At 32.8% G+C, this 137,755-nt stretch overlaps 13 protein-coding genes, 2 non-coding genes and 2 pseudogenes across 30 annotated transcripts; 11 read left to right on the top strand and 6 right to left on the bottom strand.

The window, feature by feature from the left end:
- Positions 1–880: 880 nt before the first annotated feature.
- On the bottom strand, positions 881–8,382 carry GAUT7 (galacturonosyltransferase 7). 4 transcript variants are annotated; one of them, XM_085728073.1, is made up of 10 exons: positions 8,185–8,382; positions 7,050–7,081; positions 6,868–6,927; positions 6,450–6,509; positions 5,538–5,607; positions 5,385–5,446; positions 4,656–4,972; positions 3,621–3,975; positions 2,982–3,524; positions 881–1,717 (listed from the first exon to the last, which is right to left on the bottom strand). In XM_085728073.1, exons 1-10 carry the CDS (start codon positions 8,342–8,344, stop codon positions 1,439–1,441), a joined length of 1,938 nt encoding a protein of 645 aa, XP_085584199.1. In that variant the 5' UTR covers positions 8,345–8,382; the 3' UTR covers positions 881–1,438. The 4 variants fall into 4 exon arrangements, with proteins under 4 accessions (XP_085584199.1, XP_085584201.1, XP_085584200.1 ...); XM_085728075.1 differs by lacking the exon at positions 6,868–6,927; XM_085728074.1 differs by lacking the exon at positions 6,450–6,509.
- Positions 8,383–20,202: 11,820 nt separating this feature from the next.
- On the top strand, positions 20,203–23,052 carry LOC146908448 (vestitone reductase). Its single transcript, XM_085725896.1, has 3 exons — positions 20,203–20,381; positions 21,653–22,177; positions 22,558–23,052. Exons 1-3 carry the CDS (start codon positions 20,261–20,263, stop codon positions 22,890–22,892), a joined length of 981 nt encoding a protein of 326 aa, XP_085582022.1. The 5' UTR covers positions 20,203–20,260; the 3' UTR covers positions 22,893–23,052.
- Positions 23,053–41,433: 18,381 nt separating this feature from the next.
- On the top strand, positions 41,434–45,894 carry LOC146908449 (vestitone reductase-like). 4 transcript variants are annotated; one of them, XM_085725898.1, is made up of 4 exons: positions 41,434–42,510; positions 43,444–43,971; positions 45,217–45,415; positions 45,530–45,894. In XM_085725898.1, the coding sequence occupies exons 1-4, from the start codon at positions 42,390–42,392 to the stop codon at positions 45,669–45,671; spliced, it is 990 nt and encodes a 329-aa protein (XP_085582024.1). In that variant the 5' UTR covers positions 41,434–42,389; the 3' UTR covers positions 45,672–45,894. The 4 variants fall into 4 exon arrangements, with proteins under 4 accessions (XP_085582024.1, XP_085582026.1, XP_085582023.1 ...); XM_085725900.1 differs by having other exon boundaries at positions 43,447–43,971; XM_085725897.1 differs by having other exon boundaries at positions 41,434–41,613.
- Positions 45,895–49,201: 3,307 nt separating this feature from the next.
- Positions 49,202–52,022, top strand: LOC146908450 (vestitone reductase-like). 2 transcript variants are annotated; one of them, XM_085725902.1, is made up of 4 exons: positions 49,202–49,396; positions 50,845–51,378; positions 51,501–51,690; positions 51,780–52,022. In XM_085725902.1, the coding sequence occupies exons 3-4, from the start codon at positions 51,533–51,535 to the stop codon at positions 51,919–51,921; spliced, it is 300 nt and encodes a 99-aa protein (XP_085582028.1). In that variant the 5' UTR covers positions 49,202–49,396; positions 50,845–51,378; positions 51,501–51,532; the 3' UTR covers positions 51,922–52,022. The 2 variants fall into 2 exon arrangements, with proteins under 2 accessions (XP_085582028.1, XP_085582027.1); XM_085725901.1 differs by having other exon boundaries at positions 50,845–51,369; positions 51,487–51,690.
- Positions 49,276–51,377, top strand: LOC146908451 (vestitone reductase pseudogene; annotated as a pseudogene).
- A 1,490-nt stretch (positions 52,023–53,512) lies between the features above and the next one.
- Positions 53,513–61,589, top strand: LOC146908452 (vestitone reductase-like). 5 transcript variants are annotated; one of them, XM_085725904.1, is made up of 5 exons: positions 53,513–53,772; positions 54,345–54,522; positions 60,165–60,692; positions 60,795–60,996; positions 61,109–61,589. In XM_085725904.1, the coding sequence occupies exons 2-5, from the start codon at positions 54,402–54,404 to the stop codon at positions 61,242–61,244; spliced, it is 987 nt and encodes a 328-aa protein (XP_085582030.1). In that variant the 5' UTR covers positions 53,513–53,772; positions 54,345–54,401; the 3' UTR covers positions 61,245–61,589. The 5 variants fall into 5 exon arrangements, with proteins under 5 accessions (XP_085582030.1, XP_085582032.1, XP_085582029.1 ...); XM_085725906.1 differs by having other exon boundaries at positions 60,168–60,692; XM_085725903.1 differs by lacking the exon at positions 53,513–53,772 and having other exon boundaries at positions 54,339–54,522.
- A 1,926-nt stretch (positions 61,590–63,515) lies between these two features.
- Positions 63,516–70,191, top strand: LOC146908453 (vestitone reductase-like). The gene is made up of 4 exons (XM_085725908.1): positions 63,516–63,744; positions 67,554–68,078; positions 69,758–69,950; positions 70,048–70,191. The coding sequence occupies exons 1-4, from the start codon at positions 63,624–63,626 to the stop codon at positions 70,187–70,189; spliced, it is 981 nt and encodes a 326-aa protein (XP_085582034.1). The 5' UTR covers positions 63,516–63,623; the 3' UTR covers positions 70,190–70,191.
- Positions 70,192–73,032: 2,841 nt separating this feature from the next.
- LOC146908454 (putative UPF0481 protein At3g02645) lies at positions 73,033–75,557 on the top strand. Its single transcript, XM_085725909.1, has one exon. It carries the CDS (start codon positions 73,181–73,183, stop codon positions 74,360–74,362), a length of 1,182 nt encoding a protein of 393 aa, XP_085582035.1. The 5' UTR covers positions 73,033–73,180; the 3' UTR covers positions 74,363–75,557.
- Positions 74,410–75,557, top strand: LOC146908455 (putative UPF0481 protein At3g02645). Its single transcript, XM_085729271.1, has 2 exons — positions 74,410–74,420; positions 74,458–75,557. Exons 1-2 carry the CDS (start codon positions 74,410–74,412, stop codon positions 75,341–75,343), a joined length of 897 nt encoding a protein of 298 aa, XP_085585397.1. The 3' UTR covers positions 75,344–75,557.
- Positions 75,558–79,534: 3,977 nt separating this feature from the next.
- LOC146908456 (Transducin/WD40 repeat-like superfamily protein) lies at positions 79,535–86,666 on the top strand. The gene is made up of 8 exons (XM_085725910.1): positions 79,535–80,390; positions 80,489–80,781; positions 81,440–81,579; positions 83,192–83,266; positions 84,989–85,079; positions 85,470–85,673; positions 85,783–85,827; positions 86,202–86,666. Exons 2-8 carry the CDS (start codon positions 80,601–80,603, stop codon positions 86,273–86,275), a joined length of 810 nt encoding a protein of 269 aa, XP_085582036.1. The 5' UTR covers positions 79,535–80,390; positions 80,489–80,600; the 3' UTR covers positions 86,276–86,666.
- Positions 86,667–87,231: 565 nt separating this feature from the next.
- On the bottom strand, positions 87,232–87,304 carry TRNAK-CUU (transfer RNA lysine (anticodon CUU)). The gene has a single exon. It is a non-coding gene; the product is annotated as a tRNA-Lys (tRNA).
- Positions 87,305–89,108: 1,804 nt separating this feature from the next.
- Positions 89,109–91,647, bottom strand: LOC146908458 (methylsterol monooxygenase 1-1 pseudogene; annotated as a pseudogene).
- A 2,049-nt stretch (positions 91,648–93,696) lies between these two features.
- Positions 93,697–93,768, bottom strand: TRNAD-GUC (transfer RNA aspartic acid (anticodon GUC)). The gene has a single exon. It is a non-coding gene; the product is annotated as a tRNA-Asp (tRNA).
- Positions 93,769–99,344: 5,576 nt separating this feature from the next.
- On the top strand, positions 99,345–109,313 carry LOC146908460 (uncharacterized). The gene is made up of 8 exons (XM_085725911.1): positions 99,345–99,447; positions 105,971–106,121; positions 106,215–106,271; positions 106,589–106,714; positions 108,233–108,302; positions 108,506–108,601; positions 108,817–108,930; positions 109,145–109,313. Exons 2-8 carry the CDS (start codon positions 105,988–105,990, stop codon positions 109,202–109,204), a joined length of 657 nt encoding a protein of 218 aa, XP_085582037.1. The 5' UTR covers positions 99,345–99,447; positions 105,971–105,987; the 3' UTR covers positions 109,205–109,313.
- A 2,323-nt stretch (positions 109,314–111,636) lies between these two features.
- On the top strand, positions 111,637–114,763 carry LOC146908461 (protein cornichon homolog 3-like). Of its 2 annotated transcripts, none has more exons than XM_085724850.1 (5): positions 111,637–111,804; positions 112,461–112,642; positions 113,978–114,100; positions 114,194–114,253; positions 114,345–114,763. In XM_085724850.1, the coding sequence occupies exons 1-4, from the start codon at positions 111,733–111,735 to the stop codon at positions 114,225–114,227; spliced, it is 411 nt and encodes a 136-aa protein (XP_085580976.1). In that variant the 5' UTR covers positions 111,637–111,732; the 3' UTR covers positions 114,228–114,253; positions 114,345–114,763. The 2 variants fall into 2 exon arrangements, with proteins under 2 accessions (XP_085580976.1, XP_085580977.1); XM_085724851.1 differs by having other exon boundaries at positions 114,354–114,763.
- Positions 114,764–117,152: 2,389 nt separating this feature from the next.
- On the bottom strand, positions 117,153–120,553 carry LOC146908462 (AT-hook motif nuclear-localized protein 1-like). 4 transcript variants are annotated; one of them, XM_085725912.1, is made up of 7 exons: positions 120,525–120,553; positions 120,328–120,427; positions 119,124–119,524; positions 118,841–118,896; positions 118,594–118,725; positions 118,142–118,303; positions 117,153–117,664 (listed from the first exon to the last, which is right to left on the bottom strand). In XM_085725912.1, the coding sequence occupies exons 3-7, from the start codon at positions 119,479–119,481 to the stop codon at positions 117,368–117,370; spliced, it is 1,005 nt and encodes a 334-aa protein (XP_085582038.1). In that variant the 5' UTR covers positions 119,482–119,524; positions 120,328–120,427; positions 120,525–120,553; the 3' UTR covers positions 117,153–117,367. The 4 variants fall into 4 exon arrangements, with proteins under 4 accessions (XP_085582038.1, XP_085582040.1, XP_085582039.1 ...); XM_085725914.1 differs by lacking the exon at positions 120,328–120,427; XM_085725913.1 differs by having other exon boundaries at positions 120,328–120,553.
- A 9,288-nt stretch (positions 120,554–129,841) lies between these two features.
- On the bottom strand, positions 129,842–131,038 carry LOC146908463 (uncharacterized). Its single transcript, XM_085729272.1, has one exon. It carries the CDS (start codon positions 131,036–131,038, stop codon positions 129,842–129,844), a length of 1,197 nt encoding a protein of 398 aa, XP_085585398.1.
- Positions 131,039–137,755: the final 6,717 nt, after the last annotated feature.

Below are 137,755 nucleotides of genomic sequence, written 5' to 3' on the forward strand. Positions count from 1 at the left end.
CTTGGATAAAAAGCCTTTGTCGAACACTTTATAAATTAAAAGTTCCGTTTTAGAGTTTAACGTCAAAAAAATATTAACATAAATAACTTATCGAACACTTTTTTGGATGTTTAGAGTTCACTTTATGTATGTGATCTATATGGTCTTTATTAGAGCTCACTTTATGTATGTCGAACACTTTCTTGATTTTTAGAGTTCACTTTATGTATGTTATCTATATGGTATTTATTATAAGTCATATACATCATTTAATGAATTAATCTAACTAAAATGTTAATTTTTTTACTTATAATAGTGACCGAATGGTATATTTCTTAATTATGCAAAATACATCAATCAAAAGTTATTTCACAAACTCGTGATTTGTTATATTATATTTTTAGGGGAATTAGTCACTTTAGTCCCTGAAGAGGAAAGGAATCGTCATTTTAGTCCCTGAATGCAGATAAATTGCAAAATAGTCCCTGAATGTAGACTATGTTGGTCAATTTAGTCCCTGAATGCAAACTCCGTTAGTCAATTTAGTCCCTGAATGTAGACTCCGTTGGTCACTTTAGTCCCTGAAATTGCTCAACAAAGTCTACATTCCGGACTTTTTGTAATTTCTCTGCATTCAGGGACAAAAATGACTACTTCTTTCCTATTCAGGGACTAAAGTGAATAATTCCCCTATATTTTTATTATCTACTTTTTAACTACTCATTAGTCGTTGTTTACTTTAGAAGAGTCAGATAATATTATACCAAATCTTGATTCTTAATAATACATTCAAATTTTGACTTGTATTATAAAATATAAATAGTATTACATGACTCAAGTGAATACATTGGAATTCTTGTAAACTAAGACCACCTCTAGGGTGGATAACAGAGGTCAAATATTAGTACAACAAATAATGAACGCATATACATTAGGTTAATGTAAAGCATTGCAAGAGGACAAAATTGTTTTCGTTTTGTTTTGTTTATATAGCTGTTGGATAACAATTTGTCATCAAACAAGAACAAACTTTGCTCAAATTTATAAATCCAAAGAACTAGAAGGAATCATTCTACTTGTTTCTCAGCTATGAATAATTTACACCATGAAGCATAATTAAATCTTGAAACAAACAATTTCACTGTTTTTATATATGAGTCATACTGCCTTTGCTCATGTATAACTCTTCGTACTGCCCACCAATTACACAGTGGGAAAAACCTCAATCAACATCAATTATCTATCTTGAAAAGTGTGAGGCTACTCAATTTCGCTTTAGCCGGAAATGCAGTGAAGTTTCCAGGTTCCTTATTGACTGATTAATTTTATAACAGATGTGTTCATCTCATCAACCCTATCGCTTCTTCCACAAAACCGCATCAAAAAATTATATCGAAAAATTGAGCACCCGTAGCACAGGCATCTTCTTGTTGCTTCTTAAAAGCTCTCCAATAATTTTCTATGAATTTACATTGCACTCACTCAAGAGCTGATCCTCTTTGTTCAGATACTTCTTCCAATAGCTCTTGTAATTTGGAATTCCCAGATCAAGCCAAGGTTTCATTTTCCCATTGTAGTGTAGTACTGGAGCTGATTTAATGGAGTTGGAATCAATTTTGTAATCATGACCCAATCCAGACCGCACCCACGACTCATTGAGTGGATATATTTTATTCTCAAACGCGAGCAAGCTCGCAGGCCATGCTGCAGCAGTAGTGGATCCTTTTTGTACGCTCAACTACATATGGACATAAATAAAACCATAACAGGTAAATAACACAGAATAGCCAACAAACTACATCATGCAATCATTAAAGACAACATAATTCTTTAGGTAATTTCATATTTGCTATGCTAATCAAGCAGAATATGACCCAGCTGAATGTCAAGACTACTTCTGACCCTTCACAAAAAAATCCCTAATAAGTAAAGGAAAAACAACATAAAGAAACCGACAAAAAATTCCTATACAAAAATAAACTATCTCTGTTGCTACTATTTCTAACTAGTGTTAAATCAGGCTGGCCTTGTGCATTTGGACCAGAATTTAATTCAGATCAATAAATTGTTAGTCAAGCTCTCAATCCTATCTGGGCTGTGTTCCTTTTTTTATTCTTAAAACTGGAGTTTAATATAATTTCCAAACAATTTATTCAACTAATTTGTATTTAAAGATTTAAAGGTAAAAGACATAGATGCTTGTTTTAAAATGACATTTCATTTCATTTCACTTCAAAACAAGAGACTATGACTCCATTGGATTTGCAAATTAATTTCAAATTTTCATCTTTAATTTAAAAAATACCACCTTTTTTATCTTCAAAGTGATGCAAGAAACAGTGAAAACAACATAAAAAATGTTTTCACAGTTTTCTATACATACATGACATGAAAACAGAAAACAAAATGAAAACAAGTTTGTCCTTTTTAATTACGAATGAAAACATAAATAGTTTTAAAACAAGCAGTCCCTTGATAATTCTAGTAAATTTAACTATTCTCTGAAGACCAGGCTATGTGGGGCCATCCCATATTGGGCCGGGGCAATTTTTTAGGAGGATTGCTCCTTAGGCACACCTAGCAATTGCTCACAGGCACCCAGTCACCTACCGAACAGCAATTAAACACCGTTCGCTGCAAAACGGTAGTTAATTGCCATTCGGCACCCTTTAAATCGGTTAAATCACTTTTTAAATCGGTTTAACCGAATTAAAAACCTCCCCGAATGGTAGTTAATTGCCGTTGGGGGGTATTTTGGGTAATTTGAGGTGCTGGTGAGCAATTGCTACGTGCCTAAAGAGAAAATTTCAGTTTTTAATTCTGTTAGCCTAGTACATTCATTTTGTTGGGTTTTTCAGATCAATGCATTGAGCTCAGCCCAATTTGACTCCTCTACTACTACCGCAGCTATATTTAACAATATTACTTCCAGTACTGCTATATCCAATAATAGTATTTTCCAAAATTATCATAACGCAGATCTAGGGATTGTAGCCACTAACCTCTTTTATTAAACTTTTATAAGTTTGAGTAAGACCAAACTCTCTCCACCTCACTAGGTCAATTATGTTCAACCCCGACATCCAAGCACAGGAATTATGGCTGAAACCTTTCTCACCTAAATAACCTTTCAATTGACCTAGCCTTACGGAGCAGAATTGCACAGCACCATTGACTTTTTCTCCCATGTCTAGGTTCCAAAGGGATGACAAGTCTCGCTGAATAACAACATCATCGTCCAGAACAACAACTTTCTTCAATTTGCTGAATATATCAGGAAGTAAATAGTGTGAATGAGAAAAAATTGAAATGTATTCCGTTCTAAACTGGCCCATGGATGGATTATCATAACTGCGAAATGAAACACGAAACTCTTCAGGCAAGGACAGTTGTAATGAATTGTCTTTTAGGCTATCCATTTCAAGATGCTCAACATTTAACACTTGAACAGCAGCTTCCCCATAATTGTTCCTCTTGAACCAAAGCTTCATTGCATAATAATTTTGACCATCAGACAACACATGAAAAACCTGATTCCGACTTACCTGAAATATTGAGCAGCAACAAGTGAAATTATTAAAATAGTGGCTAAAATTCAACCTCTATGAATTCACTGGTGCATGATTAGAAGCAAGGCATACTTTTGCATGAGTTACAGTTGAGTTAATAACCACTGATGCTGCAAGCACATTATTAGAGAAAATAACATAATGGTGCAATGAAGAATCTTCAAATTTTTCTGAATCGGCCTCTTCTTCATAATGTGATGATTTGAAATATTCAACAGTTAGTTTCAGTGCCAGGCAGTGAAAACTCTTTGGCATTGTCAGAACATTAAGTTTATATAGGAATGCACTCTGTTTCCTGTGGAAATCAGCTTCATCCTCAGTCAGATCATATAATTGTCTAAATTTCTTATCAACATTGTCGCAAACCACGGGGACTGATTTAGCTCTGGCTATTGCAACATCCATCCTCTCTGATTTGGTCTCAACCCTATAAAGTGATTTTGAATACCTTGTAAATTTTTTTGTAAACTTAAGCAACTCAAATGAGAAAAGTGCTTTCGCACGGGGGACATGCTAAGAGATGTAATAAAAACATTCATGGGCTAACATCTAATAAATCCTGAGCTTTTGATAGTTGGTTCATGAATCACGACATGCCTGAAAGTCAAGGTTCACAGAACAACGGCATTGGGTTTGAGGTTAATCAACAGAAAGGACATTGTATACCCCGAGATAGAACAAAGTTGAGATGAGAAAGAAAGGTAACGCCATGCTTTGCAGTATAACCTATTAGCCCAAAAAATTGTCTATGGAACCATAAATGGTTCTAAAATAATATACCCAAGTAAATAGAAGTTAAATACAAATATATAGAAGCTAATAAAAATAATACAGGTCACTTTAGTTGTTTTAGGAAGTAAACTAATTAAACTACATTAAGGACTCAACTGTCTGAAAGCACAACAAACATTTGAATACAAGAAAATTTACAAGCCAGATCTGCAAGCTAATAAGGAAACTGATAATCAACATTTTTTACAAGACTATTTGATTGAAGATGAACTTAAGTTGACGAAAAAATTATCAGATACCAATAACTTCTCAAGTAGAAAGCAACTGAAACATCTAAGCTGGGGGGAAAAGAAAAATCAAATTATATCAGCTTACAGTGGTGGAAGATCAGCATCTGTAGAAGATTCACTAAGCACATGCTCCAGCTCTTGTATACTCTGTTTTAGTTGGCGAGACAGTTTGTCTTGTGCTGGGAGTTTTGCAATGCTAGGATAATAAGCTCTAGCCACAAATAGTTGGTCTTTCAACTTCTTAACCATGGCGTCTTTCATAACTTCTCTATGTTCTTGTTGCCACAAACAGTAACTACCGTATGTGAGCTCGCACGACTTTCCAGTTTCATCAGCAGAACTTGTCTTAGGGTGGGTGACTTGTTCAGTGCGACCATGTTTAGGATTATGAACTTTAGGAGTCTGTTACAGAACTTAAATTAGTTTAAATAGCTACATGAACAATAATATATAAAATAACCTTTAAAGTCTGCTGGATAGTACAAAGCTATATAACTTGTATTATAACACTGAGAGACTGTGAGTTTGATTTGGTTGTTTATACACCTCTGATTTCCTACGACCCGATTAACTATTTGAATGGAGCGTTAGAGTTTCCTTTTTATGTTAGTACTTATTCTGCTGTGAATGTTATAGGAGATTATACTGGTTATACAAGATTCTGCCTACTAAATTTTTATCCCACCAAAAAAAATAAAAAAATCTGCCCTCTAAGATTAATGGTATATATGAGTCTCTCAGTCTCAGTCAATGGCTTAAACTGAACTATTCTGAGCAATTATGTGTTCAATAAAGGACAATAATATATTCGTACATTAGAAGTTGGAGGTGATTGCAGGGCAGCATTAGGTGGCGGTGGCGGCGGCGCCTTGACACCTGAAAATTAATTAAAATTTAAAGCAGAAAAAAAGGAAATGATTTTCAAGAAGGTATTAGGGCATACGATATTGAATCAGTAGAAGCACACCTCTATGTTTTTCTTCATTGGTATTGATGATGCCATTCTTATCTCCTTTAGAATAATTCTTCAGAACATCCTGACATGCAAAATTATTATTGATAAATGATAATCAGTAGTTAGCCACAACACAACCCATAGAAGATGCATTTACACCCCAATCCCACAACTTGTTAATCTGGAACAAGGAATTTGTAAGATTTAAAACCTGGTGCAGACAAGTGCGCCAATTTTTGCAATATAAAGAGGCCACTTTGACGTGGAACAATTTATTTGAGGATTTTCATCAATAATGGATGTGTCTTTGAAATAATTTCTACGGGTTAGGAACAAAGGCTTTACCAAAAACAAAGAGATAGATATTTTGCGCCATTGGCAATGTGCAGTTTATGCAGTCCTTGGGAGCGTTTGGTTAGTTAAGATAGGATTACCTTGATACCTCTCAAGTCTCAACTAGGGGATGGGAATGGGTACATGGCATTATTCTAATGTTTGTTTAAAAATAGCTTCCATTTCGAACAAACTTTGAGAATTGACATTTGGGAAGGTTTTGATGTATTGTTTATTTATATTTATATTCCACTGTTCTCTTATGTTTCTTTCTTTTTCTGTTCTGGAGGAATCTGTGTGTCCAGTTATCTTTATTTTGCCCAAATTTTTCAAAGATATTTTTGTTGTAATAAAAACCAAAAAACTATGCAATTTACAAAGCTGGGATCTTAAGGTTGACATGAAACCCAAAAACCTTACAATGATGACAATTACAGAATCATGATCTACATCAAGTTTTCCCTTCGATTATGTTAGGCAAGAATTAAAAGACAAGATAATCGATTATCCGTTATTTATATAAATATTTTCTCATACAAACTTCTAAATAAAGAAGTATAAAATTAACCACCAGAGTATTATGCAGAGAACCTTGGGAAGAGTTGGTTCAAACTTAGTGATCAGTTCCTTCACATGACTTGATTTATCTCCCTGTGGAAGAAATTTACAAAAAATAAGACATTATTTAAGGCTTTGGTAGGGGTAAGATTTCCGTTTTTGAATGTTTCATACACCAACCATGTGTTTTGTTTGAACTTTATACTGATAACCTAGTAAAAGGATTAATTGTTTGCCCATTTTCTATGCTTTAAGAATACCCATCAATGTTTGTGCATGCTAATTGAAAATTAGAAATGTATTCACACTTTTGACGATTTAAAAATTGACATTTTACGTGACTCTTGACTACAACTAAAACAGTGAGGCTACCATGACACAGTATTCCGCAGAAGAATGCTAGAAGAAAAGGAAGGCTTATTTAAAATAGCTTGGGACTAAACCACCGTACCTCAGACACATCCTCTTTATGGCGAACATCATGTCTATTGTATGGAATAACATTTTGACTCTGATTTGGAAAATGACACAAGAGAAAGTGAGGGACAAAAATGACAAACTCAACATGATAATTCTACATTAAGCTAGAAAGTTTGTCACAAGTTCACATATACATTTGAATTGAATGCTTACCGGAGGAGTATTTCTCTGTTCATATATATATCCTGCATAAACATAACAACAAATGGCAACAAACTGTAAGAAGAAAAAAAAAAACTTACAAAAAACACATAAATAAAGTGCAATGCTATTTAGCGCGAACACTATCATCACAACAAAAATACATCACCAAACAATGCCTAAATCCATGCAAGTTTCGTGCAAAATTCCATCGTTACAAATAGTACTTTTCCTAAATAAATAAAGTTAGCAGAGTATATTTTGTGACTGAAAGAAATTCAACTCAGAGATGGCATTTCATTACTACTACTACTACTACTGCTACTGCAACTACTTATAAATACGTGTATAGATACATAACCAAGCAATTGTGCCCAAGTGGATTATGAGCTCCACCAAAGAACATTTGTTCAGGAGAACTTGAGTTCGATTCATAGGTGGAACATTCTTGGTCAGACTTACTTACATCTTGGCCAAACTGGATTACCAGGGCCCCTTTCCCCGGAAACCCAAAGGTTAACACAAAAAAAAATACATAAATACATACAAAGCAAGAGAGACAAAAGTTTTGTAGCATGAACACTTCGGATCGCAGGCGTGTCTGATGTCCAACATGTGTCCATGTCTGACACCGACACATGTGATTACATTCAATTGTGTCTTTCCTTAAATCACTATTGTTGTCGACGTGTTAATGTCATGTCCGGTGTCCGTATACGTGTCAATGCTTCTACAAAAGTATTGAATTCTACTATTCTACATTTCTACTATATATACTAGAAACTCAATTATAAATAAATTTATTTACATTAATAAATAAACAAACAAATAAAACAGAAAAAAGACATTTATCACATAATTAATCCATAATTGAACAAACGTACAAATGTGCATTGAACTATCCTGAATTAAATTAAAAAGAGAAACGTTTCGTAATTCACATTGATAACACAGATCTTCTAGAAGCATCAAAATTAAACGAATCAAACTCAAACTACAATCAGCTTAAAACAAAAAAAAACTCAATTAACATTGGATCTAAACGCTAAAATGAAAATTTATATGGATCTGAATAGTTTCGAGAATGTGATGAAAATGAAGAATTGGAATGATATAGATCTCAGTGAAAAAGAGCGAGATCAAGTACCAGAAGTGTGAAAACTGTTGTGGAGACCGAGAAGGAAGACGAGAGGAACGAGCATGGAGAGAATGACGAGACCGAGAACTGCAATGATGAGACCTCTCCACCGTCGTTTCGCCGGGACGCCGTACGATGATTGAACCGCGCCCAAACCACCGCTCTTCATCGTCGTTTTCTTCAATCTCTTTCTTTCTCTTTCTCTTTATTATCACTCGCTTTTTCTACTTGTTTGTGTTTTGTGCTTTTTCTGTTTTTTGTTTTAATTTTTTGTTTGATTGGTGATAATAATAATAATAATAATAATTAATAACTGGTTTTTGAAAATAATAAAAAAATGTGTATGTATAAATCAATCAACCGCTGAGTGAGGAAGTTAGTTTGGGTTGATCTGCCAACAATGAAATAATATTGGATCTGGTCCGCAGGTCCGGTGGCACAAATGCATTATTTTTTAAACTAGGAAACTTACCTGTAAAAACCAACCATATGATTAAATTCAAATTAATATTATTCTATTATAAATTCTAAAATGGAGATATACATTTATTATTATAGAAAAAAATAGGGATATACACATTTTCTCTTCAGTTCGAACTAATTTATTTAGAGATTTTGTATGTACTGTCATGTTATTTTTTTTTGGGTTAATTAAGTTTTTGGTCCCTATAAATATATGCAGTTTTGTTTTTAGTCCCTATAAAAATAAATCACACTTTTTAGTCCCTATAAAATTTTCTGTTATAGCTTTTAGTCCCTGCTGTTAAGTGAGCTTTAACGGTGCTGACGTGGCACTGACATGTCATTATTATATATTTTTTTATTTAAAAAAAAAACTTCAGAATTTTTGTTTAATGGATTTTTCCAAAAAATTAATGGGAAGTTATGAAATTACTAAAGTACCCTTATTTAATTAAAAGACAATCATTTCTCTCTTCTCTTCTTCACCTACGATGCCTTCTTCTTCCATTCCAGATTTCTTCTTCATCGTCAACTTCTTCTCCCCCCACCTTCTTCTTCTTTCCATCAAAACAAAACCTCAAATTCCATTTATCATGTTCTTCTTCTTCTTCTTCTCTAGAATTAATTACTCTTGGTTCCATTGGTAAACAGAATTACACGACAAAATTAATTACTCTTGGTGATGTTGAAATGATATCAACATGTTTTGTTGTTAATGAAAATAGCCATGAATACGAACTCAGCCGCAAAGTACTACTTCGTCCTCTTCGATTTGTTCTTTCTGATTCTGCTTCGTCGTCTTCGTTCGTGTTCATATTGATTCGTTCCTCTTCGTTTTCGATTTCCCACCATAACCGTTTCAGATTTCGATTTCATCTTCTACTTCGATTTCAGATTCAGACTTTGTTTGATTTCAGATTCAGACTTCGTTCGATTTCGGCGTTCCTGCGTTTTGACTTGTTCGATTCCCCCAAATCTGGATTTTTAGTGTTTCTGTTTTAAGTTTTAATTTTATGTTATTTTATTTCTTATAATTTAACTTTATCTCTTAATTTAATTACTGTAATTTAAATGTTTAATAATCAAACAATTCCAACGTTTTTTAAACAGAAATGCAGAATTTTTTTTCCCTAAAAAAATAAAAAAATCCTGATTTTTTTTTTAAAAAAATTAAAAAAATATAATAATAATGACATGTCAGTGCCACGTCAGCACCGTTAAAACTCACTTAACAGCAGGGACTAAAAGCTATAACAGAAAATTTTATAGGGACTAAAAAGTGTGATTTATTTTTATAGGGACTAAAAACAAAACTGCAGATATTTATAGGGACCAAAAACTTAATTAACCCTTTTTTTTTAACGTGTTAAATAATCACAATTCATTCTTGTATGTCTTTTAATATAATTATGATTAAATTTAAATATTCTAAGTGATTTGAACCCTTAAACAAAAATGATTTGATGATTATGATTGACTCAGTGTAATTTTTTTTACAAATATTATTGATCTATATCCGTTAAATACATTTGGATAAGAAGCTTCGTTTATACACCATCAACCTTGTTAGATGACTAGAAAAATGAATATGGATGACAATGCCGGCAAAAAAACCCACTAGATCAACATGAATCATGTCTTTCATTCTTCAATTTCTTTTCGTGACATGATGAGTTAACAACAAGATCTAACTGTTGACGATCTTGCTAACATTCAATACCAGTGAGGCAATCCAGCTAAGCGTGTGTTTGATTTTCTGTTTGCAACACACAAAAGCACGTTTACACGCTTCCCGATATATTTTTGCTGTGATTTTCAGAAGCTCTAAATACTAGCTTCTACGCTAACGTGATTTTTTGCTGTGATTTTTATCAAACTCCGTTTTACAAAAGTTGTACCAAACAAACACTAAGTCGTTGAAAATATGTGCTTGTTGTCAAATGTTTTGATATAAGAGGCTTGGCTTCCACACCATGAAAGCTTATCGGTTATTTGGTCTTCAGTAATTTTAATTATTTGGGTTTTGTTCACTAATGTACTCTGTTGGGATATTAAAATATTAAAGTTAAATTAACTTAGTTCTATTTTTGTTTAGTTTGTTGATCTTCTTCTAAGCTCTATATAAAGAGTAAACTGTAATCATTTTCATTATCTTTTTTTTCTTTTGAAGTACACATTTTCATTATCTTTTGTTAATGAATCAATATAAAATCTGCTAAATTATTCGCTCTATCATATTTGATCTACGAGATGAATCTTCGTCTCTTTGATTACTAGTATTTCTAATAAGAATTTTGAAACATTAAGGTGAATATATAATCTATAAATATATATTGGAATATTATTGAATTGAAATTGAAGTCCAATCTTAGCATCACAGTTGAAAAACTCTGCCTACATTCTATGAAGGGTTGCAAAGGATCCACCAAATCATATCCTCAAAAGTTGGACTATGAAAAAATTACACCTTCCAACATACAATGTCCCTGCGATGGCACTATACTGATAGTACAAACCCCTAAGATGAAAAACACAACAATACTGCTACTATCGGACCCTTCATTTGTTCTATGCTCCCTAGCTCTATCTATGATTCTATGTTGGTGTATTTCCTTTTTTGTGTGAACACAACTATAATTTTGTTTGGGATTAGTGGCATAGCACTAAACGTGAATGGATACTCTCCTCTCATGTATCATGAGGTTCCATTGAAATCTCAATCAACCATTGAAAGTTAAAGAGAAAAATAGTTTAACAAAAAAGTAGATTTTATTGGTTGAAATCAAAACACGTGAGAAAAGAAAACATGAGGGGAAAAAATTGAGAGAATCCTCTCATGCGATAAATGCTCCTCATCTATCTCACACGATATTTTTAATGTTGTCGTATTGTATGTTAATCTTATCTGACTAATATAAAAAAATTTCAAAAAATATGAATTGTGATATATATTTTAATATGGCTTGCCATAATTTCATTTTTTTAAAAGATATCTTAACATTCAGGCATTCCCTCTAAAAAACATTTACACATTTGCATTTATAATTACAAAATCCTAAAATAAAATAAAATAAAAAGTGAAAAAGGAAAAGAAAAAAGAGAATACACCCACTTACTTTGCTATTTTTTGGTGCAAGTAAAAAAAACATTTGGGTATCTTTTTGGTTTTGCAATTTTTGGACCACATAATGTACTCGGTATTATTGCCCACACACCATATTCCGCCTATCTGCTAACATTTTATTGTTGTTATTTTAATTTTGATGCAAAGCTATATAAAATAAATAAATAAATAATATTTATGTTAAATATCAAGAGCACAAGTCAAAAGCTCTTTCTATGTGGTCCCTTTTTCATCTGCCGTATTTATGCAATGCAAACAAACACACCCTTGCATCAACTTTTCTCATATAATGAAAACAAATTTCAGCGCAAAAACACAACAGGCCAAGTCCTCCCCTCTTTTCAACTTCTTTGCTGTTCAACTTTTGCCTAATATAGCTTTAATTTTCATCAAGTTCACATGGTATAAAAAATTAAACCTTTTTATTTCTTTTTTCATATCTACACCACATGATTTCAGTAAAAATCAAACAAAAATCCATAAATCAGTCTTGTTTCATGCTCACGATGATACATCAGTGGAGGGAATTAGAGCCTATAAATGGAGAGCAAGAGATCAAAGAAAGGAAGGGACACAACCAAAGAAACACATAGGAAACATATAAACACCCCAAAAACCCACCATAGTTCAACCCATCATAATTTCAACTCCAAAAATCTTTCTATTACCTCAATAGAAAATGACCACTACCCTCAACAAAAAATGACTACTCCTTATGCATTTAAGGACTAAAATGACTATTACCCTCAACAGAAAAACATATAAACTAGAGAAAGAGTGTTGTAGAGAGAGAAGAGAGAGAGAGAGAGAGAGAGAGAGAGAGAGAGAGAGAGAGGCACGGCCTCCCCAATCACCGCACGAAACCTCGCTCCCCCTCATAGCTATCTGGTTCTGTCTCCCCTTCAGTTCTTCTATTTGTTTCTTCCCTTTTATCTTTACTCATTTCTAATTAATTAATACTGTTGGGATCAAATCTATTACTTTTTATTGTTTTTCATATAGGTTCTATCCAACAAAGATAATCATATTCAAGACGTGTTGTAAACTATATTTTTTTTTTTTGTTTTTAGTCCTTATTTTGTTTTAGCTCTTACAAAATTTATTTATATTGAAATTGGCTCTCTAGCTTTAGCTCTCTCCACAAAAGTGTATTGTTTTTCATCTTTACTTCTAATTACTTAAACATTTTTCTAATCAATAATAAATTCTATTTAGCACAGTAATGCTTAGATGAGATGATAAGTCTTTTCAAATCTAATTAGAGGTCTTAAGTTCGATTTTATTATTAGAATGTAACTATGTTCAAGAGAGAACTTTCCCTACCTAACTCGAGATATTAGTCTCTAGTTGTGTGCATAGTGGTTATTGCAGGACAAAGGTTTAACAAACTCTCAAGACGTGGTTGAGAAGAAACTATGGAAGTAAGGCCTTTAATCCATTTTGTTGTTGTGAATCGTGGGTTACATATGTGAAGTGTTTTTTATGTTCTTCATAAAGCAAATTAACTCCATATTCAAATTTTGTTGTTTACATGCACATAAAATTCTTAAACTTTGGGACACAAGTAGTAGCTAGCATTGTTTTTGAAGTTCATAACAAGAATATAGATGATATCATATTTAACATCAATACAAAAAAATGGATTAATGATCCCACATTTAATTTTAAATATTTGAATAGTATCCACTCTTTTTCAGCTAACACTAGCTTCAGACTTTGTAAATGTAGAACAGTTTGATTTAATCCTGAGAATTTTAAAAAAATAAATATATAATAGTAATAAAATTTACTAATAATTAGTATTAGGTTTACAAATTTATCTTATGGCGTAGTAAACTAATTTTCTTTTAAGTCATAGTATTTTTTTTTTTTGGTGATCAAGTCACAGTATTTATTGTGATTAAAAAACAAAGGAAATTTGCTACTCTTTCTCCTTACCACTTAATGGTGGACCATGAGCTTGATTGGTTAGGTCACTTTGACAAAATAGTTAATGATCATGATGGCTAAGAAAGGCTAAATGCCCACACCATGTAAGGTATTGATGCTTAATATTGTTGTTTTGGTATTTATGTACATTAGTAGTGAAACCACCTGCGGTCCCCATAGGAAGTTGTCATGGTTTGTAGGGGTTGGCCAGAACCAGAAGGAATGAATTTCTTTCTTCTTTTCAAATTTTCCAGGTGGTATGATTGAGTCTGGCTTGATGAGGATTTTCTTTAGGTACGACCTAGTTGGTTGGAGATGTTTTTATTCCGGCTAAGAGTGACAAACTTGGGAACCAATTTGGCTTTGTTAGGTTTAGGGGTGTGAGAGATGTTGCTGAACTCCTTAGAATGTCATATGAGATTTGGATTTTGGATTTTAAATTGAGATTCAATATGCCTAGCCCCTCTTCAGGTGGTCCTTTTTGTTCTCTGGTTTCAACCAATCATCTCCCATTTAGTAAACATATTTAACGATTGGTTTTTAGTTTACTATTATTGGATTCATTGAATCTTTCATAGACGATTTGATTACAAAATTATAGATAAATTTTGTGTAGATTTGAGACCCATTTAAAAACCTTTTTACTTTATTCCCATTGTGAATGCTACTAGAGCAACTACATTGGTAATAAACAAAAAAGAATCCATAAATGTGTCTCACATGTACATGCCATTTATTTATAATTTTTAAGTAAAAGTGCATTTTAAGATGTCAATGACTTCAATTGTACTAAACTAAAGTCCTTAAATAGACTCATTAAAAAGTCCTAAACTAAAAAAAGTACTTTTACATGTGCAATTACAAAATAAATAAAAAGAAATTGAAAAAAAAAGTAGTAAGAATCACTTGAACTTGAGATGGTGTGCCCAATTTTTTCTTTCCTCCTATTTTAATCGTGGGACTCGTTAGTTGCTGAAGAGAAATAATCCTTATAGAGTTGACGATAAGACTTAATTACATAAATAGTCTCTTAACTAATAATGAGATTTCATGTCGGTCCCCTTATTAATTTTCGTTCCAATATGATCCCATAAATTCCCTCGGTCAGTCAAATAAATACATTTTGTTAACTTTTGTTCAAAAACGTTAACATTCATCTTCCTCATTTATCAACTTCATCCTCAAACCCAGAAAATTCATAATCTTCATATTCAAACCCAGAAAAATTAATAAAATTCATCACAAAACTATTTTTTTTTTTAGTTTTGTGATGAAGTTTGTTAATTTTTCTGGGTTTGGTTATGAAGATGATGAATTTTCTGGATTTGAGGATGAAGTTGATGAAGGAGGAAGATGAATGTTAACGTATTGAACAAAAGTTAACATAATGGATTTATTTGACTATCCGAGAAATTTATGGGACCGTATTGGAACAAAAATTAATAAGGAGACCAACATGAAATTTCATAATTAGTTAAGGGACCATTTATGTAATTAAGCCTGCCGATAACTAACAGGTATCCACTTTTTTCTTCCTCATATGAGGGTCCTTAATAGATCGAAGTCCTTGTCAAGTAAATGACTTGCCATCATATATGCTCTTGGGAAATAATATATTTGTTCTTCATGTTCAAGAGGTAGGCATATGACAACATTATCAAATTTGACGGGTCTATTTTGATGAACAACTTATTTGCAAATTATAGCACAAACTCTTACATCGATAAACACTTATATATAAACTTATATAAACCATTTTTATATAAAAAAGTAAAGTTAAATTATTTTTCTATATGATGTAAGCTGTTTTTATAAACTATATTACAGAACTTATGAAAATAGGCCGAAAAAATCTTGTAAAAATTATCTTAAGTGTCACAAGTCCTCTCTCTTTATTAAAAAATAAAAATATAATTAAGAGAGAGCGAGATTACGAGAGATATATTGCCCAAGTCATCTCTCTTTATTAAAAATAAAATAAAAATATAATTAAGAGAGAGAGTGAGATTAGGAGAGATATAGAGAGTTAGGAGAGGGAAAGAGAGAAAAATGAAGGAGAAGATATAATTTGACGAATTTCACAATAAGTGGCACTTCGCAATGTCACATCACATTTTTTTTTGACAAAAATAAACGATATTCATTCATTCAAATTGATAGAGTACATCAATACAATACAAATCCAAATTCGCTAAAAACAAAAAGGATGAATCTATGAACAAACTCACAACATCCATGTTAATAACATAAAACGGCAAAGTACATATGCCTACAAATATGACTAATATGACTATATTCAAGTCTCCGGAATACTCATGTCTCCGGATCTGCAACGTTGACGACGCCAAAATCATTGTCATTGATCGGATCTGCACTTGTTCAAAGCTAATCTTTCAACCTGAATCAAATAAACACCGCACTAAGATGGAAAATCAAAAACTCACCGCACAAAGACGGGAAATCAAAACAAACAGAGTCGTGCAGAGACGACGAAATCACAAAAACAAACGAAAGAAAACAGAAAATATGTGAAATCACTTATTCAATTACGTTAGAAGGAAAAACAAATCGGAGGGGGTGATTTTTGGGTCAAAATTGACCCTATATTACCCCTCTGACAAGAAGAAGAAGAAGAAGAAGAAGAAGAAGAAGAAAGGTGACGGCTAGGGTTTGAGAAAGAGAGGAGAGAGAGAAAGAAAATGTCACATCACATTATTTGTTCTCTTTTTATAAGCGTAGATCCGAAATTATTAATTATGTGTTGGAAGTCCTCCTGAAAATTATTAAAAATTGATATTTTAAAAATATTCATTGAGGCAAATTTAATGAGATATTATATACTACCATTTGTCTTTATACATTAATAGAAAAATATGATCATAATATGTCATATTTGTCTTTATACATTAGTAGAAAAATATGATCATAATATGTCATATGAATCAGTGCACATAATCAAATTGATATTTTTGAAGAAATATATTTCTAGTTAAATGCAATAAAAGGGTTAATACTGTTTTTGGTACTTGTAATGTTGAGCAATTTCGGTTTTGGTCATTATTAAAAAAAAAACGTTTAGAGTATGTCCTTGTAATATCTAATTCTTCCACTTTTAGTCATTTAAACACGTCGACATAATATACACAAATGTCATGTTGACTGTGTAATTCTTTTAAGTTTTTCATTTTTTCTTTATCCACTCACTTGACATGTGACTTATATATGAATTAAAATTTAAAAAAACCAGAAACATTAAAATAATTTTAAAACAAACTAAATTAACTTTAAAAATAAATAAAAAATAATAAAGAAAACATTATTAATAAACGATAAACAACCAAACTCATTACTTCCCTTTTTTATGATCAATAATTATTTGAATAAAATAAATCATTATTAAAAATAGATTAAATCTCCAACACTTAATTCTTCAACCCTGATTTTTTTTTCCTTCCAAATCTTAATCTTTCCCTTCCTCCATATTCCATTTCTCCTGTCCATCTCTGTCGAGATTTAAATGAAATGTCTGAAAATTTCACACAGTTAAAAAACACACCACATTCAATCAAAACCATCAAAAAATATTCTTCAACCTAGGATTTTTATTTCATAAATCTTCACATCTTTATTCTAAACCAAACAAGCTTTAAACTCATAAAAACTCTTAATTTAATTTATGAAAAACCATACTTCTGAAAAACCAAACCCTATTCCCTTTCAGAAAAAGGAAAAAAAAAAAAAGACAGAATTCGGGATGAAGCTAAAAAACGCAGAGAACGAAACTAAAACCCAAATCATAACTTGAATCCGAATCCAATTGAAGGTTGAAGGGAAGTTGGAGAACATCGTACCTCAGGACAACAACAAAACAAAACGCAGAAACGTGAAATAATGAAAATACAAAACCATAAGAAATGGAGAAGTGCAGAACGTGAACTAAACCGCTGACACAAAATGGTGATTATCTGAGACTGAGCGAACAGACCCAAAAACTAATCAGTAGAACACGGTTCTTAGCCGAGCAAAAGATTGCGACGCCGACGACGACCAAAACAAAATGTTACAATTGAAAGTCTCGTAAATATCACTCTTGAAATAACATTGATATGTTGGGTGCTAGTTCAAACTCGCAACTTCGTACTCCTTTTTTTCATTTTTTTATTGTCCTTTGACATTTTTTTTATGCTCAAAATAATTGTCACTTTAAAATATGTAATATAATATTTGTTATTTTTTTTCTACTGATATATCATTATTTATTGACTTTTATTTCTTGAAGTCAACCCAATTAAATTTTTTTGAGGGAGGGATCAACCCAATTAATTATTTTCTTAAGAATTGCATATAACTCTAAAGAGACAACTATTTTTGAAGACCCTAAAGAGACAATTATTCCACTGTCTGTTTTTACACTGCACTTAATTGTATATATTATTATGATTACATATTTTTCATAAATAAATAAGATTAAAATAAACTTTTGTAATATTGTCGTATTTCTATTATAGTGGTGTTGTTCGTATTTTTATGGACTTTAGCTAACTTTTAATTCAAAATAAATAAATAAATAAATAAATACTTTAAATTTTTATTTTATTGATGTTGTTCTTATTTTAATAGGATATGATGTCTTTTTAATTAATAAGTTAAATAATAAAGTAAAAGGAAATAAAAGATATAAATGAAAGAAAAAAATTGTAACCAAAAAAAAGATATAAATGAAAGTGAAAAAGTCACCCTAAAATTATACGTTGAAATTGTTTTTTTTTTTTTTTGAAGGATATACGTTGAAATTGTTGGAGAGTGTTACTGTTAAGAACAACAAAAATGAACTCAGCATTATGATAATTAATTTTAACAAAGGAAAAAATTAGTTGAGTAGAACCGACTGAGTGTATAATTCATGAACCCTTTACACTGATACTCTAAAACTTATTTTTTTTTAATTTACTTTAGAAGTTAGATCTACTTCAATGGATTTTTTTAGTACAAATGAAGAATGGATCTCGACATATATGAAATAAAATGGATTATAAGGCCAACCAAAGTTGAAGCCGCCAACCACAACTAGGGACTTTCCCTTTCAAAAGAAAATCGATAAATAAAAAATGGGCAACATGGACTTTTATGACTTAAATTAAAGTCAGGACAATATGCTCCTCTAAAAAAAAGTCCGGATAATATGCTAACGATTTATTTAATGATTTGTATCTTTTTTAAAAAGTTGTCAGAAAACTCACAATAAATACTCCTCATTCCGACTCATTTTAGGCTCACTTCGGTAAAAATAGCGGATAGCTGATAAGTTAGCTGATAGCTTTTAGCTGATAAGCTAACTAATGACTGATGACTGATAAGCTAGTTGAAGTGTTTGGTAAAATTAACGGTTTAACTAGCTGATAAATGTAAAATGACATAAAAGGGTATTATTAATTCAAAATATAAAGTTTATATAACTTGATATTTAAATATTCAGGAATTCTTAATTCAATTTTGTTTTTTAAAAAGTAATTGAAATTTATAAATTTAATATATCTTTTATATTGTAAATTAAATTTTATTCACTAAAAATTTTATTTAAGTATAACAAGGTATATATATTTTTTTTGTCAACGGAGGTATATATATTTTTTGTCAATAACATAAGGCAAGAGAGATAAATGGAGGTATTTTGTAAAAAAAAAAAAGAAAAGAAGATAAATGGAGGTATATATTGTCAGCAACATAAGACAAAAGATAAATGGAGGTATATATATTGTCAGCAACATAAGGCAAGTGAGATAAATAATAACGAGGGATGTATTTGTCAAAAAAAATAAATAATAATAACGAGGGATGTATATTTATTAGGGAAAAAAACGAGGGACGTATATTAGGGAATTGTAGGTTTGAATTAAATTATAATAAAAGGGTAAAAATGGATTTTAGATAAAACAATAGGGGTAAAAGTGGAAGAAAATTTGAGAAGCTATAAGCTATAAGCTTAAACGCTACTTGGAATAGCTTCTGAAAAATAGCTTATAAGCTCGTGAAATAAGCTATAAGCTCATGGTCAAAAAGTGTTACCAAACAGAACTTTTTTTGTCAAATGAGCTTATAAGCTAGAAGCTAAGAGTTAAAAGCTCTTTTTTGGTATTTACCAAACAGACCCATATGGTCAAGCCAACGCAAATAATAGTACCATTATTCAACATGTGATACTTGGTCAAGTACGGCGTTTTCAGTTTATTAATTTTCAATGATTAAGATGTTAGCATAATGTCAAGAGCTAAAAGCATAGAGAAAATAAAAGTACTTATTTTCTTGGATGTAACCTACCAACCTAACTCAAGTTAAAACTCTTATGAATTAATTAACCGAATTAACATTGGTGACGTTTATTCAGCAAAAATGTTTGACTCTAAAGAGTCCAATAATGTGATGGCCAAAGCAACCAACCAATATTATATGTGAGTATATCTATATGTATATGCATAAATATATCAAGCAGAACAACGTTAATAGTAGAAGTTAAGGACAACACTAAGAAAAGGAAACAAACACTATCAATCACAGAAAAAGAGTGTCCAAATGGCTGAAGGAAAAGGAAGAGTGTGTGTAACTGGAGGTACAGGTTTTCTTGGTTCATGGATTATCAAGAGTCTTCTTGAAAATGGATACTCTGTCAATACCACTATTAGAGCTGATCCAGGTGAATTACCCTTTTTTATTTTAATAGTTTCACAAAAGAAATGTGTATTTGATTAACTATATTGTGTGTTTGGTTTGTGGAATATGGGAAGAATCAAAATTATTTTTTATTTAACATTTTTGTTTAACTTGACCAGGTTTTACTCTATTTGTGAATGGTTATTAGTCTTGATTTGGGTTCTTACTCCTTTATAGTTGTTTCTATATAGACTTAATAGCAGTTTTGGCCCCCTATATTTCAAGAAGTTGTGATTTTGGCCCCCTATGTTTTGCCCCCTTTGCACTTTTGGCCCCTTGGTTAATTTTGACCAAGTCAATGCTGACGTGGCGTCACGTGTGTAATTTTTTTATTTTTTATTTTTTAAATTATTAAAAAATAAAAAAAATACTTTTTTAAATGTTTTTAATTAAAAAAAGTTAAAAAATTCTTTTTTTTATTTTTTAATAAAAAATAAAAAATTTAATTAAAAAAAATAAATAAAAAAAATAAAAAAATTACACATGTGACACCACGTCAGCATTGACTTGATCAAAATTGGTCTAGGGGGTCAAAAGTGCAAAGGGGGCAAAACACAGGGGGGCAAAATCAAATTATTTTAGTTATGAGGCCAAAATCGCAACTTCTTGAAACATAAGGGGCCAAAACTGCTATTAAGCCTTCTATATACTCTGTCGAGTGACTCGTATATATCTGAGTTCAAGGTAAATTTAACTAAAATCACCACTTGTCACCGTAATTGTGTTAAAAACTTCTTTGGAATATCAAAGAAGTTACACTGCCATTATAATCTTGTCAAATTCACCGTAATTCTAAACATGTTCTTGGAAACAACTTGTGTTACAGTTTTTGGCATAACTTTTTAATAATGGATTCATTTCACATATAAAGGAAAAGTGATCAAATATGTAACTTTGGTGTTAGGCCAAAAAGTTTATCGACTTGGAACATTTTCTGCCTCTCAAGCTAACTCTAAGTCGTTGAATTAATCTAACATCAGAGAGCATTATATCTCTTTGTTAGATGAATCCATCGACCGATTTTAGGCTAGAGAAACTGCAAAGGATTTGGTACTAAGTTTGTATCATATTTTCTTTTTTTGAAGAAATGTTTGTATCATATTTTCTAAAAACATTTAAACATAGTTCACTTCATTTCAAACTCAATTTTTTAAAAAATCAACTTCTCAAAACCATCAATTTAATTCAGAAACATTTTATATACACTAGTCCAAACAAATGCTTATAATTTCCCTATGTTTTTGACATTAACAGAACGTAAGAGGGATGTTAGCTTCCTCACAAATCTACCCGGTGCATCCGAAAAGCTACATTTTTTCAACGCCGATCTAAGCAACCCTGACAGTTTCGCTGCAGCAATCGAAGGCTGTGTCGGGATATTCCACACCGCTTCACCAATTGACTTCGCCGTGAGTGAACCAGAAGAAATAGTGACAAAAAGAACCGTCGATGGCGCATTAGGCATTTTAAAAGCATGTGTGAATTCAAAGACAGTGAAGAGGTTTATATACACTTCAAGTGGTTCTGCTGTTTCATTCAATGGAAAAGACAAAGATGTGTTGGATGAGAGTGATTGGAGTGATGTTGATTTGCTTAGAAGTGTTAAGCCATTTGGTTGGAATTATGCTGTTTCTAAGACTTTGGCTGAGAAAGCTGTTCTTGAATTTGGTGAACAAAATGGGATTGATGTTGTTACTTTGATTCTTCCTTTTATTGTTGGTCGTTTTGTTTGTCCTAAGCTTCCTGATTCTATTGAGAAAGCCCTTGTTTTGGTATTAGGTATGAATTTTGCACCTTATTCTACTCATGTTTCTTTCACTTTTTTACTTGTTCGTAAATTATGACCTATGAAGCACGGATACGGACACTGGACACGACACGGACACTGACACACCGACACTGTTAATAATTTGAGAAAATTACATAATTCAGTGTAATTACATGTGTCGGTATCGTGTCACGCCTAACCCGAGGAGTGTCCGTGCTTCATAGATTATGATTGATTTGAGTTTACCCAAGTCAGAATATGATACCGCCATTTCAATCATGAGATCGTTGATAAAGATTGGACGAGTCACATTTCAACTTCGATAAGTCAATTTAAAACCTAAACTCGGTATATGACCGTTCGATCTTTACCCATTGACTTTGATGTGCAGGCAAAAAAGAACAAATTGGTGTGACACGTTTCCACATGGTACATGTTGATGATGTAGCTAGGGCACATATATATCTACTTGAGAATTCTGTTCCGGGAGGTAGATACAATTGCTCACCATTCATTGTACCTATTGAAGAGATGTCTCAACTTCTTTCAGCCAAATATCCAGAATATCAAATACTAACAGTAGATGAGTTGAAGGAAATTAAAGGTGCAAGGTTACCAGATTTAAACACGAAGAAACTCGTGGATGCTGGTTTCGAATTTAAGTACACTATCGAAGATATGTTCGACGATGCAATTCAATGTTGCAAGGAGAAAGGCTATCTCTAAGCATGTGTTTGAAAATTTCATGTTGAAATCTATTTTAGTCATAAAGTTGAGAAAACAATAATGTGCCTAAGATCAATGATGGCTAATGAGATGTACAAGTTTATGCATTAAGTTGTTTGTGATGAATCAACTAATGAAATAATCAGTTTATTTTTCTGAATACTAAGCCCTTTAATATACAGAAGTTCAAGTTATTACTCGTGAAAATCAAATTGAAGTTAGTTTTGCAATTGAATTGCCACGATGCATAAATCTAGAAGCCTTAAAATTCATACAACAAAAATTATATAGATTAACAGGGCGAAGGACGAGCCATAGCGAAAATAAAACAAATTCTCTAACATATGACACTTAGTAAGTCAATTATGGCATTTTATGTTGGTAGTTCCAAATGGTACATAAGTACTTATCTTGCAGATAATTTTTTTAGATTATAACTTGTTCTTAAAAGCACTTATGTTTCAAATGTCAATAATTTGGAACAGACCAACTCTTGCAGATTTATTGAAAAAAGGCATTAAGTTGATCGGTTAAACATCAAACTACACCCTCCGGTCACTATTATTAGCAAAATTTTACTTTTTAGGTTCATTGAATAAATGATGTATGTGGTCTATTTAATGGACCACATACATCATGTATTGAATGAACCTAAAAAGTAGATTTTTGCTTATAATAGTGACCGGAGGGTGTATGTATTTATATATGGGAGGGTAGAAATAACAATTATGTATTTTTAGATCGATGGAGTAGGTCTCTTTTATGTCTTCAAAGTGTTGAATTCTGCTCTTTACCCAAAAGTTTTTGCTCATTCCCAAGTGAAATTTCCCAAATATCCCTACACATGTAAAATCTGCATGACTTAACACACACTGCGTGAGTTAACTCACGCTAATGTTGATCTCTGCGTGAGTTAAGTCACGCTGCAGGAGTTAACACTTGCGTGAGTTAACTCATGCTAGTTTCCAAATTCCAAAAGTGAAAGATGGTTCCATCTAGTTAATTAATTTGTGGCTACCAGCAAAGATGCATTAAATTTAAGAGCATAATCTACTACTAACATTTGCATGCTTAATTCTATCAAGTTTTTCAACACGTAACAAAGATGCATTAAATTATTATTATCATTCCAACACTTTGTCGAGATTTACATGAAATGTCTCAGAATTTTGCAGAGCTAGAAAACACACCACATACAATGAAAACCATCAAATTTTTATTCCATAAATCTTCACATCTTTATTCTAAACCAAACAAGATTTAAGCTCTTAATTCAAGTAATGAAAAATCATACTTCTGAAAAACCGAACCCTATTCCCTTTCAGAAGAAAAAAACCGAATTCGGGATGAAGCTAAAAAACGCAGAGAACGAAACTAAAACCCAAATCATAACTTGAATCTGAATCTAATCGAAGGTTGAAGGGAAGTCGGAGTGTAACACCCCGTTTTCCCAACGTAAAAATTTCTTAATAAAAATCTGAGTTTAACAACTTAAACGGAATGCTACACTTCTTAAAATCATAAAATGGAATAAATAAGTATTTATCCTTCAAAATTCAGCAACATAATTAATTAGAATTTCGCAGCGGAAATTATTTCAACAACTTAAAAATAGTCTTGGCAAACAGGCCTCATCATAAAAATCTCATAACATCTTGGTTCATCAAAATTCATGGAAATTCATAAAACAATACGTAAGGAACAGAAACAATAACAAAACTCCCATCTCGTTACGTATCAGAGCACCTAAGGACACACACTTGTGAGGAGTCCACTCACGACCGCAACTAATTTTGGTTACCTGCAAGTAACCCATACGAAGAGCAACATTTTCAAGCAGAAGGGGTGAGATTTCATAAACAATAATATTAAGCATATAATTCATCAATTATATTTAACAACTTAAGCATTATCAATAAATCATAATAACAATTATGTAAAATTATAGCATCATAATCATTTACCAACTTAAACTTAAAGCATCATATCATCATCATAAACAACTTCTTAATCGACTTCAACATCAACTTCATGAGACAATTTAACACTTGACTCGATAAATGCAACTCGACTCTACTACGCAACTCTTATCTTCTTATATCATCTTGAATATGCAAATGCATATGGTACCAATCAGGGCATCAAGCCCCCAACATATATGAGCGTAAAAAGGCTCCAGGACATCAAGCCCCCAACTTAATTGAGCAAAAGCTCCAGGGCATCAAGCCCCCAACGTGGTTGAGCAATGGCTCCAGGGCATCAAGCCCTCAACTTTAATGAGTATGAAAATGGACTCAACATCTTACAACTTAGAAACATCGTGTACACCTCTTAAGACTCCATAAATATGGACAACTTCTTACATCTTTGCAACTTGGACCGACACTTACAACTTATGACATTAATTGTAAACAGCAACATAACATCAAATCATTAATCATGGGATATAACAATATCAATGAAAACATCATTCAAACATCACATATATTTCACATACATTTCACATATTGCACATATGGTTCATAAACAACATTTAAACATCTTATAACAACATACTCATCATTCATATCATTCATATCAAACCAAGTTAGATTCATCCCCACCCAGATTAAATACTCATAAACACCTCAACTAAACCCCTGATACTTAAGTTTGAAGTTTGGGAACCAACCATAAGTTTTGGACTAACTCAGAATTAGTTATGCTAAGTTTCTCTTAAGGTTTTCTCAAGACCCACTTGGACTATTTCCACCATAACTCAAAATATACAAATCATCTTCAAGTCAAACCAATGCCTTTAGAAAGCTAACTCAATTATCTACAACTTTCATGTTTACATCAAAAGCCAATTCAAAACAGAAACACAAGAAAAATATGCAAGAACGCAAAATAGGGAATGGTTTTTCCGAGACCTACTTGGACTATTTTTATCATAACTTAAGATTCACAAAACATTTTCGAGTCACTCCAAAGCCATTAGAAATCTAACTCAATTATCTACAACTTCTATGTTTACACCAAAAGCTAGTTCTAAATAGAAATGTATGAAAAAGACGCAAGAACGCGAAATAGAAAATGCTGTCATTAGGCAATTTCGCTGATAGCGAAAATTCTAGCTAATAGCGAAAATGTTCCAAGAGAGTTTCGCTGATAGCGAATTTCTGGCGAGTTTTTCATCTACTGTTACGATTTTAACACCATTTTCACCCCAAAAACCCAATTTCTGATCCCCCAACACCCATAAACAATAGGGAACTCAATATATGTCTATTCTACCACCTAAACATCAATTAAACACAACAATTCATGAGAATTCATACACTTTCTATAATCTTTATTGAATTAAACCTAATTTCAACTTCTCTAAAACCTACAACAATTGATTAACCTAATTCTCAAATTCTCAAAAACTAATCCTACAATTTCTTAAATACAATCATATGAATTACATACTTAATAAAATTGTATGCTAGGCTCACCCTTACCTTATAACAGATGAAATCGGCAGCCTCCAGTGTTCTCTCCTCTTCTCTTGACTTTTCTCCCTTTTTCACCAAAAACTGATCGTATGTTATGTCTTTCTCTAAACCTAACTTCTCTATTTATAACACCTCTTCTATTCTTTCTATTTTCCTCTTAACCACTAAACCCTCTAAATTTATAAAACAGCTCCACATCTCAATATTTATTTTATTTTCAAATCTTATTTTTTAAATAATAAAATAAGTCATAACATCTTAAATAAGTCATATAATTCACATAAATCATATAAACCACTTAAATCACATAAACATCATATGAATCACGTAATCTCATAAATCACATATAAATATATGCTAAAACTCATCAAAATAATTAAGACGGACGTTACACGGAGAACATCATACCTCAGGACAGCAACACAACAAAACACAAACACGAAAAAATGAAAATTCAAAACCATAAGGAATAGAGAAGTGTAGAACGTGAACTGAACCTTTAACACAAAACATGAATATCTAAGACCGAGCAAACATACTCAGAAACTAATCAATAGAACGCGGTTCTTAGCCGAGCAAAAGATTGCGACGCCGAGGACAGCCAAAACAAAATGTTACAGTTGAAAGTCTCATAAATATTACTCTTGAAATAACTTTGATATGTTGGGTGCGAGTTCAAACCCGCAACTTCTTACTCCCTCTGTTTCATTTTTATTGTCACGTTACCATTTTTTATGTCTCCAAATAAATTATTTTTTTTGACAAAATAAAAGATATTCATTCATTCAAATTGAAAGAGTACATCGATATAATGCAAATTCGCTAAAAACAAAAAGGATGAATCTGTGAACAGGCTCACAACATCCATGTTAATAGCATAAAACGGCAAAGTACAAATGCCTACACATATGACTATATTTAAATCTCCGGAATAACCATGTTTCTGGATCTGCAACGTGGATGACGTCAAAGTCATTGATTGGATCTGCAATGGATCGAAGCTGATCTGACAATCTAAAGCAATCAAATACCTGAGAGAAAAACAAACAGTGTCGCACAAAGACGACGAACAACCAACATCGCACGAAGACGACGAAATCACAAAATAAAACGAAATAGATGTGAAAATCACTTATTTCAATAAAAAGGGGAATAGCAAAACGAGTTAGAGGGGTGATTTTGGGTCAAAAATTGACCCTAAATCACCCCTCTTTGGTGGATGAAAGAGAAGAAACTAGGGTTTTTGAGAAGTTTAATCCATATGTCTCCAAATAATTGTTACTTTAAAATATTTAATACAAACATTTGTTATTTTTTCCACTAACATTCTGTTATTTATTGACTTTCATTTCACTTAATTACATCACTAGCTACAATTAATAAATGTGTTTTGGTAAATGATACAAATTTTACTTCAAGTCAAACCAATTAATCATTTTCTCAAGAATTGCACATAATCTAAAAGAGACAATTAAAATGAGACGGAATGAGTTATATTTATTGTGAGTTTCAGGACTAAACTTTTTACAAAGGATACAAATCATTTTTTTTAGGCACACAAATCATTTCCTGACTTTTCATCACTAGCATATTATCCTGACTTTTTTCCTGACTAAACTTTTCATCACTAGCATATTAATATAGGTTAATGTTAACTTGTGCCCTCAAGGCACATGTTAAGATACTCATTATAGAAATACACGTATAAAAAGACGTGCATTCAACTTCTTAAAAATTGTTATATTGTATTTTCCAATGCAAAATTGCTCTATTTAGATTGTTTATCTTGTGCCCTCAAGGCACAAGTTAAGAAGCTAAAGATAGAAATATTTTGTTGGAAATTGTGCATTCAATATTCTAGAAATTTGAAATCTTATCTTTTCAAGGCAAAATTTATTATTTAATTCTATTTTTAGGTTCTTAACATGTGTACTGAGGGCACAAGTTAACACTACCTTTTTTTATTTATCGATTTTCTTTTGAAAGGGAAAGTCCCTAGTTGTGGGTGGCGGCTTCAACTTTGGTTGGCCTTATAATTCATTTTATTTCATATATATGTCGCGATCCATTCTTCATTTGTACTAAAAAAAAATCCATTGAAGTAGATCTAACTTCTAAAGTAGATGGCGATTTATTAAAATCGCCATCTACTTTATTTATTAAAATCAACGAGGGGAGACCCACTAGATGGCGATTTTTGGGGAGATTTTGCTCTGTTCATCTTCAACCTGCTAAAAACCAATCACCAATCACCACCGCCATGCCTGAACCTCCCAATCCTGTCCTTATTCCATGGCCTTGCCTCTACCAGTCACCACCGAACTCCAATTCCAAACCTGATGAGAAAAAACCTGATCAACAACCTATCAAATCTTTCAAACAGGCCCTAAACAATGTTTGTGATATCCCCAATTCGCAACTTCCTCAACCGGTTATCAAAGGGGATAGAGTTTCAATCACAATTCCTGAAGACATCTATCATCAACAAGTCGAAGCTTGCAAACACAATTTGCACGCCAGAATCATTTACCCCAAGGGTTCCACGCCTCTAACGATCTTTACTATGCGTTCGAAGCTTGCTGATCAATGGAAGGATCTGGGAAGATGGGGTGTCCAGCATATAGGTAAGGGTTTCTTTGAATTTACCTTTTCCTCTTTAGAAGACCTTAAAAGGGTTAGATCTATAGGGTCTTGGAATCTAAATCCTGGGTTCATCAAGTTCTTTGCTTGGTCCCGGGATTTTAATCCTAATACTCAACAGAACACTGCAGCCCAAGTTTGGGTTCGGTTCTATAGTCTCCCACAAGAATATTGGCACAAAAATATTCTTTTTGCTATAGCAAATGCCATTGGAACACCTATTTGCACTGATGCTGCTGCCTCTAAACCTATGTGGGAGAGGACATTTGGCCAGTATGTTAGAATTTTGGTAGATATGGATGTTTCTCAACCTTTAAGAAACAAAATCCTAGTTGAAAGGAAAGGTTTCGCCTTTTTTTGTTAAATTAAGCTATGAAAATCTGCCGGACTATTGCACTCATTGTAAAAGAATAGGCCACTACATTGATATTTGCAAAAATGTCAGTAAAGATGATAATATTGAACAAGTCAAGGAGCCGAAAAAGAAAAAATCTGCTCAAGGTATGAAGTTTGTGGAGAAAGAACAGGGGAGAAACTAACAAAATCCTATCGTGATTGCTGAAGGGAATCACGCTCCCTTAACCAGAGATCAAAGTAAAGGAAAGGCACCAGTCATTGTGGACAATGATGATATCATTAAAAATGATGCTATTGTGCAATCTTCAGGAGGCAGCAAACTCATTGTAGATGAGGATCCACTTATTATTGATATTATAAGGTCTAGAGAGATAACAACTACAATACATGTAGGAGATGCTATTAAGTTTGTGGAAGAGACATCTTCCATTTCTGTTGAAGCCCTTCCTGTGCATACTGCGCAGGTGGAAGACACCTTAGCTCTGACTGAGACACTTAATGGGAACCAACAGAGCAATTCTTTTGTTGATATGCGTATCACAGGCCCTTGGTGTGATGCGGTGACTGATATGGATTACGGTAATGATCATACTCTCGATAACTTCGAGCAGAATTTGGGAACTAATTTGTCAAATTTTAGTGCAAATGTTATTCATGATATGCAAGTTCTAGGACTTGTTCCTACTGTGGCTCAACAAACTATGGACTTTTTGAGTGATTCTTGGAATAACATGGGTCAGAAAGAAGACCAACCTTTTCAACTTGTGGTCCCAAGAAAGAAGAAGAGCAAGAAGCAGCAGTCTGAAGCAAGCAAAGGCTTCAAGGTTGGTTCTTCTAGCCGTTCGCATTACTAGATCTTTTGCGGGTCTCTTTTCTCTTTTCTCTTTTTGTTTTGTTTTGTTTTTTGTTTTTCTTTCTGGTTTCAGCTTTTTATTTTCTTGAGGGTTTTGGTTTTGTCCCCCCTCACTCTTTGTACTTCTTTCTTCTATATATATGATTAGGGTTCTGCAGCAGGAGACCCCTCTGCACCCCTTCTTTTGCTTAAAAAAAAAACTTCTAAAGTAGATTTAAAGAAGTAAGTTTTAAAGTATCAGTGTAAAGAGTTCATGAATTAAATACTATCATATTGCTGAGTCCATTTTTGTTGTTGCTTAACAGTAACACAGTCAACAATTTCAACTTTATTTTTATTTATCAATAAGCCTATATACAAAGGATATATAAATCTCTCAAAAATAAAATAAAATAAAAGATATAATTTTAGAGTGACTTTTTCACTTTCAATTATATCTTTGATTTAAACAATTATATTTATAATTTTATTACTTTTACTTTAATATTTAACTTATTTTATTAATTAACAAGACGTCATATCCCTTTAAAATAAGAACAACATCAATAAAATAAAACTTTAAACTATTTATTTATTTATTTTAAATTAAAAGTTAGCTAAATTCCAAAAAAATACGAACAACACCACTATAATAGAAATACGACAATATTACAAAAGTTTATTTTAATCTTATTTATGAAAAATATTTAATCATAATAGTATATATAATTAAGGGTAGTATAAAAACAGATAGTCGAACAAATTTTTTTTTTGAAGGAATAGTCGAACGAGTTAGTATTGGTTTTTTGAAGGAATAGTCGAACAATTTTTTTGGCTGCTAATACTACCTCCGTCCCTAATTATATGACCATTTTGAAAAAAACACAAGAATTAAGAAAGTTGATTATTGAATTAATTTTGTTGAGAATTGTTATTGTTTTACATGTTTACTACCTCCGTCCCTAATTATATGACCCTTTTGAAAAAAACACAAGAATTAAGAAAGTTGATTATTGAATTAATTTTGTTGAGAATTGTTATTGTTTTACATGTTTACCCTTTATGAAAGAGAATTAGTGGATGTTTTCATAGAGTATTTATTATATATTGCAGAAAAATATGCAACATAAATATGGATACAATGGTAAAGAAATAATTAATCTACATTGAATTTTGAAAAAGATCTGATAAAAAGAGACAGAGAAAAAACACAAAAAGATATTCTAATCAGAAACAAAGGTACTAATAAATGGGAAATACTAGTCGGAGCGAAAAGTACTATCCTGAAAAAATCACGATGCCTATATTGGTTTATGCCTGGCCCACCTCTTTATTATAATACCACCCATGTATTCCACCAAGATGAAAATTCAATGGATAGAAACTATTCGCTATAAATTCTTGATGTTTTTTCTCGGGACATATAACAGCTCTCCTAATAAATTACTCGTTTTGTTTTAAAATGATTGTCATTTTAGCTAAAAAAAATTGCAGTTTAGTAAAAGTTCTATGTCTAATGATTATTTCATTCCATTTCTTAATATGTGTGTAATTGGCTAAAACGACACTCCATTTTGAAACGGATGAAATAAATAAATTGGGGACAAAGAACGGCAAAAGAAAACAAATTATGCGGTCAAGCCAACGCAAATAATACTACTATTCAACATGTGAGACTTGGTCAAGCACGGCGTTTTCAATTTCTTAATTTTCAATGATTAAGATGTTAGGATAATGTCAAGAGCTAAAAGCATAGAGAAGATAAAAGTACTACTTATTTTCTTGGATGTAACCTACCAACTCAAGTTAAAACTCTTCTGAATTAATTGACCGAATTAATACATAAGAAACTGATATAACAATGTGCTGACATCAATAGTTAACTCTCTATTTTTATTAATAAAAATTACGGGCATAAGCTATGCCAAATTACATGCATCATTTCAATAGCTAATATATAATACATCATCAATACAAATAAACAGGTGCCGCATATAGACGGAACACCGAATACAAACAATACAAACACTCGAAACCACAAAACTCCAATAAGGTAGGCGAAACCAAAAACAACAATGGCCTTGCTAGGACGCTAACAGTACAAACATCAACACGCCAGAGAAAATAAAACCAAGGCTACTATGTGGAATGGGCAGCCTTGGTTAATAACATCCACCAAGTCTTCTTAGGCAAAAGCCACACACCTCCAAAATGACACTAATGCTACTTCCTCACAAGACATTCTTGCGGAACACATGTATTTAATTTCCAACCATGACAATAATAATAACCAATACAGCTCTTCTTTCCAATTTTCTTTGTTGATATGTAGCACCCGAACTGAATCAAAATTCAACAAAAAACCATTTGTAGAACCACTATTACTTACAAAATTCAGAATTGATAAAGCCGAAATCGAAAACTGAAATCCCAAATCAAAATAAAAATCATGACTAATTTCTGTGTTTTTGGGATTTAGGATTTTAGCTGTTTGTAAAACAGATATCAAAAACATGATTAAGAGAAGATGTCGAATATAAATTAAGAAGATTCATGAGAAGCAAGCACAACATGGAAGGAAGTAATATTTGAGCAAAACGTAATAGAGAAGAGAAGGAAGAAAGAGAAGAGAAAAGAACGTGCGACCTTCAGAGTTCTAGGGGAAGAAAAAAATGAAAATTAAAAGTTAATTGAAATTACCGTTTTACCCTTCAGTTTTAATTTCCTCAAAAAACAAAAACTTTGGGCATTTGTGTCCAAGTGAGAAGGTGCTGGTTGCTAAAATAGACCTTCATGAAAATGAGTGGGTCTATTGTAGCAAACCCTATATATATATATATATATATATATATATATATATATATATATATTATGATAGAAGACACCTTTTATGAAGGTGTCTTTTATCAAGTTACTCTATGAGCATTTGCGAAAAGACACCAACTTACTTTTATGAAGGTGTCTTTTAGCAAAGTTATAACTAAAAAGTGAAAATCACACCTTAAGGTGTGACTTGTTAAAACACACCACCAAAGGGTGGCTTGTAACAAAACCCTATATATATATATATATAGGGTTATGATAGAAGACACCTTTTGTGAAGATGTCTTTTATCAAGTTACTCTATGAGCATTTGCGAAAAGACACCAACTTACTTTTATGAAGGTGTCTTTTAGCAAAGTTATAACTAAAAAGTGAAAATCACACCTTAAGGTGTGACTTGTTAAAACACACCACCAAAGGGTGGCTTGTAACAAAACCCATATATATATATATATATATATATATATATATATATATATATATAGAGGGCATATCAAGTGAGAGGACTTTTAAAATGAGAGGGTGAGAGGATTAAATCATAACCCTTAGATCAATCTTTACCATGATCTCTAGTTTTCACAAATACATCAGAATTTTAGCACTTCCTTCCTCCTACGCGTTTCGCTTCATTCCATTCCACTTCTTCTCCCGTCTGCGATTCCTTTCCGTCTTCTCCTGCTTTTTACAACATTGGTTCTTTCACGATTTACACACATATTTTTTCCCCAAAATTTATAGACATAGTTAACCTCTCAAAATTTTCACACAATTTCTTCAATCAAACAAATAAAAGGTTTGATTTCAATGTTTCTGTACAATTGCATCTCAGATTTTGGATATAGAATGTTGGAAAAAATTGGTGAAAACTTGACCCATATAAATAAAAGGGAACAAAGCTATGTGAAGCTGTGATTATGAATTGATTCAAAAATCGATTCATTCATGCTTTATGCCTCAAGCCTTTCTGTTACAGAAGGAAGAAGAAGAAGGGGAAAGTGTTTCTATGGTGGGAAGAGACGAAGAGGAACGGAAACAAAGGGAGGAAGAAAAGTGCTCACATACAGAAGGACCATAAATGTTATAAATTCTTACTGACCGTTGATATTAATCCAATGGACAAGATTTAACCCTCTCATCTCTCATTTTAAAAGTCCTCTCACTTGATATGCCCTCTATATATACACACACACACACACACGTGGGCAATAAAATTTGGTATCTTAAATAACCTCTTGCTGTCATATGGGTTTGTTCGATGTTGAATTCCAAGTTGAATTATTTTCATCGTTTAGTTTTTTAATCCAAAATAAATAACCCCTTTTCAATTTCTTTATGTATTTCTCGATTATGTTATTGCCATAAATCAATTACCCAGATGGGGAAAGGACGGAGAGCCATAGTGTGACTAGGATACCCAATAGCCTGTCTTAAATCAAGGATGGCGATTTCAGCGTTGAATGAATTTGGCGAGGACGATGTTTGCGTGAAAAGAGGTTAAGGAAGATGAAGAGTGGATCGGTTGCTGGAAGAAGAAGGCATGGGAGGAAGAACAAAAGTTGTTTGTGACAGAAAAAGTCACGTGGGCTAGTTAATTGATTTTTGGGTTTTAATCTCAAGTATTCATTTTGATCTAAGAGAAATTCTATTATAGTCACAAACACAAATGTATAGTATTTAGGCACACACACATTACAAGATTTTTTTAAATAATGAAAAAGAAATTGATAATAAAATGATTTAGTATTTTAAGAAATGACATTTTTATGTGTGTGTGACCAAACACTATTTATTTGTGTTTGTGACTATGGAAGAATTGCTCTTGATCTAATGGCTCATGTTCATTCTTACCATTCTCACATATAATTATCATTCTCATGTGATATATATATATATATATATATATATATAATCTTATTCTTCTTTCTTCTTATTTTACAATAACAATAAAGAGAGAAAGTACAAAAACAATACCAATGAAAGAAAATTTTCCAAAAATGGCTCTCTTTTCTTTTAATTTTTAGTGCCAATTTTTATTATCCTATACTTTTATTAATGGGTTAAATATGTTTTTGGTCCTCGTAAATATGTCAACTTTTCGTTTTAATTCCTCTAAAAAATTTCTTCAACTTTTAGTCCCTCAAAAAATTTCCATCTTCACTTTTGGTCCCTCCTTTAAAGTGAACTCATATGTAGAATTCATATTTTTGAATAAATGTTTTCAGAAAAATTCATAATATTATAAGAATCTCTCCAAAAAAAATTAATTTTTTTTAATAAAAACATGAATTTAATATGAATTTTTATATTTTTTACGGTTAAAAAGTCATATTTAATTTGTGTTTTGTTAAAAAATTCTATTTTTTTTAAGAATATTTTACACATTTTTGCACAATTTCATTAAAAATAGAGACCAAAAGTAGTGATTGAAAATTTTAAAGAGACTAAAACGAAAAGTTGATATATTATAGGGACCAAAAACACATTCAACCCTTTATTAATTAACCAAGGCTTTTCTTATTTTTAAAAGTTAAAACAAATTATAAATAAAAATTAGGAGACTTTGGAAGCTCAATTAGTTTTAACTAAGTGTTAAAGAGTTTGAGGTCCGGTTCAAATTGGGGAAAAAGAGAGATTATTCTCTTCAATTACATGTAGAGGATACCCGATTCATACAATGGTTTAGCTAGTGCTCTAATGGTCATAGGAAGAGCCATTGTATCCACTATCCAGCAAATATCGTGAACAATTTAATAACGGCATGGAAAACTTGGTGCAATAAGTCGCATATATACTTCCCCCGAAAAAAGTCGCACACATACTTTCTGTTGCGAATTCGATGAAAAACTCACACCAATAACAACTTGATGTGTGGAGCAAGGGATAATTAAGCAACCAAAAATCAAAGTGTATGGAACAATTATAATCACAAGCCAAAAGTAGAAAACAAGAGCGAGAGAAAAGGAAGAGAGAACACAAAGAATTTGTTGACCCAGTTCGGTCCAAATTGACCTAGTCTAGGGGAGAGAGCAGCCCTCCGTTCCACTATATGATGAGTAACGTTACAAAAGAGATATCAATGGGTTACAAGAATAAGTCTCCCGCCTAATTCTACCCAAATCCCAGCCTCTTCCCGTAACCAAGAGACTCAATCCTAATAGTGTTTCCCAAGGTGAATCAACCCACAAAACCTAGTGTTTGTTCCAAAGAGACAAACTCTATACAAACCCTAGTTTTGTTGTTGCCTTTCTAAACCCTTGTTTCAGCCCCTTCTATCTCAAGGTTTACACTGATACAATGCCTATATTTATAGTAAAAGTAACTCCCATAAAATTGTACCAAATCTGGCCCAAAAAATACGTTTCTGAAAAATAACAGCACGTAAAATCGGGCCCCGATTTTCCAAAATCGGCCGCCGATTTTTACAGCAGCAACAACTTCCAACATGCGTCCAAAATCGGGCCCCGATTTCCAAAATCAGCCACCGATTTTCCCAGTTCCAGCAAACATGATTTTGGCCTCCAAACTCCAATTTTGAGTCACTTTCACAACAATCTCCACCTTGACTCCAAATTAGTGATGATGCCCATTTAACACCAACACCTTGCTGCTCTTTCCCTTGCTTCCCACTACACCAAGTAGCTCCACAAGTTTGCACCCTAATCCCTTCAGCCATCGGAATGTCTTCCGCCTTCTCGAAGGTACTTGCAGTCCAACTACGCCAGGAATTTTAGGTAGTTCCACAAGCCTTTACCATACCTCTTCAATACGAGACATCTCCCGCTTCCTTGAAGATCTACTTGTTCCCAATCACCCTTGGCTTTTAGAGTAATCCACAAGTATACACCTCCCATCCTTTCAGCCCTCGGAATGTCTTCCGCCTTCTCGAAGGTCCTTGTAGTCTAACTACGCTAGGTATTTTAGGTAGTCCCACAAGCATTCACCATGACATCTTTAACACAGGACATCTCCTGCTTCCTTGAAGGTCTCCTTGCATCCAATCACCCTTGGCCTTCTTTTAGAGTAATCCCGCAAGTCGTGCTATACATTCTTCAACCTTATGAAGAAATCCCTTGCTCACCATAGAGCATAGCACCCAAGGTCCTCCATAGTTGTACCATTACCGGTGTGTTCAACTCCACCTCAAGTTGAGCGTACTCTACCTCAACTAGCAAATGCGTACATCCCACTATGTCTTCAACCTTGAAACTCCACCTCAACAGGTAGATCATGAGTATTGTTGCCTCCGCTTCTCCAGACTGATCATGAGTATTCTTACCACCGCCTCTCCAGGCTGATGTTGAGTGTTTAACGTCTCTCCAGACGAACACCGCTCCACTAGGCATCAATCCCAAGGTGACCAACATCACCTTCATCCTCCAAACAACACCACACCATCAGAGCACCTGCATCCTCATAACCCTCAGTGACAATTTGTGCAGAGTTACCATTAATCTTCGGACAATCCTTCATGAAGTGACCCATCTTGTGACAGTTAAAGCATTCAGATTTTGACTTTTTACCACTCTTTCTCCGGTTACCTCTACCTGCACCATTCCCTCTTGTGACACTTAGGCCTTCACCGTTTTCATGAACTCTCAAGTCCTTGGACTTGGTCAACTCCTTGGTTCTCAAAGCCGATTGAACTTCTTCCAAGGTAACAGTGCCTTCTTTTCCATAGAGCATGGTATCTTTGAACGATTCATAAGATTTCGGTAGAGCACACAACAAGAGTATAGCTTTATCTTCATCCTCAAGTTGCACCTCAATATTCTCCAAGTCATCAAGGATTTTGTTGAACTCCGTAAGTTGCTCCATGATGGCCTTTGACTCCACCATCTTGAATGAGTAGAGTTGTTGCTTTAGGAATTGCCGATGAGCCAAAGACTTTGTCATATACAAAGATTCCAACTTTGCCCACATTGATGCCGCGGTTGGTTCCTTTGCTACTTCTCTCAAAAATTTATCTCCGAGGCACAAGACAATGGCACTCCTGGCCTTGTCCACCATCTCGGTCTTCTCCGCACGTGACATGGTGACCGGTAACGCACCTTCACCCTTCAAAGCTTTCTCACACTTTTGCTGTATTAACACCGCTTCCATCTTTACCTTCCATAACCCAAAATCGTTATCTCCGGTAAACTTCTCAATATCCCACTTCGAACCCATGGTACTAGATTATCCTTTGACCTTTGCCCCACGGTGGGCGCCAATTTGTTGCGAATTCGATGAAAAACTCACACCAATAACAACTTGATGTGTGGAGCAAGGGATAATTAAGCAACCAAAAATCAAAGTGTATGGAACAATTATAATCACAAGCCAAAAGTAGAAAACAACAGCATGAGAAAAGGAAGAGAGAACACAAAGAATTTGTTGACCCAGTTCGGTCCAAATTGACCTAGTCTGGGGGAGAGAGCAGCCCTCCGTTCCACTATATGATGAGTAACGTTACAAAAGAGATATCAATGGGTTACAAGAATAAGTCTCCCGCCTAATTCTACCCAAATCCCAGCCTCTTCCCGTAACCAAGAGACTCAATCCTAATAGTGTTTCCCAAGGTGAATCAACCCACAAAACCTAGTGTTTGTTCCAAAGAGACAAACTCTATACAAACCCTAGTTTTGTTGTTGCCTTTCTAAACCCTTGTTTCAGCCCCTTCTATCTCAAGGTTTACACTGATACAATGCCTATATTTATAGTAAAAGTAACTCCCATAAAATTGTACCAAATCTGGCCCAAAAAATACGTTTCTGAAAAATAACAGCACGTAAAATCGGGCCCCGATTTTCCAAAATCGGCCGCCGATTTTTACAGCAGCAACAGCTTCCAACATGCGTCCAAAATCGGGCCCCGATTTCCAAAATCGGCCACCGATTTTCCCAGTTCCAGCAAACATGATTTTGGCCTCCAAACTCCAATTTTGAGTCACTTTCACAACTTTCCATGCATTTGCTGAACAATTAGAAGAACAACGGATTCAGGGAGAGAACAAGTCGTTGATACAAACTTTTCTGGGGGAGATTTAATATTTAATACACTATTTGATTGAAAATCAAGTTCTCTCTTGTTTTGAATTTTCATTTCAATTGTTTTAGTATCTGTTTATTCAAAGATTTGGTTCTGACTATTAGCAAAATAAACAAAAAAAATTGGTTGACTCATATATATATATATATATATATATATATATATATATATATATATATATATATATATATATATATGCATGCATGTATGTTCAAGGTCTCCGAATTAATCTTGAAGAAAAAAGGTCCCCTAAGTAATATAGAAACAGAAAAGTCATACTGAATTTGCAAGTTTTTTTTAGCAAAGTAAAGTTAATTCATTTCATTCAAATTTAATGGATACATATTAAACGATACAAATTTATGGTGAGATAACGATGCTCTAACAATTGTTTAGTTGCTTTCAAACATGCGACACTACATACAAAGTCGTTTATATTAAGTAAGGAACTTCTACATTAAGATACAAGGTCATCAAACTCGTTAAGAGGAGCATTGTTGGTGGTGAGAGCATCAAATAAAGTTTTGGAATCAGTTTCAAACAAAACAACATGCATTCCATTTGATATGACCACTTTGATAGTTTCCAGTTAGCCTAAAGTTTCGGCTTCTAGAACGGTTGTAGTAGAGAGAGAATAATCTGATTTACATAACAAAACACATATCGTAGCCCACATTACATTTGATTGTGCCTGTGGGTGGCTTGGTCCAAGAATTACATTTGAAAGGCGCTTTTGCTCGTTGCATACAATTTCATTCGTTAAGAGTATCCTTTGCTCAGGTAACTATTGTTATGGGAGAGGTGTCAGCGTCATCCCATAGTTTAGTGTTGTGGCTCTTCCATAAACTCTATAGCGTCATTGCTACTAACAATTACTGCTGAGTTCTCAACTCGTCAAATAAATAAAAAAAGCTTTGAAATAAAATTATTAGCATTAAGGAAGACTGTTTGAATAGTGCCATGAAGGCCAAACAATTCCCAAGAACTAGTAGCTTTTGAGCAAACAAAGAAAGTATATATTTGTGTTTTAGTGAGGAGATGACAAGAAACACAAGAGTCATCACAAGAAATGCCACGATTGAGGAGGTTGACACGTGTAGGCAACCATTGATGAGCGAGGCGCCAAATAAAGGCACGAACTCGAGGCGAAATTTTTATTCTCCTCCATATGCAATTCCAGGGGGCGTCCCCATAGGCAGAAGTGGTTCCAAGAATGAGATCTGAACAAATGTGATAAGCGAATTTAACTGTATAAGAGCCATCGAACATGGCTTTCCATATACACTGGTGAAGGGTCAAGCGTGAATAGAGTGAAAAGAATTTGCAAGGCTTTCTTAGTGATATGCACTGTTAATATAAACTTTTGTATTTTATTAATGAATTGTTTTTTTTAGTTAAGGGACAAAAACATGATTACGCCTTAAAAAATTAATCCCTTTTCATCCCATTTTAAATGAGCTATTTTTAAAATATGTACTATTCACATAACATATTTTGACCATATATTTCTACTAATATACATAGACAAATTAAAGCATATAAGATGTTGTTGGATTTGTTTCGACAAATATTTTAAAAATATCGAATTTTCATAATTTTTTTCTAATATATTATTAAAGATATTTAAAATCAGTCCCCGTGAGCATAACTCAGTTGACAGGGACATGCATTGTTATATGCAGGGGTCGGGGTTCGAACCTCGGACACCCCACTTATTCACCTTGAAAAAAGGTGAATTCTAGCCACTAGACTACTTGACAAAAATAAAAAAAGATATTTAAGATCAAAATTTCTTCGTCACATCATTAAAAATATATTTGATTTTAATCTTAATCGTTTAAAAAGTCACATCTCCTAAAAAAAAGTCACATGTAAAATTATTTGTGATTAATTATTGTTTTAAAAATTATATACTTTCATATTAAACTCATAATAAGGTCCCGAGTTCGAATTTAATATTGGGCATGCAATAATGTTAAAACTCTTAGAGATAGTTTACCGTTCATTTAGAGTACCACAAGACTCGATAGATTAGTTTCCACAGTTGCGGCGGACATACACGGTTTACACAAAAAAATAATATTAAACCCATATCATAAAATTTTCAAAGTTATTGAATTAAAAAAATGAAATCAATAATAGGAAGTACACAGAAATACCATATCACCACATTTATTGGACAGGACCATAAATTCAACATTCAGAACAGTTTTTTTATCCCCAGTTTCTCCAATTAAAATGTTAAATTAGGAACGTGTGATCAGCAAGGAGAAATATTGAAATATTATAGTATTTGGAAGAATTAGTATACCCACAGAAAAGTAACAACTAAGAACATTAGATGCGTGTATATATATAGATATATATGTGACAATCAACATTCATTCAGAACCAACAAAAATAAAAGTGAAGTGTGAAAAAATATTTTGTAAGAGTGTGGTAATGGAAGAAGGGAAAGGAAGAGTGTGTGTGACTGGAGGTACAGGGTTTATTGGTTCATGGATTATCAAGAGACTCCTTGAAGATGGTTACACTGTTAACACCACTGTCAGATCAAATCCAGGTAATAACCCTTTTTGAAAAAACAAACTAAAAACTCCATCAATTCAATTGTGTATGTACTTAGATTACTTTGAAAACAAGTTAATATATATAGACAAATTTTTGTATTTTCAATTTTTTTTTTAATATATATACAATTGGTCATTTACAAGATCTTTATGTTAAGAAGTATAATTAATACAAATTTTTATAAATAAAATACAAAATATTTTAACAAAGTACCTAGGGCTTAATTTTCTTGCTCTCTCAATACTAGAATATATATCTTTTTTATTTCTCATTTTTTTTTATATAATAAAAAAAATCTTATCAGAAGTGTGTCAAACACTAAATATAAATACTACTTTTGGCTAGAAACAGTATCTTTTTGTTTTTTTTTGGTCAAGAGAAACCGTATCTTAATTCACAACATATATGTGTAAATTATTTTACTGGACCGAGCTTCGGCTGCTATCTAAAATCTATATTTTTATCAATTTTTCTTTCGGTCATAGCTATTTAAGATTGTGACATTCGGTTGGAAAAATAAATACGAAGTTTAAAAGAACATGCATGCCAATAGAAAAGTCCTCTGAATAGGTCTGTGGAAATTACGATAGTACGTTTGAAAATAAATTCATGAGTGATGTAATATTGAATTTTTGTGTCTAGCGTCATAATAGTGCCATTTTAGAATAAATATGTGTAGTGTACACTAAGAATAAGGAAGAACCAACAAAATTAGAAGTAGAAGAAAAAGAAAAAAGATTAAGCAAACCACAAAGGAAGAGTGTGGTAATGGAAGAAGAGAAAGGAAGAGTTTGTGTAACAGGAGGTACAGGATTTATTGGTTCATGGATTATTAAGAGACTCCTTGAAGATGGTTACATTGTTAATACCACTGTTAGATCTAATCCAGGTATCCTTTTTTAAAGTAAAAAAAAAAAATATAAACTACATCAATTCTTTGTTAAATTACACCATTAAAAGTCCTTGTGAGCTTAACTCAGTTGGTAGGGACAATTCATAATATATGCAAGGTCCGGGGTTCGAACCCAGCCACCACAAATAAAAAAATTACACCGTTAAACTCACGTGCTCGTCTTTTTTTTTAATTGTGATAACACATTTAGGTTATGAACGATATTTTATAGAAATTTTGCGTGTAAATTACAAACGATATTTTATATAAATTTTTTGATATCGATTAAAATTATAAGTATAGATATTTGTGACTTTAAAATGTAACGAACTAAAGAAACTATATTTATATTTTGCAATGACAACAATAAATTAACAAATTGACAAAAATTCTTATCTTTTTTAATAACACCAACAATATTACATTATTATAGAAAATTTTGTTTAAGGGTATAATTGGAATAACAAAAAAGCCAGCCCAAAATCTCCCAAAAACCCCTTATCTTCTTTATGTATAGTATAGTATAAATTAGATGTATGAATATTTAATAAAAAAAAGTTGGTTATTTGCTTAAATAAAGATAAAATTATTGCAATTGATTTTTTTTTTGTAAGCTAAAAATTTTATTTAATAAAATAAAATAAAAAACCGAGGACATAATCCTAACCTAGAAAAAAAATAAGATAAAAAAGTTAATAATAAGGGAAAAATATTCCTCTAACTAAGCCGGTTTTATACTCCTTGAATTTTGGTATTATGTTTATGCATCAAGGAGTGCTAGCATCACACTTTTTGGTGCACTCTCCGTTAATGGTTAAAATTTACATTGCTTCAACCAAATTATATGTCATTTTTGTTTGTTTTTACTATTATTATTTTCTTCATTATGTAATGATATTGATACATATGTGACCAAAATTATGTAAACAGCAGGCCAAAACAAAGATGTTAGCTTCCTCACAAATCTTCCAAATGCAACACAAAAGCTAAATATTTTCAATGCTGATCTTTGCAACCCAGAAAGTTTCAATGCAGCAATTGAAGGGTGCATTGGAATATTCCACACAGCTACTCCAATTGATTTTGAAGAGAACGAACCAGAGGAAATAGTGACAAAAAGAACCATTGATGGAGCATTAGGAATTCTAAAAGCATGCAAAAATTCAAAGACAGTGAAGAGAGTTATTTACACTTCAAGTGCTTCTGCTGTGTATATGCAAGACAAAGAAGAAGATGTAATGGATGAAAGTTATTGGAGTGATGTGAATATTCTTAGAACTTCGAAACCTTTTGGTTGGTCATATGCTGTTTCTAAGACACTAGCTGAGAAAGCTGTTCTTGAATTTGGAGAACAACATGGTTTGGATATTGTGACTCTAATACCAAGTTTTGTTGTTGGACCCTTCATTTGTCCTAAGCTTCCTGGCTCAGTTTTTAGTTCACTAGCTTTCTTATTTGGTAAGTAAAGCTTCTTATAATCTTTTGATCTTTATACTTTGTTTGTTTTGTCTTCTAATTTCTTCACCAAATAAAATTTTGGATACAAACTTAAAATATCAACCATGTGATTTTAATGCAACGGTCAAGACGTGTTTACTGAAATGACCGTAGGTTATATTGTGACCGCATCTAATCCAAATCCGTGTTTTAAACATTCATTGCTTGGAAATTGATTTTAGTTGATCAAACTATTGATAGCAAAAACATAAAGTTTTGTTTATATTTAGATATCATTTTACAAATATAATTTTTTTTTTCCCGAAGGCAACTAACTAGTACATTTTATTAATGGTTTTTTCTAAGCTGCTCTTCGAAGAATTGTTGGTAATTTACGCAACATCCAATAAATACATATGACATGGAATTTTTTGCATGTGGTGTAAAAATTACTTTATTGATTGATAAAAGAAATACCTTATATTTTGTCCAAAAAAAATAAAAGAAATACCTTATATTTTGTCCAAAAAAAAGAAAGAAATACCTTATATGTACTTGTGGCTAACTTTCATTTGTGTTGGATAAATTATCCAAAATTCTTTGAAACCAACGTAGACCTCACATTTATTAGTATATATCTTTATCAACACTATCGTTGATGGGTGCTCACATGCTTGTTTATTTTTCTTTGACAAAAATAATTTAAATTATAAATTTTATACAAAAAGTTTAAAGGAAGGTAAAATTCGAAGAAAAAAAAAATACACAAAAACATGATTGTCATGTGTAGATGTTTCTCTTTTTAAAAATAATTTGTTTGAATAAAAAGTGATAAATATAATAATTTAAATGAATGACAAAATGGAAAGAAAACAACTATGTCAAAATTTTCCCTTCGAAAACTATATCAAAATTAGGTATCTCCTTTATTTACATGATTTTCAATGTTTCAACCACTGTGTTGATGATTAAAACCTCGTGAAAATGGATGTTCTTTCTATAGACTTTTTACTTTTGTTAATTGATCAACAACAACATGGTTAATTTTTAGTTATATAGTAATAAAAAGTCAACTTAAACGGTGAGAATAATAGTAGTATATTTTCTCCCCTAAAAATATAGTAGTATATTTTCCGAGTCCAGTCAAAAAAATAGTTGTATATTTAGTCAGAAACATAGTCCTAGAAAAGTTTATTTTTTTTGGTCTAGTCCTATAAAAGATTTTTAAATTAATGAAAATTAACAAGTGGAAGTTGTTGCATGCAGGTGCTATTGACAATAATCCATTGGCAGCCTCTCGTCTCCATATGGTGCATGTTGATGATGTGGCTAGGGCACATATATTCTTACTTGAACATCCTAATCCAAAAGGGAGATATAATTGCTCACCATTCATTGCAACTATTGAAGAAATAGTTGACTTTGTTTCTTCCAAGTACCCTCAACTTCAAATGCCAACATCCAAGTGAGTTCTACATATTAATTAGTTTTCCTTCTCCATGTTATAATAACTTAACTAAATTTATGTAATCTTGCTTCTATTGTTACTAATATTTTTCAATTTATTTTCATATTCTAGAGAGCTTATGGGAGTTAAAGGTCCTAAGTTTCCACATTTAACATCAAAGAAACTCGTGGATGATGGATTCAAGTTCAAGTATAGCCTTGAGGAAATGTTTGAGGACGCAATTGAATGTTGCAAGGAAAAGGGTTATCTTTGAATCATGAAGTTAACAAGATTATTTATAGTATTAATAAATCATATGTTGCTAGACATGTTTTAACATTTGAGTTATTTTCTATTTTAGCACATAGATGAAATAAAACCACCGGTGCAATCAGATGAAATAAGTCAATAACAAACGAATAATTCAATGAATGAGGAATGGTTTGACATCTCTACAATCTTTCATTAATAAAAATACGGTCCACTTTAATTTTGAACTCCTAGTTTAATACTCCCTCCGTTCCTTTTTAAGTGTCGTTTTAGAATTTTAACACAAAAATAGCGAAGTATATTTTTGCACATTTTTTTCCTATTATACCCTCATTTTAATCCACTAATAATTTTCTATTTTTTTGCACACACTTTATCTTTCCAATAAATTTAATATGTAACAAACAATTGTTAGTTACTACTCTCTTTCTCCAACAAATTTCTATTTTTTTGCGCGTTTTATCTTTCTCTCATAACAAACAATTTTCAATTTTCTAAATATTGTACATATCTCTTCAATTATTTTAAGTCTATATCAAAATTATTCCAACTTCACATTAATCAAACTCATAATCTGCATCTTCATTTAAATCAAGATACATTAGTACTCTTGATGAAACTTCTTCTTCTTCATTGTCATTTTGTTCTTGATCTTGTATCTTGTGAAAGGAGTCATCAATTATTTCTCCCTCTTCACCTCCCATATGCAGTTCCAATGAGTATTCCACTCTTTCTTCCTTTCGAACATTCATGGAGTCTTTTATTTTTTCTGTCAGATTTGTTCTTTTACTTTGCACTTGTAATTTTTAACAAGCAATACTCATCTTATTTATAAAATTTTAACTCTTCATGGAACCATTATCATAGGTAACAAAATTTTGTTTAAATTTGAAGATAATAAGAAACAAATTTTGTTTTAAAACAAAACAAACAAACTTTGTTTAAAAAAACAAACTTTGGTTTTTCAAATATATAGCATTAATTAGTTTTATTGAAAAATATAAGAGTAATTGACAAAGGGTATAATTGACAAATCATACCCTTAAAATACCAAAACGACGGTTAAATAGGAACGAAAAATTCACCCTAAAACGACACTTAAAAAGGAACGGAGGGAGTATATGATTTCATTTAAATTCACTTAATTAAGTTAATAGTCAATATTCCATATTTATTTTTTCTACACACCAATATTGTTGAGAAGCATGGTAAAGTCAAACAAAGAGAATAATAAAATGAGGGAAATAGGAAATTTTAAATTGATTGATTACAACTTAGAACGCAATTTATATAGTCATTCTATAGTAATGACTAATATAACCAACAAGCAAAGAAGTATAACTAATTAGTAAATATCTTTTAATCAGTAATAACAAATCTCTAACTGTTCTCTCAACAAAAAAAAACAAATCTCTAACTGAATCTAACAGCCCCATGCAAGTTTGAAGTGTAGATTAACATTTTCAAACTTGAGAAAAACAATACAATTAGGGTGAGACGGGGATGTATATTGTATGGAAATATTTTCAACGGAAATATGTACTCGCATCTTTAATTAGTAATTTAGGCACATATGCACAGCTCAATTGTATCAAGGCAGTTAAAAGCCATACCAACAATCAGGGGCAGACATAGACTCACAATATTAGTGGGGCAAAAAAATTCTGTCAAATAATTAAATAATACCAAATTTAATAAAGACGTTACAAGAGATCGATCAAATGCTCTAACAGAATACCCGTACATAGGGACGGTTGAGCATGTTGCGCTCTTTTTTTGGAAGCAAGTCACAATTGCGTAGAAATTATATATATAAAAAAGATCTTTGTATTGATACATGAATAAAAATATAGACAGATGCGCAAATTGTACAAAACATTATTTCTGTATTAAATACGAGTAAAAATATAGACATGTGTATAAATTAAAAAAAAAAAAACTCCGTATTAACATATAAGTTAAAGTATAGACACATGTAAGAATTAAAAAAAAATACCCCCCTTACTAATATACAAGTAAAAATACAGACACGTGTATATATTAAAAAAAATAGATTCATGTATTAATTATTAATATATGAGTAAAAATATAGACACATGTATAAACATAAAAGATGTTTGTATTAATATATGAGTTTTTTTTGTGGTGGCCGGGGTTTAAACCTCAGACCTTGCATATTTTTATGCATTGTCCATACCAACTGAGCTAAGCTCCTGAGGACAAATTAATACATGAGTAAAACTATAAAGTAAACTAATAAAAAAAGTATATAAAAAAAAAAATTGGTGTGGCACTTGCCAAATCCGTCCTTGCCAACAATAGAAGCTCACTTTGATTTCTACAGGCCACTATTTTCTTATCCATGTATTTCCTTCCTATTTGTTAAATAGGCTTGAATCTCATCCTAAAAGTTAGTCTAAAAGATAAAGGTACTCAAACATATTTTTACAGACAAGAATCCAAAAATCTAACCCGAGAACCTGAACAATGTGAAACTAATAACAAACTATAAACAACTTCAACACTATTCACAACCAAATTGGCTGAACTATTCTAACAGAGCATTGCTATATATCCTGAGAGAATGTGTACCGAGTGAATCGCGAAACAACACTAGCCAATAAACTTGCTTGTTGGCCGGAAAACATGGGAGGTAATGGGGCAATTTTTTTTGCAAAATGCTTGTTACAGTGAATACAAGCCTCATAACCCATAAAAAACCAATTCCTTAATTTTTGCTAACTGATGTGTGTATGTATGTATGGTCAGTGGAGCCTGTTTTTTTTTTTTTTTTGGTTACCACTCAAGTTTTGCTATTGTGATGCGTTCGTGAGAAATTTTCTTGTGAGATAGAGCACCATTGAATTCTTTTTGGATGATATATGAAGTAGCTATCGTGAAGTTTTCGTTGGATTTCTTTCGATAGCAATTTCCATTCTAACACAAAATGTAACGCCTTAGGCTTAGCTAGGTATGGAAATTTACACAAACAGTTTAAATAATTCTTTACATATTTCTTCTAGGCATATAATCCTTTAAAATGCAACTACATATATAAAGATGTGAGCTCATGAATCACCGTATCACACCATTAAGAGTATTTCATTGGTAATTTATACCTAAAACTCCAAATCAAGACTTCTACTCTCTGAAAAGAAAAACAGAACCAATGTCATTTAGAATCAGATGATGTGACTTTATGGCCGATGATATAAAGTAACTGAAAACAAATCAAATACCATTTTCCACCTAGAGGAGCAAGTAATGAATCACCATATCACACCACCTCCAATTAAATTTTTAATTTAGGAACGTGCAATCGGCAAGGAGAAATATGGCCACAGAAATACAAACTGATTGAGTCTAGACTAATTAGACAAAACAACAAATTGATGTGGTCCTAAGCAACTTGCTTAGTGTATGTATAGGTCTTGTGCTTGTCAATTCCTCCACTGTCTGATAGCTTGGTTTAATTTCCAACAATCAAAAACATTAGATCTGTTTATATATACATTTCAATGTGCGACCATCAACATTCATACAGAACCAACAAAAATAAAAGTGAAGTGTGAAAATATATTTTGCAAGAAGAGTGAGGTAAACTGGTAATGCAAGAAGGGAAAGGAAGAGTGTGTGTGACTGGAGGTACAGGGTTTATTGGTTCATGGATTATCAAGAGACTCCTTGAAGATGGTTATGCTGTTAATACCACTGTTAGATCTAATCCAGGTAACCCCTTAATTCAAATGTTGTTGTTGAATCTTGATTATATATTATGTAACCAAAAAAAAAATTTAAATTATATTATTTATTTTTCATATTTTTAAGTATCTAATTTGAATTAAGCTGTACATAATATTGTTAAATTAATTCTTCTTAAAAAAAATATATATATTCTACTTCGATTAGAAAAGGTTAATGTACCCGGAGAAAATAGAGAGAAAACATATGTCCCTAAAAAACATTTGAACTACTTTTATGAATTAACAAAGAAAACATAAAAATAGAGTAAAAAATAGAATATAATAATATTTAATTTTGTTTTTAGTCCTTCTAAAATTTTGTTTTAGATAAAAATTAATAGTGTAAAAATCTAATATAATGGTTTGAATCTTGAACATTTATTCTAATCATAACTTTTCGTTGTGGCTCAACTCATCATCTAAATTGTCTAATTTCGACACGAAGATGATTAGGGAATGTATATTGTATTTTTTATACAAACTTTTATAATATATTGTTGTGAATTCAAACAAATAAATCACATCAATAAAACTATATGTGTGCAACAAAGGAAGTAGTATAATCAATGAACAAAGTAGCCTTAAGCAACAATAACAACAAACAAACTTAGATCTAAGTGTGAAGCAACACTACAAACATATTCAAAGCAACAAAGATAAGAAAGAAGAAAAAGAAAACACATAAATATTGTTTATCCAGTTCGGTCCAATAAGACATACTCTAGGGAGAAAACAACTCTCCGATCCACTATGATAAAGAGTGATACAAGTAGATTACAAGAAATTAAATTACAAGCTTACAAGTCACCCACACTCACAATGAATCCTTAGAGAAAACACTAAATGAAGTTTTTTGATCATTCCTCTTGAGATCTCACTACCCAAGGTGTTTACAAATATTTCTCAACCCAAGAAAAAACTCTCACCAAAGACACCTAGTCCTAAAGTTCCCTCCTTTGGTTTTCCTATCTCTTGAAGCTCCCTAAAAAAATGAAGAATTGAAGCATTATATAGTACCTAGAATATCCTGAGAAATCGTTCCACGATTGGCACCCATCGTGCCACGATTTGTTGTTGGTACACCAATACAGTACTAACTTTATCTCTTAATCGTGCCACAATTTCATGCATAGGTGTCACGATATTTCCAATAGCAAACTCCGAGGAAAAGAATCAAAATCGTGCCACAATTTTTCTAGAACTTCAACATCCAATTTTGAGCCAAATTTCAACATATAAAATCTCGCCCCTGTCTTCAAATTTTTTGGATCCGTTCCTGGTCAAACACATATTCTCATCCCTATATTCTTAGGTTGTTTTGTCAACCTCTTAACTAAAATTCAAATCACGTGCCAATTTTTTTTATTTGTTGTTATTAATATTATTGTTTTCCATGTAACGATAGATATGTAAGCGAAATTATACAAATTGCAGGGCAAAAGAAAGATGTTAGCTTCCTCACAGATCTTCCAAATGCAACCCAAAAGCTAAATATTTTCAATGCTGATCTTAGCAACCCAGAAAGTTTCAATGCAGCAATTGAAGGGTGCATTGGAGTATTCCACACAGCTACTCCAGTTGATTTCGAACTGAAAGAACCAGAGGAAATTGTGATAAAAAGAACCATTGATGGAGCATTAGGAATTCTAAAAGCATGCAAAAATTCAAAGACAGTGAAAAGAGTTATTTACACCTCAAGTGCTTCTGCTGTGTGTATGCAAAACAAAGAAGAAGAGGTAATGGATGAAAGTTATTGGAGTGATGTGAATATTCTTAGAACTTTGAAGCCTTTTGCTTGGTCATATGCTGTTTCTAAGACACTAGCTGAGAAAGCTGTTCTTGAATTTGGAGAACAACATGGTTTGGATATTGTGACTCTAATACCAACTTTTGTTGTTGGACCTTTCATTTGTCCTAAGCTACCTGGATCTGTCCATAGTTCACCAGCTTTCTTATTTGGTAAGTGAAGTTTCTTCTTACCATGTTTCCCATTGGTTCTTGGATTATTGTGAAAGTATTTTCTTGATTGTTTATTTCTTAAATTGATAAAAATTAACAAATGGAATTTGCATGCAGATGATATTGACAAGAATCCATTAGTGCTTTTGTATCTCGTACCGGTATGGTGCATGTTGATGATGTGGCTAGAGCACATATATTCTTACTTGAACATCCTAATCCAAAAGGGAGATATAATTGCTCACCATTCATTGCAACTATTGAAGAAATAGTTGACCTTGTTTCTTCCAAGTATCCTGAACTTCAAATGCCAACATCCAAGTGAGTTCTACAAATTAATTAGTTACATTAATTTTTGTGAGCTTTCTTTTGTTGTTACTAATATTATTCAATGTATTTTCATCTTCTAGAGAGCTTATGGGAGTTAAAGGTCCTAAGTTTCCACATTTAACCTCAAAGAAACTCGTGGATGATGGATTCATGTTCAAGTATAGCCTTGAGGGAATGTTTGAGGACGCAATTGAATGTTGCAAGGAAAAGGGTTATCTTTGAACCGTGAAGTTAACAAGATGATTGATAGTAATTAATAAATCACATGCTGTTTGACATGTACCTCAACCTATATACATGGACTTATTTGCATTAAACACACAGGGTGTGTTTGTTTGAAGTTTACCAAATTCATTCCCAGGAATAACATTCCTTGGAATATAAAGATGGGAAATTTATTCCAAGGTATTTAGGAAAAATATGTTTGGTTAACTTTATAATATTCCTAGGAACCATAAAAATAGGGATATAATAGGTAACTATTTATGAATTTATTTCCATCTCCATGGGAACTTTATTCCCACCCTTTTCCTTGGGAAAAATTTTCTATTCCCAGGAACATTTTATACCCGGGAATAAAATTTAATAAACTTGTAACAAACATAGGCATACATATTTCTATCATTTTATTCCCGGGAATCAACAAATATAACTTGAAACAAACACACCCACAATCATATATACATTTTCCGAGTTAAGTTGTAAAGTTGATTTAAATTGTTCCCGCAAGCACAGTTGACTGAAACATTGTATTATACAAAATGTTTCTTTTAAGGTCAGCAATACTCAAGTTTTATTGCCATTGATTTAATATTAACCAATTGAATGGTCTAGATGCAAGAAGGGCGGCTCCTCTTTGTTGAGTTTGGTGTTAAACTATACTCCTTTCTAAGACGAGCCGTCTGAGTCTGCGGTGCATTTGTTCCTTTCATGTCCTTCCTTCTTCCCAGTGTGGTATCAGGTGTCTAGGTGGTTGGGTTGGGTTTTTGTGATGCCTTTGGGGCTAGCCCAGCAGTTCCAGGCTTTTACGGGTCTAGGAGGGGGAGGAAAGTTAGGTTAGGTTTGCTTCTTGTTTGGCATGCTGTTATTTGGACCATTTGGGCGTCCTGGAACGACCTTATCTTTGTGGTGGTTTACTCAGAGAGGAACCCGTGGTGGACAAAGTTAAACTCTTAGCTTGGAAGTGGTTCCAGGCTAAGTGCCTTGCTAATCCATGCTCTCTCTATGAGTGGGAGGTGCAACCCGTCCTGTGTTTGAGTCGGTAGGGGTTTGTGGTGGTTGGTTTTCCTGGGGCTGCTTGTGGGGTTGGGTGGGGTTGTATCTCCCCTTCCTTCCTGGTGTGACTTTCGGGTTTTTCTTGTTGTTTTTTGTGTTTGCAGGTGTTTGCTGCTGCGGTTGGCTCTCAGCTTTTTGGTGTTTTCTTTTGTTTATTTTGATGTTTTTGCTTCTTTAGGGGTTTTGTTGGGGTGCGCCTTTGGCCTCGTCTGTGGGGTTTGAGGTGTTCCTCTTTGCGGTGATTTGGTGGAGTAGCGCTTGTTGGCTCTACTGTGAATATTGTTCTAACTTTTATTTTTCCTATGTGTATATGTGTGTATATATATATATATATATATATATATATATATATATATATATATATTTTCCCATTAAAAAAAATTAGTGGTACATAGGAAACACCATGCATCCCCCACTTTTATTTGATACTTGACGGTAACTGTTAGAATTTCTTCTAATATTTTGTGGGCTGCAATCAATTGTTGTTTTGATTTTAATAAAAACGAACTGATGTTGTGATCCATTTGATGATGCTTAGGCCCTAAAGAAAGTGATCAATAGATAATGGGCTTTCGAGCACTTAATCTGATTTGTGTAGAGACATAGTGTAGGCCCAAACACTACGCCCATGATGGGTGGTGCCTAGGGTTGCACGGTTATAAATAGAAAGGTTAGGTCCCCTTTGCCATCACTCTGATAATACGCTCATTAGTGGTTTGCCCCATCGACAACCCTAGAACCGGAGCACGTGAAAGGCAAGAAAGACTCAACCATGACATCGGACATCGGTACCGACAAGTAAGTGTGTTCTATCTCATATAATATTAATTAATTTTCTTACAGTAACATCTTAAAAAAAATATATATATGTCGGTAGCATTAGTTCAACTTTCTTGAATAGTTAGTTATTTTATCCTTCCATCTCCAATTAAATTTTTAATTTAGGAACCTGCAATCAGCAAGGAGAAATATGGCCACAGAAAATTGTCAATCAATGATATCAATGGGTGGGGCATTAGAAATACTACAAAGCTGACTCACTCAACACAAACAAATAGAGAGGAAGATAAATTTTACAATCACGTACATCAAGAGGCTTTTATAGGCCAAATAATTATAAAATACTTGATCACCAAGAAACTCATCATGAAAGCATTCATACAGTCCACTCATTTTCTTTAATTTCTTGATGTCTAGACTAATTAATTAGACAAAACAAAAAACTTGATGTGATCCATAAGCAACTTGCTTAGTGTATAGGTCTTGTGCTTGTCAATTCTTCCACTGATGGCTTGATTTACTTTCCAACAATCAAAAACATTAGATCTTTTTATATATACATTTCAATGTGACCATCAACCTTCATACAGAACCAACAAAAATAAAAGTGAAGTGTGAAAAAATATTTTGCAAGAGTGTACGTAGTAATGGAAGAAGAGAAAGGAAGAGTTTGTGTGACTGGAGGTACAGGGTTTATTGGTTCATGGATTATTAAGAGACTCCTTGAAGATGGTTACGCTGTTAATACCACTGTTAGAGCTGATCCAGGTAACCCTTTTTGAAAGTAAAAAAAACTATAAACTAATAAACTACATATTGTTATTGTATTTTAATGATATTATTTAATTTTCATATTGTTTTTTTTTTGAAGGAAATTTTCATATTGTTTAGTATCTCATTTGAATTAGAATTAAATTGTACATCGTATTATTAAATTAATTCTTCTTCAATTGTTATTAAAAAAAATATCTTCTTCAATTAAAAAAAATTAAATTACCTTCTTAAAAAAAAAGTTAAATTACCCGAAAAAAATAGAGATAAAAAAAATATGCCACTAAAAGACATTTGAATTAACCAAGATAATCTGGTTGTGGAGGATAGAGAAGTTGGTGATTGGAGATTAACTTGTTATTATGGCTTTCCTGAACGTGCCCGTCGTCGTGATGCTTGGGATTTACTTCGAGAGCTGCGGGATATGTCATCTCTTCTGTGGTGTATCATTGGAGGCTTTAATGACTTGTTGTCTCAACAAGACAAAGCTGGTATTCATCCTCATCCTAATTGGTTGTGTATGGGTTTTCGTGAAGCGGTTGATGATTGTGCCTTATCCGATATTAAATTGCATGATCACCCATTTACGTGGATCAAGAGTCCAGGTACCAATCGAGTGCTGGAAGAAAGATTGGATATGGCTATGGGAAACTTTGAATGGCTGCAACATTTTTCAGAAGTCAAACTTACAAACTTGCTTACTTCTCACTCAGATCACTCTCTGATACTGCTTGATACTATCCCTACGGTTCGTCAGAGGTATAATTACTCTTTTAAATTTGAAAATAGTTGGCTCTTAAAGGACGATATTGAGGAGGTGGTGGTGGATGGCTGAGGTGGTACTATGGGGTTGGAGCTCGGTGATAGAGTTGTGAATTGTTCTACGAAGTTGCAAGGTTGGGGTAGGAGGAAAAGAGTTCGATTTAAGGAAGAAATTAATCAATGTGTTTGTATTTTAGAGGAACTCCGTGCTCAACCGAATGGTATGATACATACGCAATACATATCAACCCGCGAGAAGCATGCTCGACTACTTGTACATGAGGAGGCCTTTTGGAAGCAAAGAGCAAAAATGCATTGGTTGAAGGAAGGGGACATGAATACTAAGTTCTTTCATACATCAGCGATAACCCGTGGCAAAGTGAAGAAGGTTAGTAAGCTCCGCACGGATGATGGGAGGATGGCTACATCCCAAGAGGATATGTGTAATGTGGCACAAGATTATTTTGAGCAATTATTTTCTGCGAATGTGGGAGTCCATGAACCAGTGCTGGATTTGATGAGCCAATGTGTTTCGATGGATGACAATATAATGCTTACATCACCTATTACAAAGGAAGAATTACGTCAAGCCCCTTTTCAGATGCAACCGGACAAGTCCCCATGTCCAGATGGTTTTAACCTAACATTTTATTAGAGATTCTGGCATGTGTGTGGTGATGATATTTTTCAGGCAGTGGTTTCTTGGTTGGATCGCGGTTATTTTCCTACAAATCTTACATAAACAAATATTTGTTTGATCCCGAATTGCGAAGACCAGGATAATATGAAGGATCTCAGGCCTATATCTCTTTGTAATGTTTTGTATAAGATGGTGTCGAAGTTGCTCGCTAATCGACTAAAACGTTGTTTGGATAAATGTGTGTCAGAGGAGCAATCAGCGTTTGTTGAGGGCCGCTCATACTGGACAACACGTTAATAGCTACTGAGATAATCCACTCAATGAAGAGGAAGACGAAGGGATGGCAAGGGGAATTGACTCTCAAGATTGATATTAGCAAGACTTATGATAGAGTGGATTGGGGGTTTCTTCGTGGTGTGCTTAGGAGAATGGGGTTCAGTGAGAAATGGATCCAATGGATGATGATGTGTGTTAGTTATGTTACTTACTCGGTGCTTATGAATTTTGACAGGGTGGGGCCTATTGTACCCGGCCGAGGGTTGCGCCAAGGTGACCCGTTATCACCATACTTATTCATATTGGTAGCTGAGGGTCTCTCGACTCTAATGCATAAGGCACTTAATAGTGGTGATATTCATGGGGTACAAGTATGTCGCGGTGCACCAGTGGTGTCCCATCTGTTGTTTGCAGACGATTATTTCTTGTTTTACCGGGTCAATGTGGTGGAAACACAACGTTTACTCACTATTCTTAAAAGTTATGAGGTATCATCTGGGAAAGAAATTAATTTATCAAAGTCTGAGGTGTTTTTCAGTCGCAATATGAGTGGGGCGGCTCAGGAGGATTTGTCACGTATTATTGGTGTCCGACATGTGATGGGTACCGAAAAGTATTTGGGATTACCTTCAATGATTGGTAGAGATAAAAGGTTTGTTTTTCTTTTATGAAGGATCGTATCTGGAAACGAATAAATACGTGGAGGGGACGAGCATTATCGAAGGCAGGTAAGGAGGTTATGATCAAATATGTGTTACAATCTATTCCTTCATACATAATGAATATTTACCTTCTGCCGAATTCAGTTATAGATGATATTGAGAAAATGATCAATGGGTTTTGGTGGGGAGGTAGGAGTAACAACCAAGGGATTAAATGGATGGCATGGGAACGTATGGCATGCCCCAAAGAGTTTGGTGGAATGGGGTTTCCGAATTTCAAAGCTTTTAATCTCGCTATGGTAGCTAAGCAAGGATGAAGCTTTCTGTCTAAACCTGAATCTCTGGTTGCTAGAGTTTTTAAATTGAGGTATTTTCCCCGGTCTTCTTTTTTGGGTGCTAAACTTGGTAATAACCCATGTTTTGCTTGGCGAAGTATTTGGAATTCACGTCAGTTACTTTTATATGGGTGTAGGTGGACAGTTGGACATGAGCAGCATGTCAGCGTGATGAATGATCCATGGGTTCGAGGTGTACGTGGTAGCTGGATTAAATCCCCACAAAACCAAAGTGTATAGTTTACGTGTGTCTGATTTGATAGCTGACGAGGAACGAGTTTGGGACATTGCTAAGATTGAATCTTTGTTTTCAGATGATATGGTGCAAGCTATTCTCGACACACCACTGTTTGCGGAAGTTCAAAATTATAGAATAGCATGGATGATGGAACGTAGCGGGAGGTATACTGTTAAGACTAGTTATTGACTGGCTATGATGGAGTTGGTACACACTGATCGGTTCCATGTTGAAGGAGAGTGGCATAGAATATGGAAGGTGAATTCCCCTCATAAAGCATGTAATTTGTTATGGAGGATTTGCAGGGGGTGTGTCCCGACGCGTCTCCGACTACAATCGCGGCATGTACAATGTGACGTAATCTTCCCCTGGTGTGATACGACTGTTGAGGATGATTGACATACTTTTGTGGGTTGTACGGTGGCGTGGGAGAGTTGGTATTGGGTAGGACTATCGACTGTGTTGCAAACACGAGTTGGAACTAAGCGCAGACTGGCAGATTTTGTTTTTGACATATGTTGTTCAGAAAGTCGAGACATTGCTGGTCGGGTGGCTTTACTTCTTTGGCAAATTTGGGTTGCACGTAATGATGTCATTTGGAATGACGCTCATCATACTTCAACAAGCATTGGAAGGACAGCACTAGATGCATGGCAACAATGGCAAGAGATTCATAAACAGCCCTCACCACCGTTTGTGCAACACGGGCAAAATAGAGTGCAAGGTAACAACTCAGTATGGGAGAAACCGTGCGAGACGTGGTTGAAGTGCAATGTGGATGCCGCGTTCCATGACCGTAACCATCTTACATCGTTTGCGTGTTGTGTTAGAGACTCCCGTGGGCAATTTATTCGGGCTCAAACGTAATGGCAACGTGCAAATATGACAGTGTTGGAGGGGGAGGCAGTAGCCTTACTCGATGCCATTCACTTTGCTGATGTGAACAGATGGGATCGGGTTGTCTTCGAGTCCGACTCAACTACTCTAGTGCAAGCTTTATCGTTTCCAGGCCATGGTGATTCGGAATTCTATGTTATTGTTTCTAGTATTATTTATCAGTTATCTTTACATTCCAATTTCGAGGTGAAGTTTGTTAGGAAACAAGCGAACATGGCTGCTCATGCTTTAGCTAGGGCGTCCTGTTCTTGGGCTAGTTACCGTATTTTTTGATTCTTATCCTTCTTGTATTGAACATTGATTGATTAATGATAATAATTAACTCTGCTTTGGTAAAAAAAAAAAGACTTAAATAAGGTTTTGGTCTTTATAGATATATCATTTTAATATATATCATACTTCTTTGTTAGCCGTCTAAATTTTTCTTCATTTTTAAATGTTTTCGGTCAATATTTTTCATCCTTTTTTTAAGTCAACTCATAAGTATCCTTCAAAATAGATAAATTAAAGTATCCTTCAAAATTCTAAATTATTTTTAGCAGTCAAGTTTAGTAAATTATAAAAATTTCTCTTGCAAAAGTTTAGAATTTTTAAACATGAACAGTACACACGAGTTAACTTTAAAATAGATACAAAAAATGTTAATAGAAAACTTTTTTTTAAAGGAATTATTAGAAAAATTTGAATGGCTATTGTTTGAGAAAAAAATGAGGGATTAAAAATGAAACATATTTATAGGAATTAAAAAATTATTTAACTCTAATGATAAAAAGTATTTTTTTTTATATATTTAAATATACCGATGTGACATGTTTAAATAAAAATTGTCTGTAATCCAGTCTTTTTAGATGAACACAGTGGTACCTTGAAGTTTGGTTGGATATGTATCCATGATCTAATTATACAATGTTATGTCATTTTTTGTATTAATTTATTTAAAGATAAAATCAAATTTTAAATGAGTTATGCATGCATGTGGGGTACGAGTACCCAACCAAACTTCATTGTATCTAAGATCTTCCCGTCTTTTCAGCCATATTTCTAAAAATATACTTAGGGTTTGTATTTGAATGAAAGACTAATCTAACTCTAGTCTGATTTAGACAAAGATATTCATATAATAGACCTTATCGTTTCTCATCCAATATATTTTTTAAGAATATTCTCATCCCTATACTATCAGTTATGAAACACAAATTCCGACATAGACACCTGACATGACACCGACACAGACACGTTGACACCACTAATGTAAACAACATAGGACACTGACACCACTATGTATATATTATTAATTTATTTATAAAAGATATAAACTAAGAATCAAAATACATATATATGCATCTAACTTGAGCAATTTATTTCATTAAATAAAGTTCTATAACAAGATACAATAGTATTTGATCTTTATGTATCCATCTACCATCTAAAAATTTAAAAATGTGTTGTAATCAACTTTAATGTCTATAACCCCTCCTTAAATATTTCTCATACATCTTTAACTCTTGAATCTACGGTGTGTGGAAGCAGAGAAAAAAATTCAGATATTTGTCTAAATTGTCTGACAAAGTGTTATATAGGTGTCGGACACAAGTCCAAAGAGTGTTAAAGTAAAAAAGTAAACACTTGTTTGACACATATCGTACGAGTGTCATATGGTGTCGAGCACCGCGACACGTGTAATCCTAGAGATGTCCGTGCTCCATAGACCATATATTCTTAGGTTGTTTAATCAAGTGTGAATTTTGGTTATTTGTTGTTATTAATAGTATTATGTTTTCCATGTAATGAATCTAACGATATCTATGTAAGCGAAATTATGTAAATAGCAGGTCAAAACAAAGATGTTAGCTTCCTCACAAATCTTCCAAATGCAGCCCAAAAGCTAAATATTTTCAATGCTGATCTTAGCAACCCAGAAAGTTTCAATGCAGCAATTGAAGGGTGCATTGGAGTATTCCACACAGCTACTCCAATTGATTTTGAAGAGAACGAACCACAGGAAATAGTGACAAAAAGAACCATTGATGGAGCATTAGGAATTCTAAAAGCATGCAAAAATTCAAAGACAGTGAAAAGAGTTATTTACACCTCAAGTGCTTCTGCTGTGTATACGCAAGACAAAGAAGAAGATACAATGGATGAAAGTTATTGGAGTGATGTGAATATTCTTAGAACTTTGAAGCCATTTGCTTGGTCGTATGGTGTTTCTAAAACCCTAGCTGAAAAATCTGTTCTTGAATTTGGAGAACAACATGGGTTGGATATTGTGACTCTTGTACCACCTTTTGTTGTAGGACCTTTCATTTGTCCTAAGCTACCTGGATCTGTTCATAGTTTACTAGCATTCTTATTTGGTAAGTGAAGTTTCTTCTTACCAAGTTTACCATTGGTTCTTGGATTATTGTGAAAGTATTTTCTTAAATAGATGAAAATTAACAAATGGAAGTTGCATTCAGGTGATATTGACAAGCATTCCTTATTGCTTGTATCTCGTACCGGTATGGTGCATGTTGATGATGTGGCTAGGGCACATATATTCTTACTTGAACATCCTAATCCAAAAGGGAGATATAATTGCTCACCATTCATTGCAACTATTGAAGAAATAGTTGACCTTGTTTCTTCCAAGTACCCTGAACTTCAAATGCCAACATCCAAGTGAGTTCTACATATTAATTACATGTCCTTCTCCATGTTAATAACTTGACTAAAATTATGTGATCTTTCTTTTATTGTTACTAATACTATTCAATTTGTGTTCATCTTCTAGAGAGCTTATCGGAGGTCCTAAGCTTCCGCAATTAACCTCTAAGAAACTCATGGATGCTGGATTCAAGTTTAAATATAGCCTTGACGAAATGTTTGAGGACGCAATTGAATGTTGCAAGGAAAAGGGTTATCTTTGAACCATGAAGTTATCAAGGTTATTGATAGTAATTGATCTTTCTGTTCAAAGGGCATGCATGCATTAGCAAATGATGACAAACAGTATTCAACATCAATTATCATAGTTGGATAGCTCCGCCTCCTCTTATGACCAAAAGGAAGGGAAATTAGAACAAAAGAGAGGTTGATTGTGACTCACGTTTATCTACATTTTAATGGATCCAAATAAATGAATGGTTAAATTCACTTCTTATAAATGGTAACATTTTAGTCACACTTTTTCCTTTTATATAAGTGGGATTATATGGATCCAAATAAATGCATGGTTAAATTCACTTCTTATAAATAAAAACATTTTAGTCACACTTGTGGGATTATTAGTCATCTCTTAGAAATATAAACATTTTTAGGGAAATAATTCACCTCTTTTCAACCAGATTTTTTTTCTTGCGCATAAACGAATCGAACACCTGATCACATGCTTATATGAGGCCCAAATCCCTTGCCACATGACCAATCCATTGTTGGTGATATTATTGTCTTTTTTAATGTTTATCAACTTTTCAATTCGGTAAGATTAACTTTTAGAGTGAAACCCTATTTTAGTCCATGTAAACCCCAACTTAGTTCAAAAATGAAAAGAAATAGTGTTAAAAAAATAAACCAATACGACTTAATTTTCATCTCTTTATAATATAATTTTACTCTCTTTATTTTTCTTTTTAAGTACATTTATGTCATTTTATAATACAAATATTTATTTTTATCCTCATATTTTTCATTTTCTCTCGTACCAAACTACTAATCATCTTATTATCTATTATTTTCATTTTTTCTTTCCTCTATCTTTCTCCACCGACTAAACAAACCGTAAAGAAGATATATGAACTAAGTTGTCCTAAGTTTATTTTTCTCATAGACTAAAAGTATTTTTATTTTTTTCTCGAAGACTAAATTGAGTCTTTTTCAAAGACTAAGGTTAATAAGAAGATGTGTTATTTTAATTTGTTAATTAGAAGATGTGAGTCGTTTGAAGTGAACCATTATTAGCTAGAGATGATGCATTTTAGAAAATAACAAAATTTATTCTTTTTATATTTTCATTGTTTTTTTTTAATATATGTACAATTGTTCATTTAAAAGATCTTTATGTTAAGAAATAAAATTGATACAAATTTTAAAAATAAAATACAAAATATTTAACAAAGTACCTAGGGCTTAATTTTCTTGCTCTCCTACAAAATGTTTGGTGTAACCAAAAAAAAAAAGTGTTCGGAATTCATTCTCAACATCTAGAATATATATCTTTTTTTATTTCTCATAGATTTCCTCTATTTGATATAATCTTATTGAAAGGGTGTCAAAACACTAAATATATCATTATTTATTAATTTTGTTAAGTCTGCAACAACTTAACCTAATTGTTTTCCCCCACTAATCCCTTATTAGGTTTGCAACAACTCAATCCTAAATATTTAGGGTTATGTGTGTTTGTTGCTATGGGCTTCGACCTTATATTTGCATATGTTATTTAAACTCACTCTTCTCATTTTTAAAATTGCTCATTTAAACCCAAAATTCACTCGCTAGAAACGGCAATTAACTCACGTTCGCTACTTATGTGTACATTTTATTTAATTATTTAACCGCGAAAAAATTGTGCCTCACCAATATTTTGAGTCCAGATCCGCCCCTGTTTTTAGTCCTCACAGGCATAAAGATAGGCTATGGTAAAGAAAGATTATTTTGATTGGAACAAATTTAAAGAAACAAAAGTAATATTTATACCACGGGATACCAATTATTTCATCTCTTATACTTTACTTTTATATATTACAGTCAATTCGACCCGTGCGGCTATAAACCGTATCTTAATTGTTAATATATGTCTGACTTATTTCACTCGACCGAGTTTCGGCTGCTATCTAAAATTAAAATCTAACATTTTACTTCTTCCGTCCCAAAATATAAACAAAAATGAATCAATATAAATTGATGTAGTTGATACAAATTTTAAATCAAATACGCTAACTTTTGTTGACTAATTTTTAGGCCGGAGGGAGTATCAATTTTTCTCTCGGTCATAGCTATTTAAGATTGTGACGTTCGGTCGGAAAAATAAATCCTTGTGAAGTTTAAAAGAACGTGCCAATAGAAAAGTCCTCTGAATTGTTGTCTGTGGAAATTATGAGAGTACATTTGAAAATAAATTCATGAGTGATGTAATATTGAATTTGTGTGTGTGGGGTCATAATAGTACACGAAAAAGGTAACCGACTGTATATAAAAGAGAGGTGTGTGTGTGTGTAGTGTACACTAAGAATAAGGAAGAACCAACAAAATTAGAAGTAGAAGAAAAAGGAAAAAGATTAAGCAAACCACGAAGGAAGAGTGTGGTAATGGAAGAAGACAAAGGAAGAGTTTGTGTGACTGGAGGTACAGGGTTTCTTGGTTCATGGATTATTAAGAGACTTCTTGAAGATGGTTACACTGTTAATGCCACCGTTAGAGTTCATCCAGGTCAGTAATAAGTTTTTTTTTTTGTGTCAAATAACTTAATAGTAAGAGTTCATACATTTTAAATATAGAGATGAGGTATTTGGGGTTTGAATCCATCCCCTACATATATTAAACGATGTCTCTACCAATTGATCTTCGAACTCCATTTCCTTATGAATAAATTAAATAATAACGAGTCCTTTGAATTTTCATTTTTTTTTCATGTACTTATAAAAAAGTAGTTTTTCGTGTTGCAAAATTGAAATTCTTCCTCCAATAATAAAAAGAAAAATTAAAATTCTTCCCTTCCTCTCTTCAACTCGCTGCCTCAGCCCTAAAAATAATGTAGGAGTGTTCATATCATTTTCATATTCAATTTAATATAATGTGCAGAAATGGATTAATAAACCCAAAATAAACAAGATAAAAATAGGAAAACAAATAAAACATTTTTTAAATGGATTGGACCAATTTTGAGTTCCTAAAGTGAAAACATATCCAAACAAAAAGTTAGCCATATTGTTGACAAAAAGGTGTCATGTCTTTTTTATAAATTATAAATCCAACAAATGCCGATTCATGTCTTAGTTCGTTGGAAGTATAGTAAAACTAGATATATAGAAAGAAAAAAAAAATTAGAGAGAGTTTGAGTGGGATCTATAGTAAAAAAATGTTGAAAGATATGTTTAGGTGATTTAGACAATATACACTGTGTTTGGAACAAGAGAAATAGAGGAGAGAGAGCAATGTGAGAAAGAAATAGGGAAGAGAGAGTAAAGCCATTGTGTATGGAACAAGAGAGATACAAGAGAGAAAGACTAAAAGTTGATGGGTTCCACATAAAAATCAATCTCTCCATTGATGTGGAGAAAGAGCTTCAACCTATGGTTTTCCATTTTAAGCCTCATAAAAGATAAAAATTAAATAATATAAAAAAAATCTGTTTTACAAGTTAAAGGATACTATTATCAATTTAAAATACAATTCTACTTCTCTCTTCTCTTTCTTTTTATACAAAACAATACATCAAATCTACTCTATTTTCCATCTTTTTCTCTCTTCTCATACTCTCTCTTACCTACTTCTCTCTTCTCAACTTCTCTTCCAAACCAAACACATACTATATAGATAGTAAAAAAATGATGAAAAATATGTTTAGGTGATTTAGACATAGAGAGAAGATACGGAAAAACATCAAGATAATATTTAAAAAGATGTAGAGATTAAGAGGTTAACGAGATTTTTTTTTTTTAAAGAAGGTTAAGGAGAATGTTAAATCGTGTTCCACATACATTGATTAAACAACTAAAAGAAATAAGTTTGTATTAAAAAGTGATATAATTATTACTTGATCAAAAGTAACTGCGTATATTTTCAAGATAAATTTTTTATTTTTGGATTCTTTAATCAGTGTCTTGGAGACATTGGTTAACAAGATTTATTAAGTTGAACCTAAGAGAAATGATATTTGAACATTATGTTTTTACTTTCTCTCTATTGCTTTGGTTTTTATGTCAATATCTCACTTTCTTTGTAAAATTTTGGTTGTATAAAAAATTGTCTTTTTTTTTTGTACAAAAAGAGGGCAGAGCCCAAGAAAAAGAAAAAGAAAACTAAGCGATTAATCAAACATTCTAGGCATGCAATCCCCAGAAATTGTCATTTAAATGAATGTTCAAATAACACAACTCTGAAGCTAAATATAGTCCGCGATAAAACATTCTATCATTATTTTATCCATTTAGTAGGGTTGTTGTTGCATAAATCCAACAAAATGTAAGAAAATTGATGTTCATGTTGCGAATTCGATGAGAAATCACACCAATAACAACTTGATGTGTGGAGCAAGGGATAATTAAGCAACCAAAATCAAAGTGTATGGAACAATTATACAAGCCAAAAGTAGAAAACAACAGGAGAAAAGAAGAGAGAACACAAAAGAATTTGTTGACCCAGTTCGATCCAAATTGACCTAGTCTGGGGGAGAGAGCAGCCCTCCGTTTCACTATATGATGAGTAACGTTACAAAAGAGATATCAATGGGTTACAAGAATAAGTCTCCCGCCTAATTCTACCCAAATCCCAACCTCTTCCCGTAACCAAGAGACTCAATCCTAATAGTGTTTCCCAAGGTGAATCAACCTTCAAACCCTAGTTTGTTGCCAAGAGACAAACTCTATACAAACCCTAGTTTGATTTCTAAACCCTTGTTTCAGCCCCTTCTATCTCCAGGTTTACACTGATACAATGTCTATATTTATAGTAAAAGAATCCTCAATAAAACTGGAACAAATCTAGGCCCGAAAATACGTTTCAGTTTTATTTTCTGCTGTCAAAATCGGCCACCGTGCTCACCAAATCGGCCACCGATTTTTACAGAACCAACAGACAAAAAAAACATAGTCCAAAATCGGGCACCGTGCTCTGAAAATCGACCACCGGTTTTCAACTTCCAGAATTCCAATTTCTTCAATTTTAAGGCACTTTCACAACAGTTCACACTTCTTAGTTCGCTGAAAAACACCCAATAATTACTCAAATGCCCCATCGACAATTAACCGCCGATGGCTCTTTATGGCGGCAGTTAACTGCCGATCCAAACATGTATACATGAAAATGTCCATCGACACTTAAGTGCCCTGGAGAGAAAAATTCTCACATCTTATGACAAAAGGACAAGGATTTTTCAGATCTGTTTGGTAGCTGAAACATTTATTGATTCTAGTAACAATTTTGTTTTGGTTTGGCTTGTGGAGAAAGAAGTAGAAGAAGCAAACCCATCATGGGAGATGGCGTTGCAGTGACATCTCTGCAACCATGATAGAAGCTCCACCATAAGATAAAAATTCAATGAATTTTGATTATATGAGTGAACTTTTGTTAGATGGCTGTTGGTTGGAAGCTTCTCCCGATGGATCTGAGTTCTTGCTGCAAAGTTCTCCTTTTTCAAATCCAATCTTTGACCCTTCATTCTCTTAGCCTGCCTTGGAGAACAACAAACCCTTCAGATTTTATGCTACACAGCACTTAAGTACCGATGGAGTTTTTCATGTGCACATGTTTGGATTGGCAGTTAACTGCCGCCGCAAAGAGCCATCGGCGGTTAACTGCCGATGAGGACATTTGAATAATTTTTGGGTGTTTTTCAGTGAATTATGAAGTGTGAACAGCAATTTTCAAATATAATCCCTATGTTCAATCTCTAACACACCCATCACACATGCATCCCATAGTGAGTGGTGGTCAAACAACATATATAAGATTATAATTTAGTATTTGACCAAAAAAATTAGTAGTAACATTTTAGAAATTTTTTAAAAATAAAAAATTAAAAAATTATTGTGTATATGTTTGTCATAATAAAAACCATTTTTTTAAAGAAATTACATATAAACGAGTTTAAAAAATTTCTAAAAATTGCTTCTAATTTCTAAAATACTATTTTGGTCGAATAACAAGTTATTATTAATGAGATCTCCATCGACAGATATTTATTCTAGTAGAAAAGGTTAGATTCTTACAACATAACAAATAAAGGTTCATATCTGAGTTGTAAGAGATGTTTGCATTTAATCTCTAACATGTGCCAAATATGATTAACTCCAGGGAAAAAAATTATGGAAGAAAAAAAACTAGCCATTATGACATCTCTAACTAGTCTTATGTTATAAAGAAAATTTTTAGCTGTTTTAATTATATGTCTTAATATGCATGAAGTGTTAATTCAGCGGTAAGAGTTTAACTATTAGTGCTACATTAATTATTGATAATTTTTCCTCCTCCAATGTATACTTGACCAACAAGCAATAAAATTGTGTTTCATATAACAGAGCGCAAGAAAGATGTTAGCTTCCTCACAAATCTTCCAGGTGCATCCCAAAAGCTAAAATTCTTCAATGCTGATCTAAGCATCCCAGAAAGTTTCAATGCAGCAATTGAAGGATGCAAAGGAATATTCCACACTGCAACTCCAATTGATTTGGAAATGAATGAATCAGAAGAAACAGTGACAAAAAGAACAATTGATGGAGCATTAGGAATTTTAAAAGCATGCAAAAATTCAAAGACAGTGAAGAGAGTTATTTACACTTCAAGTGCTTCAGCAGTGTATTGGCAAGATAAAGATGATGATGTAATGGATGAGAGTTATTGGAGTGATGAAAATCTTCTTAGAGATTTGAAACCATTTGCTTGGTCATATTCAATTTCTAAAACAATGGCAGAGAAGGCTGTTCTAGAGTTTGGAGAACAACATGGTTTAGATGTTGTGACTATAATACCAACTTTTGTTCTTGGACCCTTCATTTGTCCTAAGCGTCCTGGCTCAATTTATACCTCTCTGTCTTTGTTATTTGGTAAGTGTTATAATTTTTTCTAGTCCTTTTTTTCTTCTGACTATTATTTGTTGAGATTGTTTTTTCTTCTGCTATTGTTTCTGACTATGATCATTTTTCAACGGACTCAAATGGGATTTGAACTCCGTTTTTGAGGTTATAAAGTCAAGTTTTTACCACTAAGTTGACATCTAATGCATACTCCCACCGTTCCAAAATGTAAGCAAAAATGAGTCAATATAAATTGATATATTTGGTACAAATTTTGAATCAAATACATTAACTTTTGTTGACCAATTTTTGCTTATATTTTAGGACGGGGGAGTATTTGTTAAGAAGTTGAGTTTCACACTATGAAAAACCATCAAATTATCTTTGGAAATGAAAGAGAGAGAAGATAAAATTGGTCTTCAATGTTAGTGTATCTAATTGTGTGGATTAGGGATCAGTTGGTCAATTAGGTGATTAAGTGATTGTTGAGTATGACTTATAGGTACTGAGAAGTGATAAGGATTGAATGAGCGAAGAGAGTGAGACCTGCCCTTAAACTTGAGCCAAACATTTGTTGTGGGGACGACGTCCCCGCGGTACAGTTCAATGATGCTATAGTTGGACCGCGGTATTTAAATACAAGTTGGATATTGTAAACCATAATCTTTTCACTAATAATACAAATGAATTATAGAGAGACATACACACGATTAACCCAACTTCACTATCAAACATCTTGTGTTCTTTATTTGCGTTCATCATTTCTTTGCTCTTTTAATTTAGCTTGTTGTTCTAACGGTAGTCAACATGAATTGATTGTAATTTTTGCTTCAATTTTCAACCACTATATTTTACGACTTATCTTAGAAATCATGGTTAGGCCTAATACAACCGGCTTGTGAGGTGAGGATTGCCTCCACTTATAAACATATTGTTAGGCCATCTCCTATCCGATGTGAGACTCTTAACACACCCCCTCACGACCAAAACTATTGGGCTTTGTTCGTGGACATAAATGGTGGGTGGTCTGATAGCGGAAACCTGATGGCATGTGGCCTGATGGATTTTGAAGAGACTCTGATACCATCTTAGAAATCGTGGTTAGGCTTAACACAATCCCACAAAACCGACTTATGTGATGAGTATTGCTCCCACTTATAATTTATAAACACATTGTCAGACCATCTCCTATCCGATTTGACACTTTTAACAACTTATTAACCTCATCAAAATTGCAACTGGTTGATTGGAATGTGTAGTATATGTAATGTTTCTTTTGTAATAAGTATTGTCACAATCGTGAATTTTAGCTTTACTATGTCAACTTATAATATTTTATAAGTATTGTCATTTTCTTGAATTTTTCTATCTAATTCATCAAAACACTAAGTATCACTCCCAACACAATACTTACAAAATATTAGTGTGATACATATAAAAAAAACATTTGTTGGAAGATGTCAGGACCTTAAATGAATCTTAGTTTCCTTTAGAAAATTAGTTTATGCAGTTGTGTGGAAGAATACATTTGATTTTTTTAAAAAAAACAACAATATTAATATTGACCGTTAAAAAAAAGTATTGTCATTACTTTGATTTTCCCAATCTAATATGTAGAATTCACAATGGATACCAATAAATTCATTTTTAGGCATACCTCTAGTTTCATTGTAAAAATGCTAATTAAGAATAGAAAATGGATGTTGTAGGGGACAAGAATCCATTTGGCTTCTCTCGTCTCCATATGGTGCATGTTGATGATATTGCAAGAGCACATATATTTCTGCTTGAGCATCCTAATCCAAAAGGGAGATATAATTGCTCACCATTCATTGCAAATATTGAAGAAATAGCTCAACTTATTTCTGCCAAATACCCTGAATTTCATATACCAACACTAGAGTGAGTTCTAGTGTCATCTTTTATAAAAAAGATTTTTTATTAGATTAATGTGATATTTCCTTTTACTGTAACTAGTATTTATTCATTTTGTTCATAGGGAGCTGAAGGAAATTAAAGGTGACAAGCTTCCACATTTAACCTCAAAAAAACTCATGGATGCTGGATTCGAGTTCAAACACAGCCTTGAGGAAATGTTGGACGATACGATTCAGTGTTGCAAGGAAAAGGGTTATCTTTGATTTTTTTTTTTTTTGGTTACAAGGCTAAAAGGGTTATCTTTGATTAGAAAAAGAGCAATGCTATATCTCTAGAAAAATAACATCAAGAATTCTTCAAGAATAGAGAATAGCCAATCACAATGCACTATTTGCCACAATTCAAGGAGGTGTGGCTGAAAAATAGGAAGTGGACAAATAAATCATCCAATTAAAATTTGCCAACTATTTCTTGAAAAATTCTTGAAGCTATTTTTCTTGAGAAGTAGCATTTTCCTTAGAAAAAAGAACAATATGAGTTATCAAAGATAATAAAGTATAGTATTAATAAAGGTGATACATGATTTTGTTGGTGTAGCCTATTTCAATATACATAAATTATGTTCAAATAGTTTTTTTTTTTTCCCTAGATTTAAATAGCAGCCGTTATAGATATGCTAAAAAGTAGAACAATATCTTATTAAAATAAAAGAACAATTTAAACTGTTTTTTAGAGGAACTGTTTGAACTTTGAAGGGAGATAAATGCTTAAAATTTATAATCAGATGCGATAATATCACTTAAAAAAAAAAAGATGTGATAATATAATATATCATTAAACGCAATAAAAAAAATAGATAGACATATAAGTTAATGTCCGTTTTCTGGTTTTGAGTAATAATGGTAAATTATATATTAAGTTTAGTAGTAACTATATCAACGAACGGTGAAAAATGTATACATACGTTTGATCATTTTTAATTGTTTTGTCGTATAAAAAATATTTCATAAAGATTTAATGCATATATTCACGGAAAAAGTGTATGTATACAATCAATTGTGTATAATTGAGTGTGTGCAATAATGATAATAGTAATGATGAATAAGGGTACGTTGTTTACTTGTGTAGGAAGTTAGTTAACAAACTAAGTGCTTGTAACCGTTTTTTAACTAGAGTTAGTTTGAGAGTAGAGTGTTGTAGAATCTATAAATACACACCCTATGTAAGAATTGTAATTCAGTTTTTGTGTAGAACTAGTTTCTTGTTTCTTAAGCTTTCTTCCTTTCTTATTGGAGCTTTAATTCAAGCTTTAACATGGTATTAGTGCCCTACAATAGGACTAGGGGAGGACAATTATTGGTCAACCCGTATTTACCTGATCAACTTGATGCGAGTTCATGCATTCAATTCAGGTTAAAATGGATCATGTGTGTAACGTCTAATCTTAAGGGTTTGTGAAAATTAGAATTTAAGCCAATGAATACAACGTCTCTTCGTGTTGAAAAAAAAATTAATAATAATAATAATAATAATAATAATAATAATAATAATAATAATTGTCCACAAATAGAATAATAAAATACATGACTAGTTTCATCCAATTGAAATTTTTTAAAGGAATAAAAGTTTTGAAAACTAGGCATTTAATAACTAATTCGAAGATAAGAGTACGATGTAGACAGTGTGTTTACTTATTCCCAATCCACTAACCTAATCTAAAATAAATAAGGAACTCGTAAGATGTCGAACTCCTTAGCTCCCAACGTCCTCAACTTCTTGCACCTCGGTCTATAAATCTGAAAATAACACTCTAATGAGATACAAAATCCCAGTGAATAATACACACAAATTTTCCCTCAAAAAAAATACACCCAAATTTATAAACGAGTATTGTTCTCAGCCGGCGCGGTAACCGGAAAAATCTACCATTTTATCAGTTTCTTTCTAAACTAGTCTTTAAAATATACATAGTTAATACAATTAAATCAATAAAAAAAACATTATAATAACATTGTTATATGAAGCATTAGCTCATCTAATATGGGGTACAAGACTCATCCATATGGAGCACATAGCTCATCTGGGTAAAAGTAAGTATGGGGTACAAGACCCATCTATATGGAGCATATAGCTCATCTGGGCAAGTAACTATGGGGTACAAGACTCATTCATATGGAGCACAAAACTCATCTCATGTGGAGTGGAAGACTTTTCTATATGAAGCACATAACTCATATGGGTAAGTAATTGTGGAGTACAAACTCATCCATATGGAGCACAAAGCTCATCTCATGTGGAGTACAAGACTTTTCTATATGAAGCACATAACTCATATGGGTAAGTAATTGTGGAGTACAAAGACTCATCCATATGAAGCACATAGCTCATCTGGGTAAGTAATTGTAAAATACAAGATTCATCCATATGGAGCACATAGCTCAACTTAGTAGACATAATTTTCATTGTAACTATCATATCAATATATTCACTTTAATATAGAATATACTAAAACAATCATCACTGATATAGAATCACTTTAAAAATAGGATGTATTATTTGACATAAAATAGTGGCAATCCTTCAATGAACATATGAATATACAGAGTGTTACACAAACACGGATATGGGAAAGGACATCCTAGTACCCTACTCATATGATACCCATTGTCATCCCTACTCGTGAGATATTCCTAAAAAAAAATGGTTCGCTGTATATAGTACCACTCGTTATACATTAGATAAGAATTTTTTATTTTTTTATATCTGGGAACGATGGTAATAAAAGCATTTTCCTTTTCAGTTAAAAAATTGGATCTCGCCATTAAGCTTAGATTGCTCGTACCGACCAGCTCTGAAACAAGTCCATGAGACAACAACCAAATATCCATCTTTTAACACAAGATCCAATCTACGTAAAATATAATATAGGCAAATTGGATTTAAGAAAAAGAAAACTACTCCTCTTAAATATACAAAAATTGGAGTTTGTATCACCTAACAACCACAAAATAAAATACATAAAAATGAAACCACGTGGGAAAACGATTCATCCGAGGTGGATTCATGAGTAGATATTCAAAAGGACTATACATGATAATATAATACCATATCAACAACGACCATGGTTATTAAGAAATTGAAATTTAGGAGACTTAGAAGACTTGCATCTCTTATATATACATCAAATAAATTGGCTAGCTCAAAAACACACAACAAACTAGCACAAAAGAAATAAAAATAAAAATAAAACCAAGATGGCCTCTAATGTAACACACTATGCCGATGATACATGGGTGGTAGATATATGCGAAAATCTTCTTCAAAAAGTGGAAGAGTATCAAAACTCACATGATAGAGTGCTGGTAAGTGTGTCACAAGTCCCCGAAACATTGAGATCCTCCAATCCAGAAGCTTTCATCCCTCAGTTTGTAGGACTTGGTCCATATCACCATTACAAATCTCTCATCATGGATGATAAATTGAAATTAGATTCATCCAAAAGAGCTCTCAAACACTTCTTGCACCTTGACACCAATATACTCCAACAACGTCTTAAATCCATTCTCTCACACTCATATATCCTTGCTTTCTACCACATTGATGTATGCAAAAATTATAATTACCAAACCCTCTTATACATGCTCACTGTTGATTGCTTATTCTTGTTGGGTTTATTGCATAGAGCTTCAACACCAAAACCTCAACAAGAACACTCTTACTTCTTAACCGGAAAACATGGTATTGCCATGGTCAACTCTGCCGGTGTAGAGATGACCATGGACTCTATCATTAAAGACATTTTCATGCTTGAGAACCAAATTCCTAGTTGTTTTCTTAAACAAGTCAAAGAAGCAGTCATCATCACAACAAGCAATTGGAAAAACAATAATGGAATTGAATCATCACAAGAAGAAGAAGCTTATCAAGATCTTGGATCAACCATGAAACTTTTTTGTGTGAGACTTTGTCCATTTGTCCATGAATATAAACTTTCTAAAGTTCCACTAGACCATTATCATTTGTTGGATCTCATGTATCATTTGATTGTACCTAATGATCCCGATATCCAACTAGCTCAAAAGCCTGAAGTCAAACCTCTGTCTCAGCAGGTTGATCATCCTAAAGACCATGATAATGAGGTCCCATTAGCTCAAAAGATTGAGCTTGATACAGAGTCCAAGCCTAAGCCTCCATCTCAGCGTGTTGATCATGCTGAAGACCATGGTTGTGACCATTCGTCAGATCTCACGAACCCTTTGATTGTGCCCGATGATCTTGAGGTCGGAGTAGCTGAAGATCCCGAGCACAAAATTGTGCCTGATGACAAAACCCAAGTCAACACATGTTGCTCTGTTTGTGGTAATTTACTTTTTAAGTTACTTTTGTGTATTGTGGTTGTTTGCATGATTATATATTGCGCAATGCTATATCTCTAGAAAAATAACATCAAGAATTCTTCAAGAATAGAGAATAGCCAATCACAATGCACTATTTGCCACAATTCAAGGAGGTGTGGCTGAAAAATATGAAGTGGACAAATAAATCATCCAATTAAAATTTGCCAACTATTTCTTGAAAAATTCTTGAAGCTATTTTTCTTGAGAAGTAGCATTTTCCTTATATATTTTACAATTAAATGGATATTAAAAACTTTATTTAGTTTCCTTAAATGGGCGTTACGCCCATTTGTGAAACTGTTAAAACTCATTCACCCTTTTGTTGAAGCATTATATCTTTTCTTATCCGAGAACGAAAATAATATTTCGTTCATTAAACCGTGGACAAAATTGGTCGGAGAAATTAAGAAAACAAGTGAAAACATTGGAAATGAGGATTACTCAACACATTGGGACAACAACACAAAGGTAACAATCTCATCTGTGACAGAACTTCACAATGCTGGAATCAAATTCCAACCGTCAGATAAAGTGAAAAATGGAATCTCATCCATTGCTTTTGATGAAATTAAGTGTCAATTTTGCTTGCCCGTTATCAAATTGGATGTGCATTCAGAAGTAATCATAAGGAACCTCATGGCTTATGAGTTATTGATTAAACCGAACGAGTTAATCTTCACAAGGTACGTGGAATTAATGGGGGCTATTATAGACACTCCTGAAGATGTAAAATTGTTGATGAATGAGAAAATCATTGACACTGAGCTGAGTTATGAAGTTGTTGCACAACTTTTTAATGGTATGATGGGAAAATCGACTAGGCCAACAAAGGTACAAAATTTGGATGAAGTGATTAAAAACGTTAATGCTAAGTTCAAAAGTACACAAGCTCAAAAAATGGCTATGATCAAGTACATGTCTTCTTATGGAAAAATGTTGACAGCTTTGGCAGCTATTGTGTTTTTGGTTTTGACTGCTGTGCAAACATATTGTTCTGCATTTGGATGTGCTCGTAATTAACTCAAATTTGGTTATGAGTTCAATGTAAGTTTTAGTTCATCTTTTTAATGTTCTTGAATAAAAAGTGTATGGGTTCTCCTTCAACAAAAAGTGTATGGTCCTAGTCTTTTTTTGTTGATAAAAAGTCTTGGTCTTTGGAAATTTAAATTTGATTGTACAATGGTTTTAATTTGATTGTCCAATGTAATAAAGTGTGTTAATTTGGGTATTTAAATATTTTTGTCAAGACCTCATGTGACTCGTTGCAAAGCAAGTCTATTGGTATTTCTTTTTAAAATAATGGAGTAGTAATTTTACACGTTCAAAAACCAAACAAAACTAAATAATATGGGGGAGACTTTGATCAAATTAAGTAATAAAAAATTGAGAATGGTTGTTAAGTTTTAAAAACAGGCCAATTTCTTTCTGCACCTATAGTATATAGAGCTGTAAATTGATACTCATACCATGTTGTAGACTGATGCGTCGAGTGACGGGAGTTGAACCAATATACTCCCTCCGGTCCTTATTATAAGAAAAAACTGACTTTTTAGGTTCATAGAATAATTAATGTATCTTATTGTAAATATGGACTAGATACATCATTTATACAATGAACCAAAAAAATCAATTGTTTCTTATAATAAGGACCGGAGGGAGTACTTTATTTTTCTTGAAGGACTGCACAACATAATATTTGGAGCTTTGCAAAAAAAAAAAAAACATAATATTTGGAGCTCTTTAAATTCTACTCCCCCGTTTCAAAATGAGTGTCGTTTTAGGTGTTTACACACATATTAAGAAATGCAATGATTAAAAGAAAGATAATGATTATTTTACCAAATTATCCTTATTAACTATTGGTTAGTTTTAAAAATAATACTTTGGAAGTAGTGTGCTGAATATTAATTGAAGGGTACAATTGAAAAGAAAAAGTTATTATTGCATTGGAAACTGAAAGTGACATTCATTTTGAAATTAATTTTTTTGGCTAAAACGATACTCATTTTGAAACGGATGGAGTATCTTTCTTGTGAAACCTAAACGAAAAAATTACTCCATTACCAACAACAACAACAATAAAAATTTAAAAAACTATAAATAGAATGAGTCAGGATCCGTTGACACCAGGTGTCAACGGATTCGTTGACACCAAATCTCAACCCTCCATTTAAGTTTGATCAAAGGCCCTTAATTCTCAATTAATGGTCTCTAGAAATGGCCAAATTTATTGATGTACTGAATCTCACTCTTTATTTTTATTTTCGGCAAATGAATCTTGCTCTTTATTAATCGTATATTATTCAGTGAAATCTTGTTTGTGCTTGCCGATCTCAAATTACACAATTAATCCTTACTGGCTCATGATTTTTTCTTGTTTCAGCAAATTGATTTTTTTTTACACAATATTATTGTTCAGTCATTGAAAAAATCAAATTGAAAACATTGTCTACTAGGGGTGTTCGCGGTGCGGTTTGGTTCGGTTTTGAGCAAAAAAGTCATCCAAACCGCGAGATAAAAAAGCATGCGGTTTGGTTTGGTTCGGTTGATTTTTAAAAAGTCATCCAAACCAAACCAAACCAAACCAATGCGGTTTGGATTGGTTCGGTTTGTGCGGTTTATCACGAGATAAAAAATATTACATTAACTCTAATATTGCCAACTTGTTACAAAATAAACATAGGACATTTTATTTTGATGTTTATATGATAAAATATTAGGTAAAACTTATATAAAAATAGGTAAAATTAAGAAGAAACATAAGCATAAAACAAATTATTGGGAAGTAAAGAAAACAAATTCATCATTGGAAATGAATTGAAAGAGTTGGAAAGGAATTATAATCGAACCTGATGGTGCAACGATGGAAAAATCGAATCAAAAGAGATTATTCTTGAGCTAGGTAATTGGGCTAGTACATATTTAAGTAATATTCATTATTCTTGCGGTTTGATTTGGTTTGGTTTGGTTGCTGAGATGCAAACCGCAAACCGAACCGAACCGCGCGGTTCAGTGCAAAAGTCATCCGAATTCATCCAAACCAAGTGCGGTTTTTTGCGGTTTCGGTTTGGATTGGTTTGGTTTACGGTTTTTCTATTGGGTTGGTTCAGTTTTGAACACCCCTATTGTCTACATCTCCTTGCCCTCTTGGCTAATAGTTCGTACAGCACCGAAGACAATTTTTACCAAATTCATGATAACCATGATAATTTGAGAGGAATATAGTGAATGTAGGACTGTGTTGGATGAGTTTGCTTCTATCTATTAGTTTATGTGCTTAACAAAGATTGAATTCGGTTCAAAAAAATAAATACTCCTGGGATTGTATCGTTCAAAATTAATTGAATATATATAAAATTAATTGTATGATTTTGATAAATTGGAAAACCCTTTAAATTGAATTGGGGCAAATTTTTCAAGTCAAGAGAAAAATCAAGAATTTTCTTTACAAGGTATGAATAGATGTGATTGTGTAATTGAGATCTGAGAGGATAACGAATAGACTTTCAGATTAGGAGGAAAGAGTTTGCTCAGCAGGGAAATCAAGTGAAAAAGGCTCACGAGAATAAATTTAATAAGCAATTATGTACCTTTGGATTAAATAGATAAACGGTCAAGATTTGGTGTCAACGAATCCGTTGACATCAGGTGTCAACGGATCCTAACTCAAATAGAATACCTCAATTAGGGCGAGATCAGCGGCGGATCTTGAGTTATTATATTAGGGGTGTCAAATATTAGTAGAATATATATTAAACAATTTCAAAAATTTACCAGAATTATAAATTGTTGTGGCAGTTTGTTTGTTTGAGTGTTACTTGGAGTATAAATACGTGAAATTTATCATAAAAGTATCTTAGAAAGATAAATAGCCAAAAGGCGTGAATATCACAGTCAAACGTCCACCGCCTTCAGCCTTCCAATAACTTCAAGTAGCGCAAATCTTAGGGTGTGTTTGTTTCAAGTTTATCAAATTTATTCCTGGGAATAACGTTCCTTGGAACATAAAGATGGGAATTTTATTCCAAGGTATTTAGAAAAAAGATGTTTGTTTAACATTATAATATTCCTGGGAACCATGAAAGTAGGATTTATAATAGGTAATTACTCATGAATTTATTCCCATCTCCATGGGAACTCTATTCCCACCCTTTTCTTTGGGAAAAATTTTCTATTCCCAGGAACGTTTTATACCCGGGAATAAAATTTAGTAAACTTGTAACAAACATAGGCATGTGTATTTCTATCGTTTTATTCCCAGGAATCTACAAATATAACTTGAAACAAACGCACCCTTAGGTCTAAAAGGCAGACTTGGTAAGATATACTCCATCCGTTCCTAATTATAAGTATATTTGATTTTTTAGGTTCATTCAATTAGTGATGTATGTGATTCATATTGTGGATACGAAAGAAATGTATATGAACCTAAAAAGTCAAATTTGCTTATAATTAGAAATGGAGGGAGTATGTTTGTTTCTAGAGAAACTAATTGCATTCTATCTATACCAATTTTCTAAGTGGATACGAATAAATGTAGTTGAAAATTACTCCATCCGTCCCATAATATAAGCAAAAAAAATTCATTTTCTTTGTCCCAAAATATAAGCAAAAAAGACAAACTTTTATCCTATTTAATCTTGTTTTTTTAAAAAATCTCTTTTCCAAGAAAAACTTTTGTTTATTATCATAAAATTAAATGTAAATTACATTCAATTTTCTCTCTTTTTCATTTTTTCCATAACCAATAGCCAACGAAAATTGTTTTTATATTTTCCCATGAAACTTTTTCCAAAGAAAACACGCAAAACTATACTCCAAATTATTATGTTTTGGTTTTCTTAATAAGTGTGATTTTTTTATTTTTGCTTATAATTTGGGACGGAGGAAGTACATGTCATGGTGATTACTGAATTCAAAATATCAATACATTATGAAATATCTTGTGGATACTCGTCTGTTATGGCATATGGGAACTGAACAAATTAAATTGTGGAGTCTAAAAATTCGACACAAAGTTAGAGTTTTCCTTTGGTGAGCGGCTCACAGTTGTCTTCCCCATAAGAGAAAGGCTACAAACCAAGGCGTGCAATGCTCAAATATGTGTTTTTATTGCGAGGACTCGTTTGACAATGATTGACATGTTTTCTTTCGTTGCAAAAAGGTTGAAGAGGTGTGCGCTGAAGATTGCTCGTGGGAGTTCATTTGCTATAAGTTTACTTCACTAAGTTTGCAAGAGTTGTGTCTGATGTTGTGTTGATGCTTCATAGCCAATAGGCTTGCAAGAATTATTTGCTAACACAAACCTCTTCCCTTTAATCTGCCCTCTTACAGTGTCTCTCATGCTCCCCCTTGCCATTAGTTTCTTCGTTTGTGTTGCTGAGAATAAAGAGTCTCTCCCTCCCTCGTCCACTTTGATTAATTTTATTGCAAAGTGGACATGTTCTATTTTTTAGTTTAGCAGCATAAGCTCTCCCCCTTCCTCCCCTCCCTACACAAAGCCGATTCACCTTGAACTGGAACATGCATCCAAATTCCAATCTAAGATTGCAGTTTGGAGGGGGGTTTGATGAATTTTCTAGCATTGTTTATGATACGACATAGTTAAGCAATATGCCTCTGCCTACGAGAAATTATACTGAAGACATCATGGGCTTAGCAGCCACAAAAATAGTTTTATTCCACAATTGTAAAAAATGTTCAAGTGAGGAAGAAATACCACTGAAGTTGTGGGAATCGGGAAAACCACTAAAGGCCAGCCAAATGAAATCAACTGCAAAAATAGCATTTCACCCAAAATTTATTTTTATGCCTTGTTGTCACTAAGTAATTACATTTGTTGATATGTATTTTTCATCTAACATTCGTGTAGACTTCTCTGAGTATGGCATAGGACTTCTAGGTGTTTAAATTGTCTTGTTTTTAGTTTTAACTTGTATGAGCATTTGAACATTATTTACAAAACTTTTCTCTTACAATCTTATGATATATAATATGTGCAAACAGCTTGTGCTGATGGAGTGGTGAGAGTATTCAAGTTGGAGGATGCTTCGAGTAAAAGTTTCAAGTATGTGAATTTCAACAGCCTCTTTATACATATACATATCGACTTAATGTCAATCATATTCTATTTGCTTAAATTTTATTTTCTCAACGACTTTGCAGGTTTCACAGAATTAATTTGCCTCCTGGAGGTCCTCCAACTGCAATTGCATTTGCTGATGATGCATCCTCCATTGTTGTGTCATCACACAATCTCACTGGTTGTTCATTGTACATGTATGGTGAAGAGAAACCTAAAGTTTCTGAAGATAAGTCACAAGCAAAGCTTCCTCTCCCGGAGATTAAGTGGGAACATCGCAAAGTTCATGATAAAAAAGCAATAATTACTATGTTTGGAGCGTCCGCTACTTATGGCAGTGCTGATGGAAGTGCATTAATTGCATCGTGTTCAGAAGGTATCTTGATGTTATCATCCCACATTAGAACATAAAAGAAAATGTGTTTTGTAGCTGAAACCTTCACACTATTTAGTGGTCAAATATCTAAGGTACAACTTATCAAAATAAAAAATCTAGGGCATAAGGAAAGGGAACATAAATTTAACAGTATACTCTATTTTAAACAATTTGTTGACTTTTACCAATACAAGCCATTCTTTCTCCTCTAGCTACTTCCGAGTAAAATCCAACCTCCCTTCATAATTGTTGTATACTTTTAAAGGGAGATTGGATTTTACTTAGAAGTAGCTAGAGGAGAAAGAATGGTTTGTATTGGTAAAAGTCAACAAATTGTTTAAAATAGAGTATACTGTTAAATTTATGTTCCCTTTCCTTATGCCCTAGATTTTTTATTTTGATAAGTGGTACCTTAGATATTTGACCACTAAATAGTGTAAAGGTTTCAGCTACAAAACACACTTCTGAATTAGATAAATGAATTGTGAACTAAATTTTAGTAATTGTATGAGGTTTGTGCCGCTCCCTAAAATAAATGCTCTGTTTTTTACTTTCACTGGGAATTATTTGTGAAAATATGCAATCTATTGTTACACCACAACATAATGTTCAATATGACTTTCTACAATCTCTGTCCTAACATTGATTCCAAATTCAGGAACGGACATCATTCTTTGGCATGGAAAAACCGGGAAGAGTTTGGGGCATGTGGATACAAATCAACTTAAAAATAACATGGCTACTATATCACCCAATGGACGTTTCATTGCAGCTGCAGCGTTCACTGCAGACGTTAAGGTGAGATTTATTGTATAATTCTATTTAATTTATAGGAAATGCTAACAAGTTCCCTTAGGGCACTTGTTAAAAAGCTCAAAGTAGAAACTTTGTCTTGAAAATTGTGTATTCAATCTATTGAAATATTAAAAAGCAACTTTTTCAACATAAAAATTTAGCAATTGTTTCCATTTTTAAATCCTTAACAAGTGCCCTTGGGGGGGCACTTGTTAGCATGACCCTTTATTTATTTGGACATGCTAATCTATTTAACGTATACGCGCATAGAGACTCACACACACACACACACAGCTAGTCGCATGCGCATCTAGTATGCAATAGGATGGAGCCTTTAGGCTGACTCTCCCGTCTTTTACTAGCTCAGGTTGTGATCTAGATTTAGTCCGTGTCTTCAACTCAGCAATGCGACTGTGCCACATTAGGTTTTAATCTATTTGGTTCTAGCCTTGAAAATGTTCTCCTGCATTTATTTATTACAATTCAATTGAAAAAGAAATAAGCAACATGGCAAAGATGCTAACTGATTCATGATATTCTGTTCATGCTTTTGAATATCCAATCACCTCCCTTGTCTAGTTACCTTTTTATGCTTCTCTATCTCTCTATGCTTATGTGCCATTTTTTATTTTAATTTTATGAATGGTTAATATGCAATCTGGTCCCAAGCAATTTTCTATCTTGGTCAATGAGAAAAATAAATTGAAACTCAAGATGTTGCTTTTTAGTTTTGAAGTAGAAAAACAAGCGAAAAGGAAAAGGCTGGGAATATGAAAAAAAAAAAAAAAAAAAAGAAAAGAAAAGAAAAGAAAAGAGAGAGAATAAGGGAAGTGAGGCCTTCAAACAGGATCTTTGAAACTGTCCGAGGATGGTAAACAACTGTAGATAGTTGCTTATTGGCATCAAGAGGGACAGCTTCTAGCCTCACTCCCCCCCACCAATCCCCGTCACACTGTATTCACTCTCGGGCCCAAACCATTTCTGTTTCTATTTCTCAGCATTCTGCTCAAGCCAAACCAATGCACGAGACAATTTCCTCTAATTGGATTCCACAATGAGCTTCGTGTGACAGACAAAAGCACTCCCTAGCGGCTAGTAGTCACTAGATGGTGCCTTGGCATGCCCCTATTAATATGCCTGAATTTTCACATTTCACCGAGAAAGATTATATCTGCATAATACCTGGGAAGGTGGAAAGATAAAAGGGGGTGGTGGGTAAGGGAACAAGGGAGAAAAAGGATTGCATTAGGGAGGAAGTGACCCTTAACAGGAATGGTTGAGATAGCAGGCCAATAGAATAGATTTTTGCATCTGTTATCGTCTCAATGTATTTATCTCAATCATCTCATCACTTAACGAAATTCCTGAAATGGCGAGGGAGAAAACTAATAATGATAGGAACTCGATACACCTATTCTATTGGAACCGAAACTGAAATACGTGTATCTGTCTAAAAAGTTATTTATGCCACCAAATTTAGATAATGCTGCAAAAGGTTGTAACACTATTGAGGACTATAAATAGGTGTATCTGTCTAAAAACCTATTTATGCCACCGAAAACTGATTCACTGTTATTTATATGTTCTTCAGTATTGCTTGTTTAATGTCTTTCAGGTCTGGGAGATTGTATATTCAAAGGATGGATCTGTCAAAGAAGTTTCAAATGTTATGCAGCTTAAGGGGCATAAGGTTTAACTTTAACACTACTATTTTTGAGTGATTTTGACTTCTAATTATGCCTAATTTTGACACGATGAATAGATTTTGCAAGTAAAAAAAAAAGTTAAATATATTTTCCATCAAATGCATTATATTTTCAATTAGGTTATTTTTTTGACAAAATGTGAGAGGTATGTTATATGTTTGTTTTCATGTATGTTATTTTAAAACAGCTAACATTTGCTTTCTTAAACAAGAACATCTTATCTTACCCTGTACAAAAGTGAGGTGGGATATTGGGAGACCGATTTCTTTAAAAGAAATCAAGTAGAATAGATGGCTTTGCATAAATTGTAAAGTTATACCTGGAGAGAGCTTCACTACCTCTGAAGTACGGACACCTCTGGCATTAGGCATGTCCTGGTGTCCGACAAGTGTCCCAAAAAAAATTTCTTCTCCGCTTCGACACACTTTAACACTCCTTAGACACCTCTCGAACACTTCTATGGGAGTTAGAGACGTGTCGAAGTAGTGATGATCAATGATGGGGATGTGGACATTAAATTTGATAGCATTATTTTTAGCTCTTCAGTTAAGTAGACGGATAAATGGAGGTGAAAAATTGTCATATTTTGTTTAAGAACTTTTTTGTAATGAACCAAGTTGCTTAATTTAGATCTACACCTATATTTTAATTCTCAATTTAGATTTTTTTTTTATAGATAATGTTCATATTTTGTTCAATTATATTAAGAGAAATGATATTTGTACAACTATTACTTTTGTACAACTTTCTCTCTCATACTCACATTATGTTTTTATTCTCTCTCTTCCTTTTTCTCTCTCTATTGTTTTTGACCAATGAGAAGAGAGAACAACAAAGTTGTCTCAATAGTTGTACCAAAATGGTTGTCAAAATATCACTACTCTTATATTAAATATATATGTATTGGACTATTGGTGTCGCCGTGTCGGTGTCCTATGTTCTTAAAATTAGCAGTGTCGACGTGTCAGGTGTCTGTGCTTCATAGTTCACTAACCATCACACTAACTTGGTTATGGGTGTATGAGTTGAGAGAGTAAATAAAAATGATCATGCTGGGGTTTGAATGATCAAATGGTTGCATTTGGAGGTTTTTAAATAAAGGAGCTTTTAGAAAAGGGTTTTGGATGAGGGTGTTTGGAGGCACAAAAACTGCCAAGGTTTCAAGATACTTAGAGAATTCTGACCAAAGTATGAAGGTTTTTTAGGGGAGTACACAAGTGAAAACATAAAGTTAAGCTTCGTAGGAAGTGTTATAACATGACTGGTCTTAGATAATGTCGAAGAAATGAAGTTCTTTATTCCGTATCTATTAGAATAAAGGTTACATAAAGTTGCAAATATTATAGGCAGAATAAACTCATAAACCATGGAAAATACAAGGGAGACGATACTCAGGTTTATGAAAATCACGTTTTCGAAAATTATTTAATTTTATGCCAGAATCTTCTTCTATGGAAGCAATATAATTGCTACAATGTTTTTACTGCTTTGACCTTATTATAAATTTCTTCATGTTCTAAATCAAATGTATTCAGTAGTATGACTAAATTTGTTTACGAACATACTCCTTTCTTCACGGTGACATTGTATAACTTCCTCAAGAAAATGAGACAATTTGTTTACGAAGATACTCCTTTCTTCATGAGGTCTTCATTGTAATCTATGATTTGATGTGATCAATGATTTTATTACTTCTCTTTGTTCAGAGTGCTGTGACTTGGTTATGCTTTTCTCCAAACTCTGAGCAAATAATCACTGCATCCAAGGACGGTTCCTTAAGAATATGGAATATCAATGGTAAGCAAAGTTTGAAGATGATTATTTTTCACTCGTCAAATTGGTTTTATTTTCTGTCAATCCCATGCCCACCCAGTAACCTGCAGTGCAAAATAGCTTAAATGTCAACAAAAGATATAAAACATTGCTAATGAAGAATTCAAAGTTGTACTTCCATGCGATTTTAAAGCTGAAAATGGACTCTTTTTTTTCTTCCACAATACTTATTTTCACTGGCCATAGTTCAAGAAACACATGTTAATGGATTGATTAATATGTCCTCTCCCTCGTGGGGTTGAGGCAAGGGTTGAGATTCTTATAGAAATGTTCATAATTCATTTGTGCCACCTGAGGGGATGGGTTATTAATTATGTCATTTCCTCTCACTGTACTTGTCTCTGTATCTTGAAGTTCGCTATCATATGGATGAGGATCCAAAGACACTGAAGGTGTTCCCAATTCCTCTTCGTGACTCTACTGGTACTACACTGCACTATGATCGCCTCAGTATTTCACCTGATGGAAAGATTTTGGCTGCAACCCATGGTTCCACATTGCAGTGGTTAAGTGTCGAGACTGGAAAGGTTTTGGATACAGCCGAAAAAGCCCATGATGGTATGCCCAAGAATCAAATCTTTTTTATTTCCTACCAATTGCAATTAAAAAAAATCAAACAATTTTCCATTTACGACCTTAACTCATTGATTATTTCCTTCACTTGCAGGCGACATTACAGGCATTGCATGGGGGCCTAAAGCTATTCCTATGGGTAAAGATGCTAATATTTCTCTACTCCTTTTTTTATTTTTCATGTAATTAATTGCTCCCAACTATTTTTGTTAAATGTTGGGGGCTAAACAACCAATAAATACATAAGGACAATTTTGAGCCGTGGGTAGGATCAGTTCAAATAAATGTTGTGCCAAATCTGGTTCATGTAGTTTGTCTTTGCTATGCAGTGTTAGAAGATAATACAAAATTTTGTTGATAACCTTACGGTTAATATGATTTTAAATGAATGTGTTCATATCTCCATCACAATGATGCCTAGAATGTATCGCACACCTCTACCAAAAAATAAAAGAATGCATCGCACACAACCAGCATGTAATTTTCCGTATTAAACACTGTTGCCTTTTGCAGGAAATGAAAAAGTCTTGGTTTTAGCGACAGCTAGCGGTGACAAGAAAGTGAAATTGTGGGCAGCTCCATCGTGAACTACTAGTGCACCATATGCTACTGCTGACAACTAATACATGCTTAAAGAGTGTTGCTTCAAATGTTTTCAGCTTTGCTCTCTTCTTCTCTTTGTTTCAGTCCTTTTACAAAAGGTGCACTGTATCATGGAAAAAGATGAATGAGAAATTAAAATGAGCTGAAAACAAGAGTAGTCCTTATGTTGCTGCTTTGACTCTGATCTTTTCTAATTTTTGTGACTTATGAGTTGTACAAACATAGATGGTGTTGTTGGTTTTGAATTTTGATTGTGCTTGACTTCTAAATAGCCAATAATTAAATGATGTAATGCGAGAATAGTGTATTATTAACTTTGGTAGAGGAAATATTGGACATGTTGCTAGTTCTTATACAATGTACTTTATTTAAAAACTTTTTTCATTTTTATTTACTGTACCATGGTGCGGGCATTATTCCTTTCAATTTTCAAATCATGAAATGCAAGTGATGGTTGCATAGGCAAATAACCGGAAATCTTGGTTTTAACTACAAATACTTATTTCAGATGACAAGAATTGCAATGAAATTCACTGCATGAGTGTTTTTTGATCTAAGCCACCTAGAGGAGCTATTAGTTCTTTGATTTTACATTTTACATATTGAATTAATTATTTTGAAAAAATTATGTTAAATTTTATATTTGTTTTTGGGAAAGATAGATTTTCTAAAAAATAAATTTTAGAAAACTGAATTTTGTTTTGGTAATGATGTAACCTTATTTTCAAAAACTAGATATAGCTGTCTATACAAATTTCTTTAGTTCTACGGTTGAAATTATTTTCTCAAAAGTTGAGCCTTTAATTTAATTTTGTATATTGTTAAAATTGATTATGTAGCAGAAACGGAATTCTGGGTGACGCGCACTTAACAAAGGCACTTTTTCGGCGTGAAAATTATGTAGAAAATAATTAACAAAAAAGCTTTGCCAAAAAAATAACGCCCACCGTGGGGCTCGAACCCACGACCACAAGGTTAAGAGCCTTGCGCTCTACCAACTGAGCTAGACGGGCTCGTTGGTATAATCTATACTACAACCATTTTATACCTAGACGTATCAAAGATATGATGATTTTTATAAAATTTGTTAGATATGTATGGAGGATTGGAGATAAATGAAAAGTCAAAAATGAAAAAGGGGTACAACACTGGCCGACATAGATTATATCTTAAACGTGTTTATTTTTGGAGTTTCTTAATTTTTCTAAGATTTCTATCAATTTGAAAGTATATAGAGGTAGAGGTGTAACAATTCGGTTTAATTTAACTTTTAGTCAAAATAGTATCAAAACTAACCAAATTTACAACGGTTTGTTCAATTTTCAACGTTTATTAAAAGTAAAATCGTACTAAACTAAACCATGATCTATTTGCCTTAAAATACAATTAGTTTTTATTTTTCTTCAATATTCTATGCTCATATATTACCATGCATACTACATAGTGAGCCACAATCACAACAATCTAATGATTCTTATTGCATGTTAACAATCACAAGTTCACAACAATCTAATGAGAAGAGAAACAAAACGAATAAGAAGACAAGAGTACTGGTGTATTTGAATATCAGATCTGGGTTAAGTCTAAGTGACAATAACTAATGAGAGTAAATATTAAAATAGTGTATTTTTTCCTTGGATAGCAAATATTGCAAAAAATAACATGTTAGTAAGTCAACGGTTTGTTTCATCGTTTCAGTAGACTTTAAAATTGAAAATCGAGAATCGGTCCAATCTATTTTAATTTTCTTTGGTTGGTTCAGTTTTTGAATCGAACTACAAAAGATCGTGTAATTTTGAGTTTGGTTTTTTGGTTTGTCAGTTTCATCGATTTCATATGAAATCCTTGCAACCCTATAAACTACCTAGTAGAATTGAATGCTATCATATTTCAATTCTAATTTATAATAGTAATACATTCAAACATGCGAAAAAAATTATGTTTATAAACTTAAATTACTGAAAAAATTTAACAAATTTATAATTTTTTTGGTAACAAAGCTAAATCAAAGCAAAAACAGAAACAGAAAGAAAAGGGAACAGAAACTAATCAAGCTCTTAGGGAACAAATTTATAATTCAATCCAAAGTAAATATTTAATATAATAATAGAAATAAAAATATTCATATTTTGTTAAGTAAATCAACTAAGTAGGTCTAACAAATTGGATTTTTACCAGTGACCTATCCTTTTTAGCTAAATAGGTTTTTTAAAAAAAAATCTTAGTCTTCTTTGCTTAGAGAAAAGTCTAACCTAGGCCTGATGTAGGATATGACGTAGGCCCATGTCAGTTGACCTGACTATACTCAACGCTTGTTAGTACAAACTAAATTTAAAACAGTTTAAAGCAGTTTTAAAGTTGTGGTAATTTTAAATTAGATTATTTAAACAATGTTAGAAAATTTCTTCTAGAACAAAAAAAAAAAAACAGAGAATCTCTAAAACATTTATGCATGTCCAATTAAGTTAGGTTATTTCACGGGACTACCAATACATTATGCATGTCTTAAGTTTAATCATGATATTATTTTACCAGCTTTAAAACAATCATTACTCAAGTTATATGTAGAAAGTACTTAACACTTTTAGACAATCGAAATATAGAAGACATCAATCCTTCATTGGGAAAATTTAAGCAACATTCATTCCTGTCCTGGCATGAAGCTTATTCTTTGAACAATAACAAAAAGAAATTTGAGTCTCACAAACTTGACATAGTGCCAAATTATTAGCAAAGTAACTAGATTTTTCAACTAACTAAATTATTCAACCAATCAATCATATAGGGAGTGCCAAATTCCCTGAGAGCATTAAACAGCTAGTCCACCTTGTAATTTTGGGAGTTGAAAGTGCAAGTAGGGGATATTTTCTCGTACATCCTCTTTTTGTATTGGTACCCGTGCAAATATATAAGTAATATTGTTGTGTTCATTAGCATTTGGTAAAAACAGATACAGTAATTTTAAAGTATAATAAAATAAATAAAATAGAAGATGAGGGTTACCTTTTGTGTCCCATAAATGTAATCACAATAGGTAAATACTGAGGCAAAGTTGCCCTGACTTCTTCCACCAACATAATGATGGTAGTCATGGTATGCAGGACCTCCATAGAATGGCATATACTTTGTAGGACTCCAAGGTAATTCATACCTATAAATATTAATTAACATGTTACAAGATGGCTAAGATTTAGGTCATAAAAAAGGCTAAGATGTTTGAAAATGCTAATTAAAATTCAATCGAGAAAAAAGAAATACACAATGCAAAATGGCAAGTGTTAGGCCCGGTGCTTTACCAGTGCAATAAGACCTTTGCCATAGGGTCTCAAATTTAGAGGAGCTTCAAACTTTCAAAAAAATATATTAAAACTTATACCGATGGACAAAATCAATCACTAAATATCATTTTTCCGTAGGTATAGATCTGGAAGACAACAATGTTTCTGTAAATTATCAATTGTCCGTAAGTATTCATGTATTTAACTACAACTTAATTGTCCGTCACTACAAGTAATGTTCTACTTTTTTTCTTCCAATTATTTTTAAATAAAAATTGTCAAGATTATTACAAGACCTCCAAATTGTTGGGGACGACCCTGCTGAGGGTCGGATTGAATCAACGACACTCCCATCAACATAATGATGGTAGTCATGATACGCAGTACCTTTAGACATGACAACGGGGCGGGGCGGGGGCGGGTTTTAACATACCCGGCCCCGCCCCCGTTTCACTCTACCCAGCCCCGCCCCCACCCCCAAACCCGGCGGGGATAGAAACTTTACCCCCAGACCCGTCCCCAGCGGGGACGGGTTTCCCAGCCCCGCCCCCGCCCCCACCCGCAAAAACTGTACAAAAAAAAATCACAGTAAGATTTTTAAAAGGACATCGAATGAAACTTAAATTTTCCTACTATCTAAACATTTTCATTCATGGCATTATTTAAGAACCATTTTAAAATATTAGGCTTTATCATGTAGATCGAGAAAGAATATATGTGCCAATTTCTTTCTTTATATCTCACATCATTGTGGTCAATCTTCCAGTTAAATTTGAGACATCTTTAGTATTAACTTCTCTTTATAATCTTCATAATTCAGTGAAATAATTTATGTCATTTAGCATGTGCTCTAACAATTATTTCCTTCCATTTTCTAAGTTTCAAATAAAGGTTATGCGGCTGCTAATTTTCCCTTCAATCTTCAAAACAATTATTTTCATCCTTTGAGTTATACGGCTGAAGAGGAAAAGAAAATTAGCGTTTTCAATTTCCTTCTCTTTATATACACCTGCTAATTTAAGTAAAATAAGGATAATAAGGTAAATTTGTATATACGGGTGCGGGGCGGGGGTGAGCATCCCCCGACCCCGGCCCCGGCCCCGCATGAAAACTCCGGGTTTTCCCCGCACCCTCACCCGGACCCAGTTGATTCGGCTTTTCCCCGTTAAAATCGGGGCGGGGGCGGGGGGACCCGGCGGGTGCGGGTTGTGTTGCCATGTCTAAGTACCTTCGTGAATTGGTGTATACTTTGTACGTAGGACTCCAAGGCAATTCATACCTTTACATGTTAACATGTTACAAGATCCTAGGATTTAGGTCATAAAAAAAAAGGCTAAGATTTTTTTTGTTAAGTAGTCTAGTGGCTAGAATTCACCTTTTTCAAGGTGAATAAGTGGGGTGTCCAGACTCAAACCCAGACCCCTGCATATAATAATGCATGTCCCTACCAATTGAGTTATACTCACGGGGACAAAGGCTAAGATTTTAAATGTGTGGTATGAAAATGTTAATGAAAAATCAAACGTGAGAAAATAAATACACAACGTAAAATGACAAATATTAACATTGTTAGTTTTTATGTTGACGGTGGAGATCAAACCATTGACCTCCTTATCGGTCCACTCCACTGCTGCGACCAAAATCATCTTTATATCCCATATATGCATTTTCAGTAATATTAAAATAATTTTAATCACAATAATAATGAATGTATTTATATAGTTACTTAAAAAATGATCAAACTCTTACCCACTATGTGTCTCAATGGCTTCTAACTGTCGCAAAATGAACCATAACCAATAGGTTGTTATGTGCCCTGGAACTAGTGCTGGTCCAAGAAATGCAAGGAAACCTAGTATCAAAATCTCAGACCAATGGGCATAAGGTGCTGCAAGAGCAATAGGTGTTTTGTATTCATGATGAACTTTGTGGATATTATCAAATGCCCATTTGTTATGGAGCATCCTATGGAACCAGTAACTTACATAATCTTCAATAATAACGTAAACTACTAAGTGCCAAAACAACTCCCAGCCTGATGGCAATGGCAAACCTGTTCTGATCCCAAGCCACTGCAAAAAAATATGTAAATCCCCAGTCAATATTTATAACATTTAATAGTGAAAACCATAAAATTGTAAAACATATTTGAGAAACTATGCATAACTAATGGAAAAAAAAAATGCAACACATTGTTTTGGCGAGTCAAAGATTACTTAGGGATAAATAAGAGAGCAAGGGCTTGTTTTATGTAACATAGTAAGAAAGGGATATGACAATCTATCATATTTTATCATATTCATGGTTAATTTGCCAATTCATGGTTAATTTGCCAATTTGACATACTAGATCTTGGCGGAGGGAGGTTCGGTGAGTGTATTTTGAAAAAAGTTGGGAATGGTAAGAACACTTTCTTCTGGTCTGAGCCATTGGTAGGAGCATAGATGGTTTCACCGTCCGGTGACCCCGGGCACTTGCCAGGGTTCAATCGACACTTTATTTATATATGGCACAACCCAATAGCCCATTAGCCCACTATATATGGTACAACTCAATAGCCCATTAGTCCACTTAAAAAAAGAAAAATTTGGGCAAAATCTGAAAATTCTCAAATGCAAAGAGGCCTTGGAAAGGGCATTTACCTCATAATTTTATATACATTATGTCCGAAAAATGACCCTGTAAAATAAAAAACATATATTCTATCATTGTAATTCGAGTTTCTTCTTATTTTTAATCCTATAATATACGCGTAGTATAAAAATGTGACATAGATGTTGAATTTTTTTGTGATTTTTTCCATACATATTTAGCACGTTAACATATAGCTTTACACAAAAAAAATTAAATTTTTTCGACAAGGAACAAATTAATTATGAATTTTTATTCCCCATAATTATGAATTTCTTAAACAATTTATAATTAATTTGTATCTCGTTTAAAAACTATAAAATTTCATTGTGAAGGTTTTTATCATGTTCTAGTCATGCCTACAAAATTAGGGAACTAAATTTGACTTGTGAGCATACGCTTACTCGTAACAAAATTTCAATTTAGCACGTTTTGGTTGAAAAATTAAAATAAATTGAAACGACTTCGAAATGCTATGAAACTTTACATATCATTTTTATAGATATCTCTGCAAATAATTAGCTAAAGATTTGATTTATAGGTCGAGATTTCCGTTTTTTTGATTTTTGAGTTTTTGACACTTTGAAAATTCATAATTAATTTGTCGTTTGTCGAAAATTTATAATTTTTTGTGTAAAACTGTATTTTAACGTTCTTAACACGTCATATTTTGCGATAAATTTTTTGCCCATATGCTCTATAAAATTTCTGGCTCCACCACTGTGTAGGAGGGGTTCCTTTGTCGGTGAGGTTTAAGCGGTTATATGATTTATCAGTCAATAAGTCATGTACGGTGTATGATATATTTGTGTTCGGGTGGGAGGAATGTGGTGAGGCCTGAAAGTGACGGAGGCGATTGTGGGACTAGAAGGAGGAGATGCTAGGGGAATGTTATATTGATTATAGTTAAATCGTAGTTATGATATCAATGATACACTAGTTTATAGAGGATGACTTCTAAACTAGTTTTTAGCTAATAGCAGATAAATTAATTGATTGAATTTATAGTGTTTGATTGAATTTATAGTGTTTAATAGAATTAGCAGTTGAAGTAGGTTATAAATATAAAATTACATAAAAAGTGTACATTTAATTAATAATTATATTTTTAGACACCAATAGAATTAGCTTCCAAATCCATCATCGTGTAGTTAATATCTTCTAGCTATATTATATACCTTTGTTTTGACTGTTATTTTAAGAGTAAAAAAAAGTGGTTTGGTGGTTTCAAATTCCAATTGCTTGCTCCAGAATCATTTGTTAAAATGAAAGGTGTTTTAGGTGGTTCATGTGTTAATATATTTGAGGTTGTGACCAACTTATCTTTCTTTAAGAGTATAAGTATCATTGTGGGGTTTAAAGGCAAATTTTGAATCAATTTGGGCCAGAAAACGATGGTTTGTTTCAACAATTTTAGGCCCACTTGCTGGGCTCTTTTATATGGGCTCAACACAAAACGAACCAGAGAACAATAAATATAGAAGAAAAAAAAAAAACGCCGTTGCCGGGGATCGAACCCAGGTCACCCGCGTGACAGGCGGGAATACTTACCACTATACTACAACAACTTTGATGTTATTCGTCTGAAAATTCAAATACTTATACCGCTAGTACTGTTATTTTCAGATTTTTGAAGAATGAATGTAAAGGCCAGAAAGAAAAAAGGTGAGCATTGTAGTATTTTAAATCCATCTAAACTAATAATCAAACTAACGACTCTTTTAAGTAAACTTTATAAATCCTAAAATATTTTATAGAAGGCTAAGAAAAAGATCTTTTGAGTACTACATTGAATTGGACCATGACATATGTTGAATTTTATCCAGTTAGTTAGTAATTGTTGGAAGCAAAATCGGTTCCTTGATTGTAGAATATTTTTGAGGATGGATATCAACTTTGAGGGCCTTTAAGATAACAAATTATGTCATGGAACTAGAAGATGTCTGCCTAGTTTCGTTACCAAAGAAAGACTTTACAAATGGTTAGATTAATTGTTGATCTCTAATGAATATGCCTATTTTACGATGTTAATGAGACTGGCTTTGATCACCACCACTAAGGAGTCCAATTTCTATCACAACTATGCCATATGTCTTCAATAGAAGTGAATTAAGAGTAGTATTATTGATAGTAATATAAAATGACCAAATTTTGATTGACTTAAGACTCTAATTTGGAGCAACAAATCTCAAGATTCCTTAGAGATAAGTAAATCCCAATATAGTTTGAGGTTAGCAATTTCATTCAAAGATATTAGGGTCCGTTTGGTGTGCATGATAGGATAGAGACATGATATGATAAAGAGATGGATAAGGATATGATAGGATAGTGACAGGATAACACTTATCATTTCCCATGTTTGGTTAACAAGTGATAGTGACAATAATTTTTTTTTAAGTATATAAGAAATGAAATCATTATTTCAAAAAAAAAAAAAAATGAAATCATGAGAAGGCAGTAACAAGAGATTGTAGAGTTGTGATTTGCCTTCTTCAATCATTAGTTTTTTATTTTGCCCGAAAAGTGGATCATCATGATAACAATTGTAACAAGAGATTAGGAAAAGTAATGGAAAATATATAATACTGTGAATCGATTAGGAAAAAGATTGGGTCTTGAACAAAATCCAAACACAAAAAGCAGGAAATAGATTAGGAAAAATATATTGAAACAAAAGAAGAGATCGATTTCACAAAGAAGTGGATTGTTAAAAAAATTGAAGAAGAAACGAAGAGGAAAATAAATAAATAATAATGTGGAACAGAATAATGGCTATTGTGGGAAAAAAGAAAAAACAGTGGAGTAGTATAGCCGCAGGTGGGAGTCGAAGAAAAGTTTTGGAAGAAATAGAAAACACGCGTATGTAGTTTTATCCTATCATGTTGTTAACCCACCAAAAACTAAGGATAAGAATTACAAAGGTTCAATATGATAGGATTAGAAACAGGTTAAACGTATCCTTTCCTGTTGGTTCAATAGGATATGATATTCTAATCATATCATGTCTTCTTATCATGTGCACCAAACGGGCTCTTAGAGAACTAATTCCTGAGCCTCCCTCTAAAATAGGTTTACAAATCTTATCACATGCATGGTATTGTAAGTTGTAACCATCTTTCTCTTAGATATGTCACCACTCCATATAAAATTTCTTATCCATCTTTGAAGACTTTTAAAAGAGAAATGGGCCATGAAGAAATAGTTATACTATGAATCAACATGCCATGAATCACTGACTTCACTATATGATCTCTACCAATAATAGACAACAATGTTGATATGCATGTAGGTAATTATGACCTTATCTTATCAGCCACTAATTGTAGATGACAAGTTTTAGGCATCTCCTTCAAAATCGACATTCCCATAGAGTTAAAAGGGAAGGTGCCTAAGTTGAAACCTATATGGTTAACAATTTGAGCAAGTTTGGAATGTGAAATTGTTGTATCTGATGCGTCGGTAATATTGATTTGAACACAAACAACAACCGCAACTTCAAATAACAACGAACCAAATTCTACAAAACGAACTAGAAAGTAAACTTGCAAAAATTGAACACGTTAGTATTAACCTGAGGTGTCACGAGGATTGTCCTTGGAATTTATTCAACAGGTCCTTCTCCTAGTTATGGAGGTAACAGAACATCAAGAATCACAAATTTATCAGGCACATGTTTATCTCAGGAAGTAAAATGGAGGAGAAGAGAACAAATTTTCTTTTTTTATTTTGAGGTATACGTCTATTTTCTTTGTATGTATCTTGTGTTACTGATTGCAAGAATATATAGCCATGATCATTTTTTTTGAAGAGAAAATTAAGGATGACACGTTACTTGATGAGTTAGTGGTAGTTCCTACTTTTAAACATGAAAGACATGTGCATAATATATTATAGACGTTAATAAATGCCACATAACTCTTTGACCAAGTAAGCATGTTAATCCTTGAGTTTAATAGTTTCACATGGTCAAATCACTTAACACAAAAATACTTTTGAAATAAAAATTATCTCAAAAATTACAACAGAAATTACACTTAAGTAGATAATTGACTTATTAGCATTGATAACTTAACCAAAAGCTAATGCATAAGTTGTGAATAAATGTCTAAGGGACTCGATACAAGAAGACTTGCCCTTGCAAAAAAACCATGATGTCATCTGCACGTAGAATGTGAGATGGAAATTGTGCATTTTCATTGCCCTTGATAAGATCTAATTTTCCTTCTTTAACAAGTTTGGAAATGCCTCTGCTTATAACATTTTCAGCAATACAAAAGAGCAAGGGTGATAAAGGGTCACGTTGTCTCACCCCTCATAATGGTTTACTTCAATAGGAAGCTTAGTTGAAAATGTTAAATATATTACCTTTTAAGGAATGGAAATCACTTATGTTAGTGTGAAAATGGACCCTCTTCATTTTTTTGCAATTTTTACCTTTCAACCTTGAATCAATATTTCTCTCTGTTTTTTCTCCAGTCAAATTCTAATATTATCTATATTTTTTATTTCAATGGACCATTCACATTATTTTCTTATGTTTTTTTTTTTCACATTAGAGAATCCTATACTATCGTTATTGTACACACACTTTCTAGAAATCAAGGTAACATTACTTAAACTTTTGCTTTCTTACTCTTTAATTTACATTCAATGAGAATATAAATTTATAGAAAGGTAGGTCAACCTGAGGCATCATATATATTTCTCATTCAATACTAGATATAATATGAATTTGGGTTCTTCTCATTTTCTCTTAGGTTAGGAATTAGGAGATTTGCTCCAAGATTGATAGTTCTCTCCATTTCAAGGTGGAGAAACTAGAATTGCTTCAGAATTCTCACTGGGATGTAAGTAGAATGGAGAAGAAGAATTCATAGTAGATTCTTCTATAGTAGGTTGTTGAGAAAGAGAGCTAGATTTTTTTTTAATGATAAATATATATTATATAAAATATAAAAGGGAGAAATCTCCTCTAAGAGTCCAAACATAAATATAAATTGGGAAATGTTAACGAGTGCCCTTGGGGCACTCTTTAAAGACCATATTTAGTAAGTATATTATGAAAATGTATGTAATTAATGTCTTGGAAATCGAAATGTTTGACTTTTTTAAAGAATAATTGTCTATTCTTGATAGCTTAAAGAGTGCCCCGGGGGCACTCGTTAACAAGACCCATATAAATTTGAGTACAAAAAATACTCGGGTCAAACGATAACAAAAACAAAGAAACCCTCCCACATAAGTAAAAATTAAAACCACAACAAAAACACAAAACTCCTAACAAAAGCATCCAACAACAACCGAACAAGAAGAATACTACTCCCTCAATCAACCAATCCCTAGACAAATCCGCCACAAGACACTTAAGGTGCCAACATGTTTCACAAGTGCCAACATGTTTCACAAGAGAGCTAGAATAATTTGAACTAGCCCATGTTTCACAAGTGTCTAACCTTTTGACCACCTTAAAATTCAGTGATGTGGCAAGGTTTTGTTGTTGTGGAAATCGAGCTAATGAACCAATAAAATCCTCTGAAAAATCGGTTATGTTAATACTCCCTCCGTTTCAAAATGAGTGTCACTTTAGCCAAAAAAATTTGTTTCAAAATGAATGTCGTTTTACATTTCCAATACAACTTTAATTTTTTTCTTCCAACTTTACCCTCTCAAACTTTTCTCTCACACAATTTTCAATGCAACTTTAAGTATGTCTTTTTCTAATAAAGTAAGGACAGTTTAGTAAAAGCGTTGTATCCAATGATTATTTCATTCCATTTCTTAATCTGTGTGCCAAAGCCTAAAGCGACACTCATTTTGAAACGGAGGGAGTAGTGTCCAGCGTTGTTTCTTGTGTGGTGATTTTATTCCTTTTCTAGGGACTAAAAATCAGATTCTGGATTCGGTCAAAAAAAAAAAAAAAATCAGATTTTGGATATTTATAAAAATCATTTTTTTTCATAAATATTACTATAATTTTTTTTTACTCTCTCCGTTTCAAAATATTCTTTAAGGTTTGTGCACAATTTTTAAGAAAATGATTAATTATGTTGATTTCAGTGGTAAAATTAATATCATTTACTAAAATATATTTATTAATTGTAATTAGTGGAGTAGTTAAGTTGGAAGAAATGCACAAAATAAGGGTATAATAATGCAAAAAAATAAAAATATTGCATTGGTATCCTTCAAAAAAAATATTGCATTGGTAATCTAAAGTGAGAATTATTTTGATACAAAGAAAAAAAATGTTAAATAAACAATTATTTTAAAACGGAAGAGTAAATAAACAAACATTGAGACTCCATTAAAAACATTGTATCCTTCATTATAAAGTTTTGTCAAAAATAAATACTCCATCCGTCCTGGATTAACTGAGTCATTTGTTCATTTCACACATATTAAAAAAAATGTAAAAATGAAGGAGAGAAAAATGGATTTAAGTGTTCTTGTTAAGTATTGTTGCATTCTCCACTATCATAAATGCAAAGTGGATTATATTGAATTGTGAGTGATGAAAGTAGTACTCCCTCCGATCCTATTTGTAAGAAAAATTTGACTTTTTAGATTCATTGTGTAATTAATGTATCTTTTCTAGAATATAAACCAAATACATTATTTATACAATGAATCAAAAAAGTCAAATGTTTCTTATATATAGGACCGGATAGAGTATTAATTAAAGTTATAAAGGGAAAAAAGTAATTAATATTGTATTAAAAAGTGAAATGACTCAATTATTTTGGGACATTTTTTAACAAGTATAAATCATGCAAATAGAGCAAATTTAGTTTTTTTTGACAAGTTTGCTATTTGTTAGAATGCGTATATTTTAAAATTTCTATTAGTAGTAACATTTCTATTATTCTTTATTTTTAATTGAATATTTAAATTTTGGTGTTAACATTATTTTTAAAAAAGTTTGAAAGTTGCACTTTTTTTACTCACGCCAGTTTTCAATGTATTGAATGAATTGAAATTCAATGCTCTCTCATTACCACCAATTGAAACCAACCATCGTTTTGTATTTCAAGGGTTCATACTCTAAAGCCTAAATTATCGTTTTGTTTTCTACTATTTCCTTCTTCAACTGCTGAGCTATTCACCACCTCCTTCAGAATTGTGAACTGACCAACCTGTTCAAATTTTCTTCCAAAAATTATATACTTTTTATTACATCTTTCTTGGTTTGTCTCTTTTTTCCTTGAATATTTCAGACTAGGACTGATCAAGCGAAGCAACTTTGAGAGGTAAATTCACAAATTCTTCTTTTCTTCAACATCTTATTTTTTTTCTTCATGTGTATGTGGATTTTTTAGTTTAATGATGTTGTCATTTCAAAGTATAAGATTAAGAATTTACTGTGTATGCAATTGCAAGTAGTGTCACCTGCAATATTATGAAATTTTACCTGACTTTTCATTTGTGAAAAGAAAGATGATATTTATCACAATACCTTTTGCCTTAGGTAGCATATATATCAAGTTGTTTCTTATATAGCAATTAATAGATCACTGTAAAGAGAATGCAGAAGCGTTGCATTTTTATTGATCTGTCAATTGAGTACAATTTATACATGAAAAACATAGAAGCATATCTAGAATATTCCTATGTTGTTGACCCATGAATTCTGCTTTGACAATTTCTACCATTTAAGGGATTTGACTCTACATTTATTCCAATTCTGATATCATCCATTATAGCAGATTGTCTGTCATTATTTATTTTACAATCAGCACCTATAAAGGGATTTTGACTTTGTTCCTTATCATGCCCCCTCAAGCTAGTGGGTGGACTTGGATACACGCCTAGCTTGCTGCGAAATGTGACAAAAGGATCCTTAGCTAGTGGTTTGGTGAAGACATCTGCAAGTTGAGATGATGTAGGAATATAGCGAGTAACAAGAGCTCCCATGGCTACTTTTTCACAGACAAAATGATAGTCAAGTTCAATATGTTTGGTGCGAGCATGAAACACCGGATTGACACTCATATGAAGAGAACTAATGTTATCACAAAACAGTTGTGGAGCACGAGAAATAGAAACACCTGTGTCTTGAAAAAGATATGTGGTCCATGTTAGCTCGGCAGTGGTGTGAGCCATGGATCGATATTCTGCTTCAGTACTAGAGCGGGCAACCGTTGCTTGCTTCTTAGAGGACCAAGAGATGCAATTAGAACCAAGAAAGACGCAATAACCTGTAGTGCTTCGTCTTGTCAAAGGACAGCCGTCCCAATCAGCATCACTAAACCCATACAAGGAAGGTGGAGTGTTGTAGAGGTAACGAAGTCCCCAATTTTGTGTGCCTTTGAGATACCGCAAAATGCTCTTAACAGCCTTTAAATCTGTCACTGTGGGCTTGCTGAAGCGTTGACAGGCACAATTGACAGCATGAGTGATGTCTGGACGTGTGAAAGTTAAGTATTGAAGTGCACCTACAATGCTGCGAAATTCAGTGGCATCAACAATATCATCATCTGAAGATGGTGGCTTGTCTTTCAAAACCTGTGGTGTTGCAATTGCTTTACAACCAAGCATTTTTGTTTTAGATAGCAGATCATTAATGTACTTTTGTTGCGTTAGAAAAAGACCATCTTTAAAGCGAATGAACTCTATACCCAAAAAATAATGCAAAGGTCCAAGGTCTTTAATGGCAAGCTCTTGCTAAGCTGCTGAAGGAGATTTTCAATGAAGGAGTCATTGTTTCCTGCAACTAAAATATCATCAACATAGATCAAAATCAATGTTGTAATGGAACTTGTTTTGAGAATGAAGAGTGAAGAATCTGCTGTGCTGCAAAAGAAACCAAGATGGAGCAAGAAGGTGGATAAACGATCAAACCATGCACGCGGTGCTTGTTTGAGCCCATATAGAGACTTCTTCAATAAGCAAACATGGTTAGGTGTGTCTGGATTCACAAATCCAGGCGGTTGCTCCATATACACAGTCTCCTTAATGTTTCCATGTAGAAAAGCATTTTTGACATCAAGTTGTCACATACTCCAATTTAGAGAGAGGGAAAGAGCGATGACAAAGCGGATGGTAGTGTGTTTGACTACGGGGCTGAAAGTTTCATCATAATCAATCCCAGGAATTTGAGTAAAGCCCTTTGCAACTAACCTTGCCTTGAAACGGTCGATGGAGCCATCTTCTTTAAATTTTATGCGATAGACCCATTTTGATCCAACAACATTAGCATTGGTAGGCCATGGGACAAGCACTCATGTTTGATTTGAATGTAGAGCTGAAATTTCTTCTTGCATCGCATTAACCCAAAGAGGATCCTTGAAGGCACTTTTTAGTGTTTTTGGTTTTGAGTACTGCTTTGGTGATTGTGTAGCAAGAGAAACATAATCTTTAAGGTATGGTGGTGGATTACGCAATCTATTTGACCGAATCAAAGCTTGGTTCAATTCTTCATCTACCAAAGGTGGTTGTTGCTCAATAAAGGCATCTTCTGCATGTTGCTCAACTTCAATATGATCACCTTCTTCTTGGTTCAATTCTTCTTCTTCTAGTGGTGGTTGCTGCTCAATTGAGGCACCTTGTGGTTGTAGCTCAACTTCAATATAATCACCTTCTTCTTGGTTTTGGGCTGGATGTGAGCAAGGTCCTGCAAAACAGTTTTGATCACATAATGAAAATGTGTTAGCCTCATTTGGAGTTGATTGTTCTATTGACAGATTTTTATTAGCCTCCGAAATAGAATCGACTAGCTGGCTGCTTGAGCTTGTAGGCAATGATGCACATAACTTGGAGTCCAACCATTCATCAGCATTAGGAAACTCAGTAAGTTCTAGATTTGGAGGAGAAGGTACAGCTGTTGATGGCTTGAAAGGGAAAGTTGTTTCATCAAAAACAACATGACGAGAGATGTAAACACGCTTGGTCTTTGGATCCAAACATCTGTACCCTTTATGCATTGGACTGTAACCTATAAAAATACAAGGATAAGTTTTTGCAGAAAACTTATTCTTCCCTTGATACCTTAGTGAAGGAAAGCATTGACATCCAATCACCCGCAAGCCACTATATTGTGGATGTCGTTTGAAAAGCTTAAAGTATGGACTTTCATTCTTCAATGTAGATAAAGGAAGCCTGTTTATCAAATAAACAGCTGTTAGAAAAACTTCAACCCACAAAGATAATGGAATATTTGCATGAAACATCATGGTTAACCCAATCTCAACAATGTGACGATGCTTTCGTTCTGCCGTGCCATTTTGTTCTGGGGTCCCTGGACATGAAACATGAAGTTCAATGCCGCAAGTATGTAGATGATTTAGAAAAGGATTTGAGTTAAACTCTCCTCCTCCATCACATTGAAAAATCTTGATCTTTCTATCAAGTTGATTTTCTACTAGTTTTTGAAACCTTAAAAAGCACTCCAAAAATCCAGACTTTTTCTTTAATGGGTAAATCCACGAGAACCGTGAATAATTATCTACAAAAAGAGCATAATATCGAAAGTTTTGATTCGAGGCTGTAGGTGCAGGACCCCAAAGATCACAATGGATTTTATCAAGAGGAAATTCTAAAATTTTATTAGAACTTTGGAATGGCAATTTACAACTTTTTCCCATTTGACAACTAATACAAACAAAAGGTTTTGATACCCACTGTGTTACATTGATTTTGTCTTTCAGCAAAGATAATATCTTGATGTTTGGGTGTCCAAGCCGTTGATGCCAAACTGTGGAAGGGGAACCTCCTCTTATTGCACTAAGAGCCTCTTGATAGTCTCCTTCAAGTGTGTACAGCTGTCCTTTCTTATGCCCCCTCGCCATCATCTTTTGACTTTGATCCTTAATAACAAATCCAGAAGAAGTGAATTCAAAAATGCATTGGTTATCAGACACAAATTTTCCAACAGAAAGCAAATTCTTCTTTAATTATGGAACCACAAGAACATCTTTTAATTTTAAGTTTCCATTAGATGTAATAACATTCATATCACCATTATGGGTTATTGGTATGTTATTTCCATCTCCCACATAGATTACATCATTTCCATGATAAGGCTTAACATAGGACAAATTACCTGAATCATTTATCATGTGGGATGTAGCTCCAGAATCTACAATGAAGGACTGGTCCCTTGTGTCATTTAGAGCAAGAGCAGCAAGTTCCTGAGGAAAATCTTCAGATTGATAAGAATAATCATACCTGTACCAACAATCAACAGCTTCATGGTTTGGTTCTTTGCAAATTTGACAAGCACTTTTACTTTCATTGATTTGACGTGGCTTTTGTCCCTTTGAATTATGGTCATGCTTGAAGGAGAAATCATTGTTTTGATGTCCATTATATCGACCTGCTGGAGTAAAACCTCTTCCTCGAGAGTTAAAATGACCTCTACCGCCACGTCCTCTTCGACCTCGACCTCGTCCTCTTTGACTAAAGAAAGCCTGAGCATGCTCTATTTAGTTCTTCTCTTCTTCCTTTCGGACATTTTGTATCTGCTCATGTCCTTGGAGAGCTAATAGAAACTGACTAAATGAAGGGTAAGGTGGTTTAGTAAGCATAGCAACACGAAAAGTTTCATACCTTGGTCCAAGGCCATAAGCAAATTGAAACACTTTGTCTTGGTCAGAAACTGGTTCTTTTATAGCAGCAAGATTGTCATAGATTGATTTGAATTCTCGTAGATATTCGTCAAGGGTTCGTGACCCCTGTTTGATGGTCATCAACATGTTTTTCAAACTGCGTGCCTTCTCTATCGTGGCTGGCAGTAGCTGTTCTTTAACGGAGGTCCAGATCTCATACGCAGTGTCACCATTGATCATGGTCAGCACTTCTTCCTTCATGGTTCCGAGTAGCCAAGAAGAGAGTAGACCATCATTGGTGATCCACTTTGACAGCGGCGAAGCTAATACAATTTTTACGAGGGGGCCAAATATAAAGAAGAAATAAAATATATTTTAAGAATTAATATATTAAACTTAATTAATAAGTAAAATAAGTTTGCAATAAATTTTCCTTATATTTAATGAAGCGACAACGAAGAAAATAAAATCTAACAATAATTATTTATAAAATTTGTACTCTATGAAGTTTTAACAAGTCAAATTTATTTATATTTGACACTAAACTAAATAGATTATAAGTATTTTCTTTAAATAATCTCTCTTTAAACCAACAAAATTGTTTAGAGTAGCCAAGTAATATATTAATGGGGTAGCTATATTTTAAAACTATACAAATTATGCAAGGTTTATTTTTCTTTTGGGGTAGCCAATGCTACCCCATTGTTATGAAGGGATTCGCCCCTGCACTTTGAGTAGTTTGGATTTGGATTCTTTTCACCCGTGTTACCCTTAACTTCCTCTTCTGGTTTTTCTTCACTCAAAAGATGGTGGAGAACACCGAGACTTCGAACTAAGGGTGTGATTTGATTACGCCATAATATGAAGTTGTGTGTGCTCAATTTCATGGAAATAAAACTTGAACATTGGTGGAATGATTGGATGCTAAGTTCTGGTTCTGTTTTTGGGAGGGATGTGTTGGTAGTGCTTGAAGACATTATGTGTTTGGCTTGCAGGTTTACAGGCTCTGTGATACCATAAAGAGAATGCAGAAGCGTTGCATTTTTATTGATCTGTCAATTGAGTATAATTTATACATGAAAAACATAGAAGCATATCTAGAATATTCCTATGTTGTTGACCCATGAATTCTGCCTTGACAGTTTCTACCATTTAAGGGATTTGAGTCTACATTTATTCCAATTCTGATATCATCCATTATAGCAGATTGTCTGTCATTATTTATTTTACAATCAGCACCTATCAAGGGATTTTGACTTTGTTCCTTATCACACTGTGCCCTAATTCTTAGCATTTTTGCATGACTTATTGGGGTATATTTACAAAGCTTCATCGATGCTATCTATTTGAATCTTTTATGTACTTCATTTCTTAACTCTCAATGCTAGTTGCATTTAGAAACTAAATTTGAGGCTAAAATAATTGAGGCAATATATGAGCAAGTAAATGGTTGTTGGCCTTGACGATGATTTAGATCCGAATGTATTCTAGGATTTGAAGTCAAGAATTCAATTGTCAGATACTAATAATTATGTTGAACGCATTTTTAAGAGGGCTTTTCCTAAACATGATGTGCTTTAATTCAAAAAACAAAACGATTGAAAATGATTAATATTCATCTATTTTAACAATTTTATTTCTTTGACTTATAGTTTTCTGTTTGAATTTGTACTACACTTTGTGAGGATATGTTTGGTCTGGATTTTCACTATTTTGAACTGTTTTTCTTTGCTCCCCTTGATATTGTCCTTCTGCTTTTAAATATCTTCTTAATTTTCCATGTATTATTTTTTCGTGTTTGCAGAATGTTCTCCAAACTTTATGTTAAGTTTAAAACAATTTAAAATATGAAGTATAAACTATTATAAGCGAAAATCAACATTTTAGATTCATTTATTAAATGATGTATGTGGTCTATAGTATACTTCGTTAATTGATTGAATCTATAATATTTTTGCTTACCAAAAGGTGTATATGGACGTAAGTTTTTTTTGGCTACAGGATGTAATTTGATTTAATTTAATTTTTTTTTAATTTCATTTCACTTATGCTTCTAGGGAATGAAATTTACTTAGTAGTGCGGTGCCTATATTTATTTTTCTTAGCCCCACCAATTACTTATTACTAAAAACATTGCTAATAGTTACCAATAAATTCATTATAAAGTTTTGTCAAAAATAAATAAATTCATTATAAATTGAACTGCATTGTACTCCTTCAAGTGCAGTTTGTTCTCTCTCATCCATGGCACTCTCTAGCACCTTTTGCAACTTCAACACTACTCAAACCCTCAGGCAAAACATTGTTGCTTCATGTTTTCCTCAGTTTCAACTCTCTCATAAGCATAAGAATGTCAAGTGTCACCAAATCAAACGAAGGTTCTCACTCATCTCTCTAATTTGTCATGTCCTCATAATATTCATATCATGCATGTCCATCTCATATTAATTCATATTTTCCCTATCTTTAAGAGAGCTTATACTGAGGAGTGGAGAGTTAGCAACCATTGGTGCCCTCTTTAACTTGAGGTATGTAATTATAACGATACATTATTGATCATAGATTAAATCTTATAGCATATAATATTTGAGTTTCTTTCTATATTTTTTTAAATTTTCTATTCATGTTGTTCATATATGTCCAAAAAAATTATGTGGTGAAGTTTGATTACGTGCTCGTTTTGCTTAGTAGAAGTGATTTCTTGCTCTTCACGAAAAAATTAGACTAAGTTTTGTTTGGTTACTAAAATTGGACTAAGTTTAACTTTAAGAAATTTTGATTTCTGTCTTTTAATTTATATTGGAAATAAAAATACATTTAATTAGTTTATTTGTATTTGGTGCAGTGGTAAAAAGCCTGAATATCTTGGAGTACAAAACAATCCACCATCACTGGCACTGTGTCCATTAACAAAGAACTGCATATCAACCTCTGAAGATGTCACTAATCTCAATCATTACGCTCCTCCATGGTAAACTTTCTTTTAAATGTTCCTTGAAATTTTTACTAAGTTAGTGTTTTTTTTTTTTTTTTTTTTTATACATGGGATTATCCTAAATTTGTTAAACTATGTTATTGAAAATTTGGAACGGCTGCATTTTATCTGAACTTAATTTTCATTACATTTAAAAGGTGCTCATTAATATTTCGGTTTGAATTGCTATTAATTGGCAATGGTGCTCATTGAACAATTTACCATGTTTTGAATCTGAATTAGTCATGTGAAATTGAAAAGGTGCAACGTTAGGGTTGGGTACTGAGAATTTGTATATCCCTATAAAAAAAAGGTGTAAATTCATTCTTTTCCTTGACCAAGATTCATTTTTTTGTGTATTCAGTTTTCCATATAAATTTAATGCAGTCTCTAAGTTTTTTTTTGGTATAACAGTTTCAAAGTTTTATTAACTTATTTTCATCAAGTCTCAAAAGTTGATCTATTTAATACTAATAGTAGTGATTAATAACAATAGTTATTAAATTCATACACATCAATGAAAGAGTTAGACTTCAAATCTTGATCAGCCTAACAATTTCAGCATTTTTAACCGTTGAATTAAGATTTGTGCATTGATCATATTCATTTTCAAATACTATTTTGAAAATATAAATACAAAATTATGACGTTAAATAAGTCCAAATTTGTTTTATAGTACATTCCAAAACATTTAAGAGAGAGATAGAGTATTCTAACTCGTTAAAATGTATGACATGGAAAGTATCCTAAATCGGGGTGAGAGATAGTGTTGAAAAGTGGATGTTGTTAGCATTACCTTTGCCTAAAAACAAGGGTAAATTTTCTTTATAATTCATCGTGAGCAAGTAGTATTTTGAGGTCACTTGCTTGCTCTAGGATATATATTTCGATTTCTCTTCAACCAAACTCAATGGTACGTACATAGGTGAAATGAACATATTGTCTTCTAAACCCAAATAATTGGACCATGATTCATAGATAATCGGCGGTATGAACTATGGTTTTAATTAAAAAAAAAAAATTTGACGTAAAATATATTGTTATAAACATCCAAAACTAAGCAGAAAATTCTTCTTATACTTCATTAATAAATGGTGAAGAATATTTGATTGGTACTTTTTTTGATCAAAGCTAGAAAATTAAATTGCAAAACAGGAGGAGGCCTGAACCTTATTACAACAAATAAGCAGGCCAATTATGACCAGACTCAACTAAAACAAATCTTATATCCAACAACATATACTCAAAGAGGCAAATCAACTAGCTAGAATAGTCTGCCAAACAACTAGCTACTAGCACAAACTAAGAAACATATTTGGGATTGCTTTTTATTACACCCTTTTTGGAACGACTTTGGATGCGCTCACTACTTGCAGAGCTGCTACTCTTCCAAGATTTCCTGCCGGACTTAGGTTGATGAAGAGCATCTGATTGTGCCTCCAAGAACTGCAAAGCCACAGGGTGCATATTTGATTGGTACTGAAAAATAATGAAGTTTAATTTATCGTTCTACAGGAACTACAACCCCGAAGGTAGGAAAGATCGTGTAAGCAGAGAAGAAGCAATTGAGGAATTGATAGATGTGGTAATTTTCATCTAAAATCATTATTTACTATAGTTCCCATCAATCATTTTCAGAAAATTTCAACACCATAATGCTAGCTATGTGACATTTTTTTAATGAGAGTATATTTATTTCCTTATATTAATTTATAAAAATGTCGCTCCTAATGAATTTTTCAAATTTATGAAGTTTAAGAAAAACTAGTTTTGTTTGTGATTTTCCAGATAGAAACCACGATACCACCAGAAAATTTTACACCAAGGATAGTAGACAGGACTGAAGACTATCTTAGAGTGGAGTACCAAAGCCCAATCTTGGGGGTATGTGGGTAATTTACCTTATTATTTCTAGAGTCATGTTAACAAATATCTTTAAGGCATTTGTTAAGAAATCCAACAAAAAAGTTTTATATTAAAAGGAGCATTGTGTATATTTTAAATATTCTAGTTAGCATTTTCCTTGTTTATAATTACTTTTGTTGGGTTATAAAGAACCAACTTTAACAATTTTTTAATCTTTTTTAATATTCAAACAGTTTATGGATGATGTTGAGTTCTGGTTTCCACAAGATAGGGACTCAATTGTTGAGTATCGATCAGCATCAAGGGTGGGGAATTTTGATTTTGATGTGAATAGAAGAAGAATCAAGGTACAATCTCATTGCTACTTATGTGTGTGTCTACTGATCAAGATTGTCTATAGCAAAAGTACATAGTTGTAGCTTGGTAGTGATCCTCGATCGTTGGATAAGATTAGACTACTTTCGTATGTTAATTTTATCAAATCAAATCAACTTTAATATATATGTTAAAATATAAATCATTTGATCTTCATCTAACAATCGAGATTTTTAACTGTGATAGGCGTTGCGACTAGAGTTGCAAAAGAGAGGATGGGCATCTCAAGACTCGATGACTAGTTAAGGATCTTTCACGTATATATGTTGCATCCCAATACTCAACATGAGCATCTTCTTTCAATCATCAGAATTGTACAACTCTTTTGATCAAGAAATTGGAGTGAAATTATTTTTTTGTCGTTGTCATTCACTAGTTTAGATGTTTACAATTTCACCTAAACAGGTTTATTATAGATTCAATTGAAAATAAAATTGGGTATTTTTGGAGATTAATTTCAACTGGTCTGTTTTATTTTCAAGTGGGTTAATGAGGGTTCTATGGCACCCTTCATAGTTCATATGTTGGAGGTTTGCTTCCAATTCTTCATTCTTTTCCTTTTTCACATGTAATGTTTCTTTCAATTGCCAAGAAATTGTTTAATTTTGCTTTATCTACCATTTTCATTCTGACATTTGAAATAACTTGTTTAATATGCTGTTTTCGGAAATCTTTTATGTCAATATTGTGGGGTGAAATCAATTGACAATGGATAAAATTGAAATTTTTATGGCGTACATGGTGTAAGTGGTTCGGACAAAATCGAAAATCTAAACCGAACCAAACCGAAAAAGTATCCAAACTTGTTTGGTTCGGTTTAAAACCGAACCAAAGCAATCTAAACCGATCTAGTTTGGTTTGATTCTAAGTTTTTAATTTTGAGATTCAAAGAGCCGATGAACCGAATTGATGCTAACTCCACTCTCCATTTTAGTAATATTATCCATCCTCACACACATTTATAATTTAGTTCAAAATTAAAGTTCAACATAAAATACTTCTTAATTCATTCACTTTCTTCCATCATCGTCTCATCTCATCAGTCACACTCTATTTCCTTTCTACTAAAAAAGAACACTAGCCGCCAGTCACACCTAACCCATTGTTCCTCATCACCACTGGGATCTTCCATCTTTTGTTAGTTTTTTCATGTTAGTTATACAAACTAGTTTAAAAACTAAAGAACATGGGAAACAATGTTCTATGAAATATTTTGAGAATGTGGATTTTTTTTAATTGTATTTTTAAACAAACTAATCAACTGAACCGATCAAAACCGAACCAATCGACTGGTTTGGTTTGGTTTGGTTTCTTTTTTGAAAAACAGTCAAAACCAAACCAAACCGAATCGATCAAAATTTCATTGGTTCGGACATTTTTCGACCAAAAACTGGTCCAAACTGAACCGTTACACCCCAAATTGTACGAATAATATAATTTTAAACACAAGGGCCGGCCAAAAGTAATGTTTTGTAAAGGGTCCACGTTATATATGGAACGAAAGGGGCACTAAAACATGATTAGGAAAAATACGCAAGTGAAAGTACAAATTTTATTGTATTTTTTATAGTTTTTTATTTTGTTTATTATACATATTTCCCTTCCATATCTATTTTCAATATTTTTATTTTTTTCTATTTTTAAAACTAATTTTATTTATAAAGTAAGAGTATGATTAAAAAAGAAGAAGGAAAACAAGGAAGAATTAATGCCAATACCCAATGTAACAAAAACAATTTAATTAATTTCTAATATTTTATGTATCCTAAATATCTCAACAAATTGCACATGTAAATTTTCAATATACCCAACCAAATATTTTTGTTTTTTAATTTTATTTTTTATTCTTTTTCAAAAAAATAATTAATTAAATTAAATAATTAATTTTTTTAAAGAAAATATATAAAAATAAAATAAAATAAAATAAAAAAATTAGTTTGTGTGAAAAGTATATAAAAGTGATAGGTATACGAACATTAGTTTGTGTGAAATTTTATTTAAAATTATTCAGATTAAAATTATAGGTATGAATGTTTTGCACTTTCATATTGTAACAAAGTAACTAAATTCTTATTGTGTCAATGTGTATAAATTAGGAACAGTGGTTTTTATGAAATTGTGATTAAAATTAATTTGATTTTGATAAAAATCATAAGTATATATAATAGATATTTTGCACTTTTCTTTTAAAAAAATACTTTGCACTTTCATATTGTAACAAACTAAACTTATCTTTTTGAATATTACCAACAATATAACAAATATAATATAAATTTTTATCTTTTTGAATGACACTAACAAAATGAGCATTTTATAATCAAATTTGTTTAAGGTATAATTGAAAGGAGAAAAATTCAGACCAAAACGGTTTATTTTCTTTATATATACCGTGTATATGTAGTACATAGATAGTAAGTTAACAATACATAGAGGAAATACATGATTTTTTTAAGCTGGATTTTTTATTATTTCGATTATACCCTCAAACAAATTTGTTTTTAAAAATGTTATATTATTGATGTTATTAAAAAAAAAATAAGATTTTTTATTATATTTTTTATATGATTGGTAAAGATAAACAAAATTTGTTACTACGTGAAAGTCACAAAAAACTACATAGATAAATTTTATCAAAATCCAAATTCTATAAAAAGAAAATATTGTTGTATAGATTTTTCACAAAAAACGGTTAAAATTTGGTTTACCACCAAAGAAGGAAGTTTCAGGAAAGCAAAGTACAGAAGGAAGGAGGAACGCATGCAGCAGTGGACGTGATGGCGGAAGTGTTATATTGGATATCAACGTTTGTTCTTATTTTGACCCTTCTTTGTCTCCTTGGTTACCAGGTACATGCATCTTTGTTATTTCATTATTGCAGTTACAATATTAATAATAATAACTACCTCTTCTAGGTTTATTTTCACGACAACCCTTTTGTTTTTATTTAGAATTGTATTCATTGATCATGCCCTTTCTTGTTTTTTGTGGATCAACGTGATCATGCAGTCACAAATTCTGGTTCAATTTGAACGAATCATTTTTTTGTTTCAATTCTAATTGGTTTTGCCATTTTAATTTTTCACATTCAATGTTCCTTAATATAAAAAGAAATTTTTTTATGGTTGAATAAGTGGCTTAATTTTGTGTGTACAAGGACTTTTTTTTTTTTTTTTTTTGACACAGTGTGTACAAGGACATGAAATTTCAATTGCAAAATATTCACTACCAATCTGTACTGTGGTTGGATATAATTTCTACTTTGTCAAATGTTTAATTTGTACCATTCTATGTTGCACCAACACTTATGATCGAAGGTGTGTCTGGTGTTTGACAAGTGTCCGTGTCTAACACCGACATCAAATTATGTCATTGCCCATGAGGTGTCGGTGCTTCATAGGTACCAATTGCCTATTTACGAGGATTGATTTTGCCACCCAAAAAGGCCTACGGGCGTAACTATTTTTGAATTTTTTTTTGACATCCCTTGAAATTTTGATTGCAGCTTATATTGTTGGTGGACTTGGAGTTTGATTATATAAATCCATATGATTCAACATCTCGGGTAAACTATGTTATCTTGCCAGAATTTTTGATAATGGCAATCTTCTGCTTTATCAGTCTAATAGCAGGACATTGGTTTATATTCTTGATAGCTCTCCCTTGCCTGTATTACAATGTGAGCATGTAAGTTTTCTGTTACTTCTTAAACAAGTTTGTGTTCTACTTATCCATTCATGTTAAACTCACACAGGTCTTTATTTGTGCTGCCACATAGTGGCTATAGCAGCACTGTTGCATAGCGGAATTATAACAAACCAGTACTATTCCGCGATAAATAATATAGTACAAAGTGTTGTTAAATAGCGGTTATGGCTTGTAATGCATAGTGGAATTTGAACAAACCGCTATTTTCCACAATCTGCGATTGACAATACTGAAATTATCTTCTGATGTTATAACTAGAGTTTGGTAAAAAGACAAAATAGTTATTCTTAAAATTCTTTTAGATGAATCTATTTTACTGCAAAGCATTGGCTTTCATGTCCACATATTATAATTGGATACTCTTTAAATATAGATGTGTAGATTGTTTCAGTAGGCTCCTCAATGTTACTGAAGCAAATGTTATAGATTGGAATGAAAATATTTGCAAACATTGTTTGAGTTTAAAGGGCAATTTGGAGGTTTACGGTTATTAAAAGTCTAAAATGTGGGGGAATACATGATTCAAATGATTTATAAAGGGTGTTTTTGTCTAAATCCAGCTCTATGATTTAGTGATATCCTTGAAAAGATACTCAGAATTCTGAACGTAATCACGATTCCTAGATTTTAGGTCTAAATTAGTGACATAAAATCGAATTGTATAGCGAGGACTGAATGCTTTATAAGCTCTATTTAAGTTGCTTACGGGACTTGGACTTTTTCCAATATACCTATTCGTGTCCAAGGCTATTGGGCATGATATGGGTGGCATATTAATGGGTTTATGATAGACTTTGAGTTTTGACACCATATTACGTTTTAGGCCTAACTCATCCCTACAAAAACGACTTATGAAGTGACAATTGTCTTGCTTTGCAAACTCGTTTAAAGCCTTATCTCTAATCAATGTTAGGTTTGATTTTTCAGAACTAAATGCTTCATTGTAAATAGGTCTTGCAATAATTTTCAATCATATTTCATCATCTTATCATATCATAATATTACTCAAAACACATTTACATCATGACAAGAGGGTGAAATATGATCAGGCATGCATCTATGTAAACCTATCTATAGTTATTAATTATGCTATACATGTTCTAAAAAAAGTAATATATGCTATACACAAACACAAAGTCGCAAAACTAGATGCTTCCAGTGAATGGGGTCATACACCTATATAATCCCCGAGATTCACTAGAAAAGTATCATCCTCGGTGTCAAAAATTCTCAGTTTGAAATGAGTTGTTAGTACCTATGTACATTATTTTTAGCATTTTACTACACCTCATTTGACTTGGAAGCTAATGTCAGGTACATCAAAAGACAGCACTACACCGACGTTACTGAAATCTACAGTAAGCTGAATTTTGAGAAAAAGAAACGCTTGTTCAAAGTTGCACATCTTATTATGCTATTTTTCTTTTCTATATTGAGGTATTGTGATTAGAATTGCATTGTTTTTTTAACTATCCTGCATCATTTCAAATGAAAAGTTGGTGACTGTTTTCTCATTTGAATATATTTTAGCTTGGTTTGGTCCCTTACCGACAAAGTGTATTAACTGGTGGCTTACCTTCCAAGCATGCGGTAAGTTTCCAATACCTTTGTGTTTGAAGTTTGTGTTGTGTTATTCTTTTCTTAAGTATATCAGCTAATCAAATTCTTCGAAATATCAAAGCTACTCCAGGCTGAGATGTTCCATGCTTTCGCGGGCGAATTCATCTTGTAAGCCGAATTACATGGGCTAGAACCGTGGTGAGAGTCATCCATGATGTGTTTGGCGTTTTACGAAGTGGAGCTTGAGTAGGTGTGATACATATTATAGGTGGAGTTTTAGATTCTTTTTGTTAGTTAAGAGTACTTTAGACATGAAAAAGAAAGTGTTTTTAGATGATCATTATTTAGGTACAAGCATACTGCTTTTCTGTGATATGTGCTTATTTTTAGAGTGTTCTTTGCTTCCTTGAAAAATTCTAGAAACAAATGCTAGAAACACTCTTTAACTGAGGAAATTTGTGGAGATTGTATTTAGATTAACTGATATGGTAAAATCATAACTCATAACAGTAAAAACAAGTTGAGTGTTTTGTTGAGCAAGTTTCAGATTTATAGGGCAAATAATATGGCTTGGGACTTGTTTCTTGATCTTTTACTGTCTTGAATGATTGATTTTGAATTATCAAAATTGAAATTTGCAAAAGGGGTTCTAATTAATAGGGGGCCAAATTCGCAACTAGTGCGAAGTTAGGGGGCCAAAAGTGCGTTATATGAATATGTGTGTGTGTGAAAATGCTAACTTGTGCTCTAAGGGCATAAGATAAGGACCTAAAAATAGAATTAAAAAATAAATGTTACATTGAAAATATAAGTTTAGGTCCTTATCCCTAACTCTATACTTATATTTTCAATGCTTTTAATTATATTTACATATGAATGAAAATAGAATTTGATTTATGTGAAAAAATTTAAATTTTTTATTTTGATCACATGTATTATTTTTTGTAAATTGTAACTTTTATGATTATATAGTATTGAAGAGTAATTAATGCTTATTTTTTTCAAGTATTTTACATGCATATAAATTCTAATATAAATATTTTCTTAACGTATCTTAACCGTATCGTATCCTAATTTTTTAAAAAAATTGCATATCTATGTACTCGTATCGTATCGTACACGCACGCATACTACGTATCAAGGCTTCATAGCTCGAGGGTAACTTCATGTGTATTTAGAAAGGGTGTCAAAGGGAACCACAACTCCACATGGCTTGTCCCTGTCGTGTCATATTGTTTGGTTACCATCTAAATCAAAGAGACATGAAAATGATTTCACGGAGTTTCTTGGATCTTGGTATTTAACACATGCAAATTGTATGCTCCAATATGGCTTATTTTAATGGACACAAGCAACACTTATAACTCATTTTCATACCCTTTATCCAACTTTATTTTCCTTCATTTTCCAAAATATCTAATAGAAATGTATAGTACTATGTCCTTTTCAGAATGTGCTCAATTATGATCACTGTTCAATGTACATCTTTTATTAAAAATAATACCAACCATGAATTAAAATTATAAACAACATTGAATAATATTAAAACATGCAGTTGAGAAACATTGAATCATATTAAAGTTGCAATACCACATTTATTCCTATATGCTAAACCTATTTCTTTATTCTTTCTAATATTCAATAATATACACTTTTTTCTTAGCAAAATAATACACACTTTTTTTTAGAGGAAATAATATACACATTCAAACATGTAGATTTAGGAAAATATGATGCTATACTAACGAAAAAATGATTTCATATATATGCATCGTCAGTGTAAAAATTTCGTATACAGTTAATTAATCATAATCGTTAAATAGTTAAAAACATCATACTTCAATAATAACTACTTATAAAGTCATACTTATGAATAGTCATGATTTGTCAACGGTGCAAAACTTTTTACACGAAGTGCATCAAAATTAAGCTTGTAAAATTTAAAGATTGAAACTTGTGACATCAAATTAAGCTTCAACAAATTCAGATTGTAGCAGATATTCATTACATCCAAATTAGCCTACTCATAATACTTGCACATTACAGCATCTACCTACCTTACTAGATAGGGGTGAGCATCGGACGGTTTCGGACGGTTTCGGTCCGAAAATCGTCCACCGGTAGCAAACCGAACAACACAAATATGAAACCATCTCCGCCCACTTAAGCTACGGTTAGAGCGGGTTGCGGGGCCAGCGGTACGGCGGGTTCCGCGGACGGTTTGGATCGGATTGCTGCTTTTCTCACCGTGAATTTTCTTTGCCTTCTCGTTTGATTTCCTTTCATGCTTCATCTGTTTCAATTGTGTTTTTGCTCCATTTGAGATTCATTGCAGCATTAGCAACAACAAACATTGATCAGAAGGTTATGCAAATGAAATGTTTACATGGGTTGTGAAAATCTCAAATGGTTGCTGCAAGTTGGAAATAGAAAGATTTAAGAGTTGCGAGCTTTTTCATGGAGTATGCATGTTGCTTTCTTCTATGTACTGGTGGTGCAGGTATTAAAATTGAGAGAGAGAACCATTATTTAAAAATATAATGTAAAAGTAAAAGTCAAAGTCATAATATGAATATTTATGTGTCTATGTAGAGTGTTCTGACTATACTTTTGATGTGGTGTTAAAAAGTAGACACCTTAGCTTGCACTTTTGATGTGACAATACTTTTGTTCAGAGGTAGTATTAGATATGAAACACAGGCATAATAATATTAAATGTGGTGAAATATTCATTGTTTCGGTCGGTCACGGGTTTGGGTGCATAAATATTTGAAATCCGAACTCGACCGTGAAAACCCATACATACTCGTTTTTTCCATTTTTAAAACCCGACAACCGATTGAACCCACCCGCATCATAGATTTTCGGTTCGGATTTGACGGTTTTCGGACGGGTCTCGGTTATATGCTCACCCCTATTACTAGAGGACTTAATCATGAGCTCTACTAGACAAATAAAAATTAAGAAACATAGCTGCAACATACAACATTTAGTCAACTATTTCATCCTAAGGTAATTAGACCATAGATAGCACGTTCGAAACAATCTACACGACAACACTGGAAACATTAAATAAATAGCTCATCAGTCATGAATGTAGTCAGCAACACCAGAGGATTCACGATTGCGGGTTGATTATCATCTTTAATTATCAGGCAAAGATATGTTAATATCAGTTGCAGCTTTCATTGAGTCTGGCACGGTGTGCATGTTAACCCAGTTTTCTCGGCGAAAGGCCGAGGGAGAGGTAAGGTTTGAGTTTAATGTTCCCGGATTTTGCAGTAGATGTCCACTCATTACATCAACTCTTTCACCATTGGTTGAAGGTGGTGCTGAATACACTGCAATAGGTTCGGTAACAGTAGGTGATGCATAATCAGATTTTGGTTTCTTTATTTTCTGGTCTTGTTGGTTACTTGGCAGAAAACTTCCAACAACCACCTGATAAAATACATAATATAATGTATTTGTTAGGATAAATAGTTTAATTAAATGCTTATCATATAACTGTTTATGTATAGGCTATTTCTCTAACAGACAATAAAATAAAGTCAAATTGTTTTCATATAAGCTATAAGTTGTTTTCATAAGCAATCCTGGAGAGCTAACGGAAATAGTTGAAAACAGCTTATGGTTATGTCATTAGTTGTTTCCGTAAATTCTCCCAAACAGGCTCACAAGTACTTATGCCAGTAGTAGTAAGTTCAAATAAGTCAATCCAAACAGTCCTTAAGTAGATAAAAGTTATGTCGAACTGGTTTAAATTTTAAAGTAAATTGCACCGTATACTACACATTGAAGATTACCGTGAGTACAATCTTACCAACCAACTCGTCCCCCGTTGAAACCCTACCGACAAAAATGAGTGTACATGATTATCTTTAGTACCATAATAAGGATAGGGTGAGAAATATTTACCTGCACAGGAGTGGCAGCTACAAGAAGACCGGCAACTCCACCGCCTACGACACGACCATCAGGACTTGACAAAGAAACACTCATTCCACCAGACCGGCTTCTTGTTCCTTGGTTGTCGGTAGGCATGAACGATCCAGACAGTGAAAGTATCTCAAATCGACCCTAGGGGATAAAATGAAACATGATATTTTGTACCAATCAAAACAAAATTCATACCAATAATCAATGAAAATGAAAAACTATGGTTTCCACATGAATGTTGAACTTATACGAGGTTATACTACAAAGTTACTGTAATTTCCACATGAATGTTGCTTGAAGTTTGTAATTAGAGAAACTAAAACCGAACGAAGTCCTATTTTGTGTGACAGAGGTTTGATATTAATTTCAACCGATATTAAAGATGTACATATAAAAAACTGAAGTTTGAAACTTAAAAGAACCAGAATCACCTCATAGGTCAAAGTTCCGCCAGAAGAATCAGGCTGACGAAGCGTAACATTTGAAATCACGCCACTAGCAGATAGGATGCATATAGCTCGCGGTCCTTGTTGCGAAAAGGATATAACCTTCATTGTAATGTCCTGAAACAACAAAAGAGTAAAGTAAATTAACATGACATACTTGTTTCTTCCCAAAGAAGAATTAACATTAGATGCATATTTCTAATTTAAAGAATATGTTATCTCTCAAGCATACCTCGCCTGCATTGACGGTAATGATATGCGGCATAAAGTTGGTACCGACCGAGTCACCTTCAGAAGTAACAACAATAGTTAGTGGCACATAATTTTGTTGTATACTAGGAATCATCAGTACCATCCCTCGCAAATAGCTCGGTTGGCAAGCTAAGGGACACTAAAAGTGTTTCAAGGAGGGCCGGTGTTCAAACCCTGAAAACTAACTTAACTACTAACTTACTAATATTGGTCTATAAAAAAAGGAATGATTAGTAACACTAAAACTATCAAATCAAAAATACCTAGAGGATCAGCTCCAGCTTTTTTTGACTGCTTGAACTCCATCCCCTTCGGTTTCCCCTGCTTCCCGGATGAAAATTCATTAGAAAAAGGAGCTGAAGACGAGATTGGCAATGGTGACAACGCCACAGCAGTAACCGACCCGTCTGGCCCATATTTCCTTGGTCTACCCCTTTTCTTCTTAATTGTTCCTCCATCCATTCCCAGACTCACCGGTGATACGCCAAGAGCCACATTACCAGATTCAGGAACAGTTACATGTTGGGTTGGAGCTTCACTCCTTGGTGCCATATGATAAGTTGATGGAGCTTCTGCTCCTATCACTGTTACTCCAGTGTTGTTACCTTCTCTCCCCTCCATGCAAATATCAAACTATTCCCTCTTAATACAATCAAACCAAAATCTGCATGATGCCAAAAACCAATTTAAAAATGTACTTGGAAAGCAAATGGTTTTTTTACGAATAGAAATCGAACTCAGTAACCCGGGATTTACAACACTCACGCATACTACGCACCAACCACTTGCGCTAAACATATTGCATATAAAAAATGAGCATCTTGAACAAACCCATAAATGTATTAAACCTTCTTGAAAATGCTAAAAAGTAGAGAAGAGCAAATGAAAAACACATGAAAGGATTTTCACAGATAAAAAAGAAAGAAAAGTAAAGACACAAACTTTGAGTTTTTCTTTAGCTGAATTATCATCATAGATCTATTTTTAACTTCATTAAATTAAAAAAAAAAAAAAAACACACACACACACACACACACACACAAACAACAACAAAGTTGTTTCCTTTCAAGTGTTCAACTTTGTAGCAGTGAAATCATAAATTAATCTTCTAACAACAGACAAAAAAATAAAATAAATAACCATTAAAAAAAAATTGTGAGATATTTTGTAAATTTATGATTTTAAAAAACAACTTGGCTAAGAAAATTCTGAAAACATTTCATCAAAAAAATATATTCATAAAAGTTTTGGTTAAACAACTACCTTACTTAAAAAATTCTTAACCTTAAGCTCAAAAACAGTGTAAAAGTGATTAAAAAAAATCCAAAGCTTTACTATAAACAGAAAAAATAAATCAGTTTCATATCCAGCATTTGCCAAAACTTTCAAAAGACAGAAAGCTGAAACACAAAACAACTAAAGGAGAGAGAAAAAACATAAACATAGTTACACTTGTTTTTGACATACCAAAATCAAACACTGGATATTCTTCAGAGTACAAAGATCATGACATGTCACACACTTCAGCAAGTGTCAAGATATACTTTAAGCTCCTTCTACAACTTAACTAGTTCACTCAAATAAAAAAGTGAAAATCAAATTAAGTACAAAAAAAGTGGAAAAAGGTAAGAAACAGCTGGCCCAGAAATTCAAAACCAACTTACAAATTTCAGAAGTTGAAAAAAATTCTGTTGGCTGGTTGATTTTTCCAAAGCTTCTTGAATTGAAAAATGGGAATTTTTTAATATGAAAAAAGCTGTAAAGTTTAATACTAGTAATATAAATTACTACCACAACAACAATGTTCAAATAATACTAGTAGTAATAATAATAGTCAAGCAGAAAAAACCAAGGGTAATAAAGTAGGTAAATATTTAAGATTTTCTTTTTAAATAAAATTGCTTAGCCCAATTAATAGAATTTAGTTAAGAGCAATTTCAGGTCCGTGAGGGGCAATTAATAATTTTAGGTCAATGGCTAATATGGTAAATTTGTTTTTTAAAAAAGAAAAAATTATATATTATTAGATGGAAAATAAGAGTGGTGACTTTTTCTTTTTCTTTTATCTTTTCTACAATTTTTTTAGTTTTTTCACATAAGGTTCCAAGGTCAGTGTTAGATGGCCAACCATTCTATGGCAGATGACCTGCTTTTTTCTTTTTCTTTTTTTGATAAAATCATGTCTTTTTTTTTCTTTTGTTTAAGGCATATTTATCAATTTAAAAAATTATTTTAGTGAAATAAATATAATTATTAAAAAATTATGTATGTCTTATTTTAATATATTTTTATCATTATTTATTCAATGAAGAATAAATCAAAATGAAATTTAAAATAATTTAGGAATCATATTATATGGTATATACAGGTAAAATAACAGCAATTACAAATTCCAAAATCAAGATCATAGGAAACATTCATATTTCCAATGAAAAATACTATAAACATTCTTTCTTTTAGCATTTTTTTTAACGTTCACTTTTATATAAGACGAAATTCATGTGATTATCACCATTTTATTTAAGATTCATTTTCAATATACGTTTGCCAAGTGAATTTTACGCAATAAAAGAGTAGATGTTAGAGAAAGTATGAGTGTTCATGTCATTTCTCTAGTATAATTTGTAGCCCTAAAACGGCCGTAAAAAAAATTAAGCTATCTTGATATTTTTAGAAACTCACCGTAACTAGGATTATTAAATTTAACAAGAGACCTTTAAATAACATTTCTATTTTTGAGTATTTGAAATTACCCATGTTTGGAGTATATTTTGGGACTAGTTTTAAAACTTTATTTTTTTTAAAAAAGTTGTTTCTTAAAAAAAAAAAAAACAGTTGCTTTAAAACTAAAATCTTACATCAGATTTTGAATCTCTTTAAAATTTTGAAAAAAAAAAAGTTTATTACGTAAATAAAATATTGGTTTTATATTTTTTTTTTATAAGTATATACATATTAGGCATTGTGGTTAGAAAGATGATTTATATTTATTACTCATTACTAAAAATCTGAATAGATACAGTTGCACGTGACAGTGGGGATTGGTCATTGTAGCAGGTAGTCCTCTGTTGGGAAAGACTTGCCTCACCCGTGAGAGATAGAGAAAACCATATTTATTTTAGAGGAAAGTAAAGGTTATATTGCCTACAAATATCACATTCTACATCAGCAACAAGAAAAATATTTTGTGTGATGAGTCAATTCTCTTATAAAACAAAATATATTTTGCGTGATGAAAGTTCAATATGAAAACAGAAAACTGTTATAAAAGAAAAAGATTAAAATGAAAAGACAATACACATTTTAGGACTTATAATGGTGGAGTGAAATTTATACGACTTGTAAGATTTGATGGAAATCCAACAAGACAACTAGGCGTGCAGGGAAGTGGTAGCAAGAAGGTTTTACAACTCGAAAGTTTACTTTAACTCATTTTGTTTAGGTAAATTCGACTCGTAAACTCGACTTGAGAACTCGTACGAGTTTACCTAAAATTAAAATTAAATAAAATTTATTATAAACATGAGATATGTAAACTAATATAATATTGTAAATAGTTCAATTGCAAAATATGACTGAATTATAAAGGTTTTCAACCACCATAATAAAGTATTATGTTCAACTAAACATCAAAATACAAAATAAACTTGCAAAATCATAAGTCTCTTAAGTCTTAACCATCCAAAAAGGCAAGTTTCACAAGTTTGTAAAGTTGTTGATAAAACTCACAAAAAAAAAATATTAGACTTACATTCCGATTTTACTCGAGTTTACCCGAGTTTACCCAATATTACCTGAGTTTACCGATTTTACCTGAGTTTACCGAGTTTACCCGAGTTAACTCGAGTCAAACTCGTCAAACATTCTGATTTTACCAGAAATCGAGTTTACCTCCAAGTTGACACGATTTTGGTACCTAAAAACGTAAACTCGGTAAACTCGACGAGTTAACACTCCATTTGTGGAACATTAGGTAGCAGACTCGCTTCCTGTGAGAGATCTTGGTAAATCTATAGTGGTGACGGATCCTAACTTGTCAAATTTTAATGCAAATGTTATTCACGATATGCAAGTTTTAGAGATTATAAGTGCTCCTACTGTAGCCCAACAAACTATGAATTTCTTAAGTGATTATTGGGTTAATATGTCTCAGAATGAAGAGATCGATGATTTGACTGATCATCAATTTCAGTTGGTGGTTCCAAGAAGAAGAAAAAAAGAAGTCAAAGCAGTGACTGAGGCTAGCAAAGGGTTCAAGGTTGGTTCTTCCAACCGATCGCCTCGCTAGTTTTTAGGGGATAGCGGTCCCTCTTGCTTTTAGCCCGTCATATCTTTTTTGGTCTTTCTTTTATGTTGTTTCTTTGAGGGTTTCAGTTTATGCTCCCATCTTTTTTTATACTTTTATCTTTTTATTAATATGATTAGGGTGGTGTTGTAGGAGACGCCTCTGCTCCCCATAATTTTAACTTAAAAAAATGGAGACAAATAGAAAGCATGAAACATACAAAAAAAAAATGGAGACAAATAGAAAGCATGAAACATACAAAAATAATGCCTAATAAAGTATAATTGGGGTGTGAGAACATGGATGGTGAGACATAATAATCAGGTGATACAATCTTTTGTATTAGCATTGTGTAAATTGTGCAATAAACTTGTTTTTCTTTGCAATTTACTGCTACACAATGATATTTTAATTTTATTTTTGTCTATTCGGTCAATTTAGATAGCAATATCACTTGATAATAGTTATTTTTGGATGAAAATTAATATTTTGAATAAAAATTATTATTGTTTATGTTGGAGTGGTTTCTGGCTGTGCTTCATCCCGTTGTGTTGTGATTTCCGGTGATGGGTTTGTTCTCCGAGTCTTTTCGTGGGATTTTAGAGTGTATTGGGTGGGCAGTTATTCTGTTTTATTCTATTTTTATCTCTTTTTTTTAAAACGCTAAAATGGAATAAATTACTACCAAACACATTCTACTCGACACAAGACGTGTCAGGGTACGACGAGGAAAAGTTACACAATCATCAGAGAAGCACTAACAGTAAATAAAAAGCCTAAACACATAAGAGGATCAAGCCACCAATTATGATAGGCAAAAGTTAAAGTTGTCTTTTTCGCTTTCAACCACCGAAATGAGAGAAGCTTAACATGATCCATCAATTGAAATGTTAAGCAAGCATTGTTATTAAAAATTCTGTTATTCCTTTCTTTTCGTATAACCCACATGCATGCAAGCCAAATGATCATCATAATAGAACGTCGAGGTTTAGAAACACATGCAAGGTATTCAAACCGTAATAACTGTCTTCAATGGTGTTTGGAGAAATCGAATCGAAATCAAGCCAATTTGTCACCACATACCATAGCAACCCAAAAAAATTGCAATTTAAAAATAAATGAGTTGTTGTCTTCAAGTTTCCACACCCAATAACACAAAGCTGTCTCTGTTGATAACACCCATGTGACATATTCTATTTTTATATCTTATGTAGAGCAGTTTTTTCTAGTTTCTTTTTGAGGTCTCGGAAATATGTGGTTTGTACATTTTTTTTTCTGTTTTTTTTGTTATTTATATATTTTCTTTTGTCATTTAAAAAGAATGGAAGGTGATGTAATACTCTCAACCTGCCATAATGAATGATTTATTTGTAAAAATATTGTTTCAAAATAAATCATTCTTTTAATTCGTAATGCGATATTGATTTTTTTTAAGGGTATCATCTAATCTAATTAATATTATTCGAATTACTCCAAGTCAATATTTTCAGCTATTCATTTTTTTTTGTAGTGACACAATGTAACGAGGAAAAAAAAAAGGGAGAAAATAAATTAAGTTCCAAGCTTATCTCTCAGTATGAGAGATTCCATGCCAGACGGAGGGCAGTTCCAGTGAGCAGAGCACCTTGCATGTGATCCTTCCTTAGCTATAAAATTTGCACACATATTTTGTTCCCTAAGAACATGCATCAATGTTGTATTTCCATTTCCATGTAGAGCATCTTTAATATGAAGGATGTCAGTAGCATACTTGTGCAAGGTATGATCACGACCAGCAATAATCAGGTCAACTGCTTCCAAACAATCACTCTCACAAATAATGTTGACATAACCTTTTTTACTACAAAAATCAAGACCTATCTGGATAGCACGTAACTCAGCTAATAACGCATTGCCTCCAGCTTCATAGTGAGAAAAACCAGCTATCCAATCTCCGTCGTGGTTGCGAACAACACCATCAGCACCTAAACAACCAAAATCTTCTAGAAAGCTACCATCAATATTGAGTTTGAGTGTTCCTTCCGGAGGGGGGATCCAATGAGCTAAGAGCCGTGATGAGTGTGGGTCCAAACCAAGATTGGGATAGTAAGAAATGCATTCATCATGTAACAAAAAGGTTTTTCGCACCACATCTTGGATACGCCAATGTTGATCCTCAAAAATAGTATTCTTTCTCCAACACCAAGCATACCATACTCCTGTAACAAACAAAATAGAGGAAGTACCCTTTGTCATCTCATGAAGCCAAACCTTGACATCAAATTCAGAGAAAAAATTATTATAACGCCCCAAATTCAAGCGGAGCCAAAACTCTCTAGAGTGCGGGAAATCACGTAAACAATGAAGAATATCCTCTATGGGTGAAGAGCAATGAGTGCAGCTTGGAGAAGCTACCATGTTGCAATGATGCCGACTGCATTAATAGGAAGAGCATTATGAAAACATAGCCATAAAAAGTGTTGGACTTTTGCTGGTACTTTAAGGAGCCAAAGCCAATTCATGTTACAATTCACATTCCAATCTCTATTTTGTTGAAGAAGCCAATGGTATCCACTCGAGCAAGTATATTCACCTTTATTTGCATGCCTCCAAGTCCACGTATCTTGAAGTCGTACATCCAAGTTATTAGGAGCTGGAAGCTGATGGATATAATGAACAATATCGGTTGGTATCATAGTGGCAAGGTCTTGCAAGTTCCACCTACCATCCTCCCACACATCCTTCAAACACATAACTGAATCACTGATGTTAACAAATGGGACCAATTGACAGAGGGGACCGAGTTGTGTCCAGTCAATATTCCAGATCGATGAGTCTCTGGAGCCTACACGAAAACTATACCCTGCAGCAAAATTTGTAATGGCATGTTGAATACCGCGCCAAGTGATTGAGGGTTTATTATGATTCTTATTCATCCATAAAGATGTGTTGCCCATGTATTTATGGGAAAGAACTTTCACCCATAATTTATCTTTATTATGAAGCATGTTCCACACTAACTTACCAAGCAGAGCTAAATTAGTAAGTCTAGCTTCACGAATACCTAGGTTGTAACACCCCGTTCTCCCAACAGCGTAATATTAGTTAATTTAATCAGAGTAACCACACAACGGAGTGTCACACTGCTAATCAAAATTTCATAAATAGGAAATATCTATTTATTTAAATACCAACATTTAAATTATCTTACAAACTGCAGCGGAATAATTCTTTAAAATATAAATTTAACCAAATTCAACATCAATAAAAATCTTGGCACAAAGGCCACAACATAATTCAACTTTATTCTAATAGCAAGTCCTTTCCAAAATATGTGATACATAAAAGAAATGAGAAGACACTCGCGACGAATCCCCATCCTAATATGTATCAGAGCCCTAGACACTTGAGCCAATCAACCTACAAGCCATCATTACCTGCACATTACCCACGGTCGAGGCAACATATACGCAGAAGGGGTGAGAAACTTATCCAATAATAATAATATATAATTCATCAAATTAATGAAAACAACAAAGCATATCACAACAGGCATCATTAATAATGTATTTAAATAAACACATAAGCAACGACATAATTATTTTCAGCAACAAGGTACAGCAACAACAACAACAACAACGTTATCCACAATGACACCGACAACTCGACAATGCGACAACGACAACAACTCGACAATGCTACAACGACAACAACAACCCAATAATGCTACGACAACAACAACTCGACAATGCGACAACGACAACAACAACGACTCAACAATGCTACGACAACAACAACTACTCAACAATGCTACGACAACAACAACTATGCATCATGCAGGTGGTACCAATCTACGCGCGTTGAATGCTAAGCATTCCAGGGCATAAGCCCCCAACAATTTGGATGGTTAAAGCATCCCAGGGCATAAGCCCCCAACAGGTGAATGATAAACATTCCAGGGCATAAGCCCCCAACGGGTTGAATGATGAACATTCCAGGGCATAAGCCCCCAACAGATGTGAGTATGCAAATGGACTCAACTTGTGTATATCAACATACAACTTCAACAGCGACTACAACAACAACATATGTGCCTAAAACAATTATGACACACTCCCCAACTTTGACATTAGATGATACAACAACGTCAACAACGGAATCAACAACATAACATATATTTATAAATCAATTACATTCAGCTCAAGTCTAAAACATCCCCCAAAAGCAATTAAGTTTTGATCAATAGAACATAAGTCAAATATCCATAAAACACCTCAACTAAAGCCCTAACACTTAAGTTTGAAGTTGGGAAACCAACCATAAGTTTTTGGACTAACTTGGGATTAGTTATGCTAAGTTTTCTTAAATTTTGCTAAAGATCCACTTGGACTATTTTTATCATAACTCAAAATCTACAAATCTTTTCCACTCCAAACCAAGGCCATTAGAAAGCTAACTCAATTATCTACAACTTTTATGTTTACACCGAAAGCTAATTTAAAACAGAAACGGGCGAAAAAGTGAGTGTTTTCCAGTTTTGACTGACAGGAAATCGGGGCCCGATTTCGGCAGTTCGGGGCCCGATTTTTGTCGAACCAAAGCTGAAAAATCAGCTCAGAATTCGGGGCCCGATTTTGGCAGTTCGGGGCCCGATTTTGGACATTCACAGCTTACGGGAAAGACCAGTTTTCACTCCAAAAACCCAATTTTTGATCCCCCAATCACCCAAAATGAATTAGAACAATGTTTACAGGTTTAGTATACATCATAGGGGTAAAACAACCTATATTCATACAGTTAAACAACATGTTTTATCATAAATTATCATCTAACATAACCTCTCAAACCCTAAACTCAAGAACAACAATTTCATCAATTTTCAAATTATATATCAAGATTATTGAAAGGAATCCCACCCTTACCTTAATTCAGCAACACCAAACGACAAGCTACCGCAATCGATTCCTTCCTAGCTCTCTCTTTGCCTCTTCTAGGTTTTCTCTCCAAAAGCAGGTTTTCTTCTGATGTTTTCACGTGAAAATGTTTCTCTCCCTTTTTCTTTCTTTTTACTTCAAAAATATCTCTCTTTTCTTTTCTCACCCAACTCCCTTAATTTCTATTAATTTCCACTTAATTCCCATTAACCAAAAATAAATACTATTTCTATAATATTTCTATTTCTCATATTATTTCTATCAAATAATAACAACATTCATTTAAATAATACACAACCCCAATATTCATATAATAAAATTGCATCATAACATATTTCATATAAAAATCATATAAAACATATATTTCACAAAAAATCATTTATATAGCAATTAAAGTCATATATAAAATATTCACACATCTACTAAAATATTAGAATAAAAATGGGGCGTTACATAGGTCACCAAAGCGTTAAGGGGTTGTAACCATATTCAAATTAACATGATTCCAAGTTCGAGAGAGTCCATCGCCCCCCCCCCCCCCCCCCAAAGGAAACTCCTTGCCATCTTATCTAACCAGTTGCAAACATAAGTAGGGAGATAGTGGAGTTGCATGGTATAAACAAGAATTGTTGTTGTGACGGACTTCACTAGGCAGGCTCGTCATGCTTTATTCAACATATTTCCTTTTCAAGTAGCTAGCCTTTTTGAGACTTTGTCAACAACGTCATTATACACATTTCGAGAAACTCGACCCTTGACAAGAGGAAAACCAAGGTAATGTCCCAAATCCGCCACAAATTTAATAGTTGAAATATCTTGTATCACACGTTTTCTTTCCCCTTGAAACCATCCTATAACACATAGCTTTTGACTTGTTCAGTACTAGCTTCACAAAACAACATAACATTATCAGCAAAAAGAATATGAGATAATTGTGGGCCACCCTTAGATACATGTATAGGTTTCCATAATCCACTTATGACTTTCTGTTGAATACTAAGAGATAACTTCTCCATACAAAGAACAAACAAGTATGGGGATAAAGGATCGCCTTGACGTATACCTCTAGATGGAGTAAAATGATCAGTTTTGGCACCATTCCAAAGAACACTCAAATTACTAGATCGAACACAACTCATTATGAGAGATATAGTTGTCGGAGGGAAACCAAAATCATCGAGAGTGAGTTCCAAGAAGTCCCAATTAAGCCTATCATATGCCTTTTCAAGATCAATTTTGAACGCAATAGAGCCTTTTTTTGCACGAGAATGATGTATGTAATGAACAACCTCCTTGGCCAGGATGGTATTATCAGTAGTACCTCGACCGGAGATGAAGCTACTTTGAAGAGGGCCTATCAGGTCAACAAGAAACGGTCGCAAGCGACTAACCAAAACTTTTGTGGTTACCTTAAAAATGACATTACAAAGACTGATGGGTCTAAAATTCTTTAACCTTTGGGGATTACTCTCCATGGGGATTAGGACAATTAATGTCTCTGCAATTGAAGCGTTAATAGTACCCATATTGAAAGCCGTATGCATAAGATGCCATATGTCATTACCAATTCTTTCCCATAAATGTTTAAAAAATATGGGTTGGAAGCCATCAGGGCCAGGCGCTTTATATGACTTCATACTAAACACGGCTCTCTTCACCTCTTCCTTAAGGACTGGTGTTGTAAGAGAATCTCTGCATTGTTCACTTAAATGAGGCATATCATTAACCAATAGAGTATTTGGAGTAGTGGAGTGATCTACCTCAAATAACTATTTAAAGTAATTTATTGCTTCTGCTTGGAGGATACGTCATCAGTACTCCATTGACCATTTTCAAGAAAGAGACCTTGGATCTTATTTCTCTTTCTTCTCACTGGTGTTTGAGTGAGGAAAAAATTCGTGTTACGATCACCTAGTTTCACCCATTTCTCTCTCGACTTTTGGTACCAAAGGATCTCTTCCTGTTTCAAAACATCATTATATTCTTTTTGGAGTGATGCCTCGAGCATCGTGAGGTGGGTTGAATCAACCGTTTCTAACTGGTGTTGCACCTGCTTTAATTTCTCCGCAAGAGTACCCTTCCTTTTATGAATGTCACCAAACACCTCTTTGTTGAATGTAGTCTCATCTAACCGAACGTGCTCAAGACTCACGGGTACAATATGTTCACCTTTATCCCAAGCTTTATAGACTACCTCTGGAAAATCTTTATGTGTTAGCCAAGCCGCTTGAAAGCGAAAGGGTCGCACACGTTTGGATGGAACAAAACCGACACCCCTTAAGAGGATAGGGCGATGGTCAGAATAATTCTGTGTTAAGTTTTCTACATAGGCTTCTGGAAAAGTAGTACGCCACACACAATCACCAAGGGCCCTGTCCAACCTTTTAGCAATCTTCAGAATCCCTCGTTCCTTACGAGTCCAGGTATAAGTACTACCCGTAGCTCCAAGGTCAACAAGATTGCATTGCTCCATCATATAAGAAAATTTCTCAGCTTGTCTAGCTGTAAAGATGCCACCCTTTATCTCAGAGGGATGAAGGACATCGTTGAAATCTCCTATCATAACCCAAGGACTCAAAATATTTTCACGAATTGAAATAAGATAACTCCATAATTTTTCACGATTAACTAGTTGAGGGCTACCATATACAGCAGAGCAAAACCACATACAATCAGCATTTTTAACGCAAATGGTGACCGCTTGAAAGTAGACATCTATCACAGTAATATCATAATCGCAGCCTTTACTTTTCAGAACCCAAATACCTCCGGAATGATCGGACGCTTCAGAGAGAGCACATATCTCATAACCCAGACGATTCCAAAATAGTGATGCTTTTGAGAAAGGACAATGAGTTTCCATGATAGAAATAAAGAGAGGATGATGTTTCCTTACCAATTCCTTAGCATGTCGGCGACCCTCAAGATTAAGAGCACCTCTGATGTTCCAACTCAAAATAGTAAGATCTTCAAAATCCATGGTAATATCTATATTGTAGTGTGCCAAAACTCTCACAACGAGGAGAGAAAAACCAAAACTCTCACAAATAGGAGAGAAAAATCAAGACTCTCACAACGAGGAGAGAAAAACCAAAACTCTCACAAATAGGAGAGAAAAATCAAGACTCTCACAACGAGGAGAGAAAAACCGTATTTAATAAAAGCAATCTGAGACCTAATCGCATTATCCTTACAATAACCAAGGTAACACTAACGGCGCAAACTTATCCATGATCGAAAAGGTAAAGCGTCAATAAAGGAGATGTGAGTCAACGGAGCCGGAAAATCACCAATTGGAATGTAACAACCTTGCGTCTAGGTCATGCGGCTCGTACAAACGTAAGCCATGGAAGAAGAAATTGCAGCAATTGAACTAATGATGTTTGTATGCGGAATGCGATGCAATCAATGATAATGAAGGACGTGGATGTTGGTGGAACAAAAAAGGGGTAATGGATGGCTCAATTACTCATGATATCTCCCAAAGTTAATTTCCAATGGACTCGTGTGCTAGCAGAAAACTCTAGACATTAAGACCTCCTAATTAGATCATGTAATCGTAAAGCTGAAGCCGTTTTCTTTGTAATCGCAAATCGTAGAAGCGGTTCCGCTAATCGCAAATCGCTATAACTATTTTCAGCTATTCATATATTATAATGGTGTTATTTCACACAAAAAAAAAAAATACTATAATTGTGTTAAAGAGTCACACATGAACAAAAGGTGACCTGGACATGTGTGTTATAAGTAGAGGGAATTCTCATTTCACAAGTCGGTTTTGTAAGAATGAGTTAGATCCAATGAAATGATTAAATGTGTGGAATGATTAAATGTCTCTATGGAACTTGTCTCTCTGGAATGATTTTCTTTATATGTTCTTTTCAATTGTGTGGAATGATTAAATGTCTCTATGGGGCAAAAGTTATGGTGCATAAGGAGATCCTTATGCACCATGCATAATTGCTTTCTACACCCAACATAATTGCTTTCTACACCCCAAGTGAAAAGAATTATTTGGGTCCACTATAAAATCTATTTGTTTGTGGGCCTAATAAAGCCCCATATTATAATTTTTTTTTTCTTAACAATTTATTTATGCAAAATAGCTTATTCGAAATAGTTTATTTATACAAAACAACTTATTAGAATGATTTTTTAAAAACCGCTTATTCAAAACAACTTATTTATGCAAAACAGCTTATTCCGATTAATTTTAAAAACCAACTTATTCAAAATAGCTTATTTATGCAAAACAGCTTATTCGAAACAACTTATTAGGATCACTTTTTTTAAAACCGCTTATTCAAAACAACTTATTTATACAAAACAGCTTATTTGTGCAAAACAGCTTATTCAAAACAGCTTATTTATACAAAACAACTTATTCCGATTTCATTTTCAAAAACAACTTATTCAAAACAACTTATTTATGCAAAACAACATATTTATGCAAAACAACTTATTCAAAACAGCTTATTTATGCAAAACAGCTTATTCGAAACAACTTATTTATACAAAAGAGCTTATTTGTGCAAAACAACTTATTCAAAACAGCTTATTTATACAAAACAGCTTATTTGTGCAAAACAGCTTATTCAAAACAACTTATTCCGATTAATTTTAAAAACCAACTTATTCAAAATAGCTTATTTATGCAAAACAGCTTATTCAAAACAACTTATTAGGATCACTTTTTTAAAACCGCTTATTCAAAACAGCTTATTTATGCAAAACAACTTATTTGTTCAAAACAGCTTATTCAAAACAGCTTATTTATACAAAACAGCTTATTCCGATTTTATTTTAAAAAACAACTTATTCAAAACAACTTATTTATGCAAAACAACTTATTTACGCAAAACAACTTATTCAAAACAGCTTATTTATGCAAAACAGCTTATTCGAAACAACTTATTTATACAAAATAGCTTATTTGTGCAAAACAACTTATTTATACAAAACAGCTTATTTGTGCAAAACAGCTTATTCAAAACAGCTTATTTATACAAAACAACGTATTCCGATTTCATTTTAAAAAACAACTTATTTTCGCAAAACAACATATTTATGCAAAACAACTTATTCGAAAACAACTTATTTATACAAAAGAGCTTATTTGTGCAAAACAGCTTATTCAAAACAACTTATTTATACAAAACAGCTTATTTGTGCAAAAAAGCTTATTTATACAAAACAGCTTATTCCGATTTCATTTTAAAAACAACTTATTCAAAACAACTTATTTATGCAAAACAACATATTTATGCAAAACAACTTATTCAAAACAGTTTATTTATGCAAAACAGCTTATTCGAAACAACTTATATATACAAAACAGCGTATTTGTGCAAAACAGCTTATTCAAAACAGCTTATTTATACAAAACTGCTTATTCGAAACAACTTATTTATACAAAATAGCTTATTTGTGCAAAACAGCATATTCAAAACAACTTATTTATACAAAACAGCTTATTTGTGCAAAACAGCTTATTCAAAACAGCTTATTTATGCAAAACAGCTTATTCGAAACAACTTATTTATACAAAATAGCTTATTTGTGCAAAACAGCTTATTCAAAACAACTTATTTATACAAAACAACTTATTTGTGCAAAACAGCTTATTCAAAACAGCTTATTTATACAAAACAGCTTATTCGAAACAACTTATTTATATAAAATAGCTTATTTGTGCAAAACAGCTTATTCAAAACAACTTATTTATACAAAACAGCTTATTTGTGCAAAACAGCTATTTTGCACAAAATAAGCTGTTTTGAATAAGCTTTTTATGAGGTAGAGAGAGAAATGAGTATGGATTATGAGTTTCTTTACTGGAACGTTGTTTAACATGTTATACACTGCAATTATTACTGAAACCATAATTATGGTTTAATGGTTTTGATAATCATGTATGTGAAACCGAGATAAATGTGTAATGATTTTTAATGAAATTATTATTGTTAGATGGTTTTGAATAATGATTAAGATGTTATACACTGAAATTATTACTGAAACCATAATTATGGTTTAATGGTTTTGATAGTCTTCTATGAGAAACCAAAATAATTGTCTAATGGTTTTGCTATGGCTATGGTTTCTGTGAGTTGGTTTCAAAACCATTTTGCTGTGGAAATGGTTTCCGTGAGTTGTACTCCAAAACCATTTTGCAGTGACAATGGTTTCCGTGAGTAATGCTAACACCAAATCCGAACCGGATTGATCATAAACAACACAATTCATCACAACATTCTCAATAATTCATCAAATCCGAATTCCAGCTTATACCAACAGATTTCACATCGAATCATTTCCCAATTCCAGTGAAAATGGTTTTGTAATAAAAAAATTGTGATAAACATTTAAATCATTATTAAGTAACCACTTAATAGTACACACTTATAACCTAATGTGAATTAATCAATAAGTAACAACTTTTTTGTAAAGCCTCGTCATCTCTCTTTTATTTCTTACGTTGTAAAACGAATTTCTGACTTTGTCTAAATATAATCGCGCTTTAATGGTTTTAATAGACTTGTATGTGAAAGAAAAATAATTGTCAAATGCTAAATAAAATAAAAGAATAGTGAAAATTGTTATTTACAAATGATTTTAAATAAAAACTATTACTGAAACCATAAGTGTGGTTTAATGATTTTGATAGTGTTCTACACGAAACCAAACTAATTGTTTAATGGTTTTGCTATGGGTATGGTTTCTGTGAATTGTACTCCAAAACCATTTTGTTGTGGAAATGGTTTATGTGAGTTGTACTCCAAAACCATTAGATGTACTTAATGGTTTTGGAGTACAACTCACGGAAACCATTTTCACTGCAAAATGGTTTTGAAGTACAACTCACGGAAACCATTTCCACAGCAAAATGGTTTTGAAACCAACTCACAGAAACCATAGCCATAGCAAAACCATTAGACAATTATTTTGGTTTCTCATAGAAGACTATCAAAACCATTAAACCATAATTATGGTTTCAGTAATAATTTCAGTGTATAACATCTTAATCATTATTCAAAACCATCTAACAATAATAATTTCATTAAAAATCATTACACATTTATCTTGGTTTCACATACATGATTATCAAAACCATTAAACCATAATTATGGTTTCAGTAATAATTGCAGTGTATAACATGTTAAACAACGTTCCAGTAAAGAAACTCATAATCCATACTCATTTCTCTCTCTAACTCATAAAAAGCTTATTCAAAACAGCTTATTTTGTGCAAAATAGCTGTTTTGCACAAATAAGCTGTTTTGTATAAATAAGTTGTTTTGAATAAGCTGTTTTGCACAAATAAGCTATTTTATATAAATAAGTTGTTTCGAATAAGCTGTTTTGTATAAATAAGCTGTTTTGAATAAGCTGTTTTGCACAAATAAGCTGTTTTGTATAAATAAGTTGTTTTGAATAAGCTGTTTTGCACAAATAAGCTATTTTGTATAAATAAGTTGTTTCGAATAAGCTGTTTTGCATAAATAAGCTGTTTTGAATAAGTTGTTTTGCATAAATATGTTGTTTTGCATATATAAGTTATTTTGAATAAGTTGTTTTTTAAAATGAAATCGGAATAAGTTGTTTTGTATAAATAAGTTGTTTTGCACAAATAAGCTGTTTTGTATAAATAAGTTGTTTTGAATAAGCATTTTTCACAAATAAGCTATTTTGTATAAATAAGTTGTTTCGAATAAGCTGTTTTGCATAAATAAGCTGTTTTGAATAAGTTGTTTTGCATAAATATGTTGTTTTGCATATACAAGTTGTTTTGAATAAGTTGTTTTTAAAATGAAATCGGAATAAGCTGTTTTGTATAAATAAGCTGTTTTGAATAAGCTGTTTTGCACAAATAAGCTGTTTTGTATAAATAAGTTGTTTTGAATAAGCTGTTTTGCACAAATAATCAATTTTGTATAAATAAGTTGTTTCGAATAAGCTGTTTTGCATAAATAAGCTGTTTTGAATAAGTTGTTTTGCATAAATATGTTGTTTTGCATAAAAAAGTTATTTTGAATAAGTTGTTTTTTAAAATGAAATCGGAATAAGTTGTTTTGTATAAATAAGCTGTTTTGAATAAGCTGTTTTGCACAAATAAGTTGTTTTGTATAAATAAGTTGTTTTGAATAAGCTGTTTTGCACAAATAAGCTATTTTGTATAAATAAGTTGTTTCGAATAAGCTGTTTTGAATAAGTTGGTTTGCATAAATATGTTATTTTGCATAAATAAGTTGTTTTGAATAGGTTGTTTTTTAAAATGAAATCGGAATAAGCTGTTTTGTTTAAATAAGCTGTTTTGCACAAATAAGTTGTTTTGTATAAATAAGTTGTTTCGAATAAGCTATTTTGCATAAATAAGCTGTTTTGAATAAGTTGTTTTGCATAAATATGTTGTTTTGCATAAATAAGTTGTTTTGTATAAGTTGTTATTTAAAATGAAATCGGAATACGTTGTTTTGTATAAATAAGCTGTTTTGCACAAATAAGTTGTTTTGAATAAGCTGTTTTGCACAAATAAGCTCTTTTGTATAAATAAGTTGTTTCGAATAAGCTGTTTTGCATAAATAAGCTGTTTTGAATAAGTTGTTTTGCATAAATAAGTTGTTTTGCATAAATAAGTTGTTTTGAATAAGTTGTTTTTTAAAATGAAATCGGAATACGTTGTTTTGTATAAATAAGCTGTTTTGAATAAGCTGTTTTGCACAAATAAGCTGTTTTGTATAAATAAGTTGTTTTGAATAAGTTGTTTTGCACAAATAAGCTATTTTGTATAAATAAGTTGTTTCGAATAAGTTGTTTTGTATAAACAAGCTGTTTTGCACAAATAAGTTGTTTTGCATAAATAAGTTGTTTTGAATAAGCGGTTTTAAAAAAAGTGATCCTAATAAGTTGTTTCGAATAAGCTGTTTTGCATAAATAAGCTGTTTTGAATAAGTTGCTTTTTAAAATGAGATCGGAATAAGCTGTTTTGCATAAATAAGTTGTTTTGAATAAGCGGTTTTTAAAAAATCATTCTAATAAGTTGTTTTGTATAAATAAACTATTTCGAATAAACTATTTTGCATAAATAAATTGTTAAGAAAAAAAAATTATAATACGGGGCTTTAATTTAGTGGGCTTGGAGCTTTTTTAAGTGAGCTTTGAAATTTGGGGCTCTATTGACACCTCTACTTATTAGAATTAAGCTTTCACTTAGGGTGTAGAAAGCAATTATGTTGGGTGTAGAAAACAATTATGCACGGTGCATAAGGATCTCCTTATGCACCATAACCACACCCTCTCTATGGCATACTAATGGTTTTCAAATTCAATAAGATATGATTTTGTACTATATAGTGTTACTAGTGTACATTCAGTTCAATCCAATTAAGTTCCAACAAGAACCAAAATCCAAGCCATTGTCCTTCTGCCTAATGTAGGACACACATGAGCCCTAATAGGATCATTTTATTGAGTCATAAGCAGTTGAACTTGTCGTAGGTTTCTTTGGCATTTAGTCACACATCCTCATGTTATTGTAGCGCACATGCTCTTTCCAAGTCAAAACCCAACATGATTATAAATTTATAACAATGGACCCAGACACAATTTCAAATTCAGACACAAATTTTTAAGAATGCTTTTATGTAAAGCTAAGTCTCACATGATAGTGATAAAAACTTAGCATTATAATTCTAAGTTG

The sequence above is a fragment of the Medicago sativa genome, chromosome 7 (genome assembly GCF_051527215.1).
Source record: "Medicago sativa cultivar Bolivia chromosome 7, Bolivia_mono, whole genome shotgun sequence".
Taxonomy (NCBI): Eukaryota; Viridiplantae; Streptophyta; class Magnoliopsida; order Fabales; family Fabaceae; genus Medicago; species Medicago sativa.

Coding starts and splice junctions, on each gene's coding strand:
- LOC146908448 (XM_085725896.1), top strand. CDS start 20,261: ATGGCTGAAGGAAAAGGAAGAGTGTGTGTAACTGGAGGTACAGGTTTT. Junction 20,382..21,652: donor CACTATTAGAGCTGATCCAG/GTGAATTACCCT, acceptor TGACATTAACAG/AACGTAAGAGGGATGTTAGC. Junction 22,178..22,557: donor AGCCCTTGTTTTGGTATTAG/GTATGAATTTTG, acceptor TTTGATGTGCAG/GCAAAAAAGAACAAATTGGT.
- LOC146908449 (XM_085725898.1), top strand. CDS start 42,390: ATGGAAGAAGAGAAAGGAAGAGTTTGTGTAACAGGAGGTACAGGATTT. Junction 42,511..43,443: donor CACTGTTAGATCTAATCCAG/GTATCCTTTTTT, acceptor TTATGTAAACAG/CAGGCCAAAACAAAGATGTT. Junction 45,416..45,529: donor CTTCAAATGCCAACATCCAA/GTGAGTTCTACA, acceptor TTCATATTCTAG/AGAGCTTATGGGAGTTAAAG.
- LOC146908463 (XM_085729272.1), bottom strand. CDS start 131,038: ATGGATTTTGAAGATCTTACTATTTTGAGTTGGAACATCAGAGGTGCT.
- LOC146908460 (XM_085725911.1), top strand. CDS start 105,988: ATGGCACTCTCTAGCACCTTTTGCAACTTCAACACTACTCAAACCCTC. Junction 106,122..106,214: donor TGTCACCAAATCAAACGAAG/GTTCTCACTCAT, acceptor CCTATCTTTAAG/AGAGCTTATACTGAGGAGTG. Junction 108,303..108,505: donor TTGAGGAATTGATAGATGTG/GTAATTTTCATC, acceptor GTGATTTTCCAG/ATAGAAACCACGATACCACC.
- LOC146908453 (XM_085725908.1), top strand. CDS start 63,624: ATGGAAGAAGACAAAGGAAGAGTTTGTGTGACTGGAGGTACAGGGTTT. Junction 68,079..69,757: donor CTCTCTGTCTTTGTTATTTG/GTAAGTGTTATA, acceptor TGGATGTTGTAG/GGGACAAGAATCCATTTGGC. Junction 69,951..70,047: donor TTTCATATACCAACACTAGA/GTGAGTTCTAGT, acceptor TTTTGTTCATAG/GGAGCTGAAGGAAATTAAAG.
- GAUT7 (XM_085728073.1), bottom strand. CDS start 8,344: ATGAAGAGCGGTGGTTTGGGCGCGGTTCAATCATCGTACGGCGTCCCG. Junction 6,928..7,049: donor AACAGAGAAATACTCCTCCG/GTAAGCATTCAA, acceptor TTTCCAAATCAG/AGTCAAAATGTTATTCCATA. Junction 4,973..5,384: donor AATCACCTCCAACTTCTAAT/GTACGAATATAT, acceptor GTTCTGTAACAG/ACTCCTAAAGTTCATAATCC.
- LOC146908462 (XM_085725914.1), bottom strand. CDS start 119,481: ATGGAGGGGAGAGAAGGTAACAACACTGGAGTAACAGTGATAGGAGCA. Junction 118,897..119,123: donor AGCTGGAGCTGATCCTCTAG/GTATTTTTGATT, acceptor TTACTTCTGAAG/GTGACTCGGTCGGTACCAAC. Junction 118,726..118,840: donor TTACCGTCAATGCAGGCGAG/GTATGCTTGAGA, acceptor TTGTTGTTTCAG/GACATTACAATGAAGGTTAT.
- LOC146908456 (XM_085725910.1), top strand. CDS start 80,601: ATGTATGGTGAAGAGAAACCTAAAGTTTCTGAAGATAAGTCACAAGCA. Junction 81,580..83,191: donor CGTTCACTGCAGACGTTAAG/GTGAGATTTATT, acceptor AATGTCTTTCAG/GTCTGGGAGATTGTATATTC. Junction 85,674..85,782: donor AGCCGAAAAAGCCCATGATG/GTATGCCCAAGA, acceptor CTTCACTTGCAG/GCGACATTACAGGCATTGCA.
- LOC146908450 (XM_085725902.1), top strand. CDS start 51,533: ATGGTGCATGTTGATGATGTGGCTAGAGCACATATATTCTTACTTGAA. Junction 51,691..51,779: donor CTTCAAATGCCAACATCCAA/GTGAGTTCTACA, acceptor TTCATCTTCTAG/AGAGCTTATGGGAGTTAAAG.
- LOC146908454 (XM_085725909.1), top strand. CDS start 73,181: ATGGCCTCTAATGTAACACACTATGCCGATGATACATGGGTGGTAGAT.
- LOC146908452 (XM_085725904.1), top strand. CDS start 54,402: ATGGAAGAAGAGAAAGGAAGAGTTTGTGTGACTGGAGGTACAGGGTTT. Junction 54,523..60,164: donor CACTGTTAGAGCTGATCCAG/GTAACCCTTTTT, acceptor TTATGTAAATAG/CAGGTCAAAACAAAGATGTT. Junction 60,997..61,108: donor CTTCAAATGCCAACATCCAA/GTGAGTTCTACA, acceptor TTCATCTTCTAG/AGAGCTTATCGGAGGTCCTA.
- LOC146908461 (XM_085724850.1), top strand. CDS start 111,733: ATGGCGGAAGTGTTATATTGGATATCAACGTTTGTTCTTATTTTGACC. Junction 111,805..112,460: donor TTTGTCTCCTTGGTTACCAG/GTACATGCATCT, acceptor TTTTGATTGCAG/CTTATATTGTTGGTGGACTT. Junction 112,643..113,977: donor CTGTATTACAATGTGAGCAT/GTAAGTTTTCTG, acceptor AGCTAATGTCAG/GTACATCAAAAGACAGCACT.